At 39.7% G+C, this 125,407-nt stretch overlaps 3 protein-coding genes and 1 long non-coding RNA gene across 5 annotated transcripts; 2 read left to right on the forward strand and 2 right to left on the reverse strand.

Annotated features, from left to right (window-relative positions):
* The first annotated feature begins 14,638 nt into the window (after nucleotides 1–14,638).
* Nucleotides 14,639–38,641, forward strand: LOC308643133 (ferroportin-like). Of its 2 annotated transcripts, none has more exons than XM_081282909.1 (9): nucleotides 14,639–15,210; nucleotides 15,809–15,920; nucleotides 20,574–20,641; nucleotides 23,924–24,083; nucleotides 25,326–25,441; nucleotides 25,858–25,984; nucleotides 27,653–27,907; nucleotides 29,755–30,465; nucleotides 34,479–38,641. In XM_081282909.1, exons 1-9 carry the CDS (start codon nucleotides 14,935–14,937, stop codon nucleotides 34,772–34,774), a joined length of 2,121 nt encoding a protein of 706 aa, XP_081139035.1. In that variant the 5' UTR covers nucleotides 14,639–14,934; the 3' UTR covers nucleotides 34,775–38,641. The 2 variants fall into 2 exon arrangements, with proteins under 2 accessions (XP_081139035.1, XP_081139036.1); XM_081282910.1 differs by lacking the exon at nucleotides 14,639–15,210 and adding an exon at nucleotides 16,895–16,987 and having other exon boundaries at nucleotides 15,808–15,920.
* Nucleotides 27,755–29,950, reverse strand: LOC308643136. Its single transcript, XR_014020706.1, has 3 exons — nucleotides 29,838–29,950; nucleotides 28,435–28,807; nucleotides 27,755–27,873 (listed from the first exon to the last, which is right to left on the reverse strand). It is a non-coding gene; the product is annotated as an uncharacterized lncRNA (long non-coding RNA).
* Nucleotides 38,642–47,454: 8,813 nt separating the features above from the next.
* On the reverse strand, nucleotides 47,455–69,584 carry LOC308643447 (uncharacterized protein; the record flags this gene model as incomplete). The annotated part of the gene is made up of 5 exons (XM_081283285.1): nucleotides 47,455–48,225; nucleotides 54,016–54,058; nucleotides 54,614–54,647; nucleotides 56,978–57,308; nucleotides 69,440–69,584. 4 exons carry the CDS (start codon nucleotides 69,582–69,584, stop codon nucleotides 54,053–54,055), a joined length of 516 nt encoding a protein of 171 aa, XP_081139411.1. The 3' UTR covers nucleotides 47,455–48,225; nucleotides 54,016–54,052.
* Nucleotides 69,585–85,814: 16,230 nt separating this feature from the next.
* On the forward strand, nucleotides 85,815–91,909 carry TOMM7 (translocase of outer mitochondrial membrane 7). Its single transcript, XM_081288081.1, has 3 exons — nucleotides 85,815–85,980; nucleotides 87,767–87,815; nucleotides 91,684–91,909. The coding sequence occupies exons 1-3, from the start codon at nucleotides 85,878–85,880 to the stop codon at nucleotides 91,697–91,699; spliced, it is 168 nt and encodes a 55-aa protein (XP_081144207.1). The 5' UTR covers nucleotides 85,815–85,877; the 3' UTR covers nucleotides 91,700–91,909.
* Nucleotides 91,910–125,407: the final 33,498 nt, after the last annotated feature.

Consider the following 125,407-nt stretch of genomic DNA (forward strand, 5'->3'; position numbering starts at 1 on the left):
CCTCAGGAACTTAGTGAGGCCCTGAGCAACTTAGCAAGACAGTTTTTCAAAATAAAAAATAAAAAAGGCTGGGGATGTGGCCCAATAGTTGAGTGTCCCTGGGTTCAATCCTTGATACAAAAGAAAAAAAATATTGTGAAATTATCAATCATGTTAAAGAAATCCTCTAAAATTAATATATTTCATTTTTATTAAACCATTTATACAGGCATAAAATATTTAATATTCTGTTTAAAAAAATAGAATGTACAATGCCACGTAAAATGCATCTGCATCTGAGGAAAAATAGAAAAGAATTATATTCAAATAAAGATTTATGAGATTATAGTACTTTTCTCCTTTCTGGGAAAGTTTCTTTAATTATATTATCAAATTCTTAAGAGAAGAAAGAAAGTATTTTGGTGATTTTTAGAAATTATTTTTTTAACATGTGACTTATACCCTTTTCCTCTTGAAAACACAATGCCTTGTGCTCTTTTTTACCTTTCTTTCCAGAATTAGGACTAGGGGCCTCAAAGGCCAAAAAATATGGTCTTTTGTTGTTGTTGTTGTTGTTGTTGTTGTTTTTAATTTGTTTTAATTAGTTACACATGAAAGTACAATGACCTTGACATATCATACATTTGAATCAGATGGGATATAATTTCTCATTTTTCTGAGTGTACAAGTTACAGAATCATATTGGTCATGCAGTATAGTCTTAAATACTAAGTTTTTTGTAGGATTTGATAACTTTTACATTTTATATTTTATTAGTCTTACCATATTATTTATTTTCTTTTGTTTTAGCAGCTTTAATATTGTATTTAAGCACTTGTATAAATGCCTACTCCTAGGTAGAAAAAAAAAGCTTTAGGATATAAGAAAATTATAATCCCTTAACTTTTTGTAATAAAAATTTTCAAACATTATGGAAATGTGAACTTGTAGTAGTTCTTCCTTTATCCTTTGGCTTTCTCTCATCAAAGTCATGCTATTAAAAATTGTCTCTCTTGGGGCTGGGGATGTGGCTCAAGCGGTAGCGCGCTCGCCTGGCATGCGTGCGGCCCGGGTTCGATCCTCAGCACCACATACCAACAAAGATGTTGTGTCCGCCGAGAACTAAAAAATAAATATTAAAAATTCTCTCTCTCTCTCTCCCCCTCTCTCTTTAAAAAAAATAAAATAAAACATGGAGACATTTAAAAAAAATTGTCTCTCAGGTAAAACACTAGGGCATGATATTGGCCAAATTATACAATTGTATTATGTGTATGTATGAATACCATACAAGGAAGCCCATCATTATGTACAATTATAAAGTACTAATAAAAAATATGGCAAAAGCTTTTTAAAAATGTCTCCCCACATTGCCAGATATTCTCTAGGAGGGCAAAATTAGGAACTACTCTTTAAGGGATATTGATATGTCTGTTTTGATATGTCTTTTTGTAATGTTTTTAATAAGAGTTTGATAGTAAGTATTCTTCTGAGTGGTTGGTGTTTCCTACTGCTTTATTTCACATGAGATCAAAGTTATTCCTTCTTGAGTTGTTTGATAAAATTTACCAGTGAAAACAAGTAGCCTGGAGTGTACTTTGTGGGAAAGTCACTGATAACAAATTCAATTTCTCCGTTAACAGAAAAACTATGGCTACTCAGATTTTCTGTTGCTTCTTGGGTCAATTTTGGTAAGCTATGTTTTTCTAGGACTTTGTTCATGTCACTTAGATTGTCAAATTTGTTGTCATGAAGTTTTTCATATATTCTCCTATGGCCATTTTAATTTCTGTTGTATCTATAGGAATAATTCATATCTCTCTTTTATTCTCCATATAGTTTATTTGGGTTCTCTCAACTTTTCCTTGATCACTCTACCAGGAATTTGTCAATTTTGAGTTGTTTCCAGTTTGGAGCAATTAAAATAAAGCTGCTGTGACATTTGTGTGCCAGCTTTTATGTGGACATATATTTTCATTTGTCTTCAGTATATGCCTAGGAGTGAAAATCCTAGGTGATATGGTAACACTGTGCTCACCCTTTCAGGACTCACTGAACTCTTTTCCACAGTGATGGTGCCATTTTGCATTTCCTCCAACAGGGTAAGGGGCTACAATTCTTATCTGCTTCTTAGCACTTGTCGACATTGTCTTTCACTCTAACTATCCTACTGTGCCTAAAATGGTATCTTACTGTACTTTGGTTTGCATTTCCCTACTGACCAATGATATTTAATATCTTTGAATTTGCTTATTGGCCATTTGTATATTTTCTTTGACTATTGAAATCCAGTTTATTATTATTTTTTCACTTATGGTTCATTCTTCTTTAAGATACTTTGTTTATCCCAAGGTCACAAAGATTTTCTTCCATGGTTTCTTCAAGAAGTTTTAGAGTTACAGGTTTTACAGTTATCTGGTATACAGTTGATTTCATTTTTGTGCATGATTTGAAAAAAAGGGTCAGTGTTCATTTTCCCTCACAGAGATATCCAAATTATTCAATCACCATTTATTGAAAAAAATTTCTTCCTCCCATTCAGTTTCCTTAGCAATTAAAGAAATTAATTGACCATATAAATGGTCTCTTTCTGGATTATCTATTCCGTTCTATTGATCTATATATCTATTTTTGTTGTTGTTGCCAATACTAAACTGAAGCTCAGGATTCTCAACCTCAGCAGTCTTTAAATTTTTTACTTCAGTAAGTTTTTTGTTCTTGATATTTTCAAAGAACTAACTTTGGGTTTTATTGATTTTTCTCTATTATCTGTCTCATTGCCTTTTTTTTTCTGACTTCTGTTCTAATTGATTTTATTTCCTACATCCTGCTTACTTTACTGTTTTTTTTTTCAACTTAAAGTAGAATGTTTGACCATTGCTTTAGAACTTCAAAAATTATTTTCCAGTTCAAGCAATTAAAGCTATACATTTTTCTCTAAGCCCCACTTGACCTGCTTCCCATATATTTTTATGTCTCAGATTTTTGCCATTCATTTCAAAATAATTTATAAATTCCCTCCCAATTGCTTCTTTGCATGTGACTTGTTTAGAAATGTGTTACTTATTTTCAAATATTTGCGCTTTTGTAAATATCTTATTTTTATTTATTTCTAATTTAATTCTACTTGGGTCAGATAATGTACTCTGTATGCTATCAGTTCATTGAGATTTGTATTATAGTTCAGCATGTGGTCTATTTGGTGAATGTGTACTTGAAGAGGATATCTATCCTGCAGTTGTTGGAGGTAATATTATATAAATTTTGATTATATCAAGATAGTTTATAGAATTACTCATTCCTGATTTTTTTTGTCTAGTTACTCTGTCGATTGCTTTTTTAAAAAGTATATTAAAATCTCTTACTACAATAGTGAAATGAGGTCTTTCATTCTGTCAAAATCTTTTTTTCCCTATATTTCTTTCTTTTTTTCCTTTTGTTCTAATCATGATAGCAGAATGCCCCCCAATTCGTTGTACACAAATGGAGTACAATTTTTCACTTCTCTGGTTGTACACAAAGTAGAGTCACACCATTCGTGCAATTATGCATGTACCTAGGGTAATAATGTCTGTCTCATTCCACCATCTTTCCTACCCTGAAGTCTCCTCCCCTCCCCCCCTTTGCCCAATCAAAGTTTCTTCATTCATCCCATGCCCCCCTCACCCCCATTATGGATCAGCGTCCATTTACCAGAGAAAACATTCAGTCTTTGGCTTTTGGATTAGCTTTCTTCGCTTACTTAGCATGATATCCTCCAACTCCATCCATTACCTGCAAATGTCATAATTTTATTCTTTTTGTAATTTTATTCTTTATGTATTTTGAAGATTCTGTTATTATGTTCATACACATTTGTAATTGCTATATCTTTCAGATGAATAGCCCCCTTTGTCCTTAGGACTTGTTCCCTTCTATCTCTAGTAGTATTTTTTTTTTGTCTTTATTAATCTGCTAATATAGCCTTTCCAGCCTTCTTGGGCTTACTGATTTTTCAAAATGCCTCTTTGGTGGTTAGGTATTCAACATGAGTTTTGGGAGTTTTGGTAACACAAACATTCAGTCTATAGCAATGCCCCTGTGATTCATATTTGAAATGAGTTTCTGTAGACAACATATAGTTAGGTCATGTTTTTAGAATTTGTCTTCTAATTAGTGGGTTTACAGCATTTACATTTAATGCAATTATGGAAAAATTGGGACTTAAGTCTTTTATTGTATTTTTGTTTTCTTCTAGTGCCCTGTTTCGTTTATTTTCTGTTTTTTTTTTTTTGTTTATTTTTCTGTCTTCTTCAGGGTTGCTTACTCATTTTTAAAAATTCACTCTATATCTTTTTTATTCCATATACTTTCAAACCTATTTGGGTCTTCTTATTTAAAGTACATTTTTTATAGAGAATATATAGTTAGGTCTTGCTTCTCATCCACTCTGATAGTCTTTACCTTTTTAATGATATATTTTGATCACTAACATTTAATGTAATTATTGATATACTTGGGTTTAGAACTATCATTTCATCATTTTATCATCTGTACCCTCCAGATTTTTGTTCTTCTGTTTCCTTTTTTTGACCTTATTGCGCTTTTTTTTTTTTTTTTTGGTGTGTTTGGGGGGGTACTGGGGATTGAAGCCAAGGACACTTTACCACTGAACTACATCCCAGTTATCTTTTAAATCAAATTTTTATTTTGAGAAGGGGCTTCACTGAGTTGCTGAGACTAACCTCAAAATTAAGATCCTTCTTCCTCTACCTCCCAAGTTGCTGGGATTACAGGTGTATGGCACTGCACCAGGCCTGCACCTTACTGCTTTTTAAATAATTTTCTTAATATTTCATTTTAATGTATCTGTTGAACTTTTAGTTATACCTCTTTTTCTTATTATTTTAGTGATTATTCTAGAAATTACAATATATACCCCTAAGCAAAGCTGCCTTTTTAGTACAATGCATCAAAAGCTGTCTTAGAGACCTGTGCAGTAGATGTCTATTTACATATCATTGGCTACACTGGATCTCTTCACTACCCTATACTGGAATTGGAGGGGGAATCCAACTGCATTGAAATAGAAGGATCTCTTTCTGTTATTGAACTAATTGGTATTTGCACGCAGAAAAAGGAGACTGAAAACTGGATAAATAATAATCATTGTCTACGGAAGTTAAGTCATTTCTCCTTCCCTTTGGTACTAGGGATTTAAGCCTGTGGTGCTCTACCATTGAGCAACATACCCAGCATTTTTTTGTTTTTTTGTTTTGAGATAGGACCTCACTAAATTGCTGAGCCTGGCCTTGGATCCTCTGCCTCAGCCTCCCAAGTTGCTGGGATTACAGGTGTATGCTACTACTCCCAGCCCACAGTAATTAATCTTATCGAATGCATTTAGTCAGCCACATTTTTTAACCTCAGCACATTTTAACATCATTCTTTATTTTTGTTAATTCATTTTAATAATTTATTTCATCAACTAAGGAACATTTCTCCCCTTAAAAGAATTATACAAAGTCCTTTACTGTGTGTTGCTCCTATGCTTCTTATTTCCATTTTGTTGCTTATTTAGGCTAGGGGTGTCCTTTAGAATAACTGAGTTGGTGTAAAACTGGTGCATAGTAGTAATAGTTAATATCTATTAGTGATTAAATAATAAATGAATATATAAAATAGCCATTTTGTGACTACAAAAATGAAATTTTGTAAAGAATCAGCTCAAACTTATTCTAGCAGATCAGATTTTTGTTAGTGAGATTATTTTGCCATAAAGGAGACAACCATAATTAAAACAACAACAACAAAAGAAAAAGCCTTAATTTGTGCCATTGGGCTGTTTCCTTTATTATTTTTAAAAGAAGGTAAATGTTATAAACAATGTCACTTGTAATTTTGTTTTTGAAAGTCTAAATGATATTTTGAGTAATTTTGACTTAATATATTTCAGTAGAATATGAATATTCTTGGGAAAATATCCTTCTTGAGCAGAAAAAGATTTGGTATTTGCAAAGTTTAATTAAATATAAGATGTTTGGTTTGTGAAAACCAGGCCTATCATCTTGAAAGTAAATTTCCTACTTTCTTCTCTAACAAGGACTTATAGCTCTTTATTACTGATGATTGAATTATAAATTCTCTAGGGAAGATACTGTATTTTCTGTCTCATTAGCAGCTTATATGTGCAGACTTGTATGTTAATTCTTATGATGATTTATACTTGCATAAGTATATATGCACATCTTATCTTATTGAATTTCCTTAACCTTCCAGGAAGATAGTAAGGGGAAATGGCCCCATTTTATGCATGAGGAAGCTAATATTTGGCTACAATAAACAAAATTATCTCAGTTCTCAAGATTTGTGCTTGTTAGGTTTGAGGCTGGGACCTAATCCTCAACTCAATGCTCTTCCGTCAGGTTCCCCAGGCTGCACAACCCCCTGGATTGGGTCAGGTACAACCTGCATGGAGACTTTCCTGCCACATAAGTTTCCCTAAGGGGCAGCATGGGAAGTTTGGGTGTCAAAATTATTTGTAGTGCAGGACTGTCTCATTCAGCATCCCCAGATCTCACCCACTAAGTACCAGAAGTACTCCTATTATGTGACACCCAGAAATGGCCCCCATGGTCAGATGCCCCTGGAGGCAGTGCTGCTATCAGTATTCTCCACCATGATGCCTCTGGGTCATAAATGGCTGATTTTCAACCACAATGACTAAAACAGCATTTTGAACATTTTTAACAAAACACAACCTTTCTGCATGCAAGGCTGCTCTGGGACTCTTGAGGAAACCTATAGTGGGGAGGAAAGAGTATTGGAATTCCCCCAAGCAGTAGAAGTGCCAAAAGCTTAGAAAAGCAGCTACAGTTGGGTAGAAGAATTCCCTCAAAACCATGAGCAGTAACAGTGCTCACATGGAGCTCTTATTCTGTACCAGGCACTGTATTAAGCCACTGACACATAGCATTTAATTCTCAGGACAGCACTTTGCAGTTGTTGCTCCCACGACCCTCACAGATGAGTAAACTACCATCATGCCTTGCGCTGGCCCTTAGCATAACTTGGAAACAGAAAGGAGCGCTGGTCCCTCTGCTTCCATGCATTTTGACTCTCACATCCACTCTCCACAAAATCAACTGGACCTGTTTTTATAAAATGAAATCAGATCACATCATGCCTCTGCTAAAATTCTTCAATTGCTTCATGTCGCTGAGTAAATTTCCAAGTCCCACAGTGGCCCATAAGGCACATGTGCCCTGGCTCCATGAGCCTCCCTGACCTGGCCTTCTTCCACCCTGCCTCACACCCACTTCACACCGGCCACCGCAGTTCCTTGACCATCCTCAGCACAAGCCAAGCTTGTTCCCACCTTGATGTCTGCGATCACTGTCCCTCCCCCAGATATGACTCACTCCTTTACCTCCTTTAGTCTTTGATCCAACCTGATCACCTGGAGAGTTTTTCTTGCCCCAAACACCTTCCTTCTATACCCCCTGCCCTTTGCCCTACTTTTTTTTTTGGGGGGGGTGCCACCTGACACTATGGTGAATGCTTCTTTTCCCTACATTCATGGTTTCTCCTTCCAAAAGAACGTGTTTTCAATGGCATCTTGACCCCCCATGCCTTAGAAAACTGCTTGGCACATAGTAGTTCAATGAACATTCATTGAAGATGTGTGACTTAGAGAAGTGAAGTCATTTGCCCTCTATTCAAAGCTAATAAGGGGTGGATTTATACTCTGAACTCCCAGCCCGCCCTGGCTCCCTTAGGAAGAGAAACAAAACAAAACAAAAAAAAAAACCCAAAAAACAAAAAACAAAAAAAAAAAAACAGATGACAGAAAGACATAGGATTGGAGAAGGGAATGATGGGAAAGCCTTCTCTCTGCTAGAAAGATGCTCAGTGGAACTTCTATTTTGTATTGTTTTTTTTTTTTCAATCCATGCAGTAACCGAAGAGAATTGTATAAAAGGTGAAACTAGCAGACACTTCAGCAAGATGAGAATCTGTAGGTAATTTGGATCCAAAATCCACTTGTGTTTCCAGGGTTTACAGTTGCTAGTTGTCATATGAAAGCACTTCATGAACTTGGTGTGCCCTGTTCTCTCAGAACAGCTCTATAGTGGACTAACTCAAGGTTAAGCCAGAATTGCAGTCTGTTCAATAAAATTTGCTTTGTTCTTTTGTTTTAGAGTCTGATTCGATGTTTCATTTTTCCTTTTCCAGTTTTTGGCTTTGTATTTTTTATCTCTTTCTCCTTCTGTACCATAACTCCTAAGGAGCCTAGCTAGCTGTATGTTGAATACTTAAACATTATTTTTTAAAGTAATTTTGCAATTTTAAAAAATGGCTTATCTTTTTGGCTAGGCGGAAGCAAGGGAAATCGACAGAATAGATCCTCAAGTGATATGGACACAGTTTCTTGCTGGAATTTGCAAAGTCGATTTAAATCCGATCTTAGTTTTCAGAAGATTGTTTTTAAAATATAGAAATTCAAGAAGACAGCCTTTGGGAATGCAAATTTTGAAGAACTTGGAATCTTTTCATTCAAATACATTAACCACAGAGATCATCTAGCTGGATCTCAGTGTGAACAACATAAGGAGATCATCATAATAAAACAGCTTCCCCACCTTGCTGGTGTTTGGTGCTGTCTTTGCTCTACATCAGTTTTTGCATGTTATTGGTTATAAAAATAGCAGGGTATATAAGAGATCTAAAGGGTAGAAAATTCAATTATGACAACTAGCTAAGAAGCAATGAATGTCACATTGAAATTTTTGCTAAAAGTGAAGTGTGATGATTTACAGTATGAAAAGATGCTTCCAAAAATTTTCAAGGTTCTTTGTCTCACTGTTGGGGGCAAAATAAGGTTTATATGACAAAAAAAAAAAATTAAGAATGCCTGAAAGTCACATAGTGATTGACACAAAAATTCAAAGCATCTCACAGGCGGGGATAAAGGTGTTAGGATGACTTTTGACATGAGGTAGCCTGCAGGCCGGTGGAATTCAGGGGTCTGAGGCTCCCATAGGGATGACCCAGCAGTTTCGGCACGTGGTCCTTTTCCCATGACATTGTGTGTAGCTTTCAGATTTCTGTAATTTTTGCAAAATCTCTGGAGAGTTTTCTGTAGGACAGCAATACATGTAAGTACCTAAAACAGAACCAAATCTGAACAGAGCCTGATCTGTTTGAAAGGTTACATTTTGCTGAAGACTACTGACCTTGATTTCTGCAAGCTTTAAACTGTGTGATTAGGGAGGTGGGAGATGGTGGTGGGAGGTGAGGGAAGGGAAGAATCACGTAGCATGCCCCCCCCCCATGGATTTACCTCTGGCATTTATTTAAAAAGGAGTAGGGCTTTTTCAGTGCTGTCTTTACTCTAAATCTGATGCAAGCAGGTGGGGAGCCTAAGGTGGCTAAGGATTGACTTTCTCTGTCAGGGCTGGGAGTGTCTGTACTCTGTCCTTCACTCTGCAGACCAGGCTGATCCTGAAAGTGAATTAGGAAGTAAGTTTCAAAGCCTCTCCATCTTGGACCTCTGGGAACACATCTAGGAGGGTAGGCCTGGGGTTAAGGTTGTGAACAAATCTCGTAAATGTGAGGTGTGGAGTGGAGGCATAGGATTTAGCTTCCCTGAGGACTGGGCACCAAGGTATGGGTGAAGGCAGGTCATGCTGTGAACCTCCGGAGTCTTTACAAGGGACTGCAGTTCAGAGGGTGAAGGGAGGAATGAGGGAGGAGGTTGCTGGGTCCCCTTTCCACCTCATGTGACACTGGAATGCTCACATTCAACCCCTTCTGCTGTCCCCCTCCCCCATTCAATCATATCACTGCTCACCCATGCCTAATGCTCCCCAGTTTCCTGTTTGTTGGTAATAGGACTTTTCTCCTTTGGTATCACTAATGATAATTTTTTTATATTCCAAAAATGATGATAAAAGTAATACAATGATTATTGTTAATCCCTTTCCTCCCTTACTGATTAAACATGAATAGTGACTTCAGTGAGGAAACTCATTAATAAGACACACCAACAAGCATCTTTCCAAGGCCTCATCAGAATGTTCCAACAGCAAATAAATCCCTTGGTGATAGCAGGAGAACCACTCCATAATGCAGACAACCTGTGGGTGGAAGACAAGCGATGGGTAGCATTTGGGAAGCCAATAATGATCTTGTTTTTTTTTTTAATTTTAATATCCCAATCACTGGATGAAGAAGGTGCTCAAGAAATGTTGAACAAATGACTGTGCATTCTATTCCCTCCCTGTTAGCACTTACTTTCTTCCCCAAATTTGCCCTCCCCCAAACACTGTCCCTAATAAATAATCCAGCTGCAATTACTTTCAACCACATTCTATCAGAAGAATTTGAGTATGTGGGACTACTTAAAAATATCTTGACTCATGCTGTCAAATAAAGCCCACGTATTATTGAATATGATGCATACATTAAAAGAATGAGGTAATGACTGTCTGAAGGACCTAACTTTGTGGGTAGCAATATTCTGATTAGTAAAAAGGAACTTCTCGGAAACACCAGCTTTTGCCCACTCACACACACAACTTCCCTCCTTCTGACATTTGGAAAAAATAACTTTCTCTGTCTTTGAACTCAAAACACTGATTATCATAGTTGTGTGGGAATTTAGAAACCATATAATCCAATTCTCTCATTTAATAAATAAGGATATTAAGATTGGAGTAGCTTAATAATTAGCTCAAGATCTCACTTCTAGTTAGAATTACTAGAGCCAAAGGACAATGACCAGTATCTCAGAGTGGTGACACTTCTCCCACAGAGTACTGAGCTTTTTTGAGGGAGATCAGGGATGAATATTCACCAGATCTATGGAAGCAACCTATTATGGTTATTAGGAGTAGGCACAAATGAAAAAGAATAAATGAAATAGAACTATTTATATAATAATAACTTGGAAACACCTCCAGAGACTATTGAATGAAGAAAGCAGCTGCAAAACAGTGCACAGGGTAGGAATCCATTTATGTGAATAAAAATGGGGAGAGCAGATTTTCTCCAGACAAGGTATGGAAGGATGGATTCCTCCCAGAAAAGAGTGCAGGGACCTAAGAGTGGGGATGATGGCCAAAGGAAAGTTTGCCCTCATCTGCATTGTTTGAATATTTGCAAGGAGAATCCATGTATTAATTGTTTAAGAATTAATTTCAAAGAGCAAAATATTATATATTTTATTTCACTCCATGTTACGCCAATCAATGTTCTTACCTCTGTGGATCATACTTAGTCTTTTGTCTTTTTTTTTTAATTTAAATTTTTGTATTTGTAGCCTTTTGTCTTCATTTAGTAGAATGTCTCGATTCATCTCATGGAGCCCTAGGAGTCATGGTCAGACATAAATGGAAAGGAGAGGGAGAGAGTGTTTGGGGCTTATTTTTTCAAAAAATATTCATTGCCCTCTCCTTCGCATTGATTGCCATTTTATACATTGAACATAATAGTAATGAAAATGATAATACTTGAATGTGTAAATATTATTACTAAAAGTGTAAACAACTAAGCTCTTCTGAGCACTACTTCTACCCAGAGGGGCTTCTAAGTGCCTTCATGCATATCCTTCTCATCTAATCTCATGAGCACTCAGTGAGGTGAGTACTGTTATTATCCCCATTGAAGAGATGAAAAACAGAGTCCTCATAAAACCAAGAAACCTTGTGGCCTTGTGACTGGCAGGTGGAGGACCCTGGATTTGAACCAAGGCAGTTTGACTGCAGAGTCTGTGCCTGGGCTTGGGGATGGGTAATTCTTATTGAAACACTGACCAGCAGTGTCTGTTGGAGGAAAGTACAGGTTGGAAAACAGGATTTGGTCCAAACCATAAATCTCAGGACTTCTGAGAATCCTTTTGTCTGAGCACCTTCCCATTTGCTTCTTCCCTGGGCTCCTCTGAGCCTTTTCACTTAAGATTTCAATTGCCCTAGGTTACTAAGTCAAGCACATAATTCTATCAGGCAATGTGTAGCGAAGGGGAAAATATTCTCCTCTGGAGAGTGAAACCCCATCTACTGTCATGACAAACCTAGCAACAATTTCTCAGTTACCAGTTTATTTTATTTAAAACAAGCACAGTAAATCAAAACAACAAATTTCTTTTAAATGGGATAAGGGTTGGTCTGCCTGGAGCCAGTGAATAATTCCTTTTCTAATATTTGATTTGGATGTCTGTGTTATCCCTTAAAGGTATTGAAAGAATAAAGTGGCAAATTTTGAAATTATTTTTATAGCTTATATAGGCAGGTAGTTTTCAAGAAACTGATCATCTTATGCTAAATAACACCTTTCTCCCTGATTCCCACCTCTGTCCAAATTTCAGGAATTTATTTTACTATTCCTCTATTCATGACCAAAGCATCTCTGATTCATCACTGAAAGTTTGAGTAAGAAGACAGAAACTGTTAAGTATATACATGTATGCTTAGGTATTTATGTATATTATACATGTACATTTATTTATATATTCATTTCTGTAAGTTTATCTGTTGATAAAAGAAAAATTCTGAGATATCCTAAATTTAATCACAAGGGCTGGAGAAGGGAAGAGAGAAGACATAAGGGAAGTTAACCAGTTAACAGCTATGGGGCAAACCACCAAAGTATAGTTCCATATTCCCAAATGTAGTTTGCACCCCTGACTTATATCTCCAGGCATCAACCACCAGGCTCCCCTGGTCAGGCTTATCAATGGACCTTCTGATCTCTTAACCCTAAACAGTCTTTAAGAAAAAAACACGTCTCCTTAAGAACTGTCCCTTTCTGCTCATTATCCCAACCCTCTTATCTATAGCCAAAGTAGTCTCAATATAGACAATTTATACTTTCCTCCTCCACATATTCATTATGGAAACATTGCTGGTTCTTAGGTCAGGCAGACATATTCCTAACCACTATCTAGCCCTGCTGCTGATTGCTGCGGCACTTGTTCCAGAATCAAGTCCTTTTCTTGCTAGCATCTGTAAACAGCTCAATAAATCCTTTTGTTTCAGAGACCTCTCCATCTTAAGAGTTTAGTTAAATTATCTATCTATCTATCTATCTATACATATATACACATATATATATATATATATCTTTAATTGGGAAATTTTGCATAATTTGGGAGCCATTTGATAAAGTATGTCTATATGTATATCTATATCTATCTATATATATGTGTATACACATATATATACATGTGTATGTGTATGTAGACACACACAGTCATGCATTGCTTATGAGGGGGACATGTTCTAAGATATGCCTCTTTAGGTAACTTGTCTGTCATTGTGGAAACAGCATACAGTATCCTTATACAACTAAGGTTGCTATGACATTACTAGGCAATAAGAGTTTTTCAGCTGCAGTAAAATCTTATGGAGCTGCCATTGTACACATGGTCCATGGTTGACTGAAATGTTCAGTAAACGTGTATATGATGTGCACACACATATATGTGTGTTTGCATTTTGCTCTAATTGGAAAATTTTTTTTTTGCTTTAACTTGGGAGCTATTTGATGAGCTGTTCTACAATGCTTCTCCTGCCCCCCAGACAATCACATTTTTGCCTAGTGTGCTGAACTGATTTTTTTTCACTCCTGCTGACTCCTGCCTAGAGAAACCACCAGTAGTTTCAAAATTGCACTAATATTTCCAAATATCTTGTTAATATTTTCCTTTTTGAGAGAACAACTCTGCTTTCTCCTTTTTTCTACCATGTGGTGTAGCACATGTGTGCATCAAAGATGAAGCTGAAACGTGTCTCTCTCTTTTTTTCTTAGCTCCTCTATTTCTACACTTGTAAATATAGTAAGTGGGTCTCTTTCCCTGAGTGCCTGCTCAGTGCTCACTCTGTGCCTGGGCCCCAAGATAGGAGGGTGATTTAGCAGATGTGAGCCCCACCATCATGGAGTTTCTGGCACACCCTGCCAGCCTGCAGGACTCTCGGCTCTGCTGAGCTCCCTGGTTACCAGGACTACAGCACTTCCACATGGATGAGGAGTTTTGACAAATGTGTGGTACCCATTCCTGCAAACAAAGCCATTTATTTTAGGCTGAAGCATTTGCAGGAAAATTTAAATAATTTATCTAGAATGTGTCAAATTGAATGCTTTCATTAAATCTTCTTGGATTTCTTCTTTGGAACATTTATAAACTGAAAGCTTTATTATCTTAAGTTTCTCAACTTACTCTCTGCCTTTGACTGCAAACAAGATGTATGGACTAAACATTCTAAGCCTGAGAGAAATGTCTTAGGTCATCACTGAAGTAAGTAAGGGCCCCAAGTGTCCTTTACTCAATACTGAATGCTTGGGACAAAGAAGAGATTTTTTTTTTTTTTTTTTTTTTTTTTTTTTTTTTTTTTTTTTAGCCACAGCCACTGCTAAATGGTGCCCATTATATTATGAGCCAAAGACCTGGAGACATCCCCAAACCCATTCTTTTCCAAAATAACGTATTTCATGAAAATACGTGTTCCTGAAAATCCCAATTAAAAAAATAGAATCCTCTTGGAAGGAAGGCCAATTGATCCAGGAGGACCAGCCCCAAACTTGTGCTTGCATTGGCTTTTAGTAGGATTCCTCTGTTTGGGGACTGGCCAGCACAGGTGACCTAGGGATGAGACAATGCCCTTGATAGTCAGAACTTCAGAGGGGGAAGGAAGGAAAGGGAGAAGTGCTGGGCAGCCTTCTCCTGGAAAGTTCTGGAAAGTCAAGGCCTAAGGGAACTCTCTCTAAACATGGAGGGGACATGTTATCTACTTTATTCTGCAGAGGGTCAGCTCCTGTTTACCTCTAAGCAATTTATGACACATTTCAAAGTACAAATACAACTTTTTCCCTTAAGAGTCTTGATGAATGTTTCTGCATGTGACCAGGGTTTAATGTGACAAGGATATTTTGAAGGTGTCTCATCCTCATTGGGGCCCTCAGGACTGGCTGCACTTCATGTCCCCTTCTCCCAGTGCACTGACCTACCATCCCAGAAGGGCCCCTGCCAGAGCATATTGTGCTGGGCGGTCACGGGTGGCAGAAACTGCTGGCCTCTCTTTCGATAACCCACAGGACACATTTGCACCTCCAGCACTTTCCGCACAAAGCGGTGCGTATAGCAACCCCCATGTGTGGTTCAGAAGCCGTTGGCTACGCTGCTTTATAATTCATCTTTCTCTTCGGCTTCTGGAGAGTCCAGTGAGAGATCCAGACCCTCCTGCTGTCTGTTCGGTGAGCAAACTATTACAGTTTTGGAAATTCTTCATTTTCACTCTTTTTTGAAGTAAAATAGTCATTAACAGAAATAAATCTTGGCTTCACCAGGATATATGTTAGTGAAAATTCAAGGAAGATTTTAGTTATCACTTGAATTAGTTATAAGCATAATAAATTTACCCTGTTGAAAAATTAAAGTTGGAAAAATAACATATTAATGGAGGACAAATTACTTACACCAGTGTTCCCGGGTTGAATGGCAACAGACAATTTGGTCAAAACATATCTTTACCCTTTTTGTGTGTCTGATTAATCTGCTGAATCTCTGATTATAGCGAGCTGAATGTTTCCCCCAAAATAATTGGTTTTGAGAATTGATAATAGGCCTCTATTTGTCTATAGCACTTGCTATGACTTATTCACGTGCAGTAGAGCCCTTCAAATGGATTACACAATTCATTTTATGTAGTTGAAATAAGTACAATATAAGTGGGCTCAGAAGAATCCAATTGGAAGTAAGTCAATTAAGCACATTGACTTATTCCTGTTTTTGACCATAAGCATGGGAGTTGTTTGAATGTATTTTTCATTATTTGAAACCTTTCTTTCCCAGCATGTAGTTATTATGGTGGGAGAATTGAATGACATTGAAAATCCTGGAAATGAGGAGAAGCAAACTAAAACAGCAAGCACCAAGCACATGAAGGGAGAGACGAGTTCTTTAGGTAAGTCTCTGGTTAGGCATCATTGTAGGCTCTCCTTGAGAAAAGGGAGCACATTACCTCTGGAGGGGCAATACTGCTGCATTCACAGTGCTCTGGAATTGCACAATTCCTCTGAGCACAGTGGCTTTAATTAAGTAAAATGGGAGGTTAAGAAAAAATAAGCAAAGATAATCAAACAACACTTGTCTTTTTTATGTAGCAATGTTCTAGAAAAAAAATCTCAACTGATTTTACCAATTTAAATGGCACAAGGCAATTACCTTTGTTTTCTCATCTCTCTTTTCCAGAGTTTGGGTGCATCCTAATTTTTCTTGATTATACTCACAAAAAATGTTGACTATTATATGTACACAGTTAATATTATAATTACCACGACTATCATCTCCTGTTCATTTTCTCACCCTGTTCCTTATAAATCATGGAGTGGGATGCATAGGGCTATTTGTGGGAGGAGGGATCAAGCTAGAACCACAAGTTAAGAGTCCTGCCTCACTGAGTGGGCCCCTGACTCTACATTAGATGTTCATGGTCCTTTGCCTCACCATCTAATTGAGAAGAGCATTAGTATAACAGAAGCTCCATCCCAAATAAGTCTCCAAATGGGAATTTTTGCAACATTCTTGAAAGATGTGTGCATGAGGCTCACAGGTTATTTGTTGCAGTTGTAACACTAAAGCTTTATTCTAGTCTTTCCCGGAATTTCAACTGTGCTCAGAAGCCATCATGAGCTGGAAAATGAAGCTTGGTTGTCACAGGTCAATCTTCTTTTTTGATTAAAAGAAGAATAATAAGTGAAAATACCCCAACTCCCACTTGTCCTGTTTAAATGGCAAATTTCTCTAACCACAAAAACACATTTGGGCAATAATAGAGAAGATAAATATGGAGCAGCTCTTAGATGCTCTTAGAATTAGTAGTATTGGGGGGAAAGATAATGACACTGTAGTTATGAAAGAAAATCTCCTTATTTTTAGGAGTTGTGTGCTGACAAGAGTGAAGTTACATGATGTCTACAATTTATTTTCCAAGTACGCTGAAATTATAAATACAGAGATAAAGCAAATATGGTAAATATTAAAAATATTAAATTTAGATACTGGGTGTATAGGCAGTCACTGAACTAATAATTAAAGAAATATTCCATGGAACCTCATGAATAGAAGAACAGTCCTGTGGCCAATCCTAGCTATGGGGGAGGCTGAAAATAGAACCACCTTCAAAGATTGACATCCACTGTGATTCATCCCCTGGGATATGGGTGCATTGTCACCCTGCACAAAATCATTATGCTGTCAAGGGGGAAAAGGGAGAAATGTCAGTGACTGGTCATTTGCCAAACAGTTGCTCTTTCCTCTAGAAAGGAAATTGTTCTGTTTCATTAGGTACAGAGGTGATGTTAAACGAAACTTAAAACTCAAACTCATTCTGCTCTGTATCATGTTGAAGTTTAACTGAAGATAAATGGTGTCCAAAAGGACACTTTAGGTTTCTCTTTTTGTGTACACACAATCTCTTTAGCTTAAGGAAAGGTGAACTTTGTACCATTCATGAAAACTATCTTTTGCTTCACTCTCAATTTTAGTAACACATTTCAATATACAGTTTACTTGCAAAGATTGTTCTGTACAGCAGAATGGAATAGATGCTCCTGCCTGTCGTATTATTAGCCATGGTGTGTTGAGTGTCCTCTAAATGCAAGTTCTAATATGTGGGTTTCGTGTCCCCTCATTTATGCAAGAAGGAAATGCTTAGCTGTTACAAAAAGACTTAAATTAAACCTGAGTCATCAGACTTAATAAAGAAAGAGAAAACTGGAAGCCTTCAACAACATTTTAATTTCTACTTCCTTTGCAGCCTGTGTGAGACCACTACAATAAAATACTCTTGACATCCAGGTTTTTAAAGTGGAAACCCATCTATTGATCATAATGAATAATAGGTACAATGAAACTTTTCTAGAGTCTTCCTGTTCCTTTTACTGTCCATTGGTTCAAAAGTAGGCTTTCTTTTACAAAAGGTGAGATACCCTCAAGGTACATGGATTGGAATAAATCCTCCAACTAGTAATAGCCACCTAAACATCACTGGGGGTCATAGTTGTGTATCCTGGGAAGACACAGCAGGAGATGGACTACACTCAGAGGTCTTGGTGCATAAGTCCTTCATCCCTATTAGTGCACCTGTCTGATGATTTGGCATATGGGGTTGATGATTGAGGTCTAACTTATTATACTATGATTGACAGCTGAGAGCAGCTGTGAGGTGCTATGCTTTTCTCTGGAGGCTTAGTACGGAGAAGCATAAGCTGACAGCACTCTACGGCTGTGATGTTCTTCTTGGCCATTTATTGTCTCAGGAAAATCTAATTGAAAAGAAACTCAGCAGAGCTAAGTGTGGTTGCGATGAGCCAATATGAAGAGACTAGAAATTAGAGGTCAAGGTGAAGGTGGTGAGTATGCCATTGGGGAACTAGAACAGAGTGTACGAATGGATGGACAGGCCAGTGAAAAGGGCAGGGACATCAGGCAAGAAGATGAGATTTGGAGCAAGTCAGCAAAATAGCAGAGAGCAGATCCAGACCACGGCCAGAGGACAATTTTAGGTTCTTTTATGCACCTCTATTTGTTCACTTAACTAATATTTTTCAAGTGTCTACCATGAGCTGGGAATTTTCCTCAGTGCTAGGAAGATGGTAGTGAACAAGACAAAAATTTTCTCCCTCAATGGAGCTTAACTTTTAGCAGGAAGAGCAAATTTAAACAGGAAAAAATAAATAAATTATAACTAAATTATATAGTATGTCAGGGACAAAAAATAAGGGGAAAATCAGCAAAAGAAGTGAGTGTACAGTTGCTGCACTTATAAATCATAGCCATGAGCCTGGTGTGGCTATTTAAATTAGTTAAAATTCAAAATTCACTTCCTAAGTCCCACCAGCCACATTTCCTGTTCTAGGTAGATAGTGGTATCCTGTTGACAGTGAGGTTATGTTCCCATTATTGAAGAAAGTTCCATTAGTTATCACAAGTTGGTCTAGACAGTACACAAATTTTATTTTATTTTTTTAATATTTATTTTTTAGTTCTCGGCGGACACAACATCTTTGTTGGTATGTGGTGCTGAGGATCGAACCCGGGTCGCTCGCATGCCAGGCGAGCGCGCTACTTTTACCGCTTGAGCCACATCCCCAGCCCCCACAAATTTTATTTCTATATATTTACTTTTTAAATGTTTAGATGTGGTCTTACTACATTTCTCAGGCTGGTCTCAAACTCCTGGACTCCAGCCATCCTCCTGTTTCAGCCTCCAAATAGCTGGGACTACAGGCATGCACCACTGTGCCCAGCTCCAGTATGCTATTTTTACATTGAGTAGAAAGAGAAGGTGCCAATGAAGAGAGAACTTTTGATGGTTGATGGGGTGAGTCCATGTGCATGCCTGGAGGAGGAGTATTCCAGACAGAGGGAACAGCCAGTGTAAAGATTCAGAGATGAGAATGAGGCTCATGCGGCTGGAACATAATTCATGGGGATAGAGTAGTAAAAGATGAGGTAAGAGAAATAAATGGAGGGGAAAGAATCCTGTAGGAGCCACTGTAAGGACTTTGGATTTTGTTGAGTAGACGTGGCCACTGTTTGAGGTTTTAAGCAGAGGAGTTAATAACCTGATTGAGGTTTTCTATAGGACCACTCTTACTGCTATGATCAAAATAGACTGAAAGTGGGGCACGGTAGAAGTTGGAGATTAGTTAAGGGACTATTGAAATAATCCAGGTGTAAGATGGTGAAATGGAGGTGGGGAAAGTAATTGGATTCAGGAATTGTGTATATATTTTAAGATTCAGGCAACATGATGAGTGTAAAAGAGAGAATACAAAGTTTTCGGGTCTGAACAGCAGGAAAGATGAGGAGGAGGCCCCCTGTAGCTGGAAATCCATGGGAGAGACAGTGGCTTTGAGGATCTCCCTCTTTCCTGTTTCTTCTAGGTAAAGAGGCGTTTCCCTGTGGACTTGCTTCCTGCCCTTTATTTCTTCTTATCTTTCTCCACCTTTTTTACCTTTTTTACCCAACCTCCAGATTTTATTGTTAGATGTTTTACTTTTTCTTTTATTCAATCTTCATATCATAGGTCTCCTGACCTAGAGAGCAATGTCCATCTCAGTTCTCGTCAGTAGCTCATCTCCCTCGTGACCCTCTGACTTTGCCCAGGGGTCACTTCTACTGAAAGCCTTCATCCTGCATTTTCAGTTTGGGACAGCTGACACTTGTGTGATTTTTCCATCACCCTCTGGGCTTCTTCCTTTAATGCTTCCTTTAAGCCTTTAGTAATGGCTTGCTTGCTTCTCTATCTGTAGACTTGAGAAAAGGGACCTAGCTGAATATTTCCCCAGTGGTCACTTGGTGACAATGAGTGACGAGGGCTTCAAGTCAAAGAAAAACAAACCGAAAACTGAGAATTCCCTAGCTTGTTGGGCAAAACATATGCTTTTCTGTTTCTGGCATTTCTACTTAGCATTTAACTACTTTCTGAAAGCATATTCATGCTAAACAGCATTTTACTTTCTCTGCATTAGTGGTAAAATTTGGTTTAAATAAATCTTTAGATGTATTTTACTATTTACTAACATCTATGATTTGTGTATGTGTGTTTTAGGAGCAATTTTGATCTACCTCATGGGCCCAAGATTTTTGATTTATGTAAGCTGTGCCTTATCGATATGGGTAAGATGAATCAAAATGAAATTAATATTTTTGAATGGTTAAGAGAACTGAAATGTTAAGGACATTAGAATGTCTCAAAATATTGAATGCAAAGCATGTGCATATTTTTGTTTAAAGATATTTTGAATTATCAAATATAGGACAAATAGAGGAAAAAGATAATGTTTATAAAAGATGATAATGAATAATTACAAAATTAATATAATTTAAGCCATCTCAATGGAGACCTATGATGCCGCCAGCACCTAGGACGTCCCTCATGGGTCTTTTCCAGTCACACCCACTTCCTTACCAATGGGAAGTGGCTATGAGCCTCACATTATGGCATTTATTTCCTTGTTTTTCTTTAGTTTTACCACTAATGTAGTCATCCCTAAATGATATTTAGCTTACTCTTTGAACTTTACATAAAATAAATCCTACCATATATATTCTATCCTGTCTTACTTTTTTTGCTCAAGATTATGTTTTTAATATCCCTGTTTTTGTAAAAGTCCTGGCTTGGTACTTTCCACTGCTATATTATATTCATTACACAATATACCACAACTTACATTATTAGTCCTTCCAAAGACTCAGCTTTGGGCTTTACAAGCCTTTTTTGTGTGTCTTTATTTTTCCAGTTCATTAATTTCTGATCTTAACTTTTATTATTGCCTTTTTCCTACTTTCTTTGGGTTTCATTTGCTGTTCCTTTTTAATTTCCTCCTCCTCCTCCTCCTCCTCCTCCTCCTCCTCCTCCTCCTCCTCCTCCTCCTCCTCCTCCTCCTCCTCCTCCTCCCTTCTTCCCTCTCTTTCTCCTCTTCCTCCTCCTCCTCCTCCTTCTTCTGGGGATTGAATTCTGGGGCATTAAACCACTGAACCACATCACCAGCCCTATTTAGTATTTTATTTAGAGACAAGTTCTCATTGAGTTGTTTAGTACCTTGCTTTTGCTGAGGCTGGCTTTGTAACTACAATCTTCCTGCCTCAGCCTTCTGAGACACTGGAATTACAGGCGTGTGCTACAGCACCCAGCCCTTTTTAAATTTCATAATAAAGATACTTAGCTCATTAGATTTACCCTTTCATTTCTAATATATGAATTTAAGATTAAAAATTTCTCTAGCAGTGCATAAGCTGCATGTGGCAAGTTTTGATATACTTAATTAAATATATTTTATAATGTCCTTTGTGATTGCTGGCTTATGACCTATGGATTATTTAAAGATATATTCTTTAACTTACAAATAAATAAGGAGTTTTTTATTTTTATTTTGTTGGTTTGGGGGCTTAATTGTCTTGAGTTCAGAGAACATCCTCTTTCAATACACTGAAATTAGGATTTTTCTCTATAAATCATTATATGGCTCATTTCTACAAATATTTCATGTGCTTAAAACAATACGAATTCTGAAGTTTGATGGGTACAGTGTTTTGCTGTGACCTTTAGGTTGAATGAACACACACAAACACACATGCATTTAACATATTTATATATGTATATTTTAGCTTTTTCATCAATTATGAAGAGAAAGGTGGTGACCTAAAAATCTCCCACAGGGATTATCTACTTCTCACTTTAATTCTACACTTTTTTGTGTCATATATTTGAGCCCTTGTTATTAACTGCATATAAAATCAGAATTTTTATATCTTTCTGGAAAATTGAACTTTTATCATTATAAAGTGATCCTCTTTATTCCGAGTAATGCTTTCTGCTTTGGAGTATTTTCCTTGATATTAACTTAGTAATGTGCATTGATTTTGACTGGAATTTGCATGATATCATTATCCATCTTCTTATGTGTGCTCTTTTTTATTCTTTTGCTTTAATATTTTTGTTTAAACAGTATATAATTATATTTTAAAATCCAATTTGTCAATCTTTATGCTTTAACTAAAATAGTTCATTTGTAATTAATGATATGTTTAAGCCAAGTCTACCATGTTACTTTGTGTTTTCTATTGGTTTGGCCTATTATATTTCTTTTTCTCCTTTTTCACCTTCTTGTCATCCTTCCTCTTATTTTGTCTTTCTCTGTTTTATCGTTAGTTGTTTCTTCAGACATATCTAAAATTAACTGATTTTTTTATGTTTAATCTACTATGGAACCAAGCAATTGAATTTTTAATTTTAGTTTCTGTTGTTGTATTTTGCAGTCCTAGAATTTTTATTTAGCCTTTTTCCAAACTTGCCATGTCACTCTTTTTTTGTTTAGTTGTCGATGAACCTTTAGTATTTATTTATTTATATGCAGTGCTGAGAATTGAACCCCATGCCTCACGCGTGCCACTGAACTACAACCCCAGCCCAAACTTGAATTTTTTTAGATTTAGTAAGCATAATTGTTTTACAGTCTATGTCTAATAAATTAAATACACGAACTCTTAGTAGGTCTGTAGTGCTGACTGCTCTTTATTATAGATTTTGCTCTATTGCCATATGCTGGTTGCCCTTGACCATGGGCTGGGCATTATACTTGAAGATTTACTGCTAAGATGATGGCATCTGACTTTAGGGAGGATTTAACTGCCTTCCCTAGGGTACCTAGTGGGCATTGGCCATTTGTCTCTGACTTAAGCCAGCAATTGCTGATGGAAATGATAGTGCTGGTTAGCATAGGGATTTAACCCAAGTTCAAGGCTTGAGGTTTTCTGGATTATGCAGATGAGGTACAGCTGAACAATGAGCCCAGGCAAGTGGGATTTACTTCCAGTTTGCCCTCTTCACCCTAAGGGTATAGCTGACTATGTGGGCTCTTAGCTTAAAGTGGTACCCATCTTTGGTAGACTTCTGTCACCTAGCTTTCTGAGTCCAGCAGAGCTGCAGTTCTATGTCGCAGTTGTTGCTTCTGATCAGCAGATGTGCTCTTAGAGTTCTCATCTTCTCCCAAGTGTATGCTTGATTTTTCTCTAGATTATTGGCTCTTTTTTTTTTTTTTAATGTTTTTAGTTGTCAATGGATTTTTTTTAACTTTATTTGTTTATTTATTGTGGTACTGAGGATCGAACCCAGGGCCCCACACATGCCAGGCAAGCGCTTTACCACTGAGCCACAACCCCAGTCCTAGATTATTGGTTCTTTAATGCTTTTGAAATTTGTGAAAATATTCTGTCTGGCTTTTTAAAGTTGTAAGTATATTGAATAAAGTTATAGTTCTGCATAAAAGTGTAATTTGATTATTCTGTTTTCAAAGTTTGCACATAGCATATCCTTTGGGAGAAATGTGCCTTTCTGGATTTTAACTATTCTGTCTTTCAGTCAATGACTACAATATGCTTTGCCCTACTGCCTTGCAGGGAGATCGAATGTGGCACTTTGCCATGTCTGTGTTCCTGATAGAATTATATGGACATAATCTTCTTCTAACAGCAGTGTTTGGCTTAGTGGTGGCTGGATCTGTACTAATATTTGGGGTCTTAATTGGTGACTGGATTGACAGGAAGCCAAGAAATAAAGGTAATGCTTTTATTTATTTCACATATGATTATGTTGTTCATCATGAATTTACTTGATTTTTTTGGTTTATTTAGTGAATCAAAATTATAGATCTGAGCTGACTAAGAGTGGAACATAACTTGAAAACTCTAAAAGAAAGCCTTATATAACTTTGTGTCATATTCTTTGGTGCTACATTTAAAATACTTTAATGTGGTTTTTATTTATTTACTTTTTTGTGGGGCTAGCAATTAAACCCAGAGCCTATACCCACTCAGCAAATGCTCTCCCATTAATCCATATTCCCAGCTTTTTAATGGTTTTTAGAATCTTAATAATTGCACCCTTTTAATATTAAATTATTGAAAAACATGCTTGTTTTCTTTCTTTCTTTCTTTCTTTTTAATTTTTAATTTTTTTATTAGTTGCTCAAAACATTACAATGACTCTTTCTTTTTTCTTGTGGTGTTGGGGATTGAACTCAGGGCCTTGTTCATACAAGGCAAGGACTCTACCAACTGAACTATATCCCCGGATATAGCTTTTTAATGTTCTGGTATTACCTATGCATAATAAAACTTGTGCTATTTTTGGTAAAGGCAATTTCTATGTGTAAAAGATATCTTTTATTTGAGGTAATCCATCTAAGCGAGGAATCAACATGGATACTTATTTCTTCAAACATAGATGTTCTTTCTAACTTTTAACTTTTTGCCTATAATACCTTCTTAGGCCTCTTTGCCCAATAAAAATGTTGGGTCTCCCAAGTTATCCTGTTCTTTTGATGACTAGTCAACATGATTATTTTCATTATCTCTAAGAGAGTTGGAAATGAGTTTGCAGAAACTACACTAATGTGTTTAAGCCCGATTTACTTAAAATCTGTAGTGTTGCTCTTTAGACCCATTGGATAGCTACAACCATAAGTGAAATCTGAGAAAGTCAAATGAAGCAATAGAAAAAACCAAGCTTCTTAATTTATCTGGAATCTGGCTTTTCATATCACCTTTCTCTCAAAGTATGTTTCATTCACTTGCAAAGCTTGGCTTTTTGTCTTTTGGTCACAAAGGCTTTGCTTGTCCTGAGCACGGAGCCTGCTCTTTGCTTCCTACCCAAGCCTGCAATTGCTGATGGAAATTACAAGCCTGGTTGGCCCAGGGATTTGGTCAGATGTAATTGCTCTGCATTACATGGTGACATAGCTGTGACTTGCCTCCTAATGCCAAAAGTAAATCTTGGGCCCCCGGGCATTTCCCTTCACAGTTGCTCACGCCTCGCTCTTCATTCAGAATGCCTCTGTCACCGCCTGCTGTGTGCTCCTCATGCTCCTGTTCTCCTACCGAAGGGAGATGGAACAAATCTGGCACGGCTGGTTCACTGTGAGTGTCTCTCCACTCCCTCCTAAGCCATGAGAGCGAATGTCACAGTCATAGACAAGGATGTCCATTAGGGAGTCTTCTCTGCACGTCCCTGCTCACTGGTTTGCGATCTGGACCATCTTTTCACCAGTGCTCTCCTTGCCCCTAATTTGTGAATCAAGCCCAAATCTCACAGACAGGAAGCAATATAACAGCAGAGTCTGTCTGCAAGGTACAAATTAGCATCTGATCTGTAATGGGATGAGAAAATGCTTAGCGTTAGCACACGTTTGGCTTCAAACTTGCATTGAGCCTCTTTCTCCTGCAAGTCTCTTTGCTCATTTAGATGATCCTCAAGCTGTCAGATAAATAACTTGTGTGTATGCCTGTGGGTTGGAAAAGTATTCTTGAGCTCTGAAGTCCCCTTCCTCCCACAGGTGGCCTGCTACACAGTGCTGATCACCCTGGCGGCTGTGGCGAACCTGGCTCGCACAGCACTGACCATCACCATTCAGAGGGACTGGATCGTGAGCCTCACAGGTGGCAACGGAAGCCAGCTGGCTGGTGAGCAATCCCATCCTAGGCCTTACCAGTCTTCCGATCTTCTGAAAAATGGAATTGGAGAGCCATTTGGGGTTCTGAGAGAGGCAGAATGATAGCCTGTTAAGTGAATGGTATTTGGAGCCCACAGAGGTGGGTTCAAATTCAGCTAAAACCAGGTATGCCTCTTCCCAGCTGCCTCCCCTGGAGCAAGTTACTGCCCTTCTCTAGTTTTGACTTTCCTCATCTTTAGGATGTGGGACACACACAGACACACACACACACACACACACACGCACACACACACACTCACACACACACGGAGGATTCTGGGGGACACAGGGTTTGAAAAGCACTTAACCCTGTATCCACATGTAGGAAGCCCCTAAGAAATGGTTGATATCATTATTGTTGAAAGAAATAGACTGTGCCTTCAGGAAAGAAGTCTTCTATTTGCAAGTTCATCACCAAGTTCCTTGACAATTTTAGACCTGGAAAATAAATGAATGAAAAGATTTCTTAATTCCATCTAGTGATAAGCAGACAACAAGACAAACAGTATCTGCCAGTGTGACTGTTGGACAGCATTGACATTCCAGTGAAGTAATTCAATAGGATAATTGGATGTCTTCTTTATTTTTTCCTCCATTTACAAAAATTGGGTCCTTCACATTGCGATATATTCTAATTGCCGACTTCAAGCTGAAGACCTCAGCCTACCCTGTATTTGTGCAGTTGAAACTCCCTGCTAGGAAATGTGTATGAGTGCTGACGGCCAAGATAAAGAAAGCTATTAAGGAGGAGTCGATTCAAATGTATGCCTCACGCAGAGTAGAAGCCCCTTATAATCATGTTTTCTTTTAAACTTCACTTCTTTGGATGTACTGTGGCTTAAATAACAACACCCAAAATAAAACAGCCAGGCGAGTGGAACTGGGTGACATCGTGTTGAGGTGTCCTCCAAAATCTCCCCGTTCTCTGTTAATTAATTTTAAGAAAATCTAAGAAAAGCATGGATTCTGGTTCAAGTTCATTACAGTTATTACAATGAACTCTTCAGTGATAGCAGAAGAGGGAAGAGAATAAGCTTTGCAGTCGGACTGCCTGGGTTTGAGTCTCAGCTCCATCATTTTCCTCCTCTGTGTCCTTGAGCAAATATATTCACCTCTGTGTGTCTCAGTTTCCTAATTTGCAAAAGAGAAATACTGTTACCTCCTAGAGTTGTGATGAGGGTGAAATGAGATGAATACAGGTAGAAGGCGTGGAACTATTTTTGTGGCACATAGTAAATATTCAACTCATTCCTCCTTCTGTCCTCCTTCGATTACCACTCACTCTTCCCTGTCACCATGTTAGCTGTGACAGTGGCTATTAATATTATTGTTGTTAAGATAGTGGGGTATGATGGGAAAGTATGCTGAGATGGGGGGTAGAATAACTAGCTCCAAGTAACCTAGTCTCTCTAGTCCTGATTTTATTAATTGTTAACTGCTCAAGTTCCAATAGAACTGATCTTAACATTTTTTTTTTCAGGTTGAGAATCATATTACTATAGTTCAGCCAAAGGGATCTTTTCCTTCTGTTAATATCATCCACCCAGGGCATGGCTGGCAACTCCAGCAAGTGCCTGTGGTCAATTGACTGGAAAGAAGGAGTCATCCACTGACCTGCCATATTTCCTTCCTCTCACAGGGATGAATGCAGCAGTCCGGCGGCTGGACCAGATCATCAATATATTTGCTCCCTTGTCTGTGGGCCAGGTGATGACATGGGCATCTCATGTGATCGGTTGTGGTTTCATTCTTGGATGGAACTTGGTTTCACTTCTTGTAGAGTTTCTATTTCTGTCTAGGGTTTATCATCTAGTTCCCCAATTGGCTGTAAAACCCCAGCAACAAACAGGGAAGCCCTTCCTAGAAAAGCGACAGGAGGCTGTGAATGTTCAAGGTAATGCAAACTCAGAGAGAGCTCTTGTTCTTTTTCCCCCTCTCTTAGTGTTTCATTTCTTCTTTTCAGAACTTAATGTCTGATCCTAATCTTGACATTTTCTTGGCAAATGTGATAAATGAGCAGTCTCCAGCTGTGCCATTGGTTGTATAGTTCACTTGGCTGATCTTATTGGTTGGGACAGGCAGGACTGCTTTTATACAGTTATACAAGTTGTGTACTGCATAACACCAGGGCTCCATTCAGAGAGACTCCATTGTAAGTAGCACCCCCATGGGACTGTACAGTGTAAAAACTGTACAACCTATCCCAAGGTCCCAGAGGGCAAATTACTCCTTCTCATCTCACTCATGCACATCTTCCCCAGGGATGTTAAATTGAAAAAGGCAAATGTGTCAAAAACTATGGGTTAATCTTTGGTAAAGATAAGATGATAAACTGTCAATCCTGCTCCCAAAGTTTTTTTTTATTATTATTATTAGAAATTCCCCAACAGTATGATGAGAATGAAAGGAAGGAAAACCTACCAGTAGATATGACCTCATTCTCCCAAAGTGAGAGCCATCCCTGCCTGTTGACAAGGTTGTCCATCTGCCTGGTACAAAGCAATTTAGTAATGGCTTCTGACCGCAGTTCTTCTTTGTTAATTATCATTAATTAATTATCATTAATTCTTTCTTCTCTCAAGTTGTTTTGTACCTAAATCTCACCAATCCCATTACATGAGTAAAACATATATTTGAGAGATAGATGGATATACATACTTAAATAATGAATGGATGCGTATGTGAGTAGCTAGACAGGTAGATACAGATCCATAGAACTACATCCTTTTCATCTCCCGTGTATTACCTGTGTGACTTCGCAAGTTTAATTTATTCATATTCTTTGCCTTGTTGTCTATAAAGCAAGGACAATAATAAACCTTATTTGATAGGATGTTGTACAATTAAATAGATGCAAAGCATCATTAAACTCACTGGCATATAGGAGAACTTCAGTCAATTTAGCTATGTTTTCATTGTTCTTGTTATTTTGTCATCTTTAAAAATAAAACTGCCTTGGCAATAAATTCCATTCTGTGAGGAAGAGCCTCACTTTCCCTTGGGTCTTGATCTGGAATAGACTTGGCTCACCTGCCCCTTCTCCCCTCAGAGCCCTACTGGGCTCCTCCAGCCCTTTGCAGGACTGGTCAGTCTCTCACCAATAGTTTAATCTGCTTATATCATTGTCTGATACATCCTGGAAGACCGAAAGGTATTTTATATATTTTTTTCCCATCATAAGTACTTGTTTCTTCAGAAAAGTAACTAAAGGAGGTACCTATCACTTTTTCTGGAGCTCATTACCAAGTTTCAAGCAAGTGAAATTTGCTCTCCCCTATACCCGCCGTCCCCATCAATGTCTGCCTTCCTAATTGGATAGTGTGTCTTGTGGGATTCTTTCAAGTGGCTCTTGAGACGGATTTGGGGTAGAGAGTCATCTCTTTGGAATGTGACCTCCGGAAGCATGCTGAGGGGTGGGAAGTAAGACAGGAAGGGGAAAGGAGGCTCCCGGACATTACTACTGAGAGATTTGGGCTCAGTCCAACTGAGGACCTGAGAGGTACAAGGGATGTTCCTTCAAATTGTCCCAGCAAGGGCAAGGAAGCTGGGGTATCCCTCACAGGCACTCACAGCCTGTCCCTCCTGTTCCAGTGGTTGGAGAGAGGTCTTCAGGCAGAGACACAGGTGATTGGGGACAGGAAGCCACCAGTGTGCACAGGAAGTATCCAATAAAAAGCAGAGGTTGGGATGGGCTGAGGGGACACGGGTATTGTCTTGAAGCTTATCTGGATTTTATTTTAGGTGAAATGGACTCTTGGGAAACCACTGATGGATTTATCAACAAGCCTGGAACTTCAAAAGAACCAAAAGATTGCAAGTCTCACCTTGAAGAAGAACGGGTCACAACTAAAAGATTTCTTCTTTGCCTTCAAAACACTCAGAGGCTGCTGCACACGTGCAGGGAGGGCTGGGAAACCTACTGCCGGCAGACCATCTTCCTGCCTGGCCTGGGCCTGGCCTTCCTCTACATGACCGTGCTGGGGTTTGACTGCATCACCACAGGCTATGCCTACACCCAAGGCATTGGAGGGTCCCTGCTCAGCATCCTCACGGCCCTTTCGGCTTTATCTGGCCTGATGGGTACAATTCTCTTCACCTGGCTCCGGGGGCATTATGGCTTGGTCACCACGGGAGTCATATCCAGCTGGCTCCATGTAGGTTGTCTAACGCTCTGCGTGTTTTCTGTCTTCGCTCCTGGAAGTCCCTTTGACACGGCTGTTTCCTCACTTCCATTGAGCAAGAACTCTTCTTCAAGTCCTGAGTTACTAAAAGATGACCAAGTGCACATTTACCCTTTTGAAAGAAACCTGAACCAACCCATCCTCCCGGACCGTTCTTCCATTCATTGGACCAACAGCACTGTTCTGTTCAACGGGCAGCAGGACCCTGAGCAGCCAGAGTCTTACGTCTCCATTATCTTGCTCTTCTCTGGCGTGATCCTGGCCAGAATTGGTGAGTAGTGGGTCATGCATGGTGTGGGTTTCTGCAGGCTGGGATGTTGCCAGATAATCTTAGAAGTGTGCAATTGTCCCATGTCTATGCTGCTGTAAGTCTTCATCATCCATTCATTAAGAATGAGTTCTAGTGATAAGAACTGGACCAGAATGCGGGGGCAGAGAGGGGGAAAAAAACACAAGAATGATTTAATCAGACAGTGCTTTAGTCATGGTGCTTACAGCCTGGGTGAGGGAACAGTAAGCAGCCAATGATAGGCAATGAGATAGAGGTAGGGAAGGACAGACAGATTGAGAGCAATAGGAGGAACACCAAAACTGGTCTTGAGAGCTGAGGAAGCCATCCTACAGGGAGGCACAACTGAAGATCTCAGATGAGCAGGCAAGACATGTCCAGAGAGGGATGCCTGCTCCAGGCTGGGGCACGGTGGTGCTGAGACAAGACTGAAAGTTGAAAACTTGGAGATGGAGATTTAGAAAAGCGAAAATATTATAATTATTTCCTGGGTGTCAAACATGTAAATGCCATAGATGGTGTCCGTATGATTGTAGTGTTTGGATCTGGATCCTTTCTTTGCGGAGGGGATGAGGAAAGAGGAAGGATGGCAATTTCTTGGGACAAAGGCATTCCTTAGCTGTCTGGGGAGGGCAGTATAATCCTTTCCCAAAGATGGGGTGCCTGAGTTTGAGTGCCTACAGGTTTGTCTGCCACAAGTACTCCATCTCTGAGCTCTGTCACTACCATATCTCTACCATATGTGATTTCTACCATATGCCATTCTTATCTAGTAGTGAAAACATGGCTAAAGTGTTTATTAAAACATTTAACAAAAATTGTCATTTGATGCCTGACAACCCCCAAAATGAGCTTCTGGGGATCAGTTGTGATGGCAGCAGAAACTTCTTAACAGCACACTGGCTCTTGTGATCAGTCAGACCTGCAGATTCTCATCTGGGAAGAATCTGGGACCTTGTTCTTCATCTCGAAATTCCCATGATTGGTTTTCTACCTGGAAAGCACCACTTCTTGCTCAAGCCCATTTTGCTCCAAATTCAAATGTACACCTTTGAGGCTCTGCCCTGCCTGCACAGCTCAGAGATGGGGAAAAGTGTGGTGGCAAGTGATGGATGGTGTGGATCAAAAACCAAGCCTGTCTTCTCCATTCATCCAACCACCCTTCCCACGCTACATTCACCACTGCAGCCACTGTGCCAAAGCAAGGTCTCTGCCCTCTTGGGCCTCAGAGCATCGTCTGCTCACCTCTGAGGGGTGGGATCATGTGATTGGGAGGATGTACCAGGAATACCTAGAATCTCTTGAGTTTTTGCTTTTGTTTTGTACTGGGGATTGAACCCAGGGGTGTCTGACTACTGAGCAACATGCTCAGCCCTTTTTATTTTTTCTTTTGAGACAGGATCTCACTAAGTTGTTTAGGGCCTTGCTAAATTGTTGAAGCTGAGCTTGAACTTGGCAATCCTCCTGTCTCAGCCTCCCGAATTTCTAGGATACTTGCGTGTACTACCATGTCCAGCACTTGTTGCTTTATAAAAATGTGGAGAGGAAATGAGAATTCTGAAGGCCCAATTCAAGAGACTATAAGATCATAGGCTAGCCTCGGAATCTCATTTCTGATGTAATGTATTTACAGGAGAAAGACATGTTCCTAGTTCCAAAAAACTAATTTAGAAGCCCATTCTTTCATGTAGAGATTGCCTGACCTCTAAAATATTTTAAGCAAAGTACCTGAAGGGTGAATTGTCTTTCATTAGTGTGTTTGATTTGTACATCTACCCTTTCATTGCACAAACAACTGAGAGTAGATTGGCCCTTAAGCTTTGTGTCATTCATATTATATTATGATTGTTTACTTCAAAAGGATCCTGTCTACCAGGATCACTGGGCTTTCCTGATACAAAGGAAATGATCACATTTGGAAAACATGAAACTGCTTCAGAGGAGCCTGCCATCTGGACACACGTCCTGTGTGAGAGAACCTTGGCCTTTTTCCTATGCCAATAGCAAGTCTATTTGCTGTACCCCAAATGAGGATTGCAGAGACACAGAACCCTCTTGGCACTCATGAGCAATACAGCTCAGGACCTGGAGCCAGGCTGCCTGATGATGTTGGCAAGACACCTAAGTTCCCAATGTCACTGTTTCCTGATCTCAAGTTGGAATAATAATAATAATGATGATGATATTTCCCCATGAGAAAGGTTCTGAGCAAGTGCTGAAGAATCCCTGTAGGCAATGAGGTTAGCACAAAGCTTTCACAACTGTGGGAGCTACCTGCTGGAGATGAACATTAATTGTCATCTTGGGCCATCATCATCATCGTATTTTAGCTATAATTTTGGTGCCTTTCTGAATGTTGCTGTATGAGGCTGAGGTGTGGGTGGGCAGCGAGACACAGGCAATTGCAGTGCTAGGTGATGTGGATGCTTCTCAACTCCTGCACATGCAATGCCAGTAAGGACCCTTTACATTCATTCCTATTGGGGTCACACTTAACCTTGGGGTTGATGGTGTGGTATCAAAACTTCAGACATTAAGAGCACCAGTGCCCCAAAGGATATATTGTGCCTTTGTTAATGCAGTTGGGCCTGGGGCTATGATGACTGGTCCTCTCACTGGGAGCAGTGGCCGGTGGCCTGACACAATAAGTATCCAACATGTATCACCAAGCTTAGGGCTCATCTTAGGTGTGTGTTCAGTAGATACTTGTTTCTACTCTGATGGAAACTAACTTGCAGAACTATGCCTACAATAAGATTTGGCACATTGCTTAAAAGTCACTTTGCTTTTTAAAATCTAAGAACTGTAACTCTTTATGCCCTCAATTTAGAAATAATTCTCAGTGCATAATTAGCCCTCGCTTCCTTGAGCACTTCTCATAGTACCACTGCAGCATTTTACAGATACTCTCTAACTTTGTAAGTGCTGCTGGCAAAGGGCCAGCAGGTGTGGAGATATTACAGGTAAGCTCTGGGTCAGAGTCCCCTGCGGGATGGGGTTCTTGGCAGGAAAGCCTGGAGAGAAATTGAGGCATTTGGGGTGGTAAGAATACTCCAAGAGGATGGGGGACTGGTCAGGGCCTGTGGGTGGTGGCCACAGCAGGGTGGCTAAGGCAGCCCAGGAAGACAGAGGTCCAGAAAGTGCTCTGCAAAGGCAGGCACCGGAGGACATAGTACATTACCTCCAAATAATTATTGAGTTCAGAGCTAAGTCCAGATATTGGGTCAGTGGCACCAGGAGGCTTCTGCAGAGCCAATGCTGAATCCTGGGAGTACCCAGAAGGCTAGTTGGCTGGAAAACCAACTGAACAGGCAGAATTTGGGTTCAGGGCCCACTGGGACAGGCACTAGAACCCCGAGGGGAGATATTGCCACTGAAGGACAGCACTGTCCTCAGCACTGCTGGCTTCTGCCCTTGCTGATGGTTACACAGCAGATCCTGGAGCTGCTTCTGAAACAAATTCAAATGTGTCCTCTTTAGGTGTTTGAGAGTGGTGGGCAGGGTGAAGAGTGGAGTCCAATTCTTTCTCCGATAAGCCAGGTGTGAAGAGGGAAAATCTGGAATTGGAAGTAGATTTGAAGCTCAAGATTTTGCTCTCTGCCTTAAACATGTTTTTGCAATATGGAGGGGACACAAATAAATACATCCAAAATGAAGTTATAGTGCATCTGATGACAATGGTAGTGATGGTGATTCAAAAAGATAATTATAACACCATAACTTATGACAGTAACTGCCATGCACAGGTGGTCAGGCACAGTATTACACATTTTATTGTACAAGTTCATGGAATTCTCCATTGAGCCATTAGTGCCTTAAATATTCCCATTTCACAGATAAGGAAACTGAACACCATTTCACAGATAAAGAAACTGAGCAGCAGGAAGTTGCATTTATCCAAGGCAACAATGCTCATCAATTCCAGAGCCAGAATCTCACAGGGGTCCTCTGACATCTGTACATGTTTATTCTCTCCCTACATTGCTGTCTTGCAGGGCTCTGGTCCTTTGACCTCACTGTGACCCAGCTTCTCCAGGAGAACATTCCGGAAGCAGAGCGAGGGGCCGTCAACGGTGTGCAGTGCTCCCTGAACTATCTTATGGACCTCATCCACTTCATCCTCGTCATGCTGGCCCCGCGGCCACAGCAGTTTGGCATGCTAGTCTTCATTTCCATGCTGTTTGTAACCACAGGCCATGTGCTATATTTTTTTTATGCAAGAAAGTGTAAGATTGAAAATTCCCAGGTGAATGAGACAATGAAGAAGGGCACTTGGACACCATTAAGCTGAGAGGTAGGCAGTACTTCCCAGAGCAACTCTGGCCCCATCTCCACTGAGTGTGTCCACTGACTTCCCTCATGGCTACCATGTCTGCCTGTGCCACTCCTACGCTCCAGAGCAACAGTGTCATCACCTCTTGCCAACAGCACCATCTGCTTACGTGTGTCTTGGCCCTGGTGGTACCATCAGCGCAGGAAAGGGGGATGACTCCAAGTCAGAGGACCCCCCCCCCCGACAACTTGAAGAGGCTTGTTTTAATTTTGCCAGTATAGTAACTCAGTGTTTTATTGTTCTTTGGGATCTAAAATGAGTCAGAATCTTCTGGTCAGTGTTAAAATTAGAGAGGTGGAGAGTGGTCAGTAATGTCTGGTTTAATTCTTCAGTGTGAGTTTACTTTTTTTGTTCTTCTGCTAGTTGGTGACTGTTCTTTGGTTGAGCTGAATACTCCTAGTGAGGACTGAAGCTTTTATTGGAGAAACAGATCATGAGAATAACCTGGGTGTGGCTTATGGACTCTGCAGCCAGACCACAGATACAGTGGTCCTTTAGCGAGTGTGGACAAGCTTCGCCTCATGAACACTCTAAGAACATGCTTGTTTGTGATGAGCAAATGGGGAGTTGCTGGTCACTTATGAACAATTAACACTAAAACTAGTTTTATATGTTGACTTAAGACTAATAATCAATTATTATTTTATAAGTGCTGTGATGTGTAAGTTTCACCTGGAAGTGAAAAATCAGTGGTGCTGCAATAAAGTCCCCTTAAGACCCATGGTCTAGAGAAGCTTTCTATGTCACATTTTGGAAACAGCCAATAGCATACTCAGGAACACCTTAGCAGGTAGGTCTTGAAGAAATGACATTCTTTTCTTTTCTTTCTTTCTTAGTTATAGATGGACACGATACCTTTGTTTTATTTATTTATTTTTTATGTGGTGCTGAGGATGAGACTCAGTGCCTCACTTATGATAGGCAAGTTCTCTACCACTGAGCTTCAACCCCAGCCCCAGAAATGACATTTTCTAAGACAGTGATTCCCAGTTTTGTACTATGGACACTCTGGGTCAACATTCTTTGTTGCAGGGGCAGTCCTTTGCATTGTAGCATACTTTGTAGCATCTCTGGTCTCTACCCACTAGATGCTGGTGGCATAGCCCCATCAACCTAGTTGTGACAATCAAGAGTCTTCAGACACTAACAAATGTCCCCTAATTAAGAACCATTATTTAAGAGAAATGTGAAAACTACAGGAGGAATTCACTTATTATTAAAAATAAAATGACAGAGGCTGGGAGAGCAGTGGTAGAGCACTCGCCTAGCATGTGTGAGGGCCTGGATTTCATCCTCAGCACTTCACAGAAAGAAACAAAATGACAAAAAGTCATTATTAGTAGCAATAAAATGACACACTGGGATTTTACATGGATCTGCTTTTTTAGAGCAGACAGTCAAGTGAAAACAAGGGAAGGAGAGAATTCTGTGGAACATTTTGCCTAACATAGGGTAGTTTCAAAAAAGAGTACTTTATACAAATTCTAGTGATATTTGTGATGCCACCTCCTCCAATCTCTCCCCTTCCATTACTACTACTCTACTACTACTACTACACACACACACACACTCACACACACACACACACCAGCAGAAGAATTGGTCAGGAGGCCAGACCTTTCTTCATCTGGATTCTTTACTAGGAAGTCATATTTGACTAGCTGTAGCCTGCCAAACCCTCCAGCCCTTGATTACTCCAATGAACACACAAATGTTTGTGCAGGGCAGGTGGAGAACAGAAGGAGCATTTAATAAGTCTTTTTCCTTTAAAATCTCTAGCTCGAGACCAGACTCTATGTCGAGTCTTCTGAGTAGCATGAGCTCCCTACCTCTGCAACTTCTGTCCTTAGGAGGGAAAATGGCTGCTTCCTGGTAAATTCCACACTGTGAGTGCTAATTGTACTCTTCCTTTTCCTCAAGGTTCTGTATAGAATAGCAACATCTTCCTATTACATTGTAGATTTCTATTTGCATTTTCCATGATGATTTTGATTCATGTTTTACACCCATCCTGTCCAATAGAAATATAATGCAAATCATACTAATAACACTTCAAGTGTATTTAATTCAACCCAGTCAATTATTGTGGAACTTAAAATCATTATAAAATTGAAAATTTTATATATTCTTTTTTAAAAGTTTTTTTTTTTTTGAGTTATGGATGGACCTTTATTTAGATGTGGTGCTGAGAATCAAACCCAGTGCCTCACAAATGCTAGGCAAGTGCTCTACCACTGAGCCACAACCCCAGCCCAAATTTTTATATATTCTTTACATCTGAATTTTTCACACCTACAGCACATCAGTTTGGACTAGTCACATATGACTGGTGGCTGCTGTATTGGAGAGCAGTTGTAGACAATGATTCCCTAAGTCCCACATATTTCTTCACTAGGAGAGGCCTGTGACACATGGGTTATACTTACCTGAGAGTAACAGGTCAGGAAACTTGTCCAATGTTAATGGTATTAGGTTTCATTCCATCAGCTATAACAAATCAAAGTGACATGCATCAAACTGATTTGACAGTTTATCTCTTATCTCTGAAACTGACTGGTATGGAGGTTCATGTGGCAATAGTGGAGGGTTCAAGATAATTGGCCCCTTGCAGTATAGATAAACTCCACTAGAGGGCCTTCTAGCCACAGTTGCCTAATTCCAGGTTGTGATAAATTACAATTTTATAATAAAATATTGAAAGCAGAAATTTTAAGTTTATAAATACAAAGTAAATTTTGGAAAGGCAATCTTTATGAGTACAAAATAAATATAAGACTTTCGAACATACTTCTGGCTATTTATCCAAGCATACAACCTGAAAGTAGCTTCTCATTTTCCTCTGACTTTGGCTGGCCAATCAGCTGAGCAGGCCCAGACTTCAGAGTGGGCAGCTAACAACTCACCTTCCTGCTCTAGAGCCAAATGCATCAGTCTCCACTTTTTCTAGATCCTCCTTTTAGCCAGATGCCTTTTCTGTTCTACTTTCTTCAAAGTACTTGAGATCAGCAGGGAAAAAGAGCCTGTTCTCATTTGGGTTCAGGATTCCTCAAATGTGAAGGACCGCTCCCCTCCTCCATTTTGAAGTGATGAATTCAACGGCTAATTTGTCAGTTGTCTCTTTTCTCTGCCCTTAGGACACTCAAGAGCCAAACTGAAAACATAAAGGCCAATGGCTTACTTTTGTACTCCTGCTCTCTTCTTACTGGGCTTTTATTCTCTCTTATGGATTATTGTATTAATTAAGATGCTTTTAAATGACCCTGAATCATTTGGGGAAATGTGGTATTGGGGGGTATAATAAGATATAATAGTTTCTTCACTATTTGTACTAACAATTGACTCTTTCAGATATTGTATTGACCCAGCTACAAGGTGAAATTAACTCTTTTAACAGAAGTCAATGGAAGCACATGCCAACCAGCTCCATGTCACATTGTGCAATGGATATCACTGCACAAACTCCATAAAGGAGGGAGTCATTGCTACCACAGGACTTAATATATTTACCAAGAATATAATTATTTAAGGTCTGAAGACCCTCAAAAATACACGTATTTTAGTCTGGAATATTCACTTGCTTACCTTTAAGAAACAGAATCTACTTGGACTCAGGTGCTTAGGAACATGGGGTATGTCTTTTCTTGAAATCAAAGTAATGCATCTCAACCTACCTGAATGACACATCAATGGTGTTAACTGGCATACTGGGTGAGTTATGTCACTATCTGGAGAAGTTAGTGACTGGAGTTCTGAAAGATTTTATATTTTCAGTGAAATCATAACCTTAAGCATAAAAATTGTATTCCAATTCCAGTTTTATCATAATTAAAGATAATCTTCAAGCCCAAGTCTCTCATTTGGGATGAATAAATCCTGTGAAAACATTTCATTCAACTTCAGACTTGCTTCTTCTGTTAGGGCCCTGGAGCACAAAGGATAGTCTGGTGGTTTAATAGTCATGTTGGCATTTGTATATTGCTGCTTTAGCTATTTTAACATACAGGGCACACGCTGTGCCAAGGAGGGAAAGTTGATCCTACAGAACTGATGCATGACTGCAGCTCCTTAGCCCATCTCACTGATGGTGAGATGAAAGCAAAGGACAGGCAGCTGATAATCAAAGAGAAGGAAATGGGTAGGTAGCACTCCCCATCACCTGGTTGCTAACAACCTCCAGGGGAGGGGAAAGATCACATTTTCCAACCCAAGAACACAACCCCTAGATGGCTCTCTTCCTGCCCTTTTGGTCAAATAGGCAAGATAAGAGGAAGAGGGGACACAAGAAAGGAAATCTAAAATCTATAAAAAGGCCAACACACCCCACTCCCTCAGGAGTCTCTGTTCTATCCTTTAAATAAAACCTATTGCCTTGGCATTTCTCAAGTGTTCAATCTATAACACTGGGGGAACGAGCCCCACTCTAATATTCAAGACTGGTTTCAATTCTAACTCTTTAACCATGTTCAGGTATAGGGACATGGATTTGGTGGAGGTGGGGATACAGCAAAGAATGCATCAAACCTGGAACCCCAACGGGTTCTGGAAGACATAAGATGACACAACTGAGCTCTATATATACCCTTGGTCACCAGGGAAGGGCTCAACAGGCTCAGGGTTTAGAAGTTTGACCTATAGGGAAGAACAATGACTCAACTAATGTTTGAACCCATCTTTCTTTCTAGAACCCATTTTTCTTTTTAGGGGAAAAGAAGACTGATTTTTTTTTCAAAACTGCATTTTTTTTTTTTCCTTTTTGGTAGTACTGGGAATGAACCCTGGGGCACTCTACCCCTGAATTACACTCCCCAGCCCTTTATGTTTTGAAACAGTCTCACTAAATTACCCAGGCCAGCTTTGAACCTGTGATCCTCCTTCTTCAGCCCCAACTCCCCAACCCCCCACTCCTGGGTCTCTGGGATTACAGGTATGTGCTACACCTGGCTTCAGCCAGCCTTTCAGAGGAGCACACCAAGTAGTTCACAAACCTTCACATTCCAGAAAAATTCCTTCGAGTGAAAACCCGGTCAATACAGGAGGAATCAGGATTCAAGGAACCCAAAGTAGAATTAACAGCATTGGGACACATGGTAAGAATCTTCACACCCCATTTTCTGCTACCTTGTTGTGACTATATGGATTTTCAAATTGGTGAAAGTGCCATGGCATAGTTGAGATTCAAAGTGCAGCTGTTGAGCAGGTAGAGTAGTATATGCCGCTGCCTCAATCATCCATAAAAGTAAAGTTCATATCTTGGATGGGTGTGTCAATATCTTACTTTTCTCTGATATTTATCATGTGCATGAGTCACTTATACCCTAAAAATGATCTTCATGCATTTTTGTCGCTCTTAATGTCTCAATAAAATCATGTTAAATGGTGATCCCAAACCACTCTCCCATAGATTGCTTTGGAAATGTTATTAAGAAAACAGAAAGGATGTTTTAAAAGTCATGCTTATTTTAGTATGAATTTATATTCAGTAAAATTCATCCTGTTAAGTGTGATATTTGACAAACACATAATCATGCAATCACCACCATAATCAAGATGTTGAACAAGATGTAAAAATCACTTCGAAAATACCCTCCTAACCCTTTACAATCAACCCCTTCCTGTTCTTAGAATCAATTGATCTGTTTTCTGTCAAGAGGGTCAGATCTAATCACTAAAATAATTGACTGTGAAAAAGATGGAAGCATACAAAACACACGAGCCAAGTTTTTGAAAGTGAAAAGTTTTCTTTAGTAAACCAACAATGAGGACAGTTTCAAATTTTGCTATGATATACAGACATCTTGCTCAGGTAAGAGGTAAATCTTAGAATTTAACTCTAGTCCTGCCATATTTATGCCTCTACTAATTGAGTGTACATGATTATCTGGAATAGTAAGAATAATTTTATAATGACTTTTATAAATTAAAGCATTCAACAATTTCTTAAGATAGTTGTAAAATAGCTAGTTAATTTAGAAATATTCTAACTGATCTTTTTTTTTCTTTTTTGGTACCATGGGTTGAACCCAGGAGTGCTTAACCACTGAGTCACAACTCCAGCCCTTTTAAAATATTTTATTTAGAGACAGGGCCTCACTAAGTTGCTGAGGCTGGCTGGCTTTGAACTTGTGATTCTCCTGCCTCAGCCTCCTGAGCTACTGGGATTACAGGTGTGAACCACCCCTCCTGGCTCTGATCTTAATGAACCAGCCTTGGTCATCTTTGTAGAGTATATGAACCAACAATAAAGACAATCTTTAATGTTAATTCTGTGTCAAGTTTCAAACTAGCCTTATTAATAGAAAATCTAAATGTGGAACTGAGTTCTACAGAAATTCTCTAAGAGTCCAACTCAGCTACAGGGCAGAGGTATAATTCACAGATATGCTCATATATGTAATTAGGACTGTCTCAAAATTCACCCTTGTGACTACAAAGAAAGGGACAAAGACATCAAAACCTCTATTCCATACAGCCATATACCTTATTACTTGAACGGCTTTAATGATTCTTTCCTGCATCAGACCTGTAAAAGAAATACAGTAGATTATTAGGTCAGCAATTACTAATCAATAAAATAATACAGTAGTATCTATACTATGTTCTTTTGTGTGTGTGTGTGTGTGTGTGTGTGTGGCGCTGGGGATCGAACCCATGGCCTTATGCATGCAAGGCGAGCATTCTACATACTGACTTATATCCCCAGAACCCTTAGACTATGTTTATAAAAACTGAAGAAATAAGAAACAGAATCCCCATTGTTGACACAAACGTTTTAGTGTAGACACACACACACACACACACACACACAAAAAAAAAAAACCCAGAATTTTAAACTCAAAATCCTATCTCTTGGCTTGTTGAAGCATTAATCCATTTACTAGAGGCTTTCGCCCTCTTCTGTGTAAAGCAGAATTTTAAAAGGAATGGTGTGACTGCATTTACTAAATTCCCGCATACCAAGTTGGCCTCAGGTAAATCCTTTAACCCATCAGAGCAGAAGCATATCCAATCAGGTTAGAGTTCTCATCCTTGGCCAAGAATTCTATTCCACTATGAACTCAAGCCAAATTGTTTCCATTTGGTCCATACCTTATGTTCCTCAGGATCTTGAGCACCACTGAGCCTGGCAAAAAAGTGACAACAAGGTTAATGTTAATATCAACTGGGTGCAATGGCGCATACCTGTAATCCCAGTGGTTTGGGAGGCTGAGGCAGGAGGATGAGAGTTCAAAGCCAGCCTCAGCAAAAGTGAGAATCACTAAGCAAGTCAGTGAGACCCTGTCTCTAAATACAAAATAGGGTTGGGGATGTGCCCCTGAGTTCAATCCCAGGTGCAAACATCATCATCATCATCATCATCATCATCATCATCATCCAGATATAGCTTTGTTGTTTAAAGAGTGTCCTGTATTGTGGCTATCAGCTTCCTTTGATGAATAGATAAAATACAAAGCTATGGTCTCCAAATTCCTGACAATTCCAAAGATTTTAAGTTCCTTAAAATCTGGGAATCAATTTAACTTTAGCAGTTGCCATCTTTCCAACTTTATCTCTTTGTTACATTAGCATGTAATAGTATCAAGTTTAGAAAAGAAACATTACTTGGATACAGTATTCTCCTAAAAAACGGAAATAAACTTTTCACAGATTTAAAATTAAAAGAAGCATGAAACTTTTTTACCCTGAGGCTGAGAGCCTAGGGTTGAGAAGTTTCTAGTCCTGGGCACTTGCTCAGTTTCCAAATCCTTAAATAGACACTGGCTCAGGGCTGCTTCCTTGACATGCCAGGTCTCAGCCTGCATCAAACTGAACGGTTAACCCAGTTTGGTTCAACAGGAATCCCAACACCTAAAACAATGGTAAAACAAAGAACTCCCATTGGAGGTTCCTGTGTCACTGGGCTATTTGACAGATAGGGGATTCAATCTGTTCGTGTGCTTTGGGTCAAGATTTGTGGCTGAACAAAAGGTGCCTAGAACACAGGTTACATCACTGCAGTTCTTTCCTCTTTCAAAAAGGGTAGTAAGAGTCTCTCAGAGCTGAGGAACACATGTCAAACACAAGACTTATCTTATAAGACTTATTAGTCTTATAAGACTACTGCCATAATGAGCTATCTTGCCACATACCCCAAACAACAGAGCCAATCTATCATGAACTAGTGATATGTTCAAGTTTGGGGCCCCCAAAAGACCACCAGAGACCAAGATCAATGTAAGCAGCAAAGAGGCATTTATTGTGAGCTACTTCAGTCCTCTGCGCACACAGCAACTGGTGACACTGAAAGGCCCCAAGCCCAGGGTTTGCAGCAGTTTTATACACTCTTTGGGGAAGGCAGGTACTTCACATACATCATAGCATCTCTTAGCAAATCATCACACACCGCGGGAAAATCAAACAACAACTCTAAAACATGGTTAGCGTATCAAGTGGAGGGAAAGAATCTGGAAAGGATTATTGGTTAGTTCAAGGGGTTGACACACTTAAAAATGATTGTTTTAAACCATGACAGTGTCGCAAGGGGGGTACGTGCCAAGATGCAGGGCTTCTGGTTTACATATTGGTCACTGCACCTAGGTGGGGGCCATCTGGAATTTCAGATATTTCGACATCTGGCCTATCTTAGGCAATCACCATCTGTGGCTTCTGAGAACTGTTTGTGCAGAGCTTTCTGTGGTATTTCCTGACTTTAGGACTGCAGTAGGTCAGGGGTTAAGTCTCAGAGCAAAATGAGGCCCCAAGTAAAATGAGGTTGCTTAGGTCTTTCATTCCCATATTTCTTTTTGAGTACCTTGGAAGCCAATCATGGATTCCTCTGAGTAAGCTCATAGGGTTCGACCCTACTACTTTTGTCCAGGGACTGGTACTGGGCTTGTAACACCATTAACTGGACTGTATTGATTCGTTCCTTTCCAAAGGCTGCAAACTTATTTATAATACAGGGTCCTACTATTAAGGCAAGCATAATTACAAGTAAGGGTCCAACCAAAGCTGAAAGTAAAGTTGTGAGCCAGGGGGAATAATCAAACCATGATTCAAACCATCCCTTCTGTCGCTCTCTCTCTTTCCTCTGCTTCTCCAATCCTTCCTGTACTTTGGCTATTGATTGTCTGATTACCCCAGAATGGTTAACGTAAAAACAACATTCTTCTCCTAGTGCTGCACAAAGTCCTCCTTGTTGTAAAAAGACTAAATCTAAGCCCCTTCGATTTTGAAGCACAATTTCTGCAAGGGATGCATGTAATTCCTCCAAATGTTTTACCTGTCTCTGTAGTTCTTGGATGTCCTCATCTATGGCTTCCCTCAGACTAGAAAAATAGGAGCGCTGTTCAATCAGGGCCGATGTTCCAGTCCCCACTCCTACTGCTCCTAACAGGGCTCCTATGGTTAATATGGCTACAGCTACTTCTCCCTTTACCTTCCTTTGTAATTCCTTATTTTCTAACCTGAATATCACTTCTTCTTCAGTGTGGTAAATTAATCTGGGTACAAGTTGAACCATAACACAAAATCCGTGGGTACGGTTGAGCATGGCTGTGTGAGCACAGGGGGTAAGGCCTGTGTCACATGCCCACCAACTGTTTTCTGATGGTAATAGATAAGTCATTTGGGTGGGTATAGGGGAAGTCTGATTGCATAAATGCTGCAGAGAGGGTGGTGGGTTTCCCACACAGCTGCCTTTTCCAATAACCTTCTCCAAGGTAAGTCCAGATTCCACTGGTTCCCATCGGCAGTCCTGTACTTTGCTAGTCAGTGTATAACTTCCTGGGAGAGCTATCCCCTCATAAAAGGGGAGTTGCATATCATAACACATCCAACAGGACTCTGTCATCTGGGGTTGGGTTTTGTTTACAACATCATAAGTTTTTAGCAGTAGTTTCCACAAGGGAGCTCCCAAGGCGTTCTCCTCTGAAATGCCAGGCACAAGTAGGTTGGGCAGTTCAGGTGGAGAGTTTAGGTCCCTTTCCTCAGGGATCCTCTGGATAGTCTTAGGTACTTGGGTACTTTCAGGCATAATGGGGGTGTTAGCTGATGGTGGTGGGGCCAGGGCTTTGTTAGGTCCCACCACAGCGGGTACAATTTGGGTCTTTAAAACCTTGAGAGTAAAAATGAGTCCTTCATCACTGCTTCCTATCCAGTAAAGTCTTATTCCCCAAGATTTTCCTTGTTCCCATCCTTGTGCCTCTTTTCCCTTTGGGGTGAATCTGGCTTGTATCCAGGAGTTCTGATTATGTGGTCTGGAGTATTTTACTAAGTCATCTTTGGCAACCTTCCAGGCTCTAGACCCTCCCACACTAGTCTCACATCCCCATTGCTTGCAATAATATTCTGCAGAACTCCCGCATTCTGGGGGGCGGGACTCTCCGGGGCATATGTACCAGGTATCCATTTTACAGGGAGGACCGTTTAAGCCATCAGAGCTCAGGTACCTCTTTCTCATATAATGGATGGGTGTGTCAGAGCCTTTTTGTTTTGTTTGTTTCCACGACCCCTCAGCCAACTGGCAAAGATCGAACTGTAAGTCCGGGAACCATATCTGGGGTCCTTCCTGAGTTGCCAAGACTATGTTATGTCCAATTGCTGGATTCTGGATTACCCAGGTCCACTTATATGGAAAATGGGGGTTATTACAAAGAATGGTACTAATGCAAGCAAGAATAAGCAGCCAGACTAATAATAGCATCCTAACTAGGGTTTAAACAATTAAGAAAATTGTCCTTATGACGAGTAACTTGCCACTTGGAATTCGAATCCAGAATGAAGTCGCTCCTCACAGAGAACAAGTCCGCTGGCTTTGCATGAGAGTAGTGGATCCAGGTGGCAATCCCGTTGACCTTGAGAGCGGTGGGCGTTGTGAGGATCACCACTGTATGGTCCCTTCCAGTGAGGTTGCAGTGATTCCTGTTGATGTCTCTTTATGTAGACCCAGTCTCCGGAACGGAAGCTGTGTGGCTGAGGAGGGGGTCTTGTTTCATACAGAGCTTTGAGGTGGGACCACTCGTCCTGGTGGGCTTGTTGCTGGGCTTTTAGGGAATGTAAGAAGTCAGAGTCATCAAATTCTACAAGCAGGTGCTCAGACAAGCAGGGGACTATGGGAGGGGGTATGCCAAACATAATTTCAAAGGGAGTGGCTCCTAACTTATAAGGGGAATTCCATACCCTATACAGAGCATAGGGAAGGTGGGCTACCCAGTCTCCGCCAGTCTCCATGGTCAATTTGGTTAGGGTCTCTTTTAGGGTTCTATTCATTCTCTCTACTTGTCCTGAACTTTGGGGTCTGTAAGCACAATGCAATTTCCAATCTGCCCCAAGAATAGACACAAGTCCCTGACTTACCTTAAACATAAAGGCCGGTCCATTATCCGACCCTACCAAGACTGGGAAGCCGTACTTGGGTAAGATGTCTTCCAGCAACTTTTTAACTACTACTTGAGCTGTCTCACGCTTAGTTGGAAATCCTTCTACCATCCTGAAAAAGTATCTATAAAAACTAAAAGGTACTTATATCCATATTTGCCAGGTTTTACCTCAGTGAAGTCTACTTCCCAATAGGCTCCTGTTCTGTCTCCTCTTACCCGATTCCCAGGGTTGATTGTGCTGTGGCCCGCATTCCTCAGCTCACAGGCCTTACAGGTAGCAACAATCTGCTGGATCTTGGAATTTCATTTTAAATCTTTATCTTAGCATGGCTTAGTAGGTCCTGCATTTTTCTCTCACCCATGTGGGTGGAGCAATGCATTTTTTGCAAAATTCTGTTGCCTAACTTTTCAGATACTATCACATGACATTGGGAGTCTCGCCACCATCCATTAAGGCACTGAGTCATAGGCAGTCCTTTAATCCACTCTAAGTCCTCTTTGAAATATTGTGGCATTTCTGGTAGGCTTCGGGGTCCTGGGTCAGGCAAGTTGGCTATCATCACAATCTCTCTTTGCATGGCTATTTCCCAAGCGGTTTTATCTGCCAGATTGTCCCCTCTGGATACCATGTCCTTAGGTTTCTGATGTCCTGGACGGTGGACAATGGCCAATTTCTTAGGCAACCATAGGGTTGTAATAAGGGCCAATATCTCTTCTTTTTTTATAGTCTTTCCCTCAGCTGTCAGTAGCTCTCTTTTCTTATAGATGGTGCCATGTATGTGGGCCGTGGCAAAAGCATACCGGCTATCGGTGTACACAGTCAGCTTTTTGTCTTTTCCTAGCGTTAGTGCTTGGGTCAAGGCTATCAGTTCAGCTCTCTGGGCTGATGTTCCTGTCGGGAGAGGCTCAGCCTATACCACTTCAGTCTCTGTTACCACCATGTGCCCACATACCTCTGACCTTGTTGAATGAAGCTGCTCCCATCCCATGAACGGGATCTGCATCCAAGCTCTGCATCCGGCAATGGCTGGTCCTGGAGGTCTTCTCTGATGCTGGGGACCTGTGCTAGGATCTGTGCACTGTCATGCAAGGGAGCCTCCAAGTCGGGGTCGGGTAGCAGGGTTGTGGGGTTGAGAGCTGAGGATGCCTAAAAGGTAATTCTGAGAGGGTTAAGTAACAGCCCTTGATAATGGGTGAGCCGGGCGTTGCCTGGGGGTTGCTTTAGGATTCCTTCGATTGCATGGGGGTGGTGGTGATATATAGCTCTTGTCCTAAGGTTAGTTTGTTGGCGTCCTTTATCATTAGGGCAGTGGCAGCTAACATCCTCAAGCAAGGTGGCCAGCTGGCCACCACAGGGTCAAGCCTTTTTGACAAGTAGGCCACTGGCCTCTTCCAGGGACCCAGATACTGGGTCAAGACCCCTTTAGCAACCCCCTTGCGCTCATCAATGTATAGATAGAATGGTTTCGTGACATCGGGTAGCCCTAGAGCTGGTGTGGATAGCAATGCAGTCTTAATTTGATTGAAGGCTCTGCCCATCTCCTCAGTCCACTGGAAGGGCTGAGTTGCATTCGTGCCTTTGCACAGAGGCCTGGCTAATTCAGCAAACCCAAGTATCCACAGCCTGCAAAAGCCAGCAGATCCCAGAAACTCCCTCACTTGCCTTGGGGTCTGGGGTACAGGGATTTTTAAAACTGTCTCTTTCCTGGCCTGTGTTAGCCAGCATTGCCTGTCTTTTAACAGATACCCTAGGTATGTCACTTCAGGCTTGCAGATTTTTTAGCTTTCTTGGTTGGCTGAGGCTCAGTAACCTAGGTCCCCCAGATCTGCAACAGGTATCCGGTCCCTTTTAGGCACCCTTCTCTGGTCTGGGCTGCAATCAACAAATCATCTACATACTGTAAGAGAGTTAGCTCAGGGTGCTTCTCCCAGAACTCACCTAGGTCCTCATGGAGTGCTTTATCGAGGATAGTAGGAGAATTCTTGAAGCCATGTGGGAGTCTGGTCCACGTTAGCTGTCCATTGATTGATTCCTTTTTCCTTCTCTGACCACTAGAAGGCGATTAGTTGTTGACTCCTGGGGGCCAGGAGCAGACTAAAGAAGGCATCTTTTAGATCTATTACTGTATACCACTGCCTTTCAGGTGGCAGGGAGCTTAGGAGGGTATGCGGGTTAGGGACAGTGGGGTGAATGTCCATCACCCTTTTGTTCACCTCCCTCAGGTCTTGGACCTTCCGGTAGTCAATGGACTGAAGCTTTCAAACAGGCAGAAGCGGGGTGTTCCAGGCCGACTGGCAAGACTGTAGGAGCTCCGAATCTAACAGTTGCTGAATATGGGGGGTTATTCCTTCTCGAGCTTCCACCGACATTGGGTATTGATGAACCCTAGCCAGGGCCGGTGTTTGGCCAGACCCATACCTCCTGTCTCGGCCTCCAGGTACTCCTTTAGCCAACAGTCTATTTCCTGATTGCCGGGCATGGGTTGATGATACAGTCTATATCCATCCTCTAAGGTCACAGTCAGTACCTGAATAGGCTGTCCCTGACCATCAGAGATTGTAGTGCCTCCAGGTTGACAGTGAACTTGAGCTCCAATTTTGGTAAGTCTCTTCCCAACAGGGGGTAGGGGCAGTCAGGGAAAACCTGGCCCACACCTAGGTCCACTGTTCTTTGGGTAGTCCATGAACATTTGTTAATCCCTGTAGCCCCCTGTACCCAGGAAGTCTTTTAAGATAATTTTCCTTGCAGCTCTGTCAATAGAGTGTTGAACTCCAGTGTCCACTAGGAACTCAATTGGAGTCCCCTCCACCTTAAAAGTCACCCTAGATTTGGGGAGGGGAGCCGAACCTTGACGCCCCTAATCTTCCTCTGTGTTAGTCACCAATACTGGCATGCATCTAGGGGGATGGGGCCCCAGCCCCATTTCCTTTTTCTTAGGGCACTCCCTTGCCCAATGACCTGTCTCCTTGCAGTAAGCACATTGCTCTTTACATGGTTGGTCGCAGGCGGATAGGTTAGCACTGCGCTTGCTCTTGGTCTCTGCCCCAGTTCCCCAAGCTTTGCCTCCTTTCCCTTCCTTGTACTGCTGCTACCAACACTCTTGTCATTTCTCTGGTGGCCTTTACTTGCCTGTCCTCAGGTGCATACCTATTATTATGGACTCTCTGTGCTGTTGCTAAGAGATCCTAAACACTCTTACCCTCTAAATTCTCTAGCTTTTGTAGTTTTCCTTTTAATATCTGGAGCTGCCTAATTAACAAGCCATTACTACTGCTGCCTGATTCTCTGGAGCCTCTGGATCCATTGGGGTAAATTGTCTAAAGGCTTCCATTAACCTTTCTAGGTAGCTAGCAGGCGACTCCTATTTCCCTTGTATTACTGTATAAACTTTAGCCAAATTAGTTGGTTTTCAGGCCGCAGCCTGGAGACCCGCCATTAGAGTCTGGCGATAGACCCGGAGCCTCCCCTACCTTCTGCCGTGTTGTGGTCCCACTTGGCTGCGGGCGGCCTACTCAAGGGAAAAGCAGCATTAATCAAGTCAGGGTTGGCGTCATCTCCAGGGACCAGTTTCCCGGCCTCTGTCTGAAGTCTGGATTCCTTCCCTTTCTTCCATGGTGAAGAGGATGCGGAGCAGTTGTTGGCAATCATCCCAGGTAGGCTAGTGAGTAAACAGAACACTATCCAGGAGAGAAACTAAACTCTTTGGGTTGTCAGAGTAAGAGGGGTTTTGATTCTTCCAATTGTGTAAATCACTAGTGGAGAAGGGCCAGTACTGAAGTCTAGGGTTCCCTGTCTCTTCAGGGGGCCCTAACTCCCTGAGGGGTAAGACCAGGGTGGTGTCAGGAGATTGGGCAGGGGACAGGGGGTGTTGGGCTCACCCTCGGGTTTCCCCTGCTGGTCCTTCCAGTGCTCCTTCTGCTCTTCCTGCTCCTCCCTCTGATCCAGCTGGTTGGGGGGGTGGCACATAGGGAGGGGGCACGGATTCCGAGGAGCAGATCATCGCCCCTTGGAGGACTGGATGGGGGGGTGGGGGTGGGGGTGTGACAGAAGTGTAGGTTCCAAGGTTCCTGGCCCAGAATCGACCTCTTTTGCCAGAAAAATGTTGGCCTCATGTGCCACATGTAAAAAAGGAGTTAGCCAATTGGGGGGGGGGGTCCTTGAGTAAGTCCAGCCACACTAAGATGTAAGGGATCCAATCTGGATGTCCCTCTCTTCTCAGGCAAAAAATCAGTTCTTTACTTGGAGGACTTTTGTCAAAGGTCCCCTCCCATGGCTACCCTACACCAAAGGTGGGCCACTCGGAGGAACAGAAAGTAACTAGTTTTCTTTATCTCTACTCCCAAATTATGTCCTCTTTCCCTAACGTCTGTAAAATGGTCAGTCAGTACAGTCAAAGGAGTAGTCTGAGTTTGTCCCATGTCTAGGTGAAAAGAGAAAACAGCTACAACTATTCCACAAATCAAGGTTGTAACATAAAGAGACAGCAAATGCTTTGCGTAAACCATGAGCACCCTGAGGCCATTTCAAAGAGGAGTTCAGAAGGCAGAGTAGGTCTTCCGCCACAGGACTCCCTGGTGGCTTATGACCTGCAAGAATTCTGAGGGGGATTAGTTCCCTTGCCAGGGTGTGGGGGTGGAGGCAGACAGGACAGAATATGCAGTGGAGCCTGGATGGCTAAACTGAAACTGAATGCGAAGATGGACGGAGGATCCCTCCGCTACAAAATACAGAGCCTTTAGTAAAGTGCAATCCACTCAGAACCCAAAAGGGGCTGGAGACGTCTCCCACAAACCCTCGTCGGTGGCCCTATAGTGTGTCCACCAGGACCTTTTGCTGACCAGAAAATACAGAACCAGAACCTGCTGGCAACCAAAGTACAGAAAATTACAAATGGGCAATGCCTTAACTCACCAACCGGGTTTTCATCACCTCTTGATCGAGGTGTCTGGGTAGGCTTATAAGGGAACTCCCAATGATATGCTCGAGTTCGGGACCCCCAAAGGCCACCAGAGACCAAGATCGATGTAAGCAGCAAAGAGGCATTTATTGCAAGCTAGCTCGGTCCTCTCCACACACAGCAACTGGTGAGCTGAGAGAGCCCTCAGCCCGGAGTTTGCAACAGTTTTTATACACTCTTTGGGGAAGGCAGGGATTTACACACATCATAGCATCTCTTAGCAAATCATCACACATGGGGGAAATCAAACAACTCCTCTAAAACATGATTAGCGTATCAAGTGGCGGGAAAGAATCTGGAAAGGATTATTGGTTAGTTCAAGGGGTTGACACACTTAAAAATGATAGGTTTAAACCGTGAGGGTGACGCAAGGGGGCACAAAGGATAGTCTGGTGGTTTAATAGTTATGTTGGCATTTGTATATTGCTGCTTTAGCTGTTTAAACATACAGGCCACACCCTGTGCAAAGAAGGGAAAGTTGATCCTACAGAACTGATACATGACAGCAGCTCCTCAGCCCATCCTCTTTGCTGATGGCAAGACCAGGGCAAAGGACAGGTAGCTGATTATCAAAGAGAAGGAAATGGGTAGATAGCACTCCCCATCCCTGGTTACTAACAACCTCCAGGGGAGGGGAAAGATCACATTTTCCAACCCAAGAACTCAACCCCTAGATGGCTCTCTTCCTGCCCTTTTGGTCAAATAGGCAAGATAAAAGGAAATCTGATATCTATAAAAAGGCCAACACACCCCACTCCCTCAGGAGTCTCTGTTCTATCCTTTAAATAAAACCTATTGCCTTGGCATTTCTCAAGTGTTCAATCTATAACACTGGGGGAACGAGCCCCACTCTAATATTCAAGACTGGTTTCAATTCTAACTCTTTTAGGTATAGGGACATGGATGTGGTGGAGGTGGGGGGTACAGCAAAGAATGCATCAAACCTGGAACCCCAACGGGTTCTGGAAGACATAAGATGACACAACTGAGCTCCATACCCTTAATCACCAGGGAAGGGCTCAACAGGCTCATGGGGTAGAAGTTTGACCTATAGGGAAGAACAATGACTCAACTAAAGTTTGAACCCATCTTTCTTTCTAGAACCCATTTTTCTTTTTAGGGAAAAAGACTGATTTTTTTCCAAACTGCATTTTTTTTTTTCCTTTTTGGTAGTACTGGGAATGAACCCTGGGGCACTCTACCCCTGAATTACACTCCCCAGCCCTTTATGTTTTGAAACAGTCTCACTAAATTACCCAGGCTAGCTTTGAACCTGTGATCCTCCTTCTTCAGCCCCAACTCCCCAACCCCCCACTCCTGGGTCTCTGGGATTACAGGTATGTGCTACACCTGGCTTCAGCCAGCCTTTCAGAGGAGCACACCAAGCAGTTCACAAACCTTCACATTCCAGAAAAATTCCTTGGAGTGAAAACCCGGTCAATATAGGAGGAATCAGGATTCAAGGAACCCAAAGTAGAATTAACAGCATTGGGACACATGGTAAGAATCTTCACACCCCATTTTCTGCTACCTTGTTGTGACTATATGGATTTTCAAATTGGTGAAAGTGCCATGGCATAGTTGAGATTCAAAGTGCAGCTGTTGAGCAGGTAGAGTAGTATATGCCGCTGCCTCAATCATCCATAAAAGTAAAGTTCATATCTTGGATGGGTGTGTCAATATCTTACTTTTCTCTGATATTTATCATGTGCATGAGTCACTTATACCCTAAAAATGATCTTCATGCATTTTTGTCGCTCTTAATGTCTCAATAAAATCATGTTAAATGGTGATCCCAAACCACTCTCCCATAGATTGCTTTGGAAATGTTATTAAGAAAACAGAAAGGATGTTTTAAAAGTCATGCTTATTTTAGTATGAATTTATATTCAGTAAAATTCATCCTGTTAAGTGTGATATTTGACAAACACATAATCATGCAATCACCACCATAATCAAGATGTTGAACAAGATGTAAAAATCACTTCGAAAATACCCTCCTAACCCTTTACAATCAACCCCTTCCTGTTCTTAGAATCAATTGATCTGTTTTCTGTCAAGAGGGTCAGATCTAATCACTAAAATAATTGACTGTGAAAAAGATGGAAGCATACAAAACACACGAGCCAAGTTTTTGAAAGTGAAAAGTTTTCTTTAGTAAACCAACAATGAGGACAGTTTCAAATTTTGCTATGATATACAGACATCTTGCTCAGGTAAGAGGTAAATCTTAGAATTTAACTCTAGTCCTGCCATATTTATGCCTCTACTAATTGAGTGTACATGATTATCTGGAATAGTAAGAATAATTTTATAATGACTTTTATAAATTAAAGCATTCAACAATTTCTTAAGATAGTTGTAAAATAGCTAGTTAATTTAGAAATATTCTAACTGATCTTTTTTTCTTTTTTGGTACCATGGGTTGAACCCAGGAGTGCTTAACCACTGAGTCACAACTCCAGCCCTTTTAAAATGTTTTATTTAGAGACAGGGCCTCTAAGTTGCTGAGGCTGGCTTTGAACTTGTGATTCTCCTGCCTCAGCCTCCTGAGCTACTGGGATTACAGGTGTGAACCACCCCTCCTGGCTCTGATCTTAATGAACCAGCCTTGGTCATCTTTGTAGAGTATATGAACCAACAATAAAGACAATCTTTAATGTTAATTCTGTGTCAAGTTTCAAACTAGCCTTATTAATAGAAAATCTAAATGTGGAACTGAGTTCTACAGAAATTCTCTAAAAGAGTCCAACTCAGCTACAGGGCAGAGGTATAATTCACAGATATGCTCATATATGTAATTAGGACTGTCTCAAAATTCACCTCTGTGACCACCAAGAAAGGGACAAAGACATCAAAATCTCTATTCCATACAGCCATATACCTTATTACTTGAACAGCTTTAGTGATTCTTTCATGCATCAGACCTGTAAAAGAAATACAGTAGATTATTAGGTCAGCAATTACTAATCAATAAAATAATATAGTAGTAACTAAACTATGTTCTTTTGTGTGTGTGGTGCTTGGGATCAAACCCATGGCCTTGCAAAGCAAGCACTCTACCAATTGAGCTAAATCCCCAGAGCCCTTAGACTATGTTTACAAAAACTGCAGAAATAAGAAACAGAATCCCCAATGTACCCATTGTTGACACAAACATTTTAGTGTACACACACGCAAAAAAAAAAAAAAAAAAAAAAAAAAAACCCACAAAATTTTTAACTCAAAAAATTTTAACTCTCTTGGCTTGTTGAAGCATTAATCCATTTACTAGAGGCTTTCGCCCTCTTCTGTGTAAAGCAGAATTTTAAAAGGAATGGTGTGACTGCATTTACTAAATTCCCGCATACCAAGTTGGCCTCAGGTAAATCCTTTAACCCATCAGAGCAGAAGCATATCCAATCAGGTTAGAGTTCTCATCCTTGGCCAAGAATTCTATTCCACTATGAACTCAAGCCAAATTGTTTCCATTTGGTCCATACCTTATGTTCTTCAGGATCTTGAGCACCACTGAGCCTGGCAAAAAAGTAACAACAAGGTTAATATTGAGAATATCTGACTGAGTATGATGGCGCATACCTGTTATCCCAGTGGTTTGGGAGGCTGAGGCAGGAGGATGAGAGTTCAAAGCCAGCCTCAGCAAAAGTGAGAAACACTAAACAAGTCAGTGAGATTCTGTCTCTAAATAAAATACAAAATAGGGCTGGGGATGTGGCTCAGTGGTCTAGTGCTACTGAGTTCAATCCCAGGTGCAATAATAATAATAATAATAATGATAATACAGCTTTGTTGTTTAAAGAGTGGCCTATATTGTGGCTATCTACTAGCTGTCTTTGATGACTAGATAAAATACAAAGCTATGGTCTCCAAATTCCTGACAATTCCAAAGACTTTAAGTTCCTTATACTCTGGGAATCAATTTCACTTTAGCAGTTGCCTTCTTTTCAACTTTATCTCTTTGTTACATTAGCACACAATAGTATCAAGTTAAGAAAACAAACACTACTTGGATACAGTATTCTCCTAAAAAACTGAAACAAACTTTTCACAACAGATTTAAAATAAAAAGAAGCATGAAACTTGTTTACCCTGAGGCTGAGAGCCCAGGGTTGAGAAGTTTCTAGTCCTGGGCACTTGCTCAATTTCTATAATCCTTAAATAGACACTGGCTCAGGGCTGCTTCCTTGACATGCCAGGCTCTCAGCCTGCATCAAACTGAATGTTAACCTAGTTTGGTTCAACAGGAATCCTCAACACCTAAATCTATGGTAAAACAAAGAATACCCATTGGAGGTTCCTGTGTCACTGGGCTATTTGACAGAGGATTCAATCTGTTCGTTGCTTGGGTCTAGATTTGTGGCTGAACAAAAGGTGCCTAGAACACAGGTTACATCACTGCCCTTCTTTCCTCTTTCAAACCAGTAAAATTGATGTCCCATTCAGCTTCCTCGTATTGAAAGGGTAGTAAGAGTCTATCAGAGCTGAGGAACACATGTCAAACACAAGACTTATCTTATAAGACTTATTAGTCTTATAAGACTACTGTCATAATGTGTTATCTTGCCACATACCCCAAACAACAGAGCCAGTCTATCATGAACTAGAACCTCCATAACCGATCCAAAATAATTCCACTCTTTATAAATTAGTTGGTGTGTGTGTAATACTAATGAAAAGCTGACTAAAATGCAAAGTGATTATTCTAATTTTGCACCAGGCATACATGAGAGTGTCAGTTACCCTATATATATTTTTTTCATTACTTAGTGTTGTCAGTAGATTATTTTTAGCAGTATACACAAGTAGTTTCTCATTATTTAAAATATTCTCTGGAAAAGTTTACAAAATGCTGTTGATATTCCTTGAATTGCACTCATTAAGTAAACACAATTAATTGAATTATTAATACCTCAATAAAGATGTCATATGCATTGAAAAACAAAAACAAACAAAAGACTACTAAGTGGTTCCTATGACAGACACAATGAGTCTTTCATTCACTTGTCTAAATTTAGATCTTTATAGTTTTTGACAAATTCAGAAAATATCCTTTTGTACAGCAGTTTAGCGCCCTAGAGTGCATTACATTTAGAATTGTCAGGATGCTTTTAAAAACCCACACAAGCCCCAAGGCTTGGAAATTCTTCCTTCAGACAAACTTTCTCAAGGGCAGCTTTGCATGCTTCTTACATCTTGGGGATAGAAGTTAGGTGTCTAACCCCTTGTCCAAGCACATCCCCTCTCCACACTCCGTAGGACCAAGCAAGACAGGCCTGGCCCCCAGCACGTTTTGCAAGGGACCCTGTGCAGCGCACCAGCCTCTCCAGGTGGATCTAGGGGAGAAAATTATGGGATCCCTCAGGAAACCTCCCAGCTCTCTGCTTGACTCACTGCAGTCATCGGCTACCGGAAGATTCACTCAAACCTTTTTTAAAATACAAATAACTCCGCAAAGTGGCAACTGGAAAGCATTTGTGGCGGGAAAGTAGCAATGTGGGCGAAATTACCTCTGCTCGTTGCTAACACTGGAATTATACTGTTCTGCTCGGAAACTTAAAGCGCTTCAGACCTCAGATCTCATTGATTTTCTAAGTAGGCTATGTCGCGGTCCCCAACTACCAGGCAGGCGGGAGCCCCAGGGGCGCTTAAGAACCCGGAGGGGGTCCCTAGATCTGCGCCTCGGTCTGGGTTAAGTCCAATTTTTGGACTTCTGCACCTACGGGGCCCCGCCCTTGGCGCCGAGCTGAGGCCGAACCCCTGTCCCGGGCTCAGGAAAGGGCCACCCGCCGACGAGACCCTCAGCCACGTGGCGGGCTCCCACGCTTGGCGGGTCGGTACACACTTACCGAGCAGCGTGCTGCGACCGAAAAGAGAGGGCGCCTGGGAGATCAACTTTAAAAGGGCCCTGGGCCGTTCGCATCCGCGCAGCAGCCAACCAAAAAGTTGCCAAAGCGCCCCTCCCGCCCTGGGACCCGCCTGGCCAGCGGGGCCCGAGGCCCTCGCGCGCCCCCTGCCGGCCACCGGGAGCGGAAACCCAAGTGGCCGGGAAGCGGCTCGGCCCCCAGTCCAGGTCTCCAGGGTCGCGTCTCCTGGTCTCTCCGCCCAGGACCCCTGAGTCTGCAGAGTCTGCGAGTTCGGGGACATTTGCCCCAGACACTTCACTGGCTGGGACGTCCCCTTACCTCGTTGAAAGTTAGAGGAAGCTCTGGCACTCAATGTTGGTATCTCTGCCTGCTCCTCCCCACGTTCTTCTTAAAGTCTTCAGCCACACCCCATTTGGGTTTAAGACTCTTGCCTAATCCTGTAACAGAAGTTATGAAATCAGGTGGGGGCGGGGTCTCTCTAGGCGAGGAGTGGGGCAAGTGAAGACTCCAAGTGCCTAGAAAACTCACAAATGGCTTATAATGATGACCAAGGTCTAACTATCTTGCCCCCCCCCAGCACCTCTGTCTGTCGGGATTGGAGGAGCAGCCGTGTGTTTTGAATGCAGAAAAGTAAACAGTTCCATTGTCTGGCTGCCTAGGTAACAGAATATGAGTGTTGTGGACTGAATTTTGTGCCTCCTCTCCAAAAAATATGTTGGAGTCCTAACCTCCAGCACCCGTGAGTTTGGAAATGTGAGAGTGATCTTATTTGGAAATGTCTTTGCAGATGCAATCAAGTCAAGATGAGGTCATTGGGGTGGACTCTTCTAATGCAATAGGGCTGGGTCCTTATAAAAAGAGAAAAATGCACGTGAAGACAAACATACAGGGGAATATGTGAGGACAGAGGCAAAGATCTGAGTGATGCTGCAGCAGACCAAGGAATGCCTCAGTATTGTCAGCCACCACTGGAAACTGGGAAGAGACAAGGAAGGATTCTCCCCAACAGATTTCAGAGGGAGCCTGGTCTGGGCTGACACCTTGATTTTGGACTTAGAGCCACCCAAATGAAGGTAACATATTTCTGTGCTTTCAAGTCACCAGGTACTTTTTTTAAGACAGCCTGGGAAAATAACACAATGACTGGGAGTGGGAGGTATGGGGTAGTAAGAAAGGAGTCAGCTGTGTCTTCCAGGAGTTAAGATTGACATCTCCTATAAGCCCTGTTCAGGGGAACTTGTTTCCCATGTTTCCCATGGAAGGCACTTGCTGGCACTTAATAAGCTCTCCATAGATAACTGCTAAATTAGTGATTGTCTTCATGCCTTGCAGTGCAGCAGGCAGTGGGAATATAAAGGTGAACACATAGTCATGCTTTCCCTGTATGTAGGGACTCTTTCTCTGGACATTTGTAAACCTGAGAGGGATGAATCTGCATAATCAAAGCTTCATGCCCACGTCACCCAAAAGGCTTACCTTTTATGCCAAAGCAGAAATTCACTGGAAGGAAAGCCAAGTGGAGAGGTTAGGAGTGGGAGGCAGGAGGTCAATGGTAGCAGTCCTAGAAACCAAGTGTCCATCTCCTTCTTCAGGGTGGTCTGCAAGCCACCAAGGCACCACTGGACAGCATCCCTAGCACCAACTACTCTTACATGTTCTTTTACCCTTACTCTGTCCCTGGAATTTTGAGATTTGAGGTTTTCTAAGGACTGCAGAACTTAAGATCATTTTGGGCAGAAGGATTGCCCAGGGCAATGAATATTTGAATGCCTTTTATGTGCCAGGTACTGTGGTTGGTGTTGGTACTGTAAAGTTTGGTGAGAAACTTCCCCTGCCCTGAAGTGAGGATTTACATGTTAGTAGAAGCTTGAGCACCGTGCCAAGGGAACAGGATCAGCCACTGAGCCCAGCCTGCAAAGGATGGGGGGAGGCTTCCTGAAAGAGAGGGTTTCTAAGCTGAGTCTAGCATTTCATGCAGAAAGCTAGGAGTATATCACACTTAGGAGAACAAAGAATCAAAGCAGCCAAAAGTTAAAGAAAAAATTTAGAATAGTAGAATAGAAAGGACTTTAATTATCCAGGATTTTCTCTGATGAAGTAGACTTAACCTTAGGGTGTTCTCCAAAAGCAGAGTTATCATGAGTGTATGTATAAAGTGAGCTCCGTGAGAACTCTATTTCCTTCTCTACTGAATCCCAAGAAGATAGAATAGTGCCTAAAATATATTTGAATAAAGGAGATAACTCCAGGGGAAAAATTGCATTTAACCCCAAATTAGTTAAATATTTATACCTAAGATTCTTTAGAGTTCAAAATGGGACTTATCCCAGCTGTAGCTTCCTTGGGTCACCTAGAGTATGAATTTATCTCCATGTTCCCAGAACTTGGCCTGGATGTTGGTGCATGGTAAAGGGTCAGTAAAACTTGCTTGTTTTTTTTTTTTTTTTTTTTTATTCTGGGGACCAAACCTAGGGTCTTGTACATGTCAGGCAAGTGCTATACCACTACCTCCAACCTTTGAATTTCTTTACTTGGTGCAGGTTTGGCCTGCCTTTCACACATGGGATGATCTACTGAGGGTAGGCATTCCAGACTGTCGGGTGGGGTTTGGCACTTCTCTGGCTAGCTTTGCTGCTAGTGCAGGGAAAGCTCTTTTCCTCCAGCCTAGATTTGTCTATGGAGGAACTTCTGCCAGATAATGTCCTGGCCTCTTGCACATCCTTTCCTCCTTTTCCAGAGGAGGAAGGAATTTCAATAAAATTCTGTGCTAATATGAATGTCAACAGCATGCAAACTGAGGCACTCCTGTTGGCCTCTATCCCCTGCCCACCCTGTTCTTAATGGAAACTGGCTAAGATTCCACTCTGATGGGGGAGGGGAGAAACAGGAGGTATTAGGGAGAAACAGAAGCCATTAGGAGCTACCTGTTTCAGTGTGCAGCCAACTGGGCACATTAATAAATGTCACCACCTTAAACTTTTGTGCTTTTTAGATAGTCCAAACTGAATGAAAATTAGTTTTCTTGTTAACTTTGCAATAACATAGTCTTGCATCTTTAGTCAATTTAAAATTTTGGCCCTTGCTCATCTTATGGCAGGTGATCTCTACTGCCTCATCTTTCTCAAAGAAGAGCAAATCTATCCAAAAGCTGTAAGCTGTGAGGATGCCCCCCACTTTTCCCTCACTTCTCAGGGCCAGTGTGAGGCAGGGGATATCCAAGGTCCACACTGGAATGGGAAATGGGACCAGCTCAGTTCTGAAGACACAATCTGAACAGCAATAAAGCTGACACTTCAGTTTCCATTCTGTTTTATGTCTGAGTTGGTACTGAATGTGGGAGGAGAGGAAAACATTATTCTTCATTCTCCTCAAATCCTACAGTCACTTGATCCTTATCTCCATGAGGATCTGAGACTTACATATTCTCAATAGACTAACATAGATTAGGGAATTTGCTTTCATGAATTAGTGAGCTCAGCCATCTACTCTTGTGTCTATGTTTAGTGCATATTTTAGTATGTTGTTGCAGTGTAGGGTCAGAATATAAAGCAACTGGAGACATTATTTATGGTGTAAGGGGTCCCTCCAGTTGGGGGTTAGCATTTTAATTGGAATCACTGGGCTAGTTGCCATGTGCAGGTCTCTCTGCCCAGCAGTTTGCATGTTCCCAGCAGCTGTAGGCTTGTTTTCAAGACAAGAAAGAATGTCTGCCCTCACTGAAGCATACTGTTTCATCTGCCTAAGTAAGCCCGTGTGCTCATCTCAGCAGTTACAGGATGTACAGGTGAGCACCCTGGAAGCCCTGGAAGGTGTTTCTGATCCCCACATGGGTACCAAATAGTGTTTTGTTTTATAAATCCCCTCAAGTTTATTATTTACAAACTTATTTTCGCAATACTCCTAGGAAATGCATGAATAAAGTATAAAAAAGGACGAAGTTATGTATTCAGTATACCAAATATATGACCTTTATTGATGAAGATGATCTGGTTTGTTGTTTTAGTCAGCTTTTTCACTGCTGTGACTAAAAGTTACAACCAGAACAATTGTAAAAGAGAAAAGTTATTTGAGGGCACACAGTTTCGGAGGTCTCAATCATAGACAGCAGACTCGATTCTTTGGGGCTCAAGGTGCAGCTGAACATTTTGGTGAAAGAGCATGGCAGAGGGAAGGAAGCAGCTCACAAGGTGATCAGAGAGAGATTCCACTTGCCAGATACAAATATATAACCCAAGCTGTGCCCCCCATAAACCACTTCCTCCAACCACATACCTCCTCTGCCTCCAGTTACTACTCAGTTAATCTAAACCTAATTTGCTAATTAGGTTAAGGCTATAACCCAACAATTTCTTCTCCAAACCTTGCATTGTCTCACAGATGAGCTTTTGGGGGATACCACATCTAAACCATAACATTTTTGTAAAACAAATTTTAAAGAAATTTAACTCTATATCCTTCAGCAACTAATCCCTCTTTTCTTTCTTTGTCTTTATAGCAAAACTGCTCAAAAGATTTGTCTATATTTGTTTTCATTTCCTCTCCTCCATTCTCTTCTGAACCCGACAATGGTGGACAGCCTCTGATGGCTCACAACAGTCCCCACATCCTGCTATTTATGTTCTCATATAATTTCCTCCCCTGGAATGTTAGTCAACTTTTTGTCTCTGTGACCAAAATAACCGATGAGAGCCTTAGAGAAGGAAAAGTTTGTTTTGACTCCTGGTTCCAGAGGTTTAGTCCCTGGTCAGCTGACTCCATAGCTCTGGGCCTGAGATAAGGTGGAAGGACATGGGGAAGAAAGCAATTAGCTCATGTTACCAGGAAATAGAGAGAGCATGAGCAGCCAGGGGCAAAATATATATTCCCCAAGGGCCCACCCCCTGTGACTGCTTCTTCCAGCCATGCTCCACCTGGAGGAAATAATCCATCGGATTATCAATCCATCAGATGGGTCACTCCACTACTGAAGTCATAGTTCTCATGATCATTTCACCTCCGTAAACCACTTCCTCCAACCACATACCTCCTCTGCCTCCAGTTACTACTCAGTTATTCCCATCAGGGATTAATTCGCTAATTAGGTTAAGGCTATAACCCAATAATTTCTTCTCCAAACCTTGCATTATTTAACATGAGGTTTTTGGTGAACACCTTATATCCAAACTATAACCCTTGAAAATGTGGGCTGAGCAGCAGAAGGGTTGAGATGACATATGAAAAGAAGCTAAGTATCATATATCATTAGAGAAATGCAAATTAAAATAGCATACTACCATGCACTAATTGGAATGGCTCAACTACCAACCACTGAAAACTCCAAATGTTGGTGAGGGTATGGAGTAACATGGGACTCTTGTTCATGGCTGGTGGGAAAGCAATTTGGAATATTTGGAAGTCAGTTTGGTAGTTTTTTACAAAACTAATTTATTTTACCATAAAATCTAGCAGTAATGCTCCTTGGTATTTACCCAAGGGAGTTGAAAACTTATATTCACATGAAAACCTTAATTCATAATTGCCAAACTGAGGAACAATCAAGTTCTTCTTTAGTAGGTAAATGGATAAACTATGGCACATTTAGACCATGGAATGTTATTCAGAACCAAATAGAAATGAGCTATCAGGTCACACAAGGACATGCAGGAACCTTAAAGGCATATTACTAAGTGGAAGAACTCAATATAAAAAGGTTATAGGTTATATACTGTATGATTCCAACTATATGACATTTAGAAAAGGTAACACTGGAGACAGTGAGAAGATCGGTGGTTGCCAGGGGTTGGGGAGGGGAGAGAGGAATGAATAGATGCGACAGGGGACTTTTTAGAATAGTAGGACTAGAAATAATGCATGATAGGCATTTCTAGATGCTGAGCCACCACATACTTAGAATGCCATATGGAAGCCAGAGCCACACTTCCCACATGGTCCCCTGGCTAGCAGGTCCCTCAGATGACAGCTGTACCCAAGCCAGCACCAGTGGCTCATCCCCACCACCTGCAGTTGGTTCATCTGCTGCTTCACCCTGGAAGCTGGGTCTGATGGCTCAGATGGCAACCCCTGCAGCTGGTGCGACTGTGGGCTCTGTGGTGTGGCACACACTGGGCCATGACATCACTGGGGCTTCAGTGGAGGAAATAATGCTGACATCACTTACTGGGAGCCTCAGGGAACCCAGCCAGAACAGCAGCAGCAACCTGGTGGGCCTCGATTTTAGGAGAGAAAACAATTTTTGGAGTGTACCCAGAACCGGGTGAGGTTAAGCTCTGTGAGGGTTTCAATGAGGAGTCGGCACAGTGCAGAAATGCAAATGGATTAGTCTAATCTAGAAGTTCAATTGAAGAAGTAGAAAATCAGCTCTGATGACCAAGTTCCATCAGCATAAAAATGTAACTGATAGTGAAAGTAGGAAATGTAAAACCATAAGTTAGACTTCTCTTAATAGCTTCATTGTTTCTGAATGGCAATGCAAGAGTTCTCTAACTGTATTGAAGTTCACCAAGTTGATGCAGGATCTGGGGCTGGACCAATGTTTGTGCAGTCTCCTTAAACCATCTGTTTTGATGTTATTCTTTGTGAGTTAATTAGAATAAAGTGATTTTCTCCCAAAAACAAAAGCAAATTTTGCATTGTAAGTGTGGATACATATCATTATACATGTCAAAACCCATAGAACATAGAACACAGAGTGAACCCTAATATAAGCTGTGGCTCGGGCTGGGGATGTGGCTCAAGCGGTAGCGCGCTCGCCTGGCATGCGTGCAGTCCGGGTTCGATCCTCAGCACCACATACCAACAAAGATGTTGTGTCCGCCAAAAACTAAAAAATAAATATTAAAATTCTCTCTCTCTCACTCTCTCTCTCTAAAAAAAAAATAAGCTGTGGCTCTGGTTTGTAATGATGTGTCAGTGTTGTGTTAGAAATATTGAGGTACCACAGGAAATCAGGCACATGATCTATAGTTACTCCTTAAGGCAAACTGTACTTCTGCAGAAGGGAATGCTACTGAACAAAGTCTGCAAGCAAGCACGCGTGGGTGAGCAGTCTGCCTGTTCTTACCCCTAATGCAGCACTGCCCCTTGCTCTGATAGGAGTAGTTTGGGATTACAATTTACATGATGGGCTAATTTTAAAATTAGGGCGGGCAACTGGAGATGGTGGCTCAGGCCTGTAATCCTAGTGGCTTAGGAGGCTGAGGCAGGAGGATCACGTGTTCAAAACCAGCCTCAGCAACTTATTAAGGCCCTAAGCAACTCAGCAAGAGCCTGTCTCTAAATAAAATACAGGGCTGGAGGTGTGACTCAACTGTTAAGTGTCTCTGGGTTCAATTCCCGGTACCAAAAACAAACAAAAGCTGAGGCAGACAAAAGAAAGAGCTATAGTTAAAATGGCTACAATTGTATTTTACATCCCAATTTCACATTTAAGGCTAAATACTATATTCTGAAAATGGACCACTGGAGTTTCTGTTTCTCACCAACTATAACGAATGCACCGCTCTAGTGCGGGATATTGCTGGTGTGTGGAGGGAGAGGGGGTGGTGAGAACTCCCCTATTTTCTGCTCAATTTTGCTGTGAATCTAAAAAAGCTCTAAAAAAAAAAAAGTCTTAATGTGATGTCACTCCCTGGAATAGGTTAAAGAACACAGCTTCCATTTCAGCGCATCCTGTGCGCATTGTGTCCTGTTCCATGTTCTGTAGGAAGCAAGCGGCTGTGCTGTGAGCTGCCCTGGGACAGGCCCACTTGGTAAGAAATAGAAGTCTCAGGCCAACGGCCAACAGCCATCTGAACCCCCACCGGGAGCCATGTGAGCGACTTGGAAGGGGATCCTCCTCCATCAAGCCCTGAGGTGACGCCAGCCCTCAAGGGCACCTTGACTGGGGCTACCAGTGACACCCAGAGCCAGTGACACTGAGCTGAGCTGCAGCCAGATTCCAGGCCCACAAGAGCTGTGAGGTAATAAGTGTTCCTTGCTTTAAGCTGCTAAATATGGGGTAAGTTGTCATGCAGCAATAGATAACAGTGCACCCGCTTGTCCTCCTGGAGAGAGTTCAAGGTCAGCAGGGATTCCAGTCTTTGCCTTTGTTGGCCCTCTCAGCCCTGTGATCACCTTCTCCTTGAAGTACTTCTCTTTGAGGGCTCTTGCTTCATTCCCACTTTCTCGGTTTTTCTCCAATCTTGTCTGCTTAAATTCGTACTCCTTGTATCTGGAGCCTAACTTTACCAAGTTGTGTTCTCCAGGGCTCAGCCCTCGCATCTCAAGTCTTCTTGAGCGACTCTTATCTAGGTAATGACTGCACCCAGTCATCCAATTTCAAATGCCATTTTGACCTGATGACTTTTACATGTTTTTCTAAGTCTAGACTGTTACATGACTGTTACGTGACTTGCAGACTCATATACCCAACAGTTCACTCAGCTTTTGCACTTAGATTTGTTTCTGAGAGGCATCTCATATTTAGCTTAGGTAAAAGGAAATTCTTGATTCCTCCCCCCCTCAAAAATTGATCTTTCCACCAATGCAGTTTCATTCTTCTGTCATCTCACGGCAGGACCTAGAAGGCATCCCAGACTCTCCTCCTTCTCTTGCATCAACAGCAGATCCTATCAGTTCTGCCTCTAAATTCCACATCTGACCACTTCCTAACTTTGGCAAGGCTCTAGTCTCTGTCCTGACAATTTTAACTTTGCTTCCTTATTTGCACCTAAACTACAGCTTCCTTCCTTCCTTCCTTCCTTCCTTCCTTCCTTCCTTCCTTCCTTTCTTTCTTTCTTTCTTTCATCTATTCTTTCGATGTCAGGAATCAAACCCAGGACCTTGGGCATGCTAAAAAAGTGCCTCATGCATGAGCTGAGCTATACCCCCAGTGCCAGAGTACGCTATTTAGAACGTGAATAAGATCATCTTCTCTGCTCAGTTCCTGAGTAACCTCTCATTTTTTTTTCAATGTAAAGCTAAAGCCCTGGGAGGGGATATAGCTCAGTGGTGAAGCATCTGCCTAGGTCTTGGGTTCAAGTCCAGCATTGAAAAACAAACAAAAAAACCCACAGTCCTTTCTGTGGTTTATATGGCTATATGTGGTTTGTCCTACTTTTTCTCTGTGTCCTGCCTACTGACATTCTCTTCCTTGCTCATTTATTTCCGCTACACTGGCCTCTTTTCTATCCCGCAAACATTGGGCCTTAACACTTGCTGTTCCTGTGCCTTCAATGCTCTTCCCTCAAGCTTCATTTTGACTCACACTGCCTCTTCCTTCAGATCTCCATTCATAAGTCACCTATTATGGCTGAATTGTGTTTCCTCAAATTCATATGTTGAAGTCCTAACCCTCAGTGTAATGATATTTGGAGGTAGGCCCTTTAGGAGGTGGGTTAAGGCTATGATAATGGGGCCCTTAGCACCCATGTCTTTATAATAATGAGAGACTCCAAAGACCTTTCTCTCTCCCCACACATTGTGCAGAGGGAAGTTCAGGTGAGGCCCAGCAAGGAGGAGGCAGCTACAAGTTAGGAAAACAGGCCTCACCAGAAACTAACTGGTGCCTTGATCTTGGTCTTTGAGCCTCCAGAACCATGGAAAATAAATTTCTATTTTTTAAGACACCTAATCTGTGGTGTTGTATTGTAGTAGCCCAAGCAGACTGATGCACAGCAGAACGGAGGTCTTATGTGAAGGTTTAGTGTCATCTGCCAGCGCCTCTCATCTCTCCTGCATGCTTAGCCCCCTTAATCTGTTTCTTGCTTTGAATCATCACTTTAACCACCTTTTCTTCCTCTAACCTGAAGAACATCAGCACCACGAGGCAGAAACTTGAACCCACAGCAACCAGACTGTATTTGACGTGGCTTAGGCTTATGATTGAATTGGGGCAAAAACTCCACTGTGCTAACATTGCTTCAAACTCTGCAAACTACTGGTGCTCAAAAGGAAGAAAACACTGTCAAAAACTGAGCTGTAATCACAGTGGTCCCCTAATTTATGTAGTCTCATCTATATTATTCTTAGAATCAATTAGGAATTTCATTTGAAATAGAATTAGGCAATAGAAATCTGATGACAGGGGCTTAACCAAATAGCAATTTTATTTTCCTCTCTTAATATTTCAAAGGAACCCAGTGTCTTTCTCTCATTCTGATCAGCCATCCCTAAAATATAGCTTCTGTTTTTTCTAATTGACTCCTCATAGTCACAAGATGGCTGCCGCACATCCAGCAGCTCATGGCTGCTGCACATCCAGCATCTCATCTGCATTCCAAGCCAATAGGTTGAAATGGCAGAATTAAATGACAACCGAGTTAGCCCTTTTAAAAATTGCTTTCTCAGAAGCCTTGTCTGGTGATTTCACTTACATCTCATTGGTCAGAACTATGTCATATTCCACCTCTACTTTCAGGTAATTCCGAGAAATGCCTTTTTATAAATGTTAGGTACACAACTATCCCTCTCCTGAGGCTATACCTAAAGGACTTAAAAACAGCATACTACAGAGACCCAGCCACATCAATGTTTATAGCAGCACAATTCACAATAGCTAAACTGTGGAACCAACCTAGATGCTCTTCAGTAGATGAATGGGTTTAAAAAAATGTGCATATAGACACAATGGAATATTACTCAGCAAAGAGAGAGAGAGAGAGAGAGAGAGAGAGAGAGAGAGAGAGAGAATAAAATCATGGCATTTTCAAGTAAATGGATGGAGATGGAGAAGATAATGATAAGTGAAGTTAGCCAATCCCCCCAAAACAAATGCTGAATGTTCTCTCTGATATAAGGAGGCTAATTCATAGCGGGGTAGGGAGGGGAAGCCCTGGAGGAATAGATGAACTCTAGATAGGGCAGAGGGGTGGGCAGGGAGGGGAGGGGGCAGGGAGTTAGAAATGATGGTGGAATGAGATGGACATCATTATCCAAAGTACATGTATGAAGACATGAATTGGTGTGAATGTACTTTGTATACAACCAGAGATATGGACAATTGTGCTCTATATGTGTAGTAAGAATTGTAATGCTTTCCGCTGTATTATGTAAATAAAAAAAATGCTGGGTACACTACTATGCTGAATTAAAATGGGGATTTTTATTTATGTTTTGAATCTGGAAAGTCCTCCAAAGTCTCATGCATTGAAGGCATGAGCACAGCAATGTTCAAAAATAAGGCTTTTAGGTAACGATTGAATTACAAAGACTAACTTCACCAGTGGATTAATCCATTTAATGTATTAATGATCTCAATGGACTACTGGGAGGTGGTAGAAATGATAGGTAGTGGGGCATGGTTGCAGGAAGTAGGTTCCTGGGGATGTGCCCCAGGGGCTATATATTGTCCCTGGCTCCTTCCTTGCTGTCTGTCTCCCTCTGCTTTCTGATTGCTGTGAACTGAGCAGCTTCCCTGCATTATATCCTTCTGTGATTTTCTGCCTCACCTCAGACCCAAAGCAATAAAGCCAGCTGACCATGGACTGAAACCTCTAAAATCAAAATAAGCATTTCCTCTTTCAGGAATTGAATACAGGGGTGCTTAACGACTGAACCACATCCCCAGCCCTTTTTATATTTTAGAGACAGGGTCTAGCTAAGTTGCTGAGGCTGGCTTTGAACTTGTGATCCTCCTGCTTCAGCCCACTGGGATTACAGGCGTGTACCACTGCACCCGGCTCTTCCAAATTGTTTGTGTTAAGTATTTGGGTCACAGCAGTGAAAGCCCCTGATGAATACAGAGGTGTTTGGTAGAAAAGAAGTGATGGAATAATGGGAATTGGCCAAGTGTCCAACTGTGTGGCCCCCCTCCCTGATGTACAAGAAAAGCAACTTCCCACTTCTCAGTTCCTGAAAGAAGGTAACCCAACACCATGTTCCATGTTTGTACTTTAATCTAGAAAAAGGTCCAGGTAGGGAGCATAGCACGTACAGAATTCCATGTTCAGTGCCCGTGAGAAAGAGCTTCCTAGGGCTGGATCCCAGGGGAGTCGGGGGTGGATGGAGACTAATTGTCATATCAGTGTGTGATTGTTCAACTCAACATTGTCAGGTTTACATTTCTAGAGGGTAGGGATTGTGGCTGCTTAATTTCCATATATAAAAACCCAATCTGCCAGAACAGGCAGTTGCTAATAAGTGCCCTTCACAGAAATGACAGATGATGTGAAACCACTTGATTGCATTGTCCTTTCTGATTAATGCATATTTATGACCCACATTTGGAAGCCTGGAAATAGCTGCCAGGCCTATCCAAATTTGTGCTGGGTAATTGAATGCAGCAATGTCACAAATGGCTTCTCCTAAATCATGCTTTTAGCTTTAAAAAAATTATAATGAAAAAAATGAATAATGCTTTTGTTCCTCCTTGAGAAGCACATAAAGTATATTTAGTTTCTACCCCTGCCGTGCTTAAGCCCCTGGGCCAGTGTGACTCTCTGTCTTAGAGAAAGGTACAAGGCCTACCTGGCTCCCGTTTGCTACATGCTGTGTCCTTTCCTGGCCACATGGAGTTTGAAAGTTGGGGCAGCAGATCATGATCGTAGGTGTGGAGAACACAGTCACTCCTCATTTTCCTGTTGTCCACTTGTCCCCCTTTACGGGGCAGCATGTTGTCAGAGAAGGTCACTGGATGCCTGGGAGGCCTTGTATTTTAGTCCAGTTGAGTAAATTTCTTCAGAGTCAATGTTTAAACAGAATTTTGAGGTAAATGTGGAGTCTATTTTTGTCAAAGGCTCAGTCCTTTGGGTTTCTGTTTGTCCTTCTCTTGTCCTCTACAGAGGCATTGGCTGCGTGTGTGGGAGGAAGGGACCCACAGCTGAGGAGGGGCAGTGGTCAATACATTCTCTGCCTGCACAGTGGCCTCTGCTGTGGTACGAGCTGCCCTTAGGACAAGGACCGCTGAGAAGCCACTGTTCCCATCCCTAGGTCTTTTCTGGAGTTGGCTGATGAGTCCTGGGGCCTGCTCACACATGGTCACACGTGCTCTTGGTTTGAGCAGATTTTGCATATCTGCCCTGGATGACTCCAGGGTGACCTACAGTGGCCACTCTATCTTAAAATCTCCTTTCCTCCACTGCTTTCTATTTATTACCCCACTTCTTTATTGCACAACTATCTATCCATCTCTCCCCTCAAATGGCTTCCTCCAAAAAACCTAAACAGATGAACGGATAAAGAGAATGTGGTACATATACACAATGGAATATTACTCAGCCTTAAGAAGAATGAAATTATAGCATTTGTAGGTAAATGGATGGAACTAGAGAATATCACACAAAGCGAAATATGCCAATCCCCCCAAATCAAAGACTGAATGTTTTCTCTTATAAGTGGATGCTGATCCATAGTTTGGGGGGAAGGATAAAGGAACTTTGGATTGTGCAGAGGGAAGTGAGGAGAGGGGCGGGGTGATGGGGATGGGGATGGGAAGAATGAGGGATGAGACAGACATTATTACCCTATGTACACTCATGATTAAATTATTCGTGTGACTCAGCATCATGTACAACTAGAGGAATGAGAAGTTATGCTCCAAATGAGTACAATGTGTCAAAATGCATTCTATTGTCATGTATAACTAATTAGAACAAATAAAAAAAGAACTTAAAGTCCCTTGTGGCATAATTCACTTCAGTCTCTATCCTCTAGGGAGGTACGTGGTTGTATCCTTAGGTGTCTCTTGTCTCTCTCTCTCTCTCTAATTTCCATCTTCATCTCAGCACCCACACCAACACCCACATCCATCCCCATAACCATGACCATACCTGCACCTACACTTACCTACATCAATTAAATGCACAGATTCCCAAATTCAATTTCCTTCCTTCAAATCTCTGCTCTGCTCTATTAGCTGTGCATACTTGAGCAAGTTAATTAGCCCGCCTATGCCTCTGTTTCCTTGTTTGTAAAATTGGGATAATAATAGTACTTACTGGATAAATTAGGATAAAGTGAAGTCATACACAGAAAGCATTGAGAAGAGGAACTGGCACATGGAAAACACCATGTAAATATTTGATGTTATTATTATTATTGGCTGTTTTCCCTACTGGAAGATAAAATCCACATTATGCTGCATCTCCTGGTGCTTAAACAATGCCTGACACATAGCCGGCCTTAAATGTATGTTGTATGAATGAATAAATGAATCTATTGAAGAAGAAAAAAAGAGGGAAGAATCTGATCTATTTTAAAAAAAGATTCTCACCTTTCACACTGCCTCTGGTAAAGGTCTAGGTCCTTCTCAAGGTAACTTACGCCTGTTTGGGGCTTTCCTATTATCTAGGGAGGTGAGAACCAGGTCTTACTTCAGTGGGTTTTTCTAATCCAATTTACCCTACCTCCGGGTCCCCAAGCCTGTTGGGTGACCTGGTCCTGGGAAAGTCTCAGCTTTTACCTCTAAGGAATTCCTGCTCTTTCCTCACAGAATCTTGGATACTTCCCAACATTCAGGATAACCCTAAAGTTCCCAACTCTGAGAACCTAGTATGTGAGTAGTGGGTGGGTGTTATTGTTTGGTTGTAAGTTGTTCCCAAAAAGCTCACATGTGAGACAACACAAGAAGGTTCCGAGGAGAAATGATTGGGTTGTGAGATTTTTAATACAATCAGTGATTTAATCCCCTGATAGGGATCAAATGAGTGGTAACTGAAGTGGTGGGGTGTGGCCGAAGGAGGTGGGAATTGGGGCGTGGCTTTGGGGTATATATCTGTAACTGGAGTGTGGAGTCTCTCTCTGCTTTCTGATCCCCTTGATGTGAGCTGCTTCCCTCCACCATACTATTCTGCCATGATGTTCAGCCTCACCTCCAACCCAGAGGAATGGAGCCAGCCTTCTATGGACTAAGACCTCTGAAACTGTGAGCCCTCAAATAAACTTTTCCTCCCCTACAGTTGTTCTGGTTGGGTCCTTTTAGTCACAGTAGTGAAAAAGCTGACTAAAACAGCGGGGACATCTCCAGTGGGGAGGGAGGGAGCAGTCAAGTTCAGCTCGTGTGGGTGTGTGACTCTGAGTGGCTCTCCCTGCCCGGAGGCAGCCATTTTTCCCACCTGACTTCCTCCCGCTTACTGCCATGGTCTTCTTCCAGTTGCTGGCCTTACCTCTGCAGTCAAGGGTGACCTGTCCTGATGGAACTAGCTCTCCCCACTCTCCCTACTGTTGTGGCACTCACTGCTCTCCTCCCCTGCCACCCTAGCTGCTGTCCTTCTACCTGGAGGCTTTCATTCTAAATCATCTCCCCCAATACATCCTGAGCGACCCTACTAGACAATGCTCCCTCTTTGATAAGAAGCTTTGATTCATTTTTTCCTCCTCACCTTTCAGTCTGACTTTTTGGTTTTTGTTTTTCAGTACTGGGGACTGAACCCAGGAGCCCTCTACTACTGAACTATGTTCGCAGCCCCATTTTATTTACTGTTTATTCATTTATTTAATTTTGAAATGAGAATCTCATCAAGTCTCAACTAACCTTGAATTTGTTCTTCTCCTGCCTCAGCGTGGTGAGTGGCTGGGATAACAGGCATGCAAGGTTACCTCGGCACCTCTCAGTCTTTCTCCTCCTGACTTTCCTCTCTCTGCCTCAGCACAGGGTTGGACTCCAGATGGCTTGTTTATTTAATTTTAATCTACAGCGTTGTAATAAGCCCCCATGGCAAAGAGGTGAGCCCCACAGGTAGCAGCAGAGCATTTGAGTACTGTTTGGTCCCACCCAAGTAAGGAATTAGGGCTCCATCCCTTGGGGTGTTAAGGTCCTGAGTCTGGTCAGTGAGTGGCCAGGTAACCTAAGATGGGTTCACATATAACAGTTTAGAAGGACTCAAAGTCTTGGAGCACAGGTGAGTTTTCTTCTGCTAGAAAAGCCAGAAGCATCATGCAAGTCGCCCCCCCCCCCCCAGCAAAGGAGCAACTAAAGCATCTCTTTCACCTGCATGTTCCCGATAGTCAGGCTGCCCTGCCAATGCTGGCTTTGACCAGAGATGGGGAGAGTCCCTTTCCCCTGATGGACCTTTATATTATTAATTAATTTGTTTTTTTTATAAGACAGTGAGAGAGGGATTCTCTCTAGGAGAAAGGTATATAAAAATGTCTCAAATTTGAAAAACATTTTTCTCTTCTGAGGAAGAATGCATGCTTACTACCACATAATATTCCTATTAGAAGAAGACAGAGTGTTGACTACTTTATAAAACATTGACCACCATGGCTTCTTAGCCCTCTGCTAGAGAGGTGATTTTTGTTTCCGAAATCTGAATGGGGGAACCTCTGCTGTCAATCTGCCCCAGTCTCAGTGGGGGTGGCCCGAGCACCCCTCAGAGTGAAACCTGGCCATTGCTTCCCAAGGGATGAAAGGACCCAACCTGCTCTTTTAAAACCAAAACTACTGTCTGCAATAATATCTCCAAGTTCAAGTTTTCTTTCATCCTTTAGAGGTCCTGAAAAGGGAATTTCTACCTTCCATAGAAATGTTTCCCTGTAGTGCGTATGTGGCACTTTTTAGAATAGAGAGCGATGCATAAGTAGTATTGCAGACCGTGGTATGTTTGTTCTTTACCCTTTTGATTTTTTGTTAGAGAGAGGAAATCAGACAGGAACTCTGGTGGCAGTGTGTCCTTTGACCCTTGTTGTATGTGTAGGAAGGTGAGTAGAATCAGGGAAATGCAGTAGTGATGGGGGAAGGGGCTCTTAGTTTAGACAGGGTGGTCAGGGGATGCCTCTCTGAAATGAGGGAATGAGCCATGGGAAGAACATTCCAGGCAGAGGGAACATAAACGCAAACTCCGAGGAGGAATGTGAGTGTCACATTGGGGGGTCACCAGGGAGGTACCAATGAAGTGATCTCTTGATACGATCCCCCCTAGGTTGAATGCCCCTGAACAGGCCCTGTTATGTCCAGATCAGGGTTCCTGGCCTCCATCTCTGACCTTTCCCCCACCCCTAACCCTCCCCAATGGCAACGATCCTGGGGTCAGGGGCCTAGCAAACCTGCTCCTCTGCTTTTCTCTCCAAGACTCAATTGCTTTGGTGTTAGCTCAGGACCCTGTTCTCCTCTTCCTTCCCAGGCCTGATATTTTAATTCTCAAAACCACCTGTAATTTTTTTAAATAGCTGAAATTGACTTTTTCCATTGCAGTTATAGCAATTCTGCTTTTCTTTGAGGCAAAGCAGATGCCTTGCTGCAGTCCCATACAAGGCAAGGCGGGGACAGAAAGAAACATAGCTTACTACTTTGGCTATTTGCCACCACTCCTTCCCCAGTCCCTGGAGCTCTGGTTTGTATACCTTCAGTTCCACAAAATTGTCTTCTGAAATTATGACCTGTGACTTTTCAATTTCCGAAAGCAATGACTGTTTCCCAGTCCTCATCTTAAAGGACTTACCTGCAGAATCAGGTACCACGGACCATATAATGCTTCCAGAAACTACCTACCTTTCTCCACTAACTACTTGCTAACTCAATGTGCATATAATGATGGCCCACCATGAGGCACTGATGCAAATTCTGGATGTTGAGATTAAACACACACACACACACACACACACACACACATACACACACACACCACACTTTTTTTCTGGAGGGAACCATAATCCAATAGGAGCTGAGCAGGCAGGGGTGCTGAGGAGGGCACCTAACCTGGCTGGTGATGGGTCAGGGAGGCTTTAGCATGCTGTGACTAATTTTGCATAGCCTGATTCTTCCCTTCCTGTGCTTTCTGCTTGCCTTGATGGCTCAGTCTTCTTGTCCTGCCTCTTGACTGGACATTTCATATGTTTCCTCTGGCATGTTTCTCTTCTGCATTTTCTCCCTTGAAGGTCTTGTCCTTTTCTTTTCTCCGACTTTTTTATTGGTGCCTTGGAGTTGTACATGACAATGGGATTTGTTGTTACATATTTGTACCTTCACAGAATATAGCAATAAAATGCAGTCCCATATATAAATCACTTCCTCGCATCTCCCTCCCCGCCTCCCATCTCTTGGTGTCCTTTCCTCTACTGATCTCCCTTTGATTTTCATGAGATCCATCCCCACCTTTCTTGTAGATCTTGTCCTTTCTTATGGCTTCTGCCCTGCACATGCCCCCCATCCTTGTCTTCAGTCTGTTCTTGCCTCCGGAGTCAGACCCTAACTTACTTGCCCTTTCAGCTCCTCACGGTTGGGCTTCTGGAGTTTCTTTCCTTTCCAGCCTTTTCAAAAATCAACACTGCTTAAATTTTCTGTCCTGATTTAAGAGAAACAATTTGCTCTGGGCACTGAGCATCCCCACATGTTCTTCCCAAGCATTCCAGGAATGGGAGGCCCCGATTGTTCTTTGCCAGGTCATTATTTGGGATTATGTTTATAGCTAACAAAAAGGGGAAGTGATATCTCCTCCGAGCCAAAGAGCAGGTTTGCTTCTGCTCACTGTAACCACTGTGGCTTCCCCATCTCAGGGTTCCTCTCTCTTAACACTGTGCCCGGCATGTGCCGTCATCCTTGATTCACCATCATGGAATTGGGTGAGCATGGGGAGCCAAGGCAAATCGACACAAAGTTCTGGGTATTTCACCAGATGTAATAAAGCTCTTGGCCTCTGGCCCATGAGTCTCTTATCTTTTGAAAGAATAACTTGTGTTTTTTTTTAAAAAAAAGGTGAACTAAAATGACTGGAGATGTAGCTTGCCTAACTTCTACAAGGCCCTGGGTAAGGAAGGAAGGAGGGGAAAGGTGAGAAAGCAAAAGGATAAAAATGGAAAATATATTCTTGGAGCAAGTGTTCCACTATTTAAAAAAACTTAAAGAGTTGGTTAAGCAAACAGGAATTCATGTATTGAGTAGCACCCCAATCAGAAGTGGTTTGGAAGCTCCACCAGGGGAATGCAAGGGGGAAACTTTTATAGGAGGAATAGAGAAGAAAAGCCAAGGAAAACCCTTGATGGGTTGCAGTCATACAGTTGCCTTATTTGGTCTATCCCACGGCAGAGTGTCTAGTTATAGGATTATAAGTTGATGGCCGCTTCTGAATAATTTAATTTAAATTCTGTTTTTCTTTAATATTGGTATTTATAAGAAATAAGCTCAAATTAAGTTTAATTTGCAAATGTGCAAATCACACAAGGTTAAGTTATTTATGAGGCCTGTTTTGTTTTGTTTTTTCCTGCTTAGGGATTCTTCAGGTCAATTTCCATTTTAGTTTACTTTAACAGTTGTAAACTTATAAGACGTGTAAAATTTGAGACCTTGCATCATTCTTAACAAGTGTCACCTCTAAGGTGCTAAGTTAAATAGCCTATTTATTATTGCTAGGCAACCAGGTTGCTCTTTTTATCCTAAGTGGCATCTGAGCATTACTTTTCCCATGGCAACCCCATTTCTTCCTCTCCCCACTGATCACCACCTTTGGCCTGTGTCAGTCCTTCTCTAGGTTCAAGCTGAGTATTTTCCAATTACTTCCTGGGCTAGAGTCCTACTCCCTAAATGGAAACCTGAAACTCTATTGGAAACCAGTGTGAGCTGTTGCTCAGATTTCAGCTGATCTGCCTATTCACTCACCCAACACTCTAGGGCCTGTTACAGTTTAGTGTATCCAAGTAGACTCCTTTATGCTTGTCCCAAATGTTCCTAAGCCACCCCTAAAGCCTTGTCCTGAAACTAGCAGTCTCGCACTTTGGTTGGCCAATAATAAAGGCTTACATTTATCGATCACCTACTATATGCCATCCAAGACTACACAGTTGGTGAGCTGTAAAGGCAAAGTTTGCTCTTGGATGGTCTGTCTCCAAGACCCTCTGATGTCTCTTGCTGAAAGGAACTTTCATGTGTATGTCTTGCCCTCATTTCCAGCTCCTGATCTGTCTTTCTTAGAAAGGAAACCATGTCAAAATGCTATTTGGTCACTGACCTGAACAACTTGTAAACCTCCCTAATCAAATCCTTTTAATTATTATTAGTAGTATAATATTAACAATCATTATGAATATCAGTTAATAATAATGGTTTTCAGGGAAGAATTTGGCCATGAAATGAGTGCTCAATTTGTCAATATGTCAATAGGAAAAGTTTTTCAAATCATATCTTCACCTTAATATTTTTTGTTTTCTTTTTATGGAAAAATGAATAGTTGTACTATATTCCATACCAATATAATGTATATAAAGTACTCTGAACTTGATTTTAAGGTTCTGGATCTGGCAGGTCTTAGCTATGTGACTTGGTGAGGGCCCATTTCAGTTCTGGGAACTCCATGTTTCCCATTTGTAGAGTGAAAACCAGAAGATCTCTAGGTTTGTTTTCGGAGGTGACTCCGTGTCTAACAAAACAGTGTTAATTCTCCCATAATAGCAGAACACTTGCTCCAAGAATAGTACTTTCCATTTTTATCCTTTTGCTTTCTCATTTTTCCCCTTCCTTCCCTTCTTCCTTTTCTGTGTTAACAGCATTAAAACACAATCACCCAAACATAAAATCTCAGTCATATTTGACTCTCTGTTTTTCTATCAATGCTCTGTTCAATTCATTACCCATATCCTCACTTTTACTTCCACTCCCATTGCCACGGTCAAGTTCAGGTATTTACCACCTCACGTTTCCACTTCCATCTCTTCCTGTGTTTTCTCTTCAAGCCTTTAACATATTTTTATAAAAGTTGTAATCCTGGTGCTCATGAAATTTAGTATTGTGCCTTGTTATCAGTTAACAAGCCTTTAACTCTGTATTAACATGGCCTGTGGCATGCGTGTTTTAAGAGTGTGCGCACTTGTGTGTGCCAGCACTGATAATGATTCCATTGCGGAACATTAACATTGCTTCGAGGCAAATGAGTATCTTGTTAGGCTGTTCTCTAGCTATAATCATTAGATATAAGAAGTCAACTCAAATTACCTTCAGCCAACTGGCGAATTTTCAGTGATGATGGGGTATTACAGAAAAGGAGGGGAGGCAATGGACCTTGGTAAGGTCTGCACCTTGGTAACCTCATCACAGATGGGCTTCTTCTGGGTGCTTCTGGGCAGAGGGTGGGGGTATGCTTCATTTTTCAGCCAATTTGCTTTCTGTTGCTTGGGCCCCCTGGTGGAAGAAGATGGATGGCTCCTTCCCTTTCATTTCTATACATTATATCTCTTTCTTTCAAGAGCTCATTTTTGACAATATAGTCTCTTTGTCCCAATTCCACATTCTGGGAGAAAAGCTCAGGTTGGCTTTGTTTGAACTGGCAATCTATGTTTTGTCAATCAACTTGGGTCACACTGGACAAAGGTCCTGGGGCTCAACTTTATGGGTGAGGAGGTCAGTGAAGATGATCATGGTAAGCTGACATCCTGCTCAAGATGTCTGTATTTTCCTTAAGGTAAATTGTGAGAACCCTATCTATGTCAACAATGGTGGCCCCGGGGAGTGGCACACCACAAGGATTTGAAATAACAAGTTGGTGTAATCACTGGGAGAGTGGGTGTCAAATCTGGCCAAGCTACTTATAGCAAATAACTCTACAGGAGAGCTCCATTGTTCTTTAGAAAAAAGTCTTTGGGTCTTTCCAAGTTCTGTGCCATAGAATATTAAAGAGAAAGTGTTTAGCTTGAAAAAAAATTAAAGAGAATTGTTGGTAACATAGTTATCTTGCTCTTAGAGAAGGTCAATATGAAATTTTCTTTGGGAGAAAAAAGTAAATAAAACCTGCCTTCCACTTTACAGTCTACATGAACCAGTGTGGGTTTGCCATTTGTAAAGCAGTGGGGCCATTCAGACTAGGGGAAACCAATATTTTTATTGGTTTGAATAAGGCCCTTTTGGAATGTTTGGTTTTTAATTAATATTGCTTTTTAATATGTCCAATAGGATGGTTTGCCTTTGTATTAGTACAAGGGAGTCACTTTGTTGGATGGGGTTATTAAACTGTCCAGTTTAGTGGTGCAGAATGGTTATCAAATGCGAATATTTATTTAGCTTTATTACTATGTGACACACCTTCTGGCAGTAACTGACAATTATTTGGGCCCTTCTAAGAAAAGCAGAAGGGCCCAAATAAATTTCATTTATTTGAAATGAAAAACAATATGAAACAGGGAGCAGCCCCCCTTGACACTCCCAAACCTGAGACTGAAACTGCCACAAGATAAATTCTACTGCTTCTGATTAGACAGAGGGCTATGAGACAGGCTGTACGTGAGACTCATACCTGCCAAGCTCTTTATTTGCCCAGTGGATGCCACTTGAATAAAACTTGTAGAATTATCATCTTATTGAACTCTCAAAATAATTGGGTAGTAACCACAGCAGATGGTCCAGTGTTGTAGAAGAGGAAACCAAGACTAAAGGGCTGTGATGTGTTCAATGTGGAGCAGCTAGTGAGCAGCCGGACCAGAATGAGAACTGGGAGCTCCTGATTCTCTGGCCCCTGCTCTTGTTGGAATCTTTTTTTTTTTTTTTGTACCAGGGATTGAACACAGGGGTGTTCTACCACTGAACCACATCCCCAGTCTTTTTACTTTGTTAAAAAAAATTTTGAGACAGGGTCTCACTAATTTGTTTACAGCATTGCTAAATTGCAGAGACTGGGAACCTGTTATCCTCCTGCCTCAGCCTCCTGAGCTACTGGGATTACAGGCATGTACCTCCATGCCTGGCTTGGAATCTTTATTGTGGTTATGTAATTGGGTCCATTCTTAACTCTCAACCATGGAGTCAAGATTAGACATATACTGATGGACACTGTTTCCAGTTTTCAGTGCTAAGAAAATCTGAAATAGCTTGCTTTCATAGAGGATGGGTTAAATTAATTATCAGATGTATTGCTGCATCTATAAAAAAATAAAACTGTATACTGATATGGAATAATCACTAAGAAATATTTATAGTACTTTTTATTTTTCATGTACTTTGAGACTTATAAGAAATTCCAAAATAGTAGAGTTTCTGTGTGTTTTTCATTCAGTTTTCTTTAGTTACAATATTATATGTAACCATAATACATTGTTAAAACAATTAATGGACAATTAATTGTGCAATATTATTAATGCAAACAGAAGTTGACTTTGCATGAATTTCTAAAAATATTTTTAAGTAAAAAGAAAGGTGAGAGAGTGTATGCTATGCACCATATTTTATTTTAAAGTGAAGGACTGTGGGTTTATTTATTTCCATATGCCTAGCATATCTTTGGAAGTATATATAAGAAACTAGACACGTTGGGTAGCCTCTAGAGAATACTGGGCAGCAAGATACAGAAGAGACAGAGAGAATTTAAACTATGTATTTTTTTTATTCCAATCTATTTTTAAAAGTAAATAGGGCTCTTCGTATGTATTCAGACAGAGAATTTCTAAATTATATTTTTGAGTGACAAATGCAAGATAAATAAGTGTGCATGTACACCATTTACAAAACAGGGGGGGAGGGAGTGGAATTTATATGTATTTTTGCTTCCATATGCATATCTAATAAGAAACTGGTGACATTGGTTTTCCTCTCAGGAGAAAACTAGGCAGCAGGGGACACAAGTGGGAGGAAGAACTTCTACTATACATCCTTTTCAATTTAGACTATATGATTTTAATTTCAACAAAATAAAAAAAATTGAAAAAAGTTAAATCCTAAAAATTATTTTACTTTGTAATATGTTTTCCCTCTAAAATATTCAGCAGCTTTGCAGCTATTCACTGGCTGAAACCCAAATTCCTTGACATTCAGGTTTTTGTAACGGGGTCTCATTATTTCCTGCCTGGAGCGTTCTGTTCTACCCTAAAGTGTTTTATTCTCTTTCCTTATAACGGTACACATCTGGCATTTTTTTCTTCTCTTCTGCTCCCCAACCATTAAGCATCAGCTCAGGGGATGCAGTAGAATGTTGACCTAGGCTGGGTGAGGCCCTGGCCTTGATCCCCAGTTCTGAAGGAAAAACAAAAACAAAAACAAACAGTCAACTTGGGCTTACTTTTGTGAAGTTTCCCCTGCACTCCCCAGCCGTCTGTGATTTCTTTCAACTCCTATAACAATGTAGAGTCTGCCCTACATTTTGAGGTTCTTAGCCTAGGTTCTCCAGTGTTCTATGTACTCTATCTCCAAATAAGATGACCTAGATCCTTGTGGTGTCTGAGCATGACTATTTCCTGAAACTCCCTTTTCCCCGCCAAACCTTACACTTGGTTGATGTTCCTGTGATTTTTTTTAAACTAATCTCTTCTTTGTGAAAATTTTATTTCATGTATATGTTTGCTTGATGTGCTTAAGAATTCTGGAGCTGAAGTTGTAGCTCAGTGGTAGAGCACTTGCCTAGCACGTGTGAGGTACCGGGTTTGATCCTCAGCACCACATGAAAATAAATAAAAGTATTGTGTCCATCTAGAACTAAAAAAAAAGAAATACTTCCAAGCTGTATCATGGGAACAAGGAATTGTTCAGCAGCTCAAAAATACCCTAGCAGGAAAAAAAGTGGACAAAGTAAGAGATAAAACCCAAGAAATAAAACCTAGTGTTTGAAAACTAATGTAGTTTTAAATATAACATTTCTGAGAAACAAGATACATAATAAAAATTTCTTTTTTTAATTTGGCTCATTTAGTTGGCAGTCTTTTAGAAACTAGTCCCTATTTTCCTGGTAACCATGGTGAGTTAATTAGCCCTTCTGATGTGTTATCAACTAGTCCTCAAGGTTCTCATTTTGAGTGAATGGCAACATTGGATTTAAATTTTGGCAAATCTGATCTTAGATCCACATGTTTTCTAAGTCCTTGAGGACTATATTCAACTGTTCCTATATTGCATATTCCTTTCTGTACCTACTTCAGAGCTGTGTATCTATTAGGTGCAGACAATTGACATAGACAGTTTTAGAATTAAAGAAAAAAACCTTCTGAAAAAAAAAATCTTGATCTTTGAAACTGAAACTATGCAAACAAACAATAATACTAACAGCTTACATATGATTAAATCTTCACTTAGATAGGCACTGTATTTGAGGTAGATTAATTTTGTATTTACATTAAGTGAAGGAAGTGGCACTGTTATTATCCTCCTTTGCAGATGAGACTCAGAGGTTAAATAACTTGACAGCTAAATGAGAGAACCAGGATTCAAATGAAAACCTTTTGTCCGCTACTGGGTCTCTGTGATTAATCTTATGTTTATGTTATTGTTTTCCCAAAGTTTAGTCACATGGACAAATAACTTAATAATACTTATCTTTGTTTCCAAATAGATGGGATCATGCCCCAAAATGATTATTACAGAAATATGACATACTCAGTACTCAATCTTCCAGAATGAATAAATATATAAAAACTTGGTTACAAATGCATAGATACTTTTTCTGATTCAGCTCACAAGCCTAGCTCTCTTTTCCTGACTTGGTCTATTTTCTTTGTTGTTTCTAGTAATTTAGCATTTTCTGAGTACTACCTTTATCATCGACTGTGATATTACAACTTGTTTAACACTCTATGGTTTGCAATTACTCTTCATAAATATGAACTGCTTTTATTTCTTACAATGATGTCTTGGGTTTTACACTTATTTTCAGAAGAGAAAAGTGAGATTTAGGGTGGTAGCGCTTGGCAACTCATTGGAGGTTTTTGGAAAAGGGAGTGACATGAGCAGAATTGTGATAGAGATTAGTGTGGTCCACAGTGTGTAGGTTAGACAGTCGGGGTGGAGACCACATGTAGGCAGACCATGTATCTTTTGATTGCTTTGACTAGGCAATGTGAACCTGAACCAGGAGGGCATATCAAGAGTGAAACCTTTTTTCCTTTAACAAGAAATGTTTTCAAGGAGCATAATATCCTCCAGCCAAAATAATGTTGCTCCCACTTAGAACCTATGTGTAGGAGTCATTGTACAGGTGAAGCTACATAATTTAGACTTTGGAAATGAAGGAGTGCGACTATTAGATCAGCATACTCAAAACTAGGTAGTCATCCTTGACTATCTCTTTCAGCTTTGCTCTCCACATTCATTTGACCCACAAATCCTGCTGATTTCCCCTTCTCCTCCTCCTTCTCCTCTTCCTCTTCCTCCTCCTCCTCCTCCTCCTCTTCCTTCCTCCTTTTTTGAACCAGGGATTGAACTCAGGGTCACTTGACCACTGAGCCACATCCCCAGCCCAATTTTGTATTTTATTGAGAGACAGGGTCTCACTAAGTTGCTTTGTTCCTTGCTTTTGCTGATGCTGGGTTTGAAAACTCACCATCCTCCAAAGTCACTGGGAGTATAGGGGTGCACCACTGTGCCCAGCTGATTTTACCTTCTTAATGATGCTCAAACTTATTCCCTCTCTCCAATTTATCGTTTGGCTTCTTCAAAAGTTCCTTGACTTCCCTAGGCAATGTTAGGTGTCTTACATTTATTTGCTGATCATATTTATTTGATAAATAATTTTATTGTAGGACCAAGAATATATTCACATTGCATTGGATTCAGTTAACTTCTTTTTCACTTAACAATGAAATTAAAAAATTAAGTTGTAGATGGATACAATACCTTTATTTTATTTATCTTTATGTAGTGCTAAGGATTGAACCCAGTACCTCACTCATGTGAGATGAGTGCTGTACCACTAAGGCACAACCCCAGCCCAACAATGAAATTCTTAAGAGTAATGCTTCCTTAGAAAATTTTGGGCTTGAGCCCTTGGCCCATGCTCTTGATCCATGCTCTTGCCTGAAAAAGCAATGAGGGCAATGCTAGAGCACAGGAAAATATGTGAAATTGTGTAACTCTGCCCTGGCTTCACCTCTAGTCCAGCTCCTAGCAACTGTCCCTCTATAAATATTAATACCACACATCATGGGCTTGTTGTTTCTCCCTCTGGCAATGCCCACATTCTCGGTTACATTTATATTCCTCGATTTATCCTCAAGGTTTTTCATTCTTGAGATAGTCCACATTCTCCTTTGAATGTGCCTCTATTTTCCCAAATAAATCTCTATGTCTCTGAAAAAAATAAAAGAAAAAAGAAAATATTGGACTGTGTTTATAGCTCAGTGGTAAAGTTGTAAGCTTAGCTAGTGCAAAGCCCCAGTTTTCAATTCCCAGCACATACAGACATGCATTTTAAAAAAATTATACATCTGTAGTGCCTAGCATACAGGAAGGCAAATGATCTCAATATTGTTTAGCCTAACTGATAGAATAGCACATTCACTGCATTCTTACTATGTATTAGGCAGTTCATGAAAAGATTAGAAAGAAACAGTTTCTTGTGGAAGAAATCAGATGACAGCATGGAGGTGATATGATTAAGAGCACAACCAACTATATCGTCTTGAATCAATTATTTAATATCAGAATCTCACTTTCCTTATTTGTAAAAGGAGATCTATAACATATATAGCTTAATAAAAACAATGCAATTTGCAAATTCTTCCACACACTAAAATGAACGATTGTATTTAAAGCACTTAAGGTAGTGACAGTTGTAGTAGACACAGGTGGTTGTTATTATGAAGATGAGCCAAGCATAGACAAAACTATAATGCAAGGGTAAATTTTTAGGTGCTATTGGGCATTTAAGAGTTTCACAGAAAATGTGACTATATAGCTTGGGAATGACTCATGAAAATATTCAAGGTCAAGCCTTAGATATCTGTCTCTTAGAGCCTTAGAAATCAAGAAATCCTAGGTCTGGAGTCAAAAGCTCAAATATGACAGTGATCAGATTGGCTACACCTTAGAATCAGCCTGGGAACTGCAAAGGCAAATCAATGGCCAAGCTCGACCACAAAGGAATCAGAATTTCTAGGAATAGCTTGCATCCCTGGCAACATGAGTATGACTTTAAATCTCTTTGAGTAATTCTAATGTGCAGTTAGAGTCGAGAACTACTGCAATTTTAAATCATTGAGGGCAAGATGGGCGAACAGGAGGGCGAACAGGAGTGTAATTTCTTTCTTTCTTCTTCTTTTAAAATATTTTTTTAGTTGTAGTTGGACACAATACCTTTATTTTTATTTGTTTGTATTTTTATGTGGTGCTGAGGATGGAACCCAGTGCCTCGCACATGATAGGCGAGCGCTCTACCGCTGAGCCACAACCTCAGCTCCAGGAGTGTAATTTCTTATTAACTGTCTTCGATTGTTTCAATGTTTATTGACAGCTTTTTTGAAAAGGTCCAAAATTTCAGGTGAAATTTCCCAAATTTCAAAACGTTGGCAAGCATTTTAAAACGTTTAAGTCAGGACGGTGGCGCGATTTGGGAAGCTAAGGTTGAAGGATTCGAGCCCAGCCTCAGCAATGCAGCAAGATCCTATCTCAAAAAATAAAAAAGACTGGGGATGTAGCTCAGTGGTAGAGTGCCCCTGGTTTCAACCCCTCTGCAGACACACACACACACACGTCCAAAGAACACCAAGGTTGGGGACGGGAGTGGGGTCCGTCGGTAAAGCAAGCATGTATTGTCCCTCAGTTAGTACCATTCCTTCCAGTTCAACTCCCAGCTTTCAAGAAACGTGTTCTGAGTAGTTAGATAACTTATTCAAGATTATACAACAAATCACACAGAGTCGGGACTAAAACCCAGTTCTTTCAGATTTTATATTGCTTTTATGTGAAGAAAGGACCACTTTGGAGATGCGCTTTAAAAACAGTTAAGACTGCGGGAAGACAGGTCGTTTCAGGTTCAAGGAACTTGGAGAACTGTGCCTCCCAGCATCCCATCGCGGACCGCAACCCCAGATGATGACTAAATTGTGATAAGTAACATGAACGCCGAGATCTCAAGCAGAAAGGGGAGCCGACTACGCAAGATTATTCCACCAGCAGCGCCGCGGAGGAGCTGGGCGGGTTAAGAGCAATGAATTACGACCTCTGCTGGTCACGCTCACGACTCCTGCCGTAAAGCCCGTGTAGAGCGCATGCGCGCCTCTCCTCCCATTCGGATTACGGACCCGGTCACTGCGGTGGGGATCCACACTGCGTCGCCCGGCCGTCGCCATGGTGAAGCTGAGTAAAGAGGCTAAACAGAGGCTGCAGCAGCTCTTCAAGGGCGGCCAGTTTGCCATCCGTTGGGGCTTTATTCCTCTCGTGATTTACTTGGGTCAGTGGGAGAAGAGCCTGGGAGGAGACTTGAGGGAAGGAGTTGATGGCGTCTGCGACTCCATCTTTGGCCTTCGTGAGCGCGAGACGGAAACGTGATCCCGCCGTGCAGGTCTTCTGAGGCTGTCCGGTCTAGTGGGGTCGATTTGAACCGAATTCCCTCTTTTACTAGTGGTGTGGTGTTTAACAAGTGACGTAATTCCTCCCATTCTGTAAAACGGAGGCAAGATTTACTTTTCAGGATTGTCGTGGGGGTTAGATGATGACCCGATGCCTGTGAAAGTGATAACTATTTGGCACTAAGTGGGTTTTCAGGGCGTTTCTCTTCTTCTCCAGGTGGGTCTAGGCTTTCATCAGAAGAATGTATAATGTTTTCCTTTAGCATACTAGAGTTTATTTTCCTTTATGCACAATGATTCCCTTTCTTAAGACAACCATCATGTTAATTTTTTCATCCTAACGTCTAACTCAGGTTTTTTGAGATTTATGTTAAAGTTATCTTTCTAGAACTTATTCCTTGTTTATTAGTGTCGTTTCTTTTACACTATATACAAAATTTAACTTTATGTTTAAACCAATTCCAAGGTTCTTTAATTCACACTAAAACCTGCATCCACAGATTAATCTTATGTAATTCAAGACATTTTAGGGCTTGATTGCATATAGTGCTGTAAGATGTGGCAGAAAGTGACATTAAGCAACAAAAAGGTTTTAATGTGCCACCAGCTGAAAGACAGTTCTACATGGACTCTTGTCTTTCTGTAATCTTGTGTGTGGAGACTCTGATGACCCTTGGTTCCATGTTATCTTTTGGGGGTGTTTATAGAACAACCTTCCAGAGCCAAGGGGAGACATACTTTTAGCCCAACAGTTTATGGTTCCCTAAATGTAGGATTTATCTTCACTATATGTGCAGTTATCAGCTGGCCCTCTTCCTGGGGCTTTGGGTCAGGTCTTGGGTTATTGAAGATAATATGATGAAACTCTGACTACAGCTATCGCTGGGAATAATAAACTCTTGTCTGTGACTGACTCAGAACCTTGTGTCTTAAACTCTTGTGAAACTGGAAGGCTAGTTCGTTGTCCTGAAAATAGGGTAAAATTTCAGACCCCTCACAGTTTTTTATTTTAATCAGTTATTTAAGCAAATTAGCATATATCATCAAATCAAAATTTTGGGTGAGGGAATGGGAACCAGGGATTGAATCCAAAACACTTAACCTTTTTTAAATTTTTTTTTGTTTTTGAGACAGGGCCTTGCTAAGTTGCTGAGGCTGGCTTTGAATTTGCAATCCTTCATTGGGAGTGCCACTGCACACTGCCTCCTTTCTTTTGTATCACTAGACTTTGCTTTATAAAAAGAGAGGTTTGTTTGGAATAAAATATGATATCCTCAGTTTTGTTTTTGAAAAAGATTAGCTGTTGTTGGTTTTTTGGTCTTTGTGCTCTTTGTAGTCTGTCATCCAGTATGATTTGGGAATTGTTGTAACTTATTTCTGGGTAATGACCAATAGTGAAAAGTAGAGGATGCTAAGAGCTTCTGTGCTAATTGTGTATATGCTAGAATTAAGTAGCTGTTATTCCTTCTGATTAGTCCTGGACATAATTTCACATTCTAGTGAAGATTGGAAACTATTCTGTAGCCCCAGTATATCTAGATAGAGTTGATAGATCTAGATAGCTGTCCTAGGTTGGGTTTAAAAAAAAAAACCTTGAAGGTAGATTTTTTTTGTCTGCTAGAGTATTAATTAGTATTTTTTTTTCTTCACCCTCCCTCTTCCTTTCAGGATTTAAAAGGGGTGCAGATCCTGGAATGCCTGAACCAACAGTTTTGAGGTACTGTTCTTACAAATAAACATTACAGGGCAAATGCTCATATGTTAGTATTGAAACATTGAGAAACAAAAGAGTAACAGTGGTAGGTATTGACATGAACCTTTCACCAGGCATTATAAACTGCAGTAGTTTGTAAACTGTTTGGTCCCCTGCTTTGTCCCCTTCCAATTTTTTTTTTTTTTTGGTATAATTATATACTTGGTATAATTATAGTGAAACACATTTTAAAGGAAAAGAACTAATTTATTATATACTTGGTATAATTATAGTGAAACACATTTTAAAGGAAAAGAACTAATTTATTATTCTACCACATTAAATCGTGAAACTATTTTTAATTTTCTGTATTCCCATCTTATCTGTATTCACTTGAATACAACTTTTTACATAATTTTAGCAAAGGTATATAGGCTTCTGGGTTTTTTCCACCTAAAATTAGAATTGATGTCCAATGTATTTTCCACTTGAGGATTACTTAGGTTTTTCAGTATTATACATAACAATATAATTAACCTTTTTAATGCATATAATTTAGATTTTGATTTATTTTCTTATGATGCATTCTTATGGGTTCAGTAAGTCCAATATATGAACATTTGTGGTGCTAAAAATGCACTGTGTATTCCTTTCTCAGAAACAGTCTTGCTAATGTTGGATAAACACTTGAGGAAACACACACATGCGTATTATATATATGCATCCAAGCCTTTAACACATAGGCTTTTGGAGGGCATTCAAAATTCAAACTGCAGCTACTTTACATGTAGCAAACAGGTAAGTCTGATATTCCTGGCACTGTGATGACCAGACTACTGCATACTGGTGCTATGGGATTTCAGTTTGAGATTGTTTCACAGACATCTCTTGTAGTTTGCCAAAATACACTTCATTGGTTATTTGAGATCCTCGGATTGTTCCAAATTGTCCTCTAAGTCACTTTCCAGAGTGACAGAAAATAATAATACAGATTGAGTATTTTTTAAAAAATATTTGGGAACAGAAGTGTTTTGGAGATCAGATTTTTGAATAAGGGATGTTTACTCTATACTAATATTAATCATGGTCACCTACACTGTGTCAGCTATTGTTTTAGGTGCTTTATAAAAACATTATCTGTAGTTGTCATTATAGCCCTAGAGAACAGGTCACACAGTCAGTAGGTGGTGGAACATCTATCTCCAAAGGCTTTTCACTGGGACACTTGGACTCCTACAGGTAATCTTACCTGGTACTCAGCATAGAGTCATCTGATAGGAATTTTGTCCACCTCCTCTGCCTTACTGCTATCTCAGAGGTACTTTTTCTTTTCAAAAAAGTACCACCATATGCTGTCTTCCTCAACTTGTCCACTTTTGTGGTTATTATTTTCCCTGATAACCTTCTTCAACAAATGGTCTTCATTCGTTGCTCTTTTCTTCACCTACCTTTCTCCCTTTAACCCTTTGTGACATGTCTGCTTAAAACTGCTTTCAGAGCCCCACTAAGTTCCTTTTTTCTTAGCCCTTGTTCAAAGAGCTATTAATTTCCTTTTCTGTAAAACGGCCATTGAGATCATGTATCTGCTCTTAACTAACTGAGTGACCATAGACCAATTATTTCATAGGGAAACTACCTTAGGGCACATGATCATAGATGGAATTACTATGTGAATATTTTCTAAATACTGGAAATTATTATCAAATACCTTTCCCCAAGGCCACTAACCTTTCTCAGCTCCTCTTTCCTAAGTTGAGCATAGTAATACCTATTTCATAAGGTTGCCATGAGGATTGAATAAGAATACTGTCTGTAAAGTATTAACTGTGTTAGCAATACTTGTCAAATAATGTGATCAATAAACTATTAATAGTAATTTTTTAATCTTTTTGGTGATATTTTCTTTATCCTTCCCTCCTTCTATGATAACAATGCTCTAGCCATATGATATTGCATGCTAATCTTGGAATAAATAAATTATAAATAAATAAATAAATTATATTTTCAATGATATTGCATGCTAATCTTGGAATAAATAAATTATAAATAAATAAATAAATTATATTTTCATGACATTGTCTATTTGCTTGTGGTCCCTCAGTCTGGAATACTTTTTCCCCTAAGTTTCGACCTGATGGAAACCTGCTTCTAGAACAGCCCAATCTCAAATGTTGCCTCTGCCAAAACTTTCCTCCTGTCTGAAATTGATCAGATTTCTGTGTTCCCAGAGTATTCTTTGGTGAATGGCATTCTCTACCTTTTATTATGTCTGTTGTTTATTTTCATTACATGTTAATTAAATGACCCTTCTATCTTAGGTGATATAGGATTCAGAGGTGGGGCTGGAATGTATACTATTTTGGCTTCAGTTATCCCAGCCAGTTTTGATCTTCAGAGTTGCAGACTAGATGAAGCAACCCCTACCTAATTTTTCATTTTTTCACTTTATTGTTTTCTTAATGCTCCTTTCCTTTCTTGTGCTTTCTCAGTCTTTTCTGTCATATATTCTGGTTTCCTTTCCAGGTGTACTTATGTTTTAGGAAAAAATTGATTACCTGCAAAAAGATGTCCAGTTAATGGAATTTCATATATTGTACTGACTGTTCTGGGGAGACTACTAAAGAAGTCTTCCTGGGTTGCCTGCTTTGTACCCTGAAGGACCAGAATTGTGTATGCTTTGGTTTTATTAATATAAAATTAATATAATGTCTATTGTTTTACACATAAATTTATTATTTGTATAATATTTATGTAAATATTATAATTAATGATTTACTGATTTGTTTCCTTTGCCAAGTTGTTGGGTTTTTGAGATTTAGATTCATCTTACTGTCCTCCTTTTTCACCAAGATTGGTACATTGTATGTGGTCAGCAATTGCTATTTGATAGGAACAGTTATTCAAAATGCAGTATTTTAATGAATAAAGGGGTAATATCTTAGTAAAATATTACTAAGGCAAATAAATTGACTATCAGAATAATTATTTTCATTATCTGTGTAAGGCCAAGGAAGATTTTCTCTTTTATTTTGTGTTCTTATTACATTGAGGAACAGACCTAAATAGATGAAGAGTTTATTTTCATGTCTTAACTGTAAGCAAAAATACTTGGGGTTAAATAAAAATAGATGCAAGTTGGGGTTTTCTAGGCATAGAGAAATTTTTTAAAAATAAAAACTGCATTCTATTTTTATAATACCAGGATCAAACCCTTATACTGGCAAGCACTCTCCTACTGAGCTATATCTGCAGTCCTCAGAAATCACACTTCCAATCAGCAGGACTGTAGGATTTAGACTTGAAATACTTCATTTCTCCTTTATTGATTCTGTTGCTTCAAGATAGCAAATTGGGAGTTTGGGCTGCTTACAGGCTGCAATGTTTGGGGTCAGAATAAGTTGAAGGGGGAATTGAGGCAAATTGCTTAAGGATGTGGTTAAGAGCACCTAGGTCACATCTTATTCTTCTACTTATGATATGCAACCATCTCAAAGCCTCAGTTTCCACATCTTTAAAATAAGGATGGTAAATGGGACTTACAGAAAGCATTCAGTAAAAATGTTATTTCAGTATCATTGATATTGCATCTAATAATGATACTTTTATTATTTGGGTTCATTAATTTTTCTAGTTAATGCAAATCATTAATTATTTATCTTTTGATTGAGTTTACATATTAACTTAAAATAAGTAACCACACTCAAATGTAACAAATTGTGTTTATGGTTCTGTGTGTTTATTTTTTTATTATTTTGCTTCACGAGGTTGATTCTTAACTCTGAATTTGATAGATAAGCAAACATAAAAATTTATAAAATCTAGTTCTTAAGCTGTGTATAGAAAGTTTTTGTTTAGGGATTTAATTTATTTCTCCTCTTCACAAATATTTTAGCCTACTTTGGGGATGAACTGTTTTGTCATCTGGATTTGGAAGCAGTCATCCAACAGGAACAACATGGAAGGTGTATGCTCTGGCTGGGATAAGCAATGGGACATCGTTCAGACAGTCACCAATTGGATGGCACAGGGTTCTTACTTCTCAGATGCATCTGTGGCAGAGTGGAACCTCTCCTGACTTATTTATGATGGACTATATAAAAATAAATATTTTAACAGTGTTCTATATTGTGTCTTTTTTAAATAGAGCACACTAGAACTATAGCTAAAAACTAAGCCTTTTGTTACTTTTTCAAGACAGAATCTTGTATTTGCTGAGATGCCACCTTAAAAAACAAAAATCCCAATTCCTGGGCCACCACTTAACAAATGGTTTCTGGTTTTCCTTTGCAGTAAATACTAAGTCCCTCAGGGATGTTCTCAGATAAGAAGAATGGAGACAAGTTTCAGTTTGCGACAAACTGGGCTATTCCATTACATTGAAATGAAGTTCTGACTACAGGCAATAGGGGTTTTGGCATCTCTGTTGCTAGGGATAGGAATGGCATTGGGGAATTGTTATTTATTTAGTGAGTCAAAGATTTTCTTCTGGGGTCGTAGCAAACTAGAGTATCCAGTGAAGTGGCCCTGGGGATTACACAGGATGGTGACACTTCCTCTTCTGGTAGAAGAAAGGGCAGTTAATGGGAACTAGTTTTTAGTTCTAGATGCTGGTTTGTTGGGATCCTTACCTGTATTTTAACACTATTGTTTAGTTTTTTCTGTTCTAACAAAATAGCTATTTACTTAGTTTGAGAGAGAATGAATTAAGAAAATTAGAATCCGAAACAAGATATGACAGTTTGGGAGGGGCCCAGTGTTGGAATGTTTTAAATATCCAGTGTTTTAAGTATAGAATGATCATTTGTGAATATAATCTCTTTCAGGTGTCTGGATCTGTCATTATCAAAAAATTTTTTTCCCCTTAATTCTAATGTAAATGCCTCTGCTATTTAATCCTATTTCCTCAAGTTTTCTTACTTTGCCATGGAGACCGAGAAGACTGCAGGCTTATTGCATAAGGGGGTTTTGTTTTAAATGGAATTCTTGAGAACTGCAGGAAACCGTTTATGGTAAGCACTTCATGTAATTGCTTCACCATCTTTATGAATCTAGGCACATATGGTTTTGCTAAAAACTGAGCACAAGTTGTTAAGTCCCATAGAATTGCCTAAATTTGTGTCCCCACCCATCCCTTTCTGTTAAGCATGTTAAGTGAATTCTTGTTTGCTTAGTATTTTGGTGTTTTGTTTTTCTTTGTTATCCAGCGTTTTTAGAAATTAAAGCAAAGCTGTGGTGAGTGTTCATTTTGATAAAACAGTAATGTGGATAAAATGTAACTGGTTTTGTAGTGTTTTGGAAGTTACCTTGTAGCTGTCTACAGAGCATTTGCTTTTAAGTAAGGAATTCTGAATATCCCGGGTGAGGAAGCTAAGGAACAAAGTTTAAGCCTTGTTCAAAAGGCATAGGATATGAGCTGAGATAGCACACACTCTAATTGGTGTACATATATCAAAGTGTTAAATGTTTGAAGCTAAGCTCCTGTATTTTATTGTATTTTAGATTTTAGGGCAATGCAATCCAGAATGACAAATGTTTATGGTCTGTTTTGTGCTAGGAGCTAGAAAGTCCTTAAGATTATTCTCAACCTTGATTTGCTCAGGGAAAACCACCAAGCTGATAGGACTTGATTATGAGTCCTGGCAAGGCTATGTAGTTCATAGAACCCTTGGTGAAGAAGTCACATGATATTTAGGCTTCTACTAAAACAAAAGCAGTAATTGTTGCCCCCAAAGCATTACTATGTAAACCAGTGGTTTTTATAGCTCTAAAACTAGTATTAACCAGAGATACATAAGAAATGAATATATTCAGGTCCCATCCCAGATGTGAATCAGAAATAGGTGGTGAGGCCTTGGGTGAAGCATGTTTTCACTTTTTCAGCTATTATTTAAAATTAAACTTTATTTTGAGAAAATTGTATGTTATATGTAGTATAAGAAATGATACAGAAAGATCTCTGTACCCTCTACCCAGTTTGCTACAATAGTTACGTCTTGCAAAACTAGTATAATACCGGGTTATTGGCACTGATACAGTCAAGACAGAATACTGTACCCAGAAAATGTTCTCTCAGAGTTTTGTGTCCTTTTATAGCCCACTGGTCTACCTGACTTCTCTCCCTAGTCAGGCAACCAATAATTTGTTGTCCTTTTTGTCATTTCGAGAAAAGTTATATCAATGGAATTGCTAAGTAACCTTTTGGCATTGTCCTTTTCCACTTAGCCTAGTTCTCTACATTCCTCTGGGTTGTATGCATCAAATGCATAAACATTGATATGGCTGTGTCACTACAGTCTGCTGATTTTAAGTCCTTTGGGCATAAACCAAGGAGTGGGATAACTGGGTCAAATGGTGCTTCCATTCCCAGTTTTCTGAGGAATCTCCATATTGCTTTCCACAGTGGTTGCACCAATTTGCAGTCTCACCAGCAGTGTATGAGTGTACCTTTTTCCCCACATTTTCGCCAACATTTATTGTTGCCTCTATTCTTGATGATTGCCATTCTGACATGAGTGAGATGAAATCTTAAGAGTAGATTTAATTTGAATTTCTATAATTGCTAGAGATGTTGATCACTTTTTTATATATTTGCTGATCAATTATATTTCTTCTGTGAAGTGTCTGTTCAGTTCCTTAACCCATTTGTTGATTGGGTTATTTGTTGTTTTGGTGTTAAGTTTTTTGAGTTCTTTATATATCCTAGAGATTAATGCTTTATCGGAGGTGCATGTGGTAAAGATTTTTCCCAATCTGTAGGCTCTCTTCTCATGTTATTGTTTCCTTTGCTGAGAAGAAGCTCTTTAGTTTGAATCCATCCCATTTATTGATTCTTGTTTTACTTCTTGACTTTAGTAGGAAGCTTGTTAAGGAAGTTAGATCCTAGGCCAACGTGGTGCAGATTTGGGTCTAGTTTTTCTTCTATTAGGTGCAGGGTATCTGTTCTAGTGCCTAAGTCTTTCATCCACTTTGAGTTGATTTTTGTGCAGGGTGAGAGATAGAGGTTTGATTTCATTTTGTTACATATGGACTTCCAGTTTTGCTAGCACCGTTTGTTAATATGCTATCTTTTCTCCAGTGTATGTTTTTGGCACCCTTGTCTAGTGTGAGATAACCGTATTTATGTGGGTTTGTCTCTGTGTCCTCTATTCTGTATCATAGGTCTACAAGTCTATTTTGGTGTCAATACCATGCCATTTTTGTTACTATAGCTCTGTAGTATAGTTTCAGGTCTGGTATTGTGGTGTCTTCTGCTTCACTTTTCTTGCAAAGGATTGCTTTAGCTTTTCTGGGTCTCTTATTTTTCCAAATAAATTTCATAATTGATTTTTCTATTACTACTAAGAGTGTCATTGGGATTTTAATAGGAATTGCATTAAATCTGTATAATGCTTTTGGTAGTATGACCATTTTGACTATTAATTCTACCTATTCATCACACTAGCTAGACTATGGAACCAGCCTAACTGTCCCTTAATATGTGAATGGATAAAGAAAATGTGGTATATGTACTCAATGGAATATTACTCAGCTTTAAATAAGAGTGAAATTATCACATTTGCCACTGATGGTTGGAGTTGGAGAATATCAATCCAATTCTACACAACCAAAGGCCAAATGTTTTCTCCAATATGCGGATGCTAGTTCATAATGAGGCAGGGGGCACTAGGGAAGAATAGTGTAACCTTAGATTAGGTAGAGCAAAATGATGGGAGGGGAGGGAGGAGATGTAGAGATAGGAAAGATACTAGAATGAAACAGACATCATTATTGTATGTATATATGTTACTACATAACCAATATGATTCTGCAACATGTATACTCAGAAAATGAGAAATTATATCGCATTTATGTATGATATATCAAAGTGGATGCATTCTATTGTCAGGTATAACTAATTAAAACAAATTTCAAAAAGTTAATTCCTTTGTTTTTGCTGAGTAGTAGTTCATGGTACAGATATGAATGGGGGTATGGTGTAGACATGCATAGGTTTCCAATTTTTAGTTTTTAAAAAACTACAGGTTTTTGTATGATCAATCCATATCTTAAACCAAATCCAGGTGTTTCTGATAGAACTCTTGTTTAAGAATTGCTGCCTAAACTTGCAGTACCCTCTTGCTTCCCCATAACATCCAATGTGAACCTCACTTTCCATGACCTAAGTGACCCTATGTTATGAGGTCTTCTATGCCTGTGTTGTCCACAACTCTTGCTGTTTTTGTCTCTTTCTGTCCTATAAAGTGGCCAGGTGTGTTCTCACCTTGTAGTCTGCACTATTCTAGAATTCTTTTCCCCTGAATACCTATATGCTTGTTAGGACTTCCCTGATCCTTATGTGAAATAAGAAACTTTATACCATAACTTATTTTTGTGTATATATATTTGTGTGATTGTGTGTGTGTGTGTGTGTGTGTGTGTGTGTGTTTGCTTCTAGTTTGTGAGCTCCCTAGATTCAGTACTGTGTTTGCTGCTATATTTTTAAAGTGAAGCAAAGGAGTGAATGAATTATAGGATTCTGACACCCATTCCTTCTTCCTCACTATAACTATTCCCTCCCCTAAACCTTCTATTTACCTATCTTTCTCACCACAGGGGTCAAAACCTAGTTACTTTGTTTATTACTATATTCCTAACATCTAAAATAGTACCTGACACGTTGGGGACAGTATTTGGTGGGGCAAAAAGACATGGCATAGAGTGTTTTCTATCAAAACCCCATTTTTGTGAGGTTTGTGAAATTTATACTCTGCTCCCTACTTTCTCAGCAACTGTTTTCTTAACCTCCTAAAATCTTGCACTCTTCTATAGCTAAGAACTAGGTTTAAGAAGAATTTTTATGAAGATTCATCATTGGATTTTTATTTATTTATTTTCATACTGGTGATTAACCCCACAGGCACCTTACCTCTGAAGTACATCCCCAGTCTTTTTTTTTTTTTTTTTTGAGACAGGTCTCACTTAGTTACTGAGGCTGGCCTCGAACTTGGAATCCTCCTGCCTTGATCTCCCAAACTGCTGGGATTTCAGGTGTGTGCCACTATGCCCAGCTGGTACATTTTTAAAAGTGAGGGTTATATGCAAGAAGCAGGCACTGCTCAGAGGTGAGAAGTACATATGGGAAGCTATAGTTAGACAAAGATAACTAAGATGGAATCCCAGTGGTTTGACTTCTGGACTGAATGAGGAGAGAATGAAGGCTTGGAAAAGGTGAGTTAGAATTGTCTAGAAATTCTTTCTGTTTAATAATTGTACCCAAGGTTAGTCTTTAAATATTGTACAGAATTTACTCAGGTAAATGTTTTAAATCCCACTTCTACACTGTTTTTTTTTTTTTTTTCCCTAGTTAGAAAAATAATTTGCTTGGAAGAAAGAAAAAAGATAAATAGGGAGTACCTCCCTAATAATGGATTTAAGATGACTTTTTTTTTCTCTCTGTGCTTCAGTTTTGTTATATTCCATTGACCTGTTTTCAAATCCATTAATTATGTTTTCTTTTGTACTATGAGCCCATCTGATAAGTTATTACTTTCTAATATGTATTTTACAATTATTGGATGTTTATTTGATTCTTTAAGAGAAAGATTCTAATTCTCTATTATTGTACTTCATTTCCTCAACCTCATTATTATTATTTTTAAAAATTTTTACTTTTTTTTTTTTTTAAACATTGATTCTGGTTATTTTGTTGTCTTCTGCTCACTTCAACATTTGGGTTATCTGCTTCTTTCACCTGGAAATAGGTCATATTAACCAAGTTCTCTCATAGTAATTTTTCATAGATATTAGGGATAATACTTTATAGAAACTCTGGCTTATGTTATCTTTCACCAAATAGTTAAATTTACTAGCAGTTAAATTACTGGCAGCTCACCATGATTCTGGTGAAAATTGGATTTAGGCTTTTTTATGGTGGATTTATTTTAGTCTTGACTTTACTATTAGGATGTAGTCCTTTCTCCTGGAGAGTAAATTTATATTCCTAGGGCATCATACTCCCCCCCTCCCCGTGTGTGTGCGTGTGTGTGTGTGTGTATGTGTGTAAGTAACTTACCTGAAAGTCTGGGAGTATACTAATAGCCCTTTACTCAAACTGTGAAGTCTCTGAAATTTATGTTCAGCTCTCTAGACTGTGGGCTGCTATTCTCTGCTGGATCTTTGAGGAGGTAGGGTGTCTCATCCTATATAGTGTTGTAAAGCCTAATATTAAGGACCTGAGAAGTAAAATGGCAGGTGTTCATTCTTGAGTTCTTTGTGCATTTAACTCTTTTTCAGCAGTAGACATAAGGGACAAAGCCATGGTGGTAGTCTCAAGTTTCAGCCTATTTCATCTGCCCAATGAGAATGCAACTTTTTATTCAGATTCAACTTCTCAAGCTGGGTTAAAATGAAGCTCACTTCATTTGCTTCTTTTTTTTTCAAGGAGCCTAGCTTTTTGGTTTTGTGGTACTGGAAATCTAACCCAGCAGTACTTTACCAATGAGCTACATCCCTAGTCCTTTTAAAATTTTATTTTGAGGCAGGATCTTGCTAAGCTACTTAGACTGGCTTTGAACTTGAAATCCTCTTGTCTCAGTCTCCTGAGTTGCTGGGCTTACAGGTGTGGGTCACTGTACTCCATTCAATGATCCTAACTGTTTTGATTGCTGTCTAATACCACTACTGTGTCACCATGGCTGGAACTGGAAATTCAAGACAACTTCATTTTTTAAATTAACATGGTTGTCCGTAAGAGATGAGTTGGCATATATGCTTGGCTTAATCCTATTTTTCTTTAGATTTTTTTCATGTTTTACTTCCTTTTAAGTAAAAAGGGTCTCTAATAACAGTGTTGATATGGGTGGGTAGCTAGATTATTAAAATTTCCAAATGCTTCAAAGAGAACTCCCACAAGTTATTTTACAATGAAAAGATCTCCATAGAACAATTAGCTTAATTATTTTTAAAGAGCAGGACTCCTCTCTGAAATGCTGTAGCTATTGGAAACTCAGCATATGTCAATCCTTTTTTAGTTTTCTTTTTTAAAGTTTAGGGGGAAGAAAGTATGTTACGCTTTTGCTGTCTGATTAGATCAGAGAATGCCTAGGGTATGCATAGATCTAAATATGATGGCAAATAAAATAGATCTAATCTTAAGTAATACAATGTTTTGAAATACAAAAATGTAGGACACATGCTGGTGAATCCAAACATCTTTTCAGTGCTCTGCTCTAAGACTATATAAGTTAGAATCTTAAGTTTATTTATTCCACCAACTGACATCTCTGTAGGTGACTGTGAAATCACAGAGCTTCCAATTTCCTCTATAGGTTCATTTAAGATAGTTTAATGGTATTCAGGCTACTATGGCATATTAGAGAGTGCCAAATGTGTCCCTTTTTGCAAAAGCAGAAGAACCTCTTAGGAGATTATTGGTAGGTCGCTGACAATAAACTAGTCCAATCCTCTGTGGCAGCTTCTGAGATGGTGTCCATTGATCTCTGTCTTCTGACATTTGTTCCTGTATTAGTTTGCTAGGGCCACCATAACAAAATGTAACAGACCAGCTATCTTAAACCACATCAATGTATTTTCTCATAGTTGTGGTGACTAGAAGTCCAAGATCAAAGAATTGACAGAGGGGCTGGGGAGGTGGCTCAAGTGGTAGCACACTCGCCTGGCATGCATGCGGCCGGGGTTCGATCCTCAGCACCACATACCAACAAAGATGTTGTGTCCGCTGAGAACTAAAAAATAAATATTAAAAATTCTCTCATTCTCTCTCTCTCTCTCTCTCTCTCTCTCTCTCTCTCTCTCCCTCCCTCCCTCCCTCCCTCCCTCCCCCTCTCTCCCCCTCTCTCCCCCTCTCTCCCCCCCCTCACTAAAAAAAAAAAAGAATTGACAGATTTGATTCCTCCCGAGGCTTCTCTCCTAGGCTTGTAGATAACTGTCTTCTTACTGCATCCTCACATGATTTTTACTCTGTGCACATGCATCCCTGGCACTTCTTTCTTTTCTTATGAGGACACTACTCATATTCGAGAAAGACCTACCCATATGACCTTGTTTAACCTTATTACCTCTTTAAAGAGTTTATCTCCAAATACAATTACATTCTAAGGTTTTGGGACTAGGACTTCAACATGAATTTTAGGGTGACTAAATTTAGTCACCCTAATAATAATGTCCTTTTGTAATGTCCTCTTGAATGTGTGATAGACCTAATAGATTATTTATAATAAATCAAATATGGTAAAAATTGTGATAGGCTTCTTTTGGTATCAGCATACAAAAGACTGTGACTTCTATTTTGCTCAATATTCCTCTCTCTGGCTCTCTTTCATTCTGAGACAAGCAGACTGCAATGTTGTGAAATGCTCTGGAGAGAGGCCCACATGGCAAGAAGATAATGCTCTTCAGCCAACAGCCAGCATGAAACTGAGGTCCTCAGTTTAACATTCCACTAAGAACTGAATTCTGCCAATAGTCACATGAAGGGGCTAGAAATCAGATTCTTCCTCATTTGAGCTTTGGTTGCAGATATCCTGATTGCAGTCTGGCAAGAGACTGAACCAGAGGAACTGTGAGAAAATAAGTGTTGTTTTAAGCCATGGAGTTTTGTGATAATTTGTGACATGGAATTAGATAAGTAACACACCCTCATTTTATCATTGTTGAGAACAAATAATAGTTACCATTTATGACTTTGTGTGTAGTACGATGCTATTTTTCATATATTAGTTCCTTCAATTCTCATATCATTTCTTTAAAAATTGTAAGTATATAGAGAAGGAAGTAGGTTTAAAAGAAGTTGGACAATATGCCCTAAGTCATACAACTAAAAAGTGATGTGGCAGGGCTTTGAATCCATGGCCAACTTTATTTAGCTCTGGCATCAAAACAGGCTGTGTAATTTGTGGGATTTGAAAAACAAAAATGTGGGCTGGGGAGGTGGCTCAAGTGGTAGCACGCTCGCCTGGCATGCGTGCGGCCGGGGTTCGATCCTCAGCACCACATACCAACAAAGATGTTGTGTCCGCCGAGAACTAAAAAATAAATATTAAAAAAAATTCTCTCTCTCTCTCTCTCTCTCTCTCTCTCTCTCTCTCTCTCTCTCTCTCCTTTCACTCTCTCTTTAAAAAAAAAAAAAGAAAAAACAAAAATGTGGGCCCTTTATTTAAAAGATAAAGAGTTTCAAGATAGTGACAGGATAGTGCTGGGCCAAAGTTAGGGGTTTTTTTTGAGTTCGGTGCTCTTTGTGACTGCACTGATTGCTTGTCCATCAAGCCTGTCCTACCTGCCACTCTGACTTGCCCTGTAGTATTACTTCTCAACTTCAAGCAGGAAAATATTTCATGAGGACCTTACAGCTAGTTAGACAAAATGGCAGTGAGGAGTAGATGTCCTTATTCAGAGTTGGCAATTTCTTTCTCTACATCACACTTCCTTTTGAGGGCAATAAACTTACATTCCGCCTAACTCTTTACCTGGGCTTGAAACTACTATGAGGTCCTCTTCTCACTAATGGTCCTCGTCTCACTATCTGGCCATGCCAGTTAGTTTTATACTAATAATGTGATTCTAAAAGAACACCTGTTTTATATTTTATTCCACATTGGGGCCTGGACTACTCTGTATCAAAAGGCTGAGATTTTTTTTTCAAAATTAATAATACATGAGACCCCAGACCCAGAAAACTTAGAGAACTCCAATAGGATAAATACCCAAACAAACAAAAAAAACTATACCTAGGCATAATACGTTCAAACTGTAGAAAATCAAAGAGAAACCAGAAACAAAAGCACCTTACTGTAGAGAAAGATAAGAATTACAGTAGACTTCAATAAACAGAGAGTGGAGTAAAATATTTTAAGTGTTGAAAGAAATGTGATGAAGAAGTACTTTGTGGGTCCCCAGGACCACCCTCGTGTTCTGTAACTTAACTGAAAGGAAATGAGATGGCTTGTTTAATATCTGTTAATTATTGCTAACTTGTTAAGTAATGTGAAGAAATAAGAGCCTCATCCTTGTTATAAATTGAGCATTCCACATTTTGTATGTGCCTTTGTTTTTTCAAGTTAGTGGAGTCAATAACAAAGTGAGAAGTTTTATTTTGCATTGGCTATTTTCCTGTCTACCTGGAAATACCAGCAAATGATGTGAGGATGATTGTGAGTCACAAGCAGAACTTGATATGCTGCTGCTCTCAGGTATACCTGTTTTTAACATAACATGATTTGTAAGATACTAAACTTTTAGTCAAAAGCAGATATCAAAGTATATGTTGGCTGAATGCAAACAGCTGAGAGTTTTTTTTTTCTTCCTTGAAACTTACCTACTCAGATGCTAAGTAATTCTACTACACCTCCTACTTGTGCCCTATTAATTCTATAAGTCCCCAGAAGAAGCACTTTGTATAACTTCATCTCAAAACTTCTGTCTTTTTGTGGATTACTAATAAGCTACATTAATTTGAGCTCATGGTATTCTTCTGATGCTTTTCGTTGGTACATGTAGAACTGAGTGATAATAGGTGATTATTCTTTGTCTTTTGGGTTTGTAATACCTTATGTTTATCTTTATTCTTTCCTTTTAGTCCTTTCTTTCTTCCTGTGCCTGCTGAATCACTTCATGCAATCACAATTCCTTCCTGTATTTATTTGCCCTAATTGTCCATCTCAGGCCATCCTTCATACTGTCTCTGATAAATTTTGTCTGGTATGCTGCTCACAATCCTTAGATGCTCTCCATTGTCTGGCTGTAAAGTTCAGTCTCACAGATCACTGTAGTGTCCCAGCTTGTCTTTCTAACTCCATTCTCCCCTTTAGCACCTCATTCATGCAGGAAAGGGGAGTTCTTGGTTTCCCCAGAATCATCCCCTGAGGATCTTCTGGGTCTGGAATGCCCTCTCCTCTTTCTACTGACTAAAATCTTGTCTCTAGGATTTGATCATGAAGCCATCTGTGGTTCTTTTACAACTGACTGCCTCAGACAAATCAATTTTCTCTTTTCTCTATGTTCCTTGCTCTTTTTCTGTAACATTGAAGCCAGAATTAGACAGGCAGATAGGCAAGGATCAGATCTGGAGAATGGAGGAATTGAAATGTTAATTCCTCCAGAGCCCTTCCTCTACTTTTATCAAGATAATCTGCCCCTGCTCCAGCCTGTTGCTAAGGTAACCTGTCCCACAAATTGTCTCTCCCTATAGGGAGTTGTTAATTATGCCCCCTTCTTGCCCAGATCACTCCACCTTGGCATCTTCAGCCCATCTGCTTTTCACTTTTTGGCCATCCCACCTGAGCATCTCCTGGGCCTAGTCACATATGCAGGAAAGAGAGAGATAAGGGGAAGAGAGCAGGAGAATAAAGGAAACCTAGAACATACACAAAAGGCAGAACATGCTTACTTCTTGGGATACTAGGATACCAGTTGTGGCCCCCCTTCTCCCTCCTGGGAGAAGTCTACATTATCCCTTTTAAAATAAACCTTGCTTTATATGCTTGCCTTGGCGTGCTTCACTAATGTTGTAGTTCAACATGTGAGGAAGCAGAACTCATCACCAGTAACCAGTGGTATCAATATCTCAGTCTCATGCATGCATATTCATTTACAAATCTATAAATCTCCACGGGGATCAAATTTACCAATGTGTCATCTCATGGTGCCTGGCAGGTGGTGTTGTCATTGATTAATTTAATTACATAGCACTTATGGCTTACAAAGTGCTTTATTGGTTGTCTAATTTGACCTGGCCAATTCTCACAAGTAGGATGAAGTCATTGGAGTACCAAAAGGTTAGGTGCCAGTTGGTGGAGACAGGAGAGACAATAATAATTGGATTCCTGCCACTGGTCAGGCACCATTGCAAGTACTCTGAACAATCTTCACAACAACTATATGGGGTGGGGATTATCTTTTTAAAATTTTTTAAATTTCTTACATATATGACAATAGTGGAATGCATTACAATCATAATTATCCATTCACAGCACAATTTTTCATAACTATATAAAGTATGTTCACACCAAATTATGCCATTATACATGAGCTCTCTTATTTTTTTTTTGCATTACAATTTTTAATACACCTTTAAACATTTTTTTTTTTAGAGAGAGAGAGAGAGAGAGAATATTTTTAATATTTATTTTTCAGTTTTCGGCGGACACAACATCTTTGTATGTGGTGCTGAGGATCGAACCCGGGCTGCACGCATGCCAGGGAATCACGCTACTGCTTGAGCCACATCCCCAGCCCCTTAATACACCTTTATACCACAATTTATCATATCTCGGTTTGTATACAAGGTATGTTGACACCAAATTCACATCTTCGTGTATGGAGATTCCTTATAAAGCTGGGAATGGAACCACCATTTGACCCAGCTATTCCTCTTCTCGGACTATACCCAAAGGACCTAAAAACAGCATGCTACAGGGACACAGCCACATCAATGTTTATAGCAGCACGATTCACAATAGCTAAACTGTGGAGCCAACGTAGATGTCCTTCAGGGGATGAATATATTAAAAAAAATGGGGTGGGGATTATCATCTGCATTTTATAGTTAGGGAAACAGATCTAGCACGTTACTCCATTTTGTATTACTATAACAAAATACCTGATACAGGCTAATTTTATAAAGAGGTTTATTTAGCTCACAGTTTTGGAGGTTTAAGGGCATGCTGCTGGCATCTGTTCAGTTCTGTTGAGAGTCCTCTTTGCTGCTTTACATTTTGGTGAGTGCATATGTGAGGAAAGATCATGTGGCAAAACTGGAAGCCAAAGAGACTGGGTGGGGCCAGGCTCAGGCTTTAAAAACAACCATTTTACAAGAACTAAACAGGGTCCCATGAGAAATACCTTAATCCCTTCCAAGGGTTGAGCGCCCAATGATAAGGAACCTCCCACTACCTCTTAAAAGGTCCCACTACCTCCCGTATCACCATACCATCGACCAATCTCCCAACACCAGAGCCTTTGGGGGACAAACAATATCCAAATCATAACACCCAGTGACACTCAGAATAACTTTCCTAATATTAAGTAACTAGAAAGTGACAGAATAGAGGCTCAGACACCCCTCTGATGAATGCTCATTAAATTTTCTGCTAGGGTCTCTCCCTTTCTGTATTATTGTATTGAAGATACTGAAATTTGGTTAGCAAGTATGACTTCTCTTCAGTGTATGGGCTATGTCTTTTGAGGCACACATTGGGGTCAGTTCAACCAGGCCTATGGACTTTGCAAGAGTCTGAATGTGACTTTGGTGTCCAGTAGGGGGAGTGGAAGAATTTCATGTGTCTGGTGAGAAGGTCTGAGTTCCTGACTCCTGACACCTTTGCTGTCTTGGTGTGTTACTTGCCCTCTGACTTGTAGTTCAAGACCTGTGTGTTGCCTTTGTTTTCCTTTTGGTAAGAGAGTGGCATCTGTCACTACTGTTGCCCTGTCTTAGATGGGGTAGGAAATGGAAGTCACAGAGAAACATCTTGGAATCACATTGTGTTTCATTGGGCAGATAGAGAAGTTTCATGGATTAAGAATCCCATCTGATAAAACATAATTAGATCAATATTCTGCAGTCTTTTCTGGAACAAAGGCAGCCATAAATAAATAAAAATTTAAAAATGGAAGATAATATAAACTGGCATGGTACATGTAGTAAAACTGAGTCCCCAGGAGGCAAAGGGTAGATAGCAGATGGTGGAGGTGAACAAAGGAGAGGCACTGCAGAGGCAGGAGGCAGGTTGGTGAAGTCACGGGGGTCTTGGAGGGTAGTGATGAGCCGGATGACTAAGGAATTGGCATTGCATGTCTTGGGAGCTGGGAGAGAGGCTTAGCTCACAGAGATGACACTGAGACAGGAGTAGCAGGGATACAGTTGTACTAAAAGCTAAGACTAACTGCATAAAGATGCAAAGACGTATGAAACTCAGACTGTGGCTGGAGGTGGGCCCTGAGATAGGGATTGGGAAGTCTGGAGATTTGAACTGGGCCTGGTATTGAATGTGTAGGAAAGTAGATAGGAGGAATGGAGGAGGAGAAGTGTCATGTCCTTGTGAAGTCAGACTGATGCTGCTCAAGTAGGCAGCAGTAGGTGCCTGAGGTGAGAGTGGGAGGGTACCAGGGAGACCAGGGCTTGGCAGAACTTAGTGTAGGTGTTTTGCTTCTCTCTTTTGAAGATTCCCCTCCATGGTGCTTCCTGAATCCAGCTTCCCAAAGTGTTCTTCCTCTAGGTGACCCTCAGCCAGTATCACTAAAGAATTAACTATTTAGTGAAGCGTTGGCAGATGACACATATATATTTCGATGATGGGGGCAGAAGCAGTGGATTTTGGAATTTAAAGTTCTTCCACTGTCAAAGGAATATAGCTTTTTTGGCCAGTGCCTTAATAGAGGGAGCAGATACATGTGCATAACAGTGCCACATTATCTCACAGAGGAGGTATTTGGGGATAAAGGGCCATACTTCACACCCCCTCAAATGTGCATTGCTAAATATCCTGATTACTCAGAAGATGGTCATCAGATGCAGAGAAGTCCAAGATAGTTGGTGGCCACCTGGGCTTATTTTCCATGAAAATCTGCTTTCTTTTCTTTTCTTGGTCCAGCACAAATGCATTCTTCTCTTGATTTACTATAAGCTAAGGAGAAATAATTTTGTCCCTGTTCCTTCTCTTCTCAGCTGGGATTCAGGTGGCTATAGGCTTGAGCTTCTCTAATGACCCAGTGGGTAGGTCCAAGTATTTAGTGGAAATAAAGCAACTGTTTCAACATATGAGTTCTACAGTGTTTAGGAGGATATAGTGCCAAGAATTCATCTCCAAAAAGTAAAAACATTGAGCACTTTTGGTTACTAATGTTAAATTTAGAAACTCACATAAGCCAACACTTACCATTATTGGCTTATCAAACCATAGTTTTGAAAAGTCAGAGTATCAAAAACTTTTTCTTCATTAAAACCAAGCTTAAGAGATATGCCCCTGGTGGTCCCATAATTTTGGGGACTACAATGAGGTTGTCCATCATTGCCTAAGTGAATGGCAGAGGAAAGCTTCTTACTTCATGGCAGCCAGGAAGGGTTGAAAGAGAAAGGAGCCAAGGTCCAAACATATCCTTAGATGGCATGTCCCTAGTGACCTGGTTCCTCCAACTAGGCCCTACCTCCTAACATTTCCACCACTTCCCTGCAGCACCATCAGCTGGGGAACAAGCCTTTAATACATGAACTTTGGGGGACATTAAGATCCAAATCATAATGTTCTTCATCAATGTTATCAGTATAATTTGTTTTTCTTGATTACTCAGCATTTTAAATGTGAGTACAATGACTTCTAGAACCTATTGAGAGAGCTAATCCATTTGCCTCCTCATTAGACACCCCCAGATAGCTATTCTCTACCTTTTGCAGTTTTCCCCTTTCTTTAGTTGCCATTCCATGCTGTTGCTAGTGAATTTGCCTGTAGCAGCTCTTCATAGTATCATATATTAATATCAAATTTAATGTTAGACTTCATATCTTCAAAACTTTTACAGGTTCATTAAGCACATTTTATAGTTTTGCTGACATTATTTGTTGATGGAGAAACAGCACATTGTCCTGTACAAGCTCCTTAGTCTGAGTGTCACCCAAGTACCTTCTTGTTATTGCAGCTATGCCATCAGAATATTCTGCTCCCTGAAACTAGACTCACAATCACTCTTGTGCACAATTTAATCTTTCATTATTTTATTCAGTTCAGAGATATTTATATTGTTTGCTAGTGATGAAACTGGAAAAAAAAATTTTCCCCTCACATCATGGTCAAAATTTGTACACATTAAAAGACTTTACATATTAACTACATCAAGTTGCAATGAAAATCTTTTTGCTTGCCAAGCACGGGGCTCATGCTTATAATCCCAGCTACTTAGGAGGCTGAGGCAGGAGAAACGCAAAGCTCAAAGTCAGACCAGGTAACTTATCAAGACTCTGTCTCAAAATAAAATGAAATAAAATACAGAGGGCTTGGGATGCAGTTTATTGGTAGAGCACAGCTGGGTTCAATTTCCAATATTGAAATAATTTTTTCTTTTATCTCATTAGCCAATTTCTGAACACATTAATCTATAATACACTGGGGAGTTGTGCCTGAGCTACCTTTTTTTTTTTTTTTTGCTGCACATTCATCAAACAATTTCAATCTTTGATTCAATCCTTTACTAATATCCTTGAATAATGTCAGTTGTATATGGTTTCTTAGTTTCAGCAACCTGAAATGCTATTCTGTAAGACTCTGGCAAAGCACTCTTTGTGTACGAAGTATTTGAAACATTTCTTTGTGCTGGCTTTTTCATTCACTATTTTCCTTTCAAAGGTGTGTGTGTGTGTGTGTGTGTGTGTGTGTGTGTGTGTGTATACTATTTATTTATTCACTTTTAGTACTGGGTATTGAACTTAAGGGCACTTTACTACTGAGCTACATTCCTCAGCCCTTTTTATTTTTTATTTGGGGACAGAGTCTTGCTATTTTGATGATGCTGGCTTATAACTTGCAATCCTCCTGCCTCTGCTTCCTGAGTTGCTGCGATTACAGGCATGCAACACTGTGCTTGGCTGAATTTATTTATTTTTTAATGCAAATACTGCCTAAGTTATGAGTTCATATGGCTTTTTGCTTTCTTAGTTTCTCCAAGTAACGCAATGTGGTATTTAGCACTTGACCATCACTTAGCTACCAAACTTAACCAAACCAATCTACAAGGGGTCATATTCTAAGCAAAGCAGGTACAAACTCTTTTAATATTTGTTTTCTAAAATAACTTCCATTATCATTATTTGGTCAACCACCATTTCCATATTAAAAAAAAAATGTCTTTTGGGGCAAAAATGTGAATCTTAATTTGGCTATCAGATTTTTTAAAAAGGCTTGACTAACATTTAAATCATTTGTAAAAATAAGCTATTAATGATGGTTACATTTTTCAGGCTTTTATATACTTTGGGTTTTAATTGAAAAATTAATCTTAAAATAAATGGTTCTACTATTCATGAGCTGTCTGTAGCTCGTGCTATGTATAACTCATGAGTTCCTGAAACTGACCTATTCTATACCTGGCTCAGTGAAAGGAGCCATTGATCACATGCAATATCAAATTCCTCTTTCAAAAGGTTTACTTAATCAGCTTTGGTATTTAGCTTATTGTGGACCTGTAAAGAATTCATACACCATCATCAGTTTACAGACCACACTTTGAATAGCATTGAGCCAATGGAAACTGTAAATACACAAAACACTGGAGAGATGTAATATCTATGATTTGAATATTGTATTACAGCCTACAGAGCTTTATCACATATTAAGTACCTATCAGTGTGACTCAAGATGGATAATATTTGTCTCGTTCTACTGTCAAAATTCCCATAGCTAAGAAGTAGCAGTTTACACTTAAACCCCCCCCATATTTGGACCCCCAGTTCAATGTGCTGTATTATCTCTAATCCTAAATACGTAAGCAATACCTAAGTACCTAAATAATATATATTTGTTATTACTTCTTCCAAGTTATTTTCTGTGACAACTCATTTCTGGATGGATGAATAATCTTTTTTGACAACTCATTTGCTGAATAGATTTGAGTTGATTTTATTCATGATCATATAAAAAGTGCTCGTGTCAATTTTATTCTCTAAATTTATTGTTATCCTAGGATACAATTAGGGACGTATATACACTGCCACTTTAAGAAAATATTACATTGGGCTGGGGATGTAGCTCAAGCGGTAGCTCACTCGCCTGGCATGCGTGCGGCCCGGGTTCGATCCTCAGCACCACATATAAACAAAGATGTTGTGCCCGCCGATAACTAAAAAATAAATATTAAAGTTCTCTCTCTCTCTCTCTCTCTCTCTCTCTCTCCCCCCCCCCTCTCTTTCTTTAAAAAAAAGAAAATATTACAGTATAAAAAATGGAATCCTTACTAACCTTTCTCAATGTGTCTTAAATTAAATATATTCTCTTTCCTTCATTTGTATGAATGAGAATGAGAAGAGAAAAATATGTATCTCAGTTGGGTCCAGTGGTGCAGTCTAGTAATCCCAGCTACTTGGGAGGTTGAAATAGGAGAATCATAAGTTTAAGGCCAGCCTCATCAGCTTTGCGGCACCTTGTCTTAAAATTAAATAAAAGAGGAGAGAGTTGAGAATGTAGCTCAGTGGTAAAGTGCTTGCCTAACATGCAAGTCCTGGTTTGTTCCCCAGTACTGCAAACAATAACAACTACAACAATAATGACTACAATGACGACAACAACAAAACATTAAAACCCAGGTATCCTAGGCTCACTCCATGTAAGCATTGCTTTCTAGATTAACTGAATTTTAATTTTAACTCCCTTTCATAAAAGCATTGAAAATTAGAAGGGCCAAGCAGGTAATGTACCAAGGATACATATTGGGTAAGATTGTGGTAAACTGCCCCAATTCATGATGTTTATAATGGATAGCTGCTGGTTCTTAGAACTTCAGTTCATTGTATTCACACAGGACTATGAGCACTGAGCCAATAAATTCTCTAATTTTTTAGGAAAAGTTGGAAACCAGTTATTCATTAAAATTTTTGGTTTTAAAAAGTTGAGAACAAATTAAATTTCTGGAACCCAGCTGTAGGTGGATTGAGCTGTTAGCTAGTCTTTCTGTTGGCTTGTATGGGATATTTGATGTGTAGCCATCTAGGGTCATTAGCATGAAAGTGAGGTTATAAATTTGAGAAAGTTTTTTCAACAGGGTAAAATTAAAGGTTTTATACTTAACCCTAATGTCACCAGGAAATTTATTAGCTAACAGTACACTCTCATGATAATCTCTTAGGTATTTGGAGGTATGTATCCTATTAAAATTTGTTTTTTTTGTTGTGATAAAATATATGTAACAGAATTGACAATTTCAACCATTTCAATAAAGTGCACAATGCAGTATCTTTAAGTCCATTTACAATGTTGTGCAATCATTACTACTATCAATTTTCCAGAACTTTTCCACATCCTTAATAAAAACTTGTACCCATTAAATACTAGTTCTCCATTCTCTTCTCACCCCAGTCTTGGGTAACCTCTACTCTATTTTCTTTCTTTATGAATTTACCTATTCTAGCTAGGTATCTCATTTAAGTGAAATCATACAATATTCATGTTTTAAAGTTCATTCATGTTGTAACATGCATCAGAACTTCATTATTGCTGGGGATATAGCTCAGTGATAGAACACATGCCTAGCATATGTGAGGCCCTGGGCTCAATCGCTGGCACCAGAGAAAAACAAAACACCAAAGAACTTCATTACTTTTAAGGCTGAATAATATTACATTGAAAAAAAATATATATATAAACAATGTGATATATATATATATATATATATATATATATATATATATATATATATCACATTGTTTATCCATTCATCTATTAGTGGATACTTAGATTGTTTCCACATTTTGGCTCTTGTGAATAATGATGCTATGAAAGTTGTATACAAGTGTCTATTTTAGTCTCTGCTTTCAATTCTTTTGGGCATGTACGTAAGAGTGGAACTGTTGGATCACATGGTAACTCCAGAATTAGCTTTCTGAGGAACTGGCAGATTTTTCCATGATGGCTACATCTTTATACACCCCCACTAGTAATACACAAGGGTTTCAATTTCTTCACATCCTTACCAACACTTTTGCTTTTTTTGCTTGTTCATTTGCTTCCTTTTCATTCCTTTGTTTCTTCCTGCTATTCCCTCCCTTCTTCCATTTTCCCTCCCTCCCTCCTTCCTTTCCTTCCTTCCTTCCTTCCTTCCTTCCTTCCTTCCTTCCTTCCTTCCTTCCTTCCATCCATCTCTTTCTTTAGTTGACATCCTATTGGGTGTGAAGTAGTATCTCTTTGTAGTTTTGATTATGGTTTGGATGTGAGATGTCTCCCCAAAACTCATGTATAAGACAATGAAAGAAGGTTTATTAGTGAATTGATTGGGTTATGAGATACTTAACCCAATCAGTGAATTAATCCCCTCATGGGGAATAACTGAGTGGTAACTGAAGGCAGATAGGGTATGGCTGGAGGAGGTGGGCATTGGTGGTGTGCCTTTGTGGGATATATTTGCATCTGGCTAGTAGAGTGTCTGTTTTCTGGTGTGATTTTTTTGAACCCCTTCTCTCTGCCTCACTCTTCCACCACCATGATGTTCAGCCTCAAGTCCTGAGGAATGGAGCCAGCTGTTTTTGGACTGAGAACTCTGAAACTGTGAGCCCCCAAATAAACTTTTCTTCCTCTGATTGTTCTTGTCAGGTCTTTTGATCACAGAAAAAAAAATTGACTAAAACAGCTAGTAATATTGTGCATATTTTCTTGTACTTATTGGCTATTTGTATTTTCTTTTTGGAGAAATGTTTATTCTAGTTCTTTGCCCATTTTTGAACAGAGTCCCCCCCCCCTTTATGTTGTAGTCTTTATATCAAACTGTTGAACTGTTTTATTTTATTTGTTAATTTTTGTGGGTGCAGTGATGCTCATATTAGGCAAGCACTATACCACTGAGCTAAACCCCATCCCTACTGAACTATTTAAAAATAGCTTTATTTTATTTTAAAAAATAAATGGGAATTTTGGGATTAAGATGGTAGCTTTAACACACCTAATTTTTCTTCTTCCTAGCACTTCACCAGATCTAAAATAAAGGGATTTAAAAATAGCCATAGACCATAAGAGTAGGGAGAGCGGGGATATTTTAGAAGCCGGAAGGAAGGTAGATGAGTGGTAACTTAATGAGTGACTCAAGAGAGTGGGACTCTCAGCTAGGAGTGGGAGAGTTGATAAGAACCCTGGGGTATGTAGGCAGTACCTGGCAGCACCAAGATGTCTCTGGATCTCCGTGTGAGTTGGCACTGGAGGAATGGGTGAGAACTTCATAAAAAGATGGATTCCTTCCCCTATCTTGCTGCTGGGAAACTTTCCACCACACTCCAGCAGGAATTTGGACAAAAGTATCTCTGGGGTTAAAGGGCAGGTCTATGGAAGGAACATGTTTATGGATGAATTCATAATGATAATGATGTGTGGCCTCAGGAGACAAATTAATGAACCAATAAAAAGGTATGTTCTATGAATGATTCTACTGAAGCAGAGTACTTCTTGTTCCAGTGCCTTAGCAAGCACTTTCTATTCCTCACAGACTGTAATGTAGAAAACAGATCTGTTCCAAACAAGGGGACTGCTCTCGTCTATTCATACATGCTCCTGAATGTGAGAAATGGTTCCAGGAGGCTGTGTAAGAAGCCAGCAACAATAGATACATCTGGGTAGCATGAATGTTTGACTTGGGTACTGAAGTGAGGGAGACTCTTCAGAGTCTGGCCTTTTGAATTTTATACCATGTATGTCCATTACTTTTTAGAAATTAAGTAAAATAAAATACTTTTCTCCAGCCTTAAAGTAATACATTAAAAATTGTAGATAACTTAGAATTATCAACTATTGCATAGCCCAAGGTAATCTTTCAATAAATATTCATTATTAAATAGAATATGTCTCCCACCCCATTCCTCAGAAGTAACCATGGAGATGACTTGATGTATAGCCATTTACACTCTTTTTCCTATACATAGAGAAACATGCATTTCAAATAAAATAGCCTCACACAGTGTATACTATTCTGCAATTTGCCTTTTCTACTTTTGTTTTGGACATCTGACTGAGAGAAACTATGTAGAGCTATCCATTATTTAATGGAGGCATAGGATTTCACTGAGTATCTGTATTGCAATTTATTTCATCATTCTGTTAATTAGTGGATTTTTTTTTGTTATTGTAAAGAATGTTTGGGTGGTGAATGCCCTGGTATTCTTTAAAATTTCCTTACACCATATCTTTTGCCTTAAATAGTTTATACATGAGCTAAAGCCAGTGTGATAAAATGGTGACGTTTACTAAATGTGAATAGCACATAAAAAAAGAATGTTGCAGTGAATAGTTGTGTGTGTGTGTGTGTGTGCATGTGTATATATGTTTGTAAAGATACGTATCTTTCCAAATGTATGTAAACACTACTGGAGAATAATATCATGACAATGCTTTCATCAGTCAAACAATATGCTGGTTTTAAAGGTTGATAGCTACCAAATTGCTCTTTTAAAAGGTTCTATCATGTCAGTTGCAGTGGGGCATGCCTGAAACTACAATGAGACTGAGGCAAGGAGATCCCAAGTTTGTGGCCAGCTTGGGCAACTTGGTAAGATCTCAAAATTTAAAAAATGTTTTAAAAGGTTGGAGATGTAGCTCAATGTTAAAGCACCCCTGGGTTCCATCTGCAGTATGAAAAAAATTATAAATAGTTATATCATTTTTGTCATTGCTGATAAATATTGTTAATTTTTTTCTATTTATAATTTCTTAATAGTTTCTCTTTTCTAGGAATAAATGTTGAACTTTCTCAAAAACAGTTTTTTACAATCCACTAAGATAATTATATGATATTTCTTTAATGCCAAGGAGTTTTATTAATAGATTTCTTGATATTTTATTCCCCTTACAGTTTTGGCATAAGTCCTACTTATTTATAATGTATTATTATTTTTATAATCTGTTAAATTAATTTTTCTAAGATTTAATCTTTATTCTTAAGTAATAACACAGTTTTTTATTGTAATTTGTTATATATGACAGCAGAATGCATTATAATTCATATTACACATATAGAGCACAATTTTTAATATATCTGGTTATACACAAAGTAGAGTCACACCATTCGTGTCTTTATACATGTTCCTAGGGTAATGATGTCCATCTCATTCCGCCATCTTTCCTATCCCCATACCCCATCTCTTCCCCTCCCTCCCCTTTGCTCTATCTAGAGTTCATCTAATCCTCCCATGCTCCCCACCCAACCCCATTATGAATGAGCATCCTTATATCAGAGAAAATATTTGGCATTTGGTTTTTTGGGATTGGCTAACTTCACTTAGCATTATCTTCTCTAACTCCATCCATTTACCTGCAAATGCCATGATTTTATTCTCTTTTAATGCTCAATAGTATCCCATATATGTATATATATATATATATACCATATTTTCTTTATTCATTCATCAACTGAAGGGCATCTAGGTAGGGTTGGTTCCACAGTTTAGCTATTGTGAATTGTGCTGCTATAAACATTGATATGGTTGTGTCCCTGTAGTATGCTGTTTTTAAGTCCTTTGGGTATAGACCAAGTAGTGGGATAGCTGGGTCAAATGGTGATTCCATTTCAAGTTTTCCAAGGAATATCCATACTGTTTTCCAGATTGGTTGCACCAATTTGCAGTCCCACCAGCAATGTTTGAGTGCCTTTTCCCCCACATCCTCACCAACACTTCTTGTTGTTTGTATTCATAATAGCTGCCATTCTGATTGGAGTCAGATGAAGTCTTAAGAGTAATTTTGATTTGCATTTCTCTAATTGCTAGAGATGTTGAACATTTTTTCTATATATTTGTTAGTTGATTGTATATCATCTTCTGAGAAGTGTCTAACAGTTTCTTTTATGCTATTTTTGTCTAGCTTTGTTATCAAGATTATTCTAGCTTCCATTCCCCCCCCCCTTTTTTTGTAACAAGTAACTTAGGAACTATTCATTCTTTCAGTTTTAATTTTAAAAAATTTGTTTTAAGACCATTTTAGGCTTAGCATTTTTACAGATATTTCTTTATTTGTCTTTTAAAATTATTTAATGTGTGTTGAGTTATTCTTTTTCTCCTTTTTTTGGAAAGGGGTATATATCCCCCAAAGATAAACTTAAAATAACCCTTTTTACTCTAAACTTTTTAAATTTGGATTCATCGGGACTTAGTGCTGCGGAAAGACATTTGTATCCAAAAAATGTACATAAGCCTAAGGTACTTTGGAAAGATATTCTAACGGGACAATAGAAAGGTCCGGATCCAGTGATAGTCTGGAGTCGGGGCTCTGTCTGTGTTTTTCCACAGGAGGAACAGCAACCGATTTGGATTCCAGAGAGATTAACTAAAACAATTTCTACAGAAAAAGAAGATGATTTGACTCAAATCCATAACAGCTGATATCCAGAGCTCCAGCTTGGCTATTCTTACATCTGTGACAGTGATTAACCAAGGTGTTTTTTTCAATATCTATTTTATTATTGCATTTTTCCCACATCATAAAGTTCTATTTTATTTTTGAGCTCATACAAACCTAGGTTAATGTTTTTCTGATCAGTTTTATTTTTTGACTGTGTTTTATTTTTTGACTATGGAGTTTTAAACATTGCAATGGAGATTTCACCTAGGTAAAGCTACAAGGCCTTTATTGTCTTATGTGTTGTATGTTATGTGTGCACTGTTTTGTGTTGTATGTCTGTATGTGTGTATGTCCATATTTCATATATGAGGAGCGTTCATGAAAAAATGGATCCGAATTTTTTTTATTCACATGATTTATATGGTTTAATTTAAATTAGGTGAACAGCTGTTAATGATTGTTTTTAAAGATGGTTAACAGATCTGTTTGTTTACTAATTTAAATTAGGTAAACAGCTGTTAAGGATTGCTTTTAAAGGAGTTTAACAGATCTGTTTGTTTACTTTCACCTTTCCTTTTCATTATATTTAATAATTCTGTTCAGGATAATGTCTCTTTAACATCATTGCCAGAATTTCCATCTCCATCCCAATTCCGGTGAAGACTAAGATAAAACCAAACTACAGCTTCTATGATAGCTATCACAGTAAACTGTATAAACTGATACATTAATGAATATAACTCAACAAGTAATGCTCAATCAAGGACTTGATTTACTTTGGGAGGAAATGGACATATTGATAGACTCCTCCAATTTGAACTGCCTGCAGAACTTGCCTGGACTATATATCAGTTACATGCATTATGAAATATCGTCTGGTGCAGCGAATTGTGGTACTGCTGGCATATCTTTGCTGATGGTGTCACCAGTGATGCAATTTCCTTGCCAGCTCACCCCATGTTAATTGTGGTAATGCTGGCATATCTTTGCTGATGGTGTCACCAGTGACACAATTTTTCCAAAGGAGCCATCAATTGGCTTGGTGTCGTGGCATTTCTGTATTCTCCTCCCTTCTACTAGTGATGGTCTAAAATTTTGGGGCCAACAGAGGTGAGGCAAAGAACCTCATCCCCCCACTGGCACCAAGGCTAAATTTGGGGGCCAACAGAGGTGAGGCAAGAACCGCACCCCCCCACTGGTGCATAGGCCTATCCACAAGCATAGCTGAATGCTGGACCGGTAGTCAGTGACGGGTTGATCTGATTACAGTGGATTCAACCTAAGACAGGAAGCTGACGCCTAAAGGTCAGTTCTCCCATGACGGGTAAGAACCATATGTTGAATTGGACAACCTACCAGGCACGGTCCCTAGCCACATTGCTTGTTGCTTAATTAAACAGAAGGGGTCAGATGCTAGGAGCCACAAGCAAATAATATGATGCATGGCACTTTTGGTTGTAAGGTGACATGCCAGCTAGCCACTGAGATGATATGATTATGTTAAGATTTACATTCATATGGAAATTGGACTCCTGCTGTTCACCTTGGCCTGCTACCGGACTCATGTTACGGGACTCCTGGAGAGTTCCCATTGGTTGGGGAAGGATAGTAGGAGGGAATTCCGGGGAAGGTCTGCCCCCCCCCCCGGTTCCGGTAGACCCACGTGTGGGTGGACCGGTTTTTTGCTTGCCGGTGCCTATGGAGTATTGGCGGCTTTTTAAAAAAATAAAGTTTTGTTCGTGCTTGAGTGGCTCGTGATTCTGTGCCCAGCCAAGACTGCGGCATTTTTTCATGTGTTAATTTTGGTAATGTGTAATTCCATAAAAAAGAATCTATTTTATCAATAAAAATTTTATTAGCCTAAAGTTGTGATTTTTTTCTAGTTTTTGAAACTTGTGACATCCACTTTCTTAATACTAATTGTATGTTTTCTCATTCTTGTTCATTCTTACCAAGGGTTCATTTACTAGTTTGTCAGTACTATTATATTACCCACTCTTGCAATTATCAATTCTTGGATTGAAGGGTCCTTTTCTTTCTGATTTGTTAATTTATGGTTTTGGGAAAAATCCTTATTTTTAAACTTCTCTAGTTGGATGTTTGATTTCAATCTTTCTTTAAAATAAAGGCTTTAAGGTCATGAATATTTCTCTGAGAATGCACCCAAACATCCTCATTCCTAAATGCAGTGGTCATTTTTGAGACCATTTCCTGCAGCACTTGAAGGAGTTGATCACGTTTCTTCTGAAAATGTTTTCTTCTCTGGGTTTCCATGCAACACTGTTTTCAGCCTGTCATACTGACCGCTCTATCTCAGTTTTCTTGATGATTTCTTCTTTTCTCCTCTATCTCTTAGTGTTGGAAAGTCCCAGAACCATGTTTGGTCCCTTTTGCCTTTCTGTCTCTGTTGGTGACCTCTCCCAGTCTCATATATGAGCCTTACCATGCTCTCACATTTATTTCTACAATCTGCTCTTTTACACTGAATTATAATCTTACATATAAGTTATCTCTTCAGTGTTATCACATAGCTATCTATTGGGCATTTCAAATTTGTCCAGTTCAAAATTGACCCTTTGATATTTCTTTGAAAGTTGTTTTTCCGAAGCATCTCTTCATCCTTCATTCAATGGCAACTCATTCTTCCAGTTACTCATGCCCAAAACTGTGGTGTCATCCTTGACTTCTCTGTTTATCCTATACCAGTTTGGCAACAAATACTGATGGCTGTCCTTTAAAAATGTATCAAGTATCCAGCCACTTCTCACCTTCTCCACTGCTACAACTGTGATCCAAGTCATCATGATCTTTCACTCTAAGTTTATTCAAATAGGGCTGGGGATGTGGCTCAAGCGGTAGCGCGCTCATCTGGCATGCATGCGGCCCAGGTTCTATCCTCAGCACCACATACCAACAAAGATGTTGTGTCTGCCAATAACTAACTAAATAAATAAATTTAAAAAATTAAGTTTATTCAAATAACCTCCACCCTGGTCTCTCTGCTTCTACTCTTGCCACCCTTATATACCCTGACAATTTATTCTTACCATAGAAGCTAAACTAATCCTCTTAAAACATGTCAGAGGTCTTTCTTTTATTTAAAAATTTTCATGTTCTTTGATCTGCTTTCTCCAAAGGCCAGCCTTAGCCATGCATATCTTCTTGTGAGTTAGAAAAAGGTTCCTCTTTCTCAGAAAGATACAACCTTGCATCAGGAAGTATGGCTTGGAAAGCAAACATGACATGGGGTTTAACCCTACTTACCTGCTTGGCATCACACCTTTATACAGTAAAGAACATTTATAATCATATGTGGTAATCATGTTCCTCTCTCTATCTTTCTTCCAATATCTACCTCACTTCTTCTCTCATCTTCTGCTCCAGCCCAGCTGGAATGCCCGCCTTGGGTATCTGATTGCTTCTCCTTCAAGTCACATGGTTGGTGATCCCTTCCTTGGTCACTATACTTACAATTCAACCCCTCCTTCCACTCTCTGTCTTCCCTGCTTTATTTTCTTCTATGTCATTTAGTAGTTTCTAAAACTCTATACTGTTTTCTTATCTCTTTCCTTAAAGTTCAACACAATGAACTTAGGGATTTTTATGGATTTGTTCACTGTTTTATCCTTAATATGTACAATAATATCTGGCACATAGTAGGCTCTCACTATGTTTTTATTAAATGAATGTAGGATTGACTTTGACTGCATCTCATAGGTTTTTATGTATATTATTATATCTTTAAGTAGCTTCTAAATGTATTTTAAATAAGGTTAAATATTTGTGAAACCAAACTAAAATAAGTATAGTTAGAGAACATCTGTTTGCTAGTTGTCTAGAAAGATATATGCAGAACCTTACTTTGATCTGAGGTATAAATGGGCAGAGAAGACAGATTTGTTGGCTAGATTTAGGTACTGGGGTAGAGATACCCAGAACTAACATTCTTGGATCTAAACAGGGGTGGACCTGAAGCTATTGTACACACTTGTTTTCACTCAGGTGTTTTTAATTTCTATGTAAGTTTCTGAGACAGACATTATATAACTTGGGATCATAAGTGATACTGACTGAGCCCACTCTTGCTGATTTGTACTCCAGTTCTGAGATGGAGCAATAGGGATGACCCAAGACTTCCAGACCCTAGGTGACATGGAGCATCATAGAGCAAGTGTCCTTGATGAGGTGGTGTCACTTTGGAAGGATATATAGATATACACCAAATAGTAACATTCAGTCAGTGATGGACTGCATGTATAATGGTGGTTCCCTAAAATTATAATGAAACTGAAAAATTCCTGTCATGTAGTGACATCTTAGCCATTGTGACATTGTAGCACAACAATATTACTTACATGTTTGTGGTGATACTGGTATAAACAAATCTTGCACATCCAGTTGTATAAAAGTATGGCAGTATAATTATGTATAACAACTATTATGTAATAGTTGATAATGATAATAAACAAATATGTTACTGGTTTATGTATTTATGTTATGGTTTGCATATGAGACATTCTCCAAGATCTCCTGTTAGTGCAAGCACATTCAGAGGTGAAATGATTAAATTATTAGGATTATAATCTAATCTGGTAAATGTAGGCAGGTTGAGTGTGGCTGGAGGAGATTGTTCTCTGAGGGGGGATGCTCTGGAAGTGTGTATCTTCTTTGTGGCCTCTTCCCCTTCCCTTTCCCTTCTCTCTCTGCTTCCTTGCTGCTATGAGGGAAGCAACTTCCTCTTCCATGTTTTTCCTCCATAATGTTCTGCCTTGCCTTGGGCCCAGAGCAATGGAATTAGCCATCTATGGACTGAGACCTCTGATTCCATGAGCCAAAATAATTTTTTTCCACTTCTAAGTTGTTTTTGTCAAGTATTTTGGTCACAGTGATGCAAAAGCTAATTAAAACAGTTCAAACCATTCCAGAGGCTAGAGGTATAGTTCAGCAGTAGAGCAATGCTTAGTATGCAAAAGGCCCTGAGATGACTGACCCCCTAAAAAAACAAAACAAAACAAAAAAACCCCTGTCTATTGACCTTTAAGTTAAAACTTCATTCTTATTTTTAAAAAATATAATGTAATAATTCAGAAAAAGTTAGTAATGCCTATGTTCTTTTACAAAAGATGAAAGTATATATATATATGGAGGCTTCTACCATTTTTTTCCCACTTCTGTGTTTTGTGCAGTCAGTTCAGCAGGACTGACTAGTTTAAGGTCGTTGTAAACTACCTTCTACAGGCAAATTTCTGGTTGTGCCACTGACTACATCTGGAGATTTAGTGAACTGGCTAGTTACGAAGACCTAATATACTGTTTGTTTCAGTAGGAGGCCCAGCTTTCAACTCATAGAATCATATCAGAAATAAAAATGCTATAGTTTTTCATGTGATTTTATTTAAAAAATTCATAATTTACATATACAGAGAAATGAAGACTCAGTAGCCATGCATCATTTAATGACAGGGACACATTCTGAGAACGGCATCAGTAAACATTTGTGCAAGCATCATAGAATGTACTTACACAATCCTATATAGTATAGATAAGACATTCAGTGTGGCCTCTTGCTCCTGCAGGGTTAACATGGTATACTTTTTAAATACACACACACACACACACACACACACACACGGAAGTAGTACATTATAATGTTTAAAAGTACAGTATAGTGTTTTAGTCAGAAATCAGTTTGAACAGTAATCTTTTTTTTAACTTTATTTTATTTTTATGTGGTGATAGGATCAAACCCAGTGCCTCACACATGCTAGGCGAGCACTCTACTTCTGAGACACAAACTGATCTACATTTAAAGTACACTCAAATTTTATAGGGAAAGATATGTGAACAAAGAGGGCAGAGAGGAGGAATGAAGGAGGAATGGGAGATCTAATCTCCACTAATTCCTTAATCCTTGGTCAAGGTAAACTGGAGATTTTGGGGATTTCAGGGAGTTTTTCTTAGATCAGGTCATCTTAACAGCTCAAATGTTGAATCACTGAGGATTATTCTGTCACCTATCAAATTGCTACTTAACGTTTAGATATGGTTAATTTGTGAGTTATATGAATATATCAATGCAGTTTAACATCTGAAGAGTAATTATTTAACAAGCTATTTATGAAAAGTATTGAATATTTTTTAATCCTCTTCAACATTATAATGAAAACAAAATAATAATAAAGATAAAATTGATAAAGACAAACAAGTTGGATTGGGTGGTTCGTTGGGTCTTGGGGAATATCTTCATTATATAACTAAGGAAATTTGCCTGGAAGGTATTATTTCCTCTTTAAAAATTACAAACTGTGTTAAAGTCACCCATAATTATTGTGTTGTAGTCTGTTTGACTCTTGAACTTGAGAAGAGTTTGTTTGATTAACGTACATGCTCCATTGTTTGGGGTATATATATTTATAATTGTTATATCTTGTTGATGTATGCTTCCCTTAAGCAGTATGAAATGTCCTTCCTTATCCCTTTTGATTAACTGTGGCTTAAAGTCTATTTGATATGAGGATTAAAACCCCTGCTTGTTTCCATGGTCCAAGTGAGTGGTAAGTTTTTCCCAACCTTTCACCTTCAGTCTGTGGATGTCTTTTCCTATGAGATGAGTCTCTTTCTTGAAGGCAGCATATTTTTGGGTCTTTTTTTAAAATCCAATCTGCCAGTCCATGTCTTTTGATTGGTGAGTTTAGGTCATTGACATTCAGAATTATTATTAAGACATGATTTGTATTTCTGATCATATTTGTTTATTTTTTGGTATTTAATTTGACTTGGTTTCTCCTTTGATTGGCATTTCCTTTAGTTTAATACCTCCCTTTGCTGATTTTCATTGTTGTTTTTCCTTCTTCCTAAGGAAATATTTTGCCAATGATGCTCTGTAGTTCTGGCTCTTCAAACAAAAGCCAAACAAAGAAACTATAGAACTCAGTAATACAATAAATAACTTAGACTTAACAGACATATACAGAATATTTCATCCATCAACAAGTGAATGCACTTTTTTCTCAGCAGCACATGGATCCTTCTCTAAAATAGTTCATATATTATGCTACAAAGCAACTCTTAGCAAATACAAAAAAAAACTAGAGATACTACCCTGCATTCTATCAGATCATAATGAAATAAAATTAGAAATCAATGATAAAATAAAAAATAGAAACTTCTCCAACACCTGGAGACTAAATAATATGCTATTGAATGAACAATGGATTGCAAAAGACATCAAAGAGGAGATTAAAAAATAATTACAGGTAAATGAGAACACTGAAACAACATATCAAAATCTCTGGGATACTATGAAGGCAGTACTAAGAGGGAAAGTTCATTGTATGGAGTTCATTCCTTAAAAGAAGGAAAAGTCAACAAATAAATGACCTAACATTACATCTCAAAGCTCTAGAAAAAGAAGAACAAAACAACATCAAAAGCAGTAGAAGATAGGAAATAATTAAAACCAGAGCTGAAATCAATGAAATTGAAATAAAAGAAATAATTGGAAAATTGACAAAGAGTTGGTTCTTTGAAAAAAATAAATAAAATTGATAAACATTTAGCCATGCTAACAAAGAGAAGGAGAGAGAGAAAACTCAAATTACTAACATCCATGATGAAAAAGGAAATATCATGATGGACACTACAGGAATACAGAAGATAATTGAAATTATTTTGAAAAGTTTTACTCCAATAAAATAGAAAATATCAAAGGCATCAACAAATTTCTAGAGTCATATGATTTGCCCAAACTGAATCGGGAAGATACAAGTTAAACTGATCAATTTTAAGCAATGAAATAGAAGACGCCATCAGAAGCCTACCAACAAAGAAAAGCCCAGGACCGGATGGATACACAGCTAAATTCTACATGAATTATAAAGAAGAACAAATTATTTCATAAAATAGAAAAAGAGGGAGTACTTCCAAACTCATATTATGAGGCCAACATCACCCTGATTCCAAAACCAGGCAAAGACACATCAAAGAACGAAAACTTCAGACAAATATCTCTAATGAACATAGATGCAAAAATTCTCAATAAAATTCTGGCAAATTGAATACAAAAACATATCAAAAATAGTTCACCATAGTCAAGTGGGATTCATCCCAGGGATGCAAGATTGGTTCAATATACGAAAATCAATAAATGTAATTCATCACATCAATAGACTTAAAGATAAGACTCATATGATCATCTCAATAGATGCAGAAAAAGCATTTGACCAAATATAGCACCCCTTCATGTTCAGAACACTAGAAAAACTAGGGATAACATGGGGATATAGCTTAGTTGGTAGAGTGCTTGCCTCGCATGCACAAGGCCCTGAGTTCAATCCCCAGCATCAACAAAACAAACAAACGAAAAACTAGGGATAACAGGAACATATCTAAACATTGTAAAACTATCTATACTAAGCCCCAGGCCAACATCATTCTAAATGGAGAAAAATTAAAAGCATTCCCTCTAAAAATTGGAACAAGACAGGGATGCCATCTTTCACTACCTCTATTTAACATAGTTCTTGAAACTCTTGCCAGAGCAATTAGATGAAAGAAATTAAAGGGGTACAGGTAGGAAAAGAGCTCAAATTATCACTATTTGCCTACAGCATGATTCTATACCTAGAAAATCCAAAAAATCTCACCAGAAAACTTCTAGAATTAATAAATGAATTTGGCAAAGTAGCAGGATATAAAATCAACACCCACAAATCAAAGGTATTCTGTACCTCAGTGACAAATCCTCTCAAAGAGAAACTAGAAAAACTACTCCATTTATAGTAGCCTTAATAAAAACAAAATACTTGGGAATCAATGAAAGAGGTAAAAGATCTCTAAAATGAAAATTACAGAACACTAAAGAAAGAAATTAAAGAAGACCTTAGATGATGAAAAGATCTCCTTTGTCCTGGGATAGGCAGAATTCATATTGTCAAAATGACCATACTACCAAAAACACTATACAGATTTAATGCAATTCCAATCAAAATCCCAATGACATTCCTCATAGAAATAGAAAAAGCAGTTATGAAATTCACCTGGAAAAATAAGAGACCCAGAATAGCTAAAGCCATCCTTAGCAAGAAGAGTGAAGCAGGTGGCATCACTATACCAGCTCTTAAATTATACTACAGAGCAATAGTAACAAAAACAACATGTTATTGGCACCAAAGTAGACTTGTATATCAATGGTACAGAATAGAGGACACTGAGACAAACCAAGATAAATAGTTATCTCATATTAGACAAAGTCACCAAAAACATATATTGGAGATAGTATAGCCTCTTCACAAATGGTGCTGGGAAAACTGGAAATCCATAAGCAACACAATGAAATGAAGCCTCTATCTCTCACCATGCACAAAACTCAAAGTGGATCAAGGACCTAGGAGTTAAACCAGAGACACTGCACCTAATAAAAGAAAAGTTAGGCCCCTACTTTCTTAATGACTTCTTATTAATAAGACTTCTATAGTGCAAGAAATAAAATCAAGAATCAATTAAATGGGATGAATTCAAACTAAAAAGTTTTTTCTCTGCAAAAGAAACAATCAGTGAGGTGAATAGAGAACCTACAGAATGGGAGCAAATTTTTTCCACATGCACATC

The sequence above is a fragment of the Spermophilus citellus genome (assembly GCF_964194105.1).
Source record: "Spermophilus citellus genome assembly, chromosome: 3".
Taxonomy (NCBI): Eukaryota; Metazoa; Chordata; class Mammalia; order Rodentia; family Sciuridae; genus Spermophilus; species Spermophilus citellus.

What these genes read in the sequence shown, in the direction of transcription:
- LOC308643133 (XM_081282909.1), top strand. Translation starts at nt 14,935, where the DNA reads ATGTCCCCTTCTCCCAGTGCACTGACCTACCATCCCAGAAGGGCCCCT. An exon ending in ACCCTCCTGCTGTCTGTTCG is followed by an intron (nt 15,211 to 15,808) that starts GTGAGCAAACTA and finishes TTTCTTTCCCAG; the next exon opens with CATGTAGTTATTATGGTGGG. An exon ending in GGAGGCTGTGAATGTTCAAG is followed by an intron (nt 27,908 to 29,754) that starts GTAATGCAAACT and finishes ATTTTATTTTAG; the next exon opens with GTGAAATGGACTCTTGGGAA.
- TOMM7 (XM_081288081.1), top strand. Translation starts at nt 85,878, where the DNA reads ATGGTGAAGCTGAGTAAAGAGGCTAAACAGAGGCTGCAGCAGCTCTTC. An exon ending in TCCTCTCGTGATTTACTTGG is followed by an intron (nt 85,981 to 87,766) that starts GTCAGTGGGAGA and finishes TCTTCCTTTCAG; the next exon opens with GATTTAAAAGGGGTGCAGAT.